The sequence below is a fragment of the Mauremys reevesii genome, linkage group 23 (assembly GCF_016161935.1).
Source record: "Mauremys reevesii isolate NIE-2019 linkage group 23, ASM1616193v1, whole genome shotgun sequence".
NCBI classification, from domain to species: domain Eukaryota; kingdom Metazoa; phylum Chordata; order Testudines; family Geoemydidae; genus Mauremys; species Mauremys reevesii.
Window position 1 is genome coordinate 10,436,363 of NC_052645.1, and position 144,179 is coordinate 10,580,541.

Genomic DNA, 144,179 nt, shown 5'->3' on the forward strand with positions numbered 1-144,179 from the left:
CAGCTGTATAATGGTTCCTCCTATTAGAAGCAGTGTGGAATGCTGGTTGTGCTAATCCCAGCGATCTGAACAGAGCTACTCAGTCTGCCTCTCCAATTTTGGAAGTACCTCGGTCTCTAGGTGTGAGAGGATCCCCCACTTACTTCATCTATGAAAAGGCAAAAAAAATAAAGAAAGAAAACAGAGAGGGCAGCTGTTGTCTGAAGCAATGCCTGCCTCTCCGTAGCCAAGTTGTCTCGTGCTGGGTTTTTGTGATGAGCACACATTTCATGCTGCGGCGGCCTTGCCAATAGATGAAGTGCATCTTTTGTGAACTGACCATTCTCCAGTGGGAAACCTTGGAAAACAGTCCTGGCGCTTTTGGGGATGGAAGATTCACCAGCAGCATTTTACAAAGCAGATAAGCTCCCGACATGCAGGGATGTGTTTCTGTGAGCAGCGCTGACTTTTTTGATGAGTCCCTAGGAAAGAGAACCCAGAACCAATGCGCCTGCAAGCGAGTGGATGAGGGTTAGAGGAGTTGAGTCTGGGTGAACAGTGTGAAAATAACATAGTAAATCTTGCCCCAGTCTGCTGAACCCAGGCGAGTTAGTGCTGACTGGCATCTGGCTGCATCTGCATCACAGCCTCGGCTTTGCAAAGCTGTCCCAGGGCAGAGGAACCTGTGTGCTGGGAGCTCGGCAATAGCAGAGACTTGGGGGACCAGAGATGGAAGCAGAAGAGGCTTTGCCATTGGGGTGGCGGCCACACACAGAACAAGAAGGGAAATTTACCTTCATCTCCAGACTTGAGGGCATGTTCGAAAGCAGCAGCACTTTGCTAAATAGTCCAGCCACCACCACATAGTCCCAAGGGGCAGCAGGGAAGCTGAATGTGGGGGAAATCGCCAAGGAGTGTGTGCAGAGGCAGCTGCTGCAGGCCCCTCCTCAGTGGTTTGATGGACCGTGGCACCAGCAGTTGTTGTAATTGCATGCCTATCCGCCATAGCGAAGCTTTGGAATAAAGGGCCTGTGGTGGATCAACATGCATAGATGAAAGGAGACGAGCAATGCCACGGATATAATGTATTTGCCATTGACTGGAAGGGCTGGTACAGAGCAAGAACTGCAGGTCCATCCATACTGGAGATGGGGAAGCAGGGTATTCTAGTGATCAGGACACTTTACTAAGAGACAGAAGTGGAGGTTTCTATTCCCAGCTCAACCACTCACCTGCTCTGTGACCCTGGTCATGTCACCACTGCTCTCGGTACCTCTGTTTCCCCTTCCCGCCCTTTGTCTGCCTTGTCTACTCAGATGTGCCCTGTTTGAGCCAGGGACTGCCTCCTGCTATACACACGTACAGTGCCTGACACAATGGGGCCCTGATCGCAGTTAGGTCTTCTAGGCCCCACTGTAATAAAATTGAGGCAGCCCTCTGCTTGCAATATCCTTAGGCTGTTTCTGCCGTCTCCGAGCATCGTAGAAGAATCTGAACTTTGGGGCGACTATCCCAACCAAATATGAACTCTCACCCTTGTGATGTCCCCGCCACCACGGCACAGGGCCATGTCTGAGCAACCCAGTGAACCTAGTGAACCATCCCACACCCTGGCATTTGGGAATAGGGTGTAGTTTGGAGCACCATGGTCAGCCAGGGGATCTCCAAATCCAGCTGAGTGGATGTTCTGCCCACCATATTCCCATCACCTTCATTCTCCTTCCCCATTCACCACTGGCCTTGTCTTGTCACTGGCCATATGTCTACACCGGAGACGGAGGTGGAATTTCCAGCTCGGGTAGACATATCTGAGCTAACTCTGATTGAGGTCGGGTGCTAAAAACAGTGTATCTGGCAGTGGGAGCAGCGGGACCCAAGTATAAGCCCATCTGAAACCCTAGATGTGTATTTGTGCAGCTAACCAGTCCTGCCGCTTGCACCGCTGCAGCTACGCTCCTATTTTCAGCCTGCTAGCTCAACCAGATCTAGTGTGGCTATGTCCCCCTGGTTGATTCATATACACTGGCTGGCACACATATCTATGTTCATCATTAAGTAAACATATTAAGAATTAATACAGCAGTTAAGTATTAATACAGCCCAAATTAGCCCGTACGTTTATTATAATCCTGCTCACTTTTGCTAAGCATCCCACACCTTGCATTAGCTGAGGTCAGCTTTGACTTAAGTAGATAGGAAAACTGTCAGTATCAGAACATACAATTGTTTCCTTATAGCAACAGAAACCCCGAGAAACCTATTTAACCTGGTACAGGCCTAAGAGGTGTCTTTACCCTCCTTAGTACCTGGAACGTATGTACCGGGAACAAAGATAAGAGTGTGTCAGGCCCCGGAATGCAGGGTGGGTTCAGAACAAAGATAAGGAGTACCCCATGGGACAAGAAAAACAAGATCAGAGCTAATCAGTTGACTGTAGTTTCATATGATATATACGGTATCTTGTCCTGGTAAACAAGATGGCTTTAGAGCTGTAACTTTGGGGGGTAGCACCGCTGCATAGGATTCCTCTTCAGAAACCAGATATCGCATAGAATCTTTTTCCTGTGTGTAACGGGGCACACGCTGTGCCCCTCCGGTTCGGCCCTTCTCCCCCTCTTCTCAGAGACTCAGGGACATCTCAGTCCCCACCACCAGTTTCCAGCTATATACAGGCTTTTTAGAACAGTCGACCTACCACAGGCCTGGCCAGCAACAGACTAGGAGGCTCCTACGTCCCTCAGTCTGAATCTGGCCTTCCCCACCTGGTCTCCACCCCTTCCCACTCTCACTTCCTCCCAGCCTTATAGCTCCTGCTAACAAGGCTGGCAGGTGTGGTCAGTTACCAGGCAAGCATCAGGCAACCTACCCAGCCCCAATCAATCCAATCCCCCTGATTGGGGCCGGAGTGGCAGGAATTGATTAAGGCCTCTCTAGCAGCACCCTGACACACTGTGCCATATTAATAAACCTGACTGGCATTGTTATTTCATCTCTTGAGTACATTCCATAACAAACCAAAGTGTGGTCAAGCCATTGACTGCACAATTTATCTACCACCTGAACTGGAAATTCCACCTCCAGTATGGCTATACCGTGTGTGTGCCCTTCTGGGGTTTCTCCATTAACACACTCCGAGTGATGAGAGGAAACAGCCATTCTGGTCATATAAGTAATATGCAGCTGATCATCCAGCTCTGAACTAGGTGGGGGAGAATGCTGGCGAAAATCAAAGACGAGGGAGGAATATCGGAGCCCCTAATAAAGACGAGGAATCATCCTGTAAGCTGAAGGAGAAATCTCTGCAGGTAACGTGTATTTGTCAAGCTGACATTCTTTATTGCTTTTCAAAGTCCAATCTATAGCAGGGACATTGGGGACAGGAAACTTTATGAAGCCAAGTCAGGGGCAAATTGAAAGTTCTCTAACCTGGAGGCTTTTGACACTGTGGATTAGGGCTCTCTCTACACATGGAGAAGTAAAAGGAAAGTGAACAGATATTATATTTTAAATCAACTGCTTGTGTTTGTTTGGTTCATTTTTCTTCAGTAAACATGCTTCCCCTCCCCTGCACTCCAAACAGTATTTGAAAATGAAACGGGGTGGGTGGGGGGGACGGGAACTGGCCTAGAAAACATAATGCAGGATTGCAGTCGAACAGCGAGCATTAATTGGTTTGGCAAGGTGCACACTGTGAGTTTTAGTGACAGAAGCAGTGAGCCTGCGCGGATTTTCCTGTATTACCAAAATTTCAAAGTGATTTTTGCAATTCATGAAGCTGTAACCAGCACTCAACATGAAACGTGGACCATGAGGCTGGAAGGGGAATTTTTTTCTTTCTCTCTTTTAAAAGAAGTCTGAAAGGCTTCCGAGGTTGAGCACCAATATAGAACATAGAGCCTGATTCTGATTCTGCTCACATTGACTCTATACCAGTATCACTCCATTGACTTCAATGGAGTTACTGCAGATTTACACCCATGTCGGTGAGATGCAAAAGCCAGGGCTCTGGCAGGAGGACACATGTGCTACAATAGCATTCTACAAAAGAGATGCCGGCAGGTATGTAGATGGTTGGCTAATACATAACATACCAGTAGATGGTGCTTAAGAATACATAGCATTGTTCACACGTTTTCCAGGACCAATCAAATGCCTTCCCGTGGGCAGCTTTGTACATTGCGCTCTTAACAGTCAGCTCCTGATTTTCATAGGGCATTGTGCAGTACTTGGGACCTAATTCAGTGAGGGCAGTTCCTCCTCCTCACCTGTGACTGCAGTGCCTAGGAGAGGTGCAGAGTTCTCAGTCAGAGCATAAAGGGATTATTTCTGGCAGGGCTGGGGCAGGCAAGGCTGGAGGAGGCTCCTTGGTCCTCTCATACATCACCCCTTCGGGAAGATGCAAATACGCCATAGGTTTGTTCTGCGGAGGGTTTCTGCATCCATGTCCCGGGAGCTGTGCAATGCATAGCCTGGGACTGAAAAGTGATGCCAAGGATTTGGGCCTTGAGGCTGAAATTTGGCTTCTCTCTCCCTCCAGGGGTTAATTTAGGAAAGGCCACCCCTCCTGTCCCTGGCATGGGCAGGCAGTGCTTCCACAGAGCATCCCCCCTTGTCCTAGGCCGATGCTTTGTCAGCTCTCCCTCCTGTTTCAATCACTTTAATCCCTGTGTCGATCTCTCCTGTCCCCATTGCTGAGGTGTCTGGGCCTGTCAGATCTCAGCTGAGAAGCTGATTTTACCAAATTCCAACAGAAAATGTTTGCTTTGGTTTATCTCCCAGCTGTCTTCATGCACCCGCCTCGTGCTGCCTCTTACGCCTGCAGCTCCCTGCCAGCTAGCACTGGCCAAAGAATTTGCAATGTCACTTTTTCCTGTTGAAAAATGCCATTTGGTTGAAACCAAAATGTTTCACAGAAGCAAGGGCTTTTGACAAAATTTTGTTGGGCAGGTGTCCCAGATCCACAGGATCAGTACTATGCCCCCAGGCTTGGAACAATGTCTAGGAGGAAACTCGTCAGTGTGCCAGACCCCCCAGGGGGGTCTCATTCTTCCTTCAGGATAGGCCACAAGGCCTCAGTGCCTCCTCAGACTGACCCTCCGGGGCTCCAACGCTCCTCCCTCACACTGTGATCTCTGTTCAGCGAGTCCAACAGAGAGAGACACTCGTATACTCTTCAGAGAGTAATGCCCCTCGCCCAGCCTTCGCAGTGACGCTCACATAGCATTGTCAAACCAGCCGGGTTTATTAGTCAACGGGAGCACAGGAAGTCCTTAGCTTAGTATAGAGAGAGGAAAGTTAAAGCATAGTCCATGTTGGTCAGCCTAGAGCCCAGCCAAGCTGTGGTGGACTCCATTGTTCAAGCTTCATCTGACCTCCTTGGTCAGTTGCCAGGTGAGAGCCCCGACTCCTTCCAGCAGCCAACTCTGATCCCCCTCCCCCCATCATGCCTCCCAGTCCTTTGTTCTTGAACTGGGATCTGTGCTCAACTTCATGAGGAGAGGCTGAGGGAACTGGATTGTTTAGTCTGCAGAAGAGAAGAATGAGGGGAAAGGGGTTCCAAAGAGGATGGATCTGCCCTGGCTGGGATGATTTAGTTGGGTTTGGTCCTGCTTTGAGCAGGGGGTTGGACTAGATGACCTCCTGAGGTCCCTTCCAACCCTGAGATTCTATGATTCTATGATCTCTTGCTGGGTCATCTGGATCTTTTTCTTGTTGGCTTGTCTTTTCATGACAATTATTAAAATGGTCTTGTTTCTGTCCCAGTGTGGAATTCTTGCTTTCTGGCCAGCCTTATTGCCAACCCCTGTCTTCCTGTCACTCAAAGGCCATTTCTACCATCAAGGCCACAAACACGGACGCTCCAACTCATGTCATTCAAGCTAGGAGACAAGAGAACATAGGAGAAGAACGAGCTGTAACAAGGGACCTCCCTCTGGCACTTACAGTATGTTTTGGGCTGTCCATTCAGTGGGTCACCACCACTGCTTGGGACGTCAGCAGGCTTTGAACCAGGGGTCTTGAGATGTGAAGGAAGGATCTGCTACGGTGTGAGATTTAGGACTAAATCCTCTACCTAGATGCAGTAGCAGCATCTTAAACTTCCGGCCCGACGTGCATTTTAGGTGCTCATTTTGGAGCTTGATTTTCAGAAATTGCATTCACTGGCTGAAAAGGAGTTCTCTTTAAGATGTCTCGAGCTGGGCTCCCAAAACTTCAAGCACGCAGACTCACTAGTCACATGTGGAAAACTTGGCCTTAGGGCAGTGTACTTGCAAGGCCTTGCTGTACTTTGAGTCTAATTCGTAGCAACCTGGGCCAGATTCTGTCACCCTTGTTCACACTGTGTAATGTTTCTACTGGCCCAGTAACCCTGTTGACTGCAGTAGGGTTACTCCAGGAGTCAGATGGTATTCAGCTGAGTAAAGGTCAGTGACAGCCCATGTAACAATTCATTGTCCTTCTACAGCACCTTTTCTCCAATGGTATCATTGCATTTTTCACAAATTAATGAAGTCTCAGGACACGCTGGTGCATAGCCATCAAAAAAGCCAGAGGAGGATGAGTGCTTTGACCAAGGTCTCATGGAAATTCAGCGGCAGAGTCGGGAATAGGACCTGTGCACAATTCCCATTTCATTGCTCTAAGAATTAAATCACACTCCACAGTTGCTGGTTTATAAAAAAAAAATACACAGAACTATGGTCAAAAAAAGCAAAGTAAACTTGGCTAAGCTTTTCGGAGCAACTGTATGTGTGCACAGCAAGTGCCCCGATGGGGCTCTGATCCTTCACTGGGGCGAAAATACAAATAATAAAAATAGTAACAATAAAAAACTTTTTAAAGCGAGAGACACGAGAGGAACAGGCTGCATAGAATTCATTCCCTGGTCCAAAGTTGCCTTATGTTGTCTGCAAGCACGACATATCCAGGGGTGTGGAATTTGTGTGTGGGCAACCTTCAGAGAAACACGCTCTGTAAGCCCTTTGCTAAACACAGATCTTCATGTCCTGAAGCATTCACAACGACAGATACTATAGATGGCAGACAGACCTGGCTGAGAAATCGCACATGATAGCATGAAGGCGGCATTTTACCAATGAACACCTCCCCTTTTCCCCTGTAGATCTGGGATTCTTCAGGCAAATGTGAACATCGTTAATCGGCTGGCGTATGTGTACATTTGGCGGAGATTATTATTTTACCGTAATGTGCTATCAGTGCTTTCAAAAGCCCCATTTCCAGCCTCCCTCCTCCGCACCCCCAATTCCCATATCTTTGTGCAGCAGGCAATGCCTAGCTAAAGCCTTATATCCACATTTAATCACACTAAATCAATGCACCATAAGGGGGAGGTTTAAAACCAATCTTTTATGCACCGCTGCTTACATTGAAAAGACCCATTACAACCCAAGTCAATCAATATAGCCTGTAACTCGAAAGTAACTCCTGAATTGAATCAACGATGCTGATGAAGTCGGAAGAGGGCGGGGGTGGAAAGGAATACATTAAAGAAAACAAAGCCTCTCTGGAATGTTTTCTTTCTCTTCTAAGATATACATTATCTCTTCCTGGCTCCTCTTGATTTGTGTGTTAGACTCAAGCTGCAGGTTTTTTTTAAAAAAGGAGAAATATTTCAGTCTGTAGGGGGAATGAGTCTTTTTTTCGGAAATGGCATAGACTAGGCCACTAGGGGGCTCTGGAGATTACACGCCAAGGTACATCAAGAAAGTCCATTTCTTGGGTTTCTCTCCCTTCCCCACCCTGCACCTCGAGAAAAAATGCCAATTTCACCAGTGCACAGAGAAAAGATAAAGTGTGACAATAAAAGCTGCTGGGTTTGCAGCACTTTTTTGTTGTTGTTGTTGTTAAATCAATGAGATATTATTACAAATAAAACATATGTTGGCTGTGTCCCCAATACTAGCTAAATCTTATTTGGTTCCTTGCAGCCAGCACGGTCTGTATATGTATTATTGCAAAGGTGGATGGCGGCACTATTGATCTTTTGACTAAGTGTCCTAATGAAATACAAATCTGCTATCATTTACAGAGCCATCTGTCATGATGAGACATGAAAAAATACTACAAGCAGAACAATAACTGTAATTCAATTTTAGAGGCCAACCTACTCCCATCGGGCACAAGGCGCTTAGCCCCTGGGATTGATTCTGTTTATTGTGTTAAACTTCGTCAAAGGGTAATAAAGAAATCAATCAATGTGGCATTAAAGACATTTCCAACGATGTGCAAGTTACCTGTTGCATAGGACCTCTTTGATCCGGTACCATGATTTAATATCCATCTGCATGGAAGAAGTTTACAGGCATGTGGCAGAGTAATTTGATGGTTGTGTCATTATTGTGTCGTACATAACACTAAACTGCTGTGAAGGAAGTAATGCAAGAGAACTGATCAGGAAACTAGTGACAGCGGGATAATGAAGAGGTTAGGTTCTTAATGCTACGAGTATGTGTGTACTATACATATTCCGCACACATTATTATATAGACACTTATAAGCTATGGACAGTGCCAAACCCCAGAATCCAGGCACAATCTCACCCTAATGCTATGGGTGGAGGTGGGATCCAAAATTCCTGATAAGACCTGCTTTTTGAACTTCTTCCCCATCTTTGCCTTGTCATCTTCTTTTACGGTGCCCCATATACGCCCTTCCCAACAGAAGTTAAGCAGGGAATGGTTTTCCCATCCCAGAAAGTTTTTGGGGGTTTTGAACATGTTTCCCCTTCTGATTTGGGACAAAAAGTTGAAATCACAATAATTTTCACCATCTGAAAAAAAAAATGTTGTGGGTCAACTGAAACGTTTCACTTTCACATTTTCTACATGTTTTGTTTCAACATGAAACATTTCTATTGTTTTATATAATTAGCTTAAATTTCCTGCCAACCTTTTCAGTTTGGACAAACCATCATTTTCCAAAGAAAGTTGAAAAATTCCCAACCAGCTCTGTTCCTGACCCTGTCTCTCCCATTGCCTCCTTTTGCACACTCCAGTCCAGTCTCAAAACCCACTGCATATAAACTAGAAGTGCTGAGCACCCACATACCCCACTGAAGCCAAAAGGTGCTGCAGAGGCCCGCTCCTATGTAAATAAGGCCTGCTATTGCTCAAATTCAATCAAAACAATTAAATTAAAAATCTCTAGCTGCCTAGACTAGATGCGTGCTAATTTCCTGAATGATTTATAAGCTGATTGTCCTCACTATTAATTATCCCAGCTCGTCCCTGTTCCTTAGCTTTGTCATTGTCTTTTCCCTTTGTTCTGGTTTTAACTTGGATTATAAAAACTTCTGGGCCAGGAATCTGCCTCTCTTTGTTCTGTGGAGCTCCAGCCACATCTATGGTGCTAGGTAAACAGTACTCATCTCTGATTTAACCCAAAGGATCATTATGGGGTTGAGGCACTGGGCTGGACTCAGAACATCTGGGCTCAATTTCTCACTCTGTCACAAACTTCCTGTGTGACCCTGGGGAAGCCACTGAGGCGCCAGAGTGCATAAGCATGTGCTTAAGTCCCTTGGAAGTCAATAAGACTAGAGCAGGGGCTTAAGTCATTTTCTCCACAGAGTTGGATTTAGGAACTTGCATAACTTTAAGTGTGTTGCTAAATCGGGGTCTTAGTCTTTCTGGGCCTTAGTTTCCCATGTGCAAAACAAAGATAATAATGTTTCCTTTTACTGTATTGTCTGCTTACATTGTAAGCTCCGTGGGCAGGGAGTGGGACTGTCTCTTTACGTATGTTTGTACAGCACCTAGCACACTGAGGTACAGACCTTGGCTGGGAGGACCACTAAGCACTACGGAGATACAAATACTGTGTGTATATATTTCATTATACTTTTCTGTCAATGGTACTTACTTGGCCCCCATTATTGAGCATCTCAAAATATTTCCCCACTGTCCTGTGAAGTACTATTGTCCCCATCTGTAAGATGGGGAACTGAAGCACGGAGAAACTGAGGGCTTGGCTACACTGGAGAGTTGCAGCGCTGGTGGCGGCTTTACAGCACTGCAACTCACTCACCGTCCACACTTGCAAGGCACATACAGCGCTGTATCTCCCTGGCTACAGCGCTGGTTGTACTCCACCTCGGCCTGGGGAATAACGACTATAGTGCTGCTGATGCAGCGCTGCTTCGCCAGTGTGGCCACCAAAAGTGCTGTTATTGGCCTCCAGAGGTATTTGGAGGTATCCCAGAATGCCTGTTCAGCCACTCTGCTCATCAGTTCGAACTCTACTGCCCTGGCCTCAGGTGACGCGCCCTTTAAATGCCCCAGGAACTTTAAAAATCCCCTTCCTGTTTGCTCAGCCAGGTGTAGAGTGCAATCAGTGAATCTTTCCAGGTGACCATGCCTCCACGTGCCAAATGAGCCCCAGCATGGAGCAATCATGCTCCTTTCCAGGCCAGCCTGTGTTAATGTCAATGAATCGCCCACGGTGATCCACAAGTGCCTGGAGAACCATGGAGAAATACCCCTTCCGATTAACGTACTCAGATGCTAGGTGGGCTGGTGCCAGAATAGGAATATGCATCCCATCTATCGCCCCTCCACAGTTAGGGAAATCCATTTGTGCAAAGCCATCCACAATGTCCTGCACGTTCCCCAGAGTCACGGTTCTTCTTAGCAGGATGTGATTAATGGCCCTGCAAACTTGCATCAACACGATTCCAGCGGTCGACTTTCCCACTCCAAACTGGTTCCTGACCGATCAGTAGCTGTCTGGAGTTGCCAGCTTCCAGATTGCAATAGCCACCCGCTTCTCCACCCAAAGGGCAGCTCTCAATCTCGTGTCCTTGCGCCGCAGGGTGGGGGCGAGCTCAGCACACAGTCCCATGAAAGTGGCTTTTCTCATCCGAAAGTTCTGCAGTCACTGTTCATCATCCCAGACTTCCATGATGATGTGATCCCACCACTCAGTGCTGGTTTCCCGAGCCCAAAAGCGGCGTTCCACGGTGCTGAGCATTTCTGTGAATGCCACAAGCAATTTCGTGTCGTACGTGTCATGCTATCATCATCGGACTCCTCATCACTTTGGATCTTAAGGAATAGCTCAACTGCTAAACGTGATGTGCTGGCAAGACTCATCAGCATATTCCTCAGCAGTTCGGGCTCCATTTCCCACAGAAATCGCGCTGCACAGAAACCGTTGAGAGAGTCAAGAAGGCGCCAAACGTGGACAGAAAAACAGTGATTGCTGGGATGTGAAGCGATGCATCACGGGGCGTTGGGACAGGAAGCAGAATGACCCGCATCCTCCGCCCCCTTCCCACAACCCACGGTGCCAGAATGGGAAGTGGTGCTCTGTGGGATAGCTACCCATAATGCATCACTCCCAACACCGCTGCAAATGCTGCAAATGTGGCCACACTGCAGCGCTGGTAGCTGTCAGTGTGGCCACACTGCAGTGCTTTCCCTACACAGCTGTACGAAGACAGCTTTAACTCCCAGCGCTGCACACCTGCAAGTGTAGCCAAACCCTAAGTAATTTGCCCAAGGTCACACAAGAAGTCTGTGACAGCGCAGGGACTCCACCTTACCCGCTAAACCAGCCTTCTCTCGTCTATATAGTATCAGACCATCCTACTTGATTTTTCTCCCATGACAAACATCTGCACTTTGCATAGAGGTGTCACTCACCACAAAATACACTGACTCCACCAGCTGGGATCTGGTGAAAATCCATCATTGTTTCCAGTGCTGCCTTGTCTGAGATAATTTGTGTCCAAGTTATTTTTTTTAACCTGTTCCTAAAGTCTTTATCTGCCAGGCTTCAGGCTATTGGGATCAATGCACCGCTGTGTACTTGTGACTTTCCCTCCTTCCTGCTGCAGTCAGAGAAGGGCTGTGTGGAACTCAGCTTGTGTTAGTGGATTGATAAGCCCGTGATGCTCTTTTTCTTTTGACAATCATTTTGCCAGTGAAGAAAAAAGTAATTTTGTGGGTGTTGAAGTTCTTCCCCACCACTGGAAAGCGGGTATTGTTATTTATTGGGTCTCTCTTCCAGCTGTTTAACATCCAGTGCTAATAACTCCATTAACTGCAGCAATAGAAGGCTGTTGTCTTTGACTGAGCCATCTACTAAAGATGAACATGATACATAGTTTGCCATGGTGTTAATTGCTACCCTTATTAGAGGAAGCTCATCCCAAGCATCTGAGTGTCAAGGGTTCAAATGGCAGCATGAGGGTCAGCAGGGTTCAAGGTCATCAGCACTGCACCTCTACCCTTTGAGCTAAAGGAATAACTCCATCAGATGGTAGCATAGTAGGTTATTATCCTGGAGTTACCAAGCCACTACAAGAAGACTGCAGTGGCTTCCTTTATGAGGAACACCATGAAGAAAATAACTGAAGGTGTGTCTATGGACCAGTTTTGCTAGTTCATCTAGCTCTCCGTGTGTTGGTAAATATTTCACTGTCTGGAGCATGAGAACTAAACTAATTACTGCAACTTAAACATGAAGGGAGCTGTTTAAAAGGGATGCTGTCAAAGTATTTTCACCTACATCTCAAAAGCTAGTTATTTCCCCCTGTCATTTCTAATAATCCCTTGAAAGCCTGTAAGTGAAGGGTTCTTCCTTCCTTAGCAATTGTTTTTTCTTGTTATGTTTCACAGACAAAGAGCAAAATAAACACTTTCAATCCCATTGTCTTTTATTTTAGATTAAGGGGAACAAACTAAGAATGAACTAATCTAAAACTCCCCATGAGAGACTGAGAAAGCAGAGTGTGCCTCTCTCCCCTGGCAGCACTGCCCTCTTCAGGCAGGTAGATGTCTTCTGCTAAAGCAGTGGCATGCAGAACACAGAATGACAGCTACATACCTCACATTCCTCCCTTCTAGCTCAAGACCAGGGTTTGGCTTTGATAGGAGTTGAAGCTGATTTTGGTGCTGTACTGAAATCCTTAGGATTTATTCATCACAGCCTCAAAGCAGAGACATCGACACTGGAGCGTGTGGCCTCAAAGTAGTCTCAAGGGCTCCACTTTTCTGTATCATAGCTCCCTTCAGCAAACAGTACCCGTATGATATGACTCCAGCTGGGTCTGGGTTAAAGATCATGATGCTCAAGAAGTAAGGAACCCAGCTTGACTCTCAGATCCCAGCGGGGAGGTTGGATCTTACGTCCCTTGGTTTTATTGTTACTATTATTACTGCTGAGGATAATGGTCCTGATGACCCAGAGTCCACTGAGAGCAGTGGGAGATTTCCCTTTTTTCAATTACTCCTCCTGCTTACTCCCTAACTGAATTCCTCCTCCTCTGTGCTGGAAACAGGGGTGCTGCTGCACCCCCTGGCTTGAAGTGGTTTCCATCATGTACAGGGTTTACAGTTTGGTTCAATGTCTCTCAGCACCCCCTTTATACCCATTGTTCTAGCACCCCTGCCTCTGTGACATCATAAGCATCTCCACACCAATAGTCTGTGATGTCACGGAATATTATATAACAGCCAGGGGCGAATGGGCCCTAAGAAATAGGTGAACTCACCCCACAGACAGCAGTTTTTAGGCAAACAGATGGCTCAGGTGGTTGGTAATGTGCTGCCTGTTGCTGTGTCTTCTAGTGATAAGTTCAGTCCTAACCCACATCAATGATGGCCAAATTGGCTCATTCTCTGACAGCAGCCTGAGGGTCTACTTGAAACGAGGTGCTAGATCTCAGTCTGATCTCTGTTGCATGCAGGTCCATGGTGGTGCTAAAGGAGTGATTCTGCAAAGCAGTTGAAGTGTGTAAGCAATTTCTCAGGCTGTCCCTGTGAGGGGCTGGATGCCCCGGCCCTGAGTCCAGACAAGTGCTGACGCACAGAAGTCCATGAGGATTCTTCCCTGTTTAAAAGTAAGCATAACCCCCAGGAATTGGATGGCCCATCGGAAACTGAGTGGCCCTCTCACTGTTACAGGTGGGTCAGGGTTCAGGCATGTGGATAGTGTGTGCAAGTAATTTCTCCAGCTGGGCCTGTTCTGTGAATAAACAAGGGATATCAGCCCCCAGGACTCCCAACCCAGCACCTTTCACCAGCAATAAATTCACTTCAATTCAAAATAAGTGTGCGTTAGCTTTTAAAGATTAAGGGTGAACTGACCGTCCGTTCCTCATTCAAGGTTAACAAGTCTCTCTCGATTCCCTGCCAGGTAGTTTGAACATTTCTCTTTCTAGTCCAAAGTTTTATTTTCTGATCTAAATGCAAAGGTCTCAGATTTCCTTTTAAACATTCATAACTTCCATGGTTCTGCTGCCAATACGCAGCCGCCTTCCTTCTCTGAGCCAGCCACAAAGACAATTTCTTCCGCCAGCCAGAGCACCCTCCCCCCTCCAGCCCCCTCTTTTTGCCATACGATCAAAGTGAGGATTGAGAACCTAATTTAAACTTGGGTCCAATATTGAAACCAGATTTTGGGGGGAGGTTGTAAAACAGGGATTTGCTTTTGGGGCAATTATTCCATCTGCCCAAGTTAATACATCCAGGAAAGTGAAATCTCAACAGAATTTGTTTGCAGAGCTAGGAAGAAGAAAAAGAAGTGGGTGGGGGATAAGAAGAAAGAGCTCAGATTAATGCCCTTTAAAATGTGTCTGTTTACTCCCATCGTCTCAGAGCTAACTTTAAATAGGATAAAATGATCCTTTAATCCCCTTTATCTTCTTAAGAGCTGCTGTAAAAGATCTACTTGACATTTGAGAACGAAAAAAAATAAAAAGACCCGTAATGTTCATCAGAAACGCTGGGTGGAGCCATTTGAATTTAGCGAAATGCTAGGTGCCACCTGCTCAGCTGGACACAAGTTGTCATCACTCCATCGGCTTTGGTGGAATGGTACCCACTGACCCCAGTTGCTGATCTGGCCCCAGCCCAGAGTCCTGGTGATTAGACAGAAGAAATGGGTGGAAGTGAAAGCACATTCTTATGTGATCGGCTCCCGCCGTGGAGGGGAAGGTCTGGAAATCAAACTGACACAACCCACATCTGGTGATGCGAGGGTGAGAGAATTTACCACTCACATCATTTGTTTGCATGCTTCAGGAGGTCCCTGATTGGCACAGAGGTGTCTCTGCTATTTTCTGTTTTGCCATTAAAACCTACCGTCTCTCCCCGGCTTGTTACCGTCAGCCTTGCTTCTCAAACAGATCAGTTTAGTCTTGAATAAATATGCATTCCTGTTACTTAATGGTCCTTTCTCAATTTTCAACCCAGGATGAGTAATGAATCATGAATAACTTATGAGGACCTACAGGATATAGCTCCTTATGTCAAGCAATGTATTGTACGATGTATTGCCTGGCTATTTTTGCCTGTCTACTGTAATTGTAATGCCCCAAGGAAAGGAAGAGGCTTTCAGTTGTTCTTCACTCATTTGCAGTGAGTAATGAAAGCATGGCAGTGCTAAAAGCCAAGGATCGTTTGGTCCACAACATTGAACTTCTAGTGATGAACTGTCCTACTCAACCACACTAGGACTAATGTTTGCAATGATATATCTGGGCTTCCGTGGAGTAATAACTCACAGCCATATGAGAATAATGGCACTATTGTTTCAAGGAAAATATACGTACCCGAACACAGGACAAGAAGACGTATTGCTTGGCCAAGTGCACATGAGTCCTGCATGGCAGTTCATTAGAGGACATCCCTTATTGGCTTTGCTGTGTGATTATAATTAGGATGGATAAACCAATTCAGATAATACAGCAATTCTCTTCACAATAAGAGAGGAGGTAGCACAACCTAGTGGATAGGACACTTAGCTGGGTATTAGCAGACCTGGGGTCTTTTTCCCAACTCTGCCATTCACTTGCTGCATGACCCTGGGAAGGACACTTCACCTCCGTTTACCTTCTCATGCTTTGCAAACGCTGAATGTTTAGAGTGTAGATTGTCTCTCTCTATGTGTGTACTGCATCTAACAAATTGAGGCTATGATCTCACTTGGGACCCCTAGGTACTATTGTTCTATAAATAATAGGATCTGACTCCAAATCACAACTAACTCAGCTAATCCTAAATATATTTTGAGGTTAGGGAAAGAAATAGTTTGTCCATAGCCTTTGCACTGCCTGTTTCTGTCCAGGACTAGAAGCAGAAGCAGTTCTCCCAGTATTATCCCAGCGAAACCCAGAAATTTCACAAGATGATCTGACCTTGTTAGACTTCCGTATTGAAGAAGTCTCTGGATGAATTCAAAGGAGCCTTGAGCACCTAGCACCAATGCCACCTGGTGCTGTGAGCCTGCCAAATCTCATAATTTAAGTTGGGGCAGGGTAGAGATAGAAGATCTCCTAGGAGCACTGAGAAGTGGTTTTTGGTGATTTTCTAGACAGCCATCATCAATCTAAATCAGCACTGAGTCACAGAGATGGAAATGGCCTATTAGCTCATGTCTCATTCATCTCCCGGCTAACGTGGGATTGTTCTCTACAGCATATAGTCTTTGGACTTTTGTGCAGGCTAGTTAAACGATGCCAGTGATGAGACTTCCAACACTGCCTTTAGGGACCCTCTGTGCCAGATCTCACAGTCCAGAACATCTATCTATCTATCCATCCCCATACTATCTATCTATCATCTATCTATCCATCCTGCCTGTCCTTGTAGCACAGCAAACTCCTTATATTTAGTCTACATTTTCCATTTCTTAATTTCATCTCCTATAATTATACCCCCTTCTCTCACTGCCTGTACTACTGCAGCTACACTGCTGTTTTTAGCACACTATCTCAGTGAGATACAGTACGTCTAGTATGTCTGCTCTAGCTTGGAATCACACCCCCAGCTCCAAGAGAAGAGATAGTCTAAATAATTCCTCTCCCTCCTTGGGGTGAAGTGCTGGCCCCATTGAAGTCAATACGAGTTTTGCCCTTGACTTCACTGAGGCGAGGATTTAAGCCTCAGCGTTTATACAGCCTTCCGATGGTTGTCATGTCCCTGCGCCATCACCACTTAGGGATAGCTCGCCTATTCTGTTCCTTGAATCTTTCCTCATAAATCCATCTGTCCAGGCTCTTGATCCTTTTTGCTGCTCTTCTCTGAACTCTCTTCAATTTGTCACTATCTTTGCCAATAATGAGGAGCCTGGAGAATTGAACCAACATTCCAGTCTGCCCCAGAGATGGACAGAGCAGTATTAATTGCTTCCCTGCTTCATGGTGTACGATGCCACTGCATATGCAGCGCAACTATGAATTGACATTCTGAGCTGCCATCCCACAATGGAAACTCTCCCCAGAATGTCTGTGCTCCTACACAAGAAATACATCAATAAAAAGATAGCAAGAACCCTCGAGGGTGAGAGGAGGCATTTCTGTATAGGGATGTTAACCCTGATATTCTGGCTAAATGCCAATGAAGGTAATTACGCTCTGTCTGCCCAATAAATATCACCTGTACTTTCACAGGGATATGCTATTCTGACTGTGAGAACCAACATATAGCACAAATGTGCACACTTGGAGCAGCTGTTGTCTTGCACCACTGAGCTGGTTGCATTTCTCTAGTTATCCCTGTGTACATGTGCATATTTTTTTCATAGAATGTATTTTTAAGGAGGGGAAAGATAATTTCTCTTATTTTACTGATAGTGCAGTAAGCCACAGAGAGATGAAGTAACTGAGCCCAGCTCATCACAGTCACGTGCTTATGGTGGAATCTGAAGCCACACATCCAGCTCTACAGACCCACTGTGACAGTTGCACCAGGGTGTAGTTTTAAAGGCTGATATTTTCAAAAGGAACTTAAGGGAGTTAGTCACCCAAATTCTATAGGGATTAGGCACCTAACTCCTTTAGGTTCTTCTGAAAATCCCAACCTAAATTTCTGGAGCTGGCTATGACTTCTGCCCCTTTCACCTGGACCAGCCTGTGACTTTTCCCTCAGATAAGCCCATCATAAAACAACAGCCCAGCTAATCACAGCATGATTGCAAGTTTCCTTCCGGCGGGGTTATATTCCAGACAGAGAAAGAACCACTCATCTAAACTGGGCAGACCTCTGCCCTTGAGAGTCGATGCTCACAAGGACTGTATAATTCAACTCTAAGTACCTTCAGGAGCTTTCTAATCCTCTAATAGGTTGCAGATGTGGAAAGCACTTTCCCGATCAGCATTGTGAAGATGCTGCACAAACAAAAAAAAAATAGGTCACAGCTGAAAACCTTGAGAATACAAAAAAAAGTCTCCAGCCATCTCTGTTAAAGAAAAAAAATATTGTTAAGATGATATTCTTACCCTTATAGGACCACTGCAAAGATCCCCATGTACTAGCCCACTAATCAGTAACAACGTGCTAGCTGGTAGAGTTACAGTACTTCATCAGCTTCAGTGGCCTGTGATGCACTATTTAAAGTTCTGGGTTCAAATCCTATTGATCACTCATGTTGGAGCAATCAGATATCTGTAGTCGTTGTGTCAACTGAATACCAAATATCCTCCTCAGATGTTTTTGCAATTAAGTGCTGAATTTGGTTTGCCACAACTGATGATGTGAGACTGTTATTCACAAGAACTCAGGCAGCCTCTGGGTAGTCAGGAAAATGACCAGAAATCCCAAAAGTTATACCAATTTTAGCACAAATGAATATTCATCTGAACATTCATACCAGAAAGGGAGTTATTTGCTACTCTTCTGCTTGAAATGTTTCAGCTATCCAATCAAGGACCAGAAGCAATACCACGTGACTTAGATTCTTTGTGACATGAGATTGGTTACCTATGTAAGAAGTTCATGAACCCTTAGTCTAAAAAAAAATACCTTTCCAAAATATTCCATGAATACTTACAGATAACCCACACTTTTGAAGATAGTCAGGATGGAATTGCAAAAGATTAGCTAGCTGCAGAAGGAATCTTGCAATGCATTGTTTGGCCGTCTCTGCTCACAGGTATTGCATGCTTAGCAGACCAGCACTGTCAAATGGTGAGGTTTCATGGGTGCTGTGAAAATGCTGTTGTTTGGGACATGACTAAGAGCTGGTTGGAGTTGTCCTGTCACTTAGTGGTTGGTAGGTAGGCATGTTGGGAAGCCAGTTTACAAATGAGTGAACATCTCGGTTTTGGTGGTTTCGCTCTAAATATTTACCTGAAGCTTATTCATCCCCATCTCCCTCTTGGTGGATCATTATATATAAACGCAGGGTCTCCAGCCTGGGCACTTTCCACGGTAGCACTACCGGGGGAGGAAAGTGCATTTCTTGAGTCCCAAATAATTCAGGACTTTTTATGACAAAAGCAACCGTTCAAACTCCAGCTGGACACTCTCTGGCAGCCAGCATAGGCCTTGAGGATTTGGGGCCCTGGTGCGAGGTGCTCACTATGTGATGGAAAGGGAAGCGGAATGCTGGGTTAACCCAGAGCTAGTACTTTGTTGTCATCTCAAGTTACTTTGTGGTTTGGGAAGACCGAGGGCCAATACGCCCTCCAAAACATGCAGACCCGGTCCCAGATGGATCAACACGGTCCCTGGCCTCTTCTGGGGGCAGTCTTTTTCCACTCGCCTCCCTGTCACTGCAAAACTGTTACCATGACAACTGTATTTTTGGTAACTCCACATTATTCATGCCAGGGGCCATAAAGTGATGCACACTGTATCTGTAACAAGCAGCAGAGAGACATTTGAAAGCGCCCCGCTGAGCCAGGATTGATACATTCTGCCTCTCCAAAGTCAACAAGGATTCCGATGACCCAGGTGCCATCTTGAATGCATTTAAATGCAAAATCCTATTAGGACATAATGATGCTGAATGGAATAAATGCATTTAGCTCTGGCTTATTTTCCCTTGGGATATGTCAAAAAGTCTCACCAAGCATCGGTTGATATTCATGAAGAGTTTGTACTGGCACTTAGATACATATATATGAGGTCCCAGGCAGCTGTGGGGAGCTGTATTAACATTTATATCCTGCCTGAAAAATAATAATCATAATTATAATAAAAACATCTTTATTCTCATACTGGAAAGGGAAGAAGCAGAGAGTCCATTTCAAAACCATTTGCCGGTGGCTTTTGTCCTCACACTGTGAGATGACTGACCATAAGTTGTTTGTTTAGCAGATGTGCTCCATTGGCTTCTGAGGTGTGCTGGGGTGAGGTTCTCACCTTTTAAATGGATCATTATGGTCTCTTTGCAGAATGAGGCAATCTCGTTATTATGATGTCAGTTACACGGGTGGCTCTGAAAGCTCGGAATTGGCATTGTTAGAGCTTGTAGCCTACCTGCTGCTTGTCAATGCTCAGATTGATGATATATTTGGACTGGCCAATAGTTCCCATCAGTTTGGGATTTCTTTCATTCTAATGATACCATTGTATCTGCCAATACTTGGGATGGGGTAGGTTCATTGGTAGTGCCGCCTGCCCTATGTTGGTTTATTCATCTCTCACACTGAGGACAGTCCCAAAACGCTGAGCACTTCCTGAGATATTAGAAACTCTCTCAAATTCCATTGGGTGGCATGGGCCAGAGCGCGACCCCTTTCCTCTCGTTGGCGAGCAATGGTTCCTAGGAGTCAATGGGTCTGTTTGTGGAGTCCACTGCTACTCAAACGATCACAGGCTGGCCCAATGAGATAGGAACACACCCAACAACGTGTAGGACCGGGCCTTTTATCCAAAATCATAATTTAAAGCCCCATCTGGTCCAACAGTTCCCAGCAACCTGAACCATTACTGGTACTTCAGGCTTTAAGGACTGGTAGCCTAGGGCTGATGCCTCTTCCCTGCCATAATGATTGTTAGGAGTGCTAGTAATAATGTAGGATTCAGACCTATATTTTCACCTGAGATAGAATATTAGGTCTTGTTTGCCCATTTGATTGTTGATACACTTCTAGTCTTACTAACATGTGTGAGCAAAGGACAAAGACACTGTGCCTAGCCAGATGGGCTTGTTAGAATAATGGGAACAGATAAGTGCAGTTAAAGTGCTACTGCGCATAGTGGGAGTATAATATACGAGTGCACACTTGAAGACGGCCTCAACTCCTATCTCAAGGCAAGGTTAAGCAAGCAGTTGGGAGGGGCGGAGGGGAAGGTATTAACACTAAAAGGACAAATAAATATCTGACCCTGACCGTAGCACAACCTCACTCCTTACCCCTCCCATGGGATACAAGAGAGGTGGGACGAAGACCCCAGACTCATGACCACCCCCAAAATGGAACCTGACCATAAGTTGTAAGGGGGGGGGGACCAAGGGCGGCCACTACAGGTGTATTTATGCCTGTTCAGGAGTGGGGAGAACAGGACACTAGGAAACAAGGCTCTGTGGCGTCACAGTTAAGCACAAGCTTAAAACTAACCCCAATAAACATGTCATTGCCTGCACCTCTGACTTGTGGTCTTCTGCTTGCGTGACAAGAACCAGGGGAAGCGGGGAGGGAAAAGCCCCCTAACAATGATGCTGGGCCCCAGGACATGAGACTATGGTTTGGGGCAGTGCCCAGCGGATAAACAGGAGAGGGTGGACAGGTCTTAGCTAAGCCAGTGCAATATCTTGAGGAGACTGGGACTAAGTGACTGAGTCTATGCTCCCCTACAAAAGGAGGATTGTTCCCTGCCAAATGTGTTTCTAATGCTTTGTACAGACCACGCTCTAACCACTGGCAACCCCAATGTCGCATAGAAGACTGTTCCCCATCCATTTAGTAAGGCATTTGCCCAGCTCGTTGGCCTAAACGTTCTTTTTTTTATATTATTATTCCATCAATCTCCTCCCAGGTCACGTGGATTCACAGAAAAAAATGTTTCCAAAGAAGATGGTGATCAGCCTCTTCTACTTGCCGGGAGTTTGGGCCATGGCCATTGTCTTCAGCATGTTTCCTGGTGCAAGTCCTGCTCTCTGAAGGAGGCGGAAATATTCCCACTATTAGTTAGCTCTATTTCTGCCCCAGAGCACTGGGCAGCTGTGTGAGAGTAATTCTTTGGCCAGACGACTCCCCCTAGCACCTATTCCAAGGGGGCAGTGCCTTCATGGAATGAGCATGCCAGTGTAGGACCATTTAGGGTTACCTGCCCTTCTCCCCAACATGTGACACTGACCAGTTTATGCTGACACAGCGCTCCCCCTACAGCCCCTTCCACTGACACAGCGCTCCCCCTACAGCTCTCTACACTGACACAGCATTCCCCCTACAGCTCTCTACACTGACACAGCGTTCCCCCTACAGCCCCCTACTGACACAGAGCTCCCCCTACAACCCCTTCCACCGACACAGAGCTCCCCCTACAGCCCCCTACACTGACAGTGTTCCCCCTACAGCCCCCTACACTGACACAGCGTTCCCCCTACAGCCCCCTACACTGACACAACATTCTCCCTACAGCCCCCTACACTGACAGCGTTCCCCCTACAGCCCCCTACTGACACAGTGTTCTCCCTACAGCCCCTTCCACTGACACCGCGTTCCCCCTAAAGCCCCCTACTGACACAGCGTTCCCCCTACAGCCCCTTCCACTTACACAGCGTTACCCCTACAGTCCTCTACACTGACACAGCGTTACCCCTACAGCCCCTTCCACTGACACAGCGCTCCCCCTACAGCCCCCTACACTGACACAGTGCTCCCCTACAGCCCTCTCCACTGACAGCGTTCCCCTACAGCCCCCTACACTGACACAGCGTTCTCCCTACAGCCCCCTCCACTGACACAGTGTTCCCCCTCCAGCCCCTTCCACTGACACCGTGTTCCCCCTACAGCCCCCTACTGACACAGTGTTCCCCCTCCAGCCCCCTCCACTGACAGCGTTCCCCCTACTGACACAGCATTCCCCCTGCAGTTTGGGAAGGGTAAGAAAACTACATTGAAGTGCAAGGCAGCTGTCACTGCAAGGCATGGAAGCAATGGGTGATGCATCATCCCTCTTGGTCTCTTCAGCCGGCCCACAGAGAGGCAGAGCGGCAGCTGTGGGGAAAAGGACCTCGGGTGTCTTAGCTAGTGGGAGGTGTCAGTCGCAGCAGTGACTGGAATTTAATTATTGCCGGGAGCTCTGCTGTACACACAGACTCCACTCATCCCCGGCCTCAGGAAGCTCAGAGTCATCCCAGCCGGGATGTCAAGCCACCAGGTCCCCATCCATTCCCACCTTGTCCCCACTTCACATTTGTATGTGTCACTTGCCTTGACCACTCCTCACCCCTGCTTGCAAATGGTTCTTGGTGCCGTAACGGTGACGCCTGAAACGAAGCCAAGGCAGACGCAACCCCACAGCGAGCTGGATTTTGCCTCTTGGTGGGAGAGCTGTGAAGGAGCAGGGAGGGGGGATATGCTGTCTGGCAGCCCTATGACTGAGCCAGGTTGCTAGGAGATGAGGAGCTGGTACCGGTCCCTTGCACCCCATGCCTACACTAAGAGACAATAGGAAGCTTCCTGTGACCCCTCTCCCTGCTAGCATAGCTCTGCAGCTTCGGCTATATCTCGGCCTGTTGTTATTAACACAGGACACACTCCACGATACTCTAGCCTCATGAATAGCAGGAACATTCAGCTACACAATAACATGCACTCCTAGCAGTGCTGGCAGCACAAGGGGCACGGGTTCACCTAGAAGAAGCTTTTCAAACTAGGGGGTAGGGAAGAAAATGAATTTCCTGTTGGCAGAAGGTGCCTGAGTGACAGCCCCTGGGAACATCAGCTCTGTAATAGTTGCAAAGCATGGGCTGCTTCTCCCACACACATTCCTCTGTCAGTGTGAATCAGAGAATCATGGAAATGTACAGCTGGAAGGGAGCTTGAGAGGTATCTTAAAAACCTCCAGTGATAGAGAGGCCACTACTCACAAGGTAACATGGTCCAGCACTTAACTATCCTAAGAGCTAGTAAGTTTTTCCTAATCTCTAACCCAAATCTTCCCTCGCTGGAGACTAAACTGACTACTTCTTGTTCAACCCGTGGCGGACATGGAGGACAATTGATCACCGTTCTTTTCATAACAAGCTTTTCCATATTTGAAAGGGATGAGGGGGGTGAGGAAATATCTTTTATTGGACCAACTTCTGTTGGTGAAAAAGAGACAAGCTTTTGAGCTCCACTGGGCTCTTCTTCAGATCTCGGAAAGGAATTCCAAGGGTATGTCTACACTGCAATGGAAGTCCATGCTAATTCCCCATGCTTCTACACTGCAATTGTGCTAACCCAGGGCTTGGACCCGAGGTCCCAGGACGCTGCAGGGCTGTAGCATCAAAACCCAATTCAACCCATGTCTGAACCCTATTGTTTTGCAATGTAGCCACAGCCCAGCTTGACTCGGGTCCTGGGTGTCATTGAGAAGTATCCCACAATTCCATGGGATGACTTCCTTAGTCCTCTTTATCCTAACAATCCACTCTATTGAAAACAGAAGCCCCACACCCTCCCTTGACAAAAGGCTCCCCACTCTCAGCAGGCACCGTCTCTGGCAGAAGCTCCTAGCCCCACCCCTCCATTGCAGAGCAGAAGTCCCGAGCTCCCACCCCTAGTCTGGTGGGCGGAGAATGGGGGTGGGAGACTAGCCACACTTTAACTGTAAAAGAGCCACAGGCGGCTCACAGGCCACGGCTTGGCCACTCCTGACATATTCTAAGAGGCCATTCAAGGTAAAGTAGTCCATTCACACCTCTCCAGTCATAGGCCAAAAAAAGGGGGAGAGGTTAATGGGTTACAGATTGTTGTAATCAGCTCATTCTGCCCAAGAATTAATTCTGGCCTCTCTCAGTTCTGCTCCTTCATAATGTCCTTCCCCGACCCAGCTCCCCATCAATTCTCCACCCACAAAGTTCTGCATCCCCAGCCTCATCTCTGCTCCTCCTGCAGCTCTAGGCTTCTGCACCCCCCTCTCCCTAGGGTGAAAAATCAAGATGGGGGGGGGGTAATAGGAGCTTATATAAGAAAAAGACCCAAAAATCAGGACTGTCCCCGTAAAATCGGGACATCTGGTCACTCTACCTCTCCCAGGCCTGGTTATGCTGGAATGGAGAGGGAAGGAGCAGACGATCTGTCCAGTCGCTGATCGGAGGGGAGGAAGGGACTGCCTTGAGCTGCTGGGCTCATGCTCCCTCATTTGCTGATGGTGCAACCCCCTTTGGGGTTGCAACCCACAGTTTGAAAACCATTGCTGTAGCGGCTCTGAAGCATCTGGCCACTGTGGGAAGACAGGCTACTGTGCTAGATGGACCATTGTCCTGACCCAGTATGACTGTTCTTATGTTCTGTACATCTGCTCTAACCTTTTATAGTCTGAAGGCCCATGAGATCATGTGATGGGGTGTGTACCCCACACAGGCAATGAAAAGGGTTAACGTAGGCCCGAGAGGCCAATCATGCTGCACCTGGAGGGTGGGCCAAGCTTACTAAAGATGAAACCCAGCTGGGGAAGAAGCTGGGTGGTGGCTGTAAAGGAGGGAATCATCGATTTGAAGGAGGTTATGGGGAGCTGCTCTGGGACTGGAGAGACCAGAAGGGTTAAGGAGGAAGCCCAGGGGGATCAATGGTCCTGGGATCTTCTCCTGAGTAGAAGAGTCTGACAGGAGCGACATGGCGCAGCCACTGGGGGTGGAGCAGGCTCTGATGGTGAGGGCATGATCTGGATTCCAGGGGAGAGAGCCCTGGGAGACGTCCAGTGGAAGAACAGAGCAAGGGGAACTCGGGAGGGATGAAAGGTCAAGCACGAGGAGGGTAGAAGTTGAGTTACATTTATACTATTGGTTTGAGATTTACTGGGGGGGATCTCAGAGGGGAGCCCTGCGAGTCCCAGCCCTGAGAGAAGTATGAATTTAGACTGTGGGAGAGGCTACAGTAGAAGGCAACCAGCAGTAGGAAGACATCCTGGGAGGCCACAGCCAGGAGTCTGATGGAGTAGACCATGGCTGCTGGTTACAGGCTCCCTGGACTGGAACCCAGCAAAATGGGCAGGCCTGAGTTCCCCTACCAACCACTGGGGAAAGTGGCGTGGGTCCTCGGAGAACAGGATAAGGGATCAGGGTCAAAGACCTTTTGTAAGGACATTGGACTGTCAGACTCCATTACCCCAGAAAGGGTGGACTAAATATGACCTGGCCAGCAGGCTGAACCACGCGATGAGGTGGACCACCACGGGACCAGAGTGACTAGTAACAGTCGGTTCTAGGGGAGGAAAGTTTGCGATGCAACACCCAGGCATGAGGAGCTGCTCTAGCGGTGAATTGACTTTTCTACACATCAACTCTGCAAACTCTTAACACATTTAAATGTAGGCACATAAAATTATTGGGACTGCTTGTATGATCAGATACAGTCATGCCTGAAGGGTCTAAATCAAGGCCCAGATTCGTTAAAGCATTTAAGCACATACTCAAAGTTAGGCACCTGCAAAAGTGTTTGTGGGATTGGAGTCTAAGCGGGAACCCAGTGATTCATTAATATTTGTGAAACCATTTCTCATTTATCTGGGTTTTTTTTAAGCTATTGTAACCATTTTTTAAAAGTATGGTAATATCTAGAAAAAAATTAGCCTTAAAAATAGCATCTTGGTGCTAATTCCTGCTCCTTCCTCATCCATGTGTCTCCGGAGCTACCACTACTTAGTTTACGGATATAAATAGATCTTTCCTTTGTTTTTGTTCTAAGCTAGAATAGTTTTGCAGTACTGACAGTCATAAAAAGATCAGTCATCTAGTCTGCTTCATTCATCATGAACAAAACAGCCAATTAAGTTCTGATTCCAGATTCTTTAACATGGGGATGGCATCTTTAAGCATAGAGACTTCAGCTGGGGTGTCAGATCCTAGGTTTGGGATTTTGGTGTTCCTGGGTGACATTCAGGAGAAACCTTTAGTCCTATAAATCAGGCAGAGTTGAGGTATTATTTATTGACAAAGTAACTATGGGATGCTGTGCGGAAACTTTAAAAGTTTAGTTTTCAAGCCATAACCCCAATTCTGTACTTTCTGGACCAAATGCTCTGCTGCACCAAGTTTACACTCAGCACAGCTGGGAAAAGTAGTGGGTAAAGGAGGCTAAGCCACATTCCACTACCCTGATTATGGGATAGAAAAAGTCCCCTGTATGATTTAGAGCAGCCTGTAGGCTGCTCTAAATCACAAAAGCTGCACTGGTCCCACAAGGACTGTTGCACCAGTACAGAATCTGGGACTCCACCCTTCCTTCACCCCCAAACTCCAGCATGCCCTCTACGTGGAGGGGTGGGGAGCAGGTCACACAGGGTCAGCTACACTAGTTCTATACCACTCAAATGTTCCTTTCTATATGGGGAATCCTCAGCTGGTCTGCCGGTTTTGCACTGCCTCAGTCAGGGTCAAGAATTTGACCCCAGGTGTATAAAGCGGTGTTGTCCACCTACCCGCTGGTGAGATTAATTTGTTACTATTGATAGGCTGCATTGACAAATGATATAACTCTTCAGCCTTATCACACTGTCAGGATGAGGGGGTGAATTTCTTCTCATGCCACAAGTAGTGTCCACGTGTAGCTTTGCATTGGAATGGAGCAATCAGTAAGTACCTTTGGATTTGCATCATCCTTTGACTGAGGATGCCCCAAGGACAGCCCAATGGGAGTGTGGTCTCCTGGTTATATCCCAGGATCTACCTCAGACTTGCAGTGTCACCTGGATCAAGGGACTCTGAGCCAAATTTTCAAAGATGGCCTCTAACGAAGTGTGCCTCAGTTCAGACACTTGGCATGAACTCCTGGCCCCGTTGAAGTCAATGGGGGGTTGGCCACTGGCTTCAATGGGGCTAGGATGTCACCCTTTGAATACTTTTGAAACTGCCACCTCATGAAAACCCTACCTTAGCTGGCACCAAATTCAGAGGTGATGCATCAGGTGAAGTGTTAGGATCCTTTCATTAACTTTGAGAGTAGGGGAGGTGTCTGACTCCCTTAGGCCCATTTATACCCACAATGCCAATGTGTGAAGTTGACATAACTTATCCAGCAGGAGAAGGCGCCGCTCCTCAGGTAATAGAGCTTGTATTTCCTGCCACCCCGCCTCACAACAGAGTGCAGTGAGGATTAATATGTGCACAGCGCTTTGAGATTCCTGGTGGAAGGTTCCCAAGACACAGGCATGTATCAAGTTATGAGAAAATTCAGGGATGCAGATAGATCCTCCTATACTGGTTAAACTGGCTTTTACGCCACTTTGCACTGGGACGAAGGGGCCAAGATACCCCCAAGGCAGCTCAGAATCTGGCCCACAGTGTTTTATGTAGATATCTGACTGTGCTTACAGAACTGCAGGTCACACACCAACACTTGGCCAGAGACGGCACCCAGGTCTTCTGAATCTGATTCCATTTCTCATTTCACTAGAGCACAAGTTTCCCACATCCATGTGCTACGTGAGGGAAGCCCAGCAAACTTTTTCAGACCTCGAAACAAGTTGTTTTGTGTCAGATTTTGGCTGAAAATCCCAGAGAGTTATTTTAACTGAACCCATTCTCCCATCTCACCAGTGTGCACTGTTGTGGAAAACACGACGATGGGAAGAGAACCTGTATAAAGCAGATGTTGCGCCATCTCAGACACTTAATCACCTACTCTTGACTGGCTGATCTTAATTACCAGAGATTATTATTTCGCTTCAGTCGCCGCACATGTTTGAAAAGTTGGGATGTTGTGCCACGGAGACAGCCTTAATGCATCCCTTTGTTTTAAAAAACTGCCAGGATGTCTCAATTATTCATGGTACAAGCTTCTTCCATCAAAGATATTTAAGTGATGCCTAAGCACTTAACTTAAACAGGGGCTGTGATGGTGCGCCGTTTGATGAGAGAATATAGAGGAAACCACACTGGCTCCTGGTTTGTGTGAGCGAAAGTTACAAGTCTGAGGGAAACATTTACGGTAACCTTTCTAAGAAGGATGTGGTTTAGAAAGAATCCGCTACTGGCATTGCTTTATGGATAGACCCTGAAATTGGTGAGTGATAGGAGAAGATGGTAAGAGTCCTGAATTCCCCAAGGTTTTCCCCCAATTGTCCCATGCCAACCTATTTCACCTGGGAAGCACTTTGACTCTACAGAGTTGGCTGCTGTGCAAAACCAATAGATAGATAAATAGCAACACCCAGAGTGAGATACCACTTTAAACGAAACATGGAATCAGCATACAGATCAGGGCTGGAGGGGCGGAAGATATACCAAAAAAAATACCATACAAAAACCCCCACCCTATGAAATCAAGACACTAGACTGCACATACTTCTCCCCTGTGGAGAGGACGAGAGAACAAACACTACGTGCCAGATGCTAGTCGCACTGCTTAATGCAAACTACTGGAAGCTGCTCAGATACTTCAGTGCTGAGGATGGTGGAAGAACCTGAACAGAATAAAATACATGCCTCTCGCTAAGAGAAAAATACTTGTGAAATCTCCAGGGGAATATTCATGGTTGCCACCCTACTGGTTACCGATGGTTGACTGGTTTTGAAGAGTCTGCTGGGCTACTGGTCCATATGCAAAAACCAAGAGAGACTAGAAGAAAGCCAGGTGGCCAGTAGATGAAAATTCTAATGGAGTCTGCTGGAATTTCCCCTGAAGACTGTAGATTTAGTCCAGACCTTCTAGCCTAGCTACAATGTGTTATGGTTTTCTAGGTATCAGCAGTTCCGTTTTGAGCATCAGGGAGCATTTTATATTTCAGGGGAGTGACTGACTACAATTACCCTGCTGTGTCAGTCAAGTCAAAGTCCCCCCAGGCCACTGGCTCACCAGGCTGCCACGGTTGCGGCACGTTGCTTTCATAGCCAACGGCACACAAGGGAGTGATGTGGTCAGCCTCACATCCGGCCCCCTTTGACCGTCCTAACCCAATGGGGCAGGTACTCGTTTTGCAGCTAGGTGAACTGGAGGCGGCTTTTCAGTGTGAGATCAAACACGATTCAAACCCACTCTTCAGCTTTGCAGCCAAGCACCTTAGTGTGTCAGGGAGCAGAAACCGCACAAACCCAACCCCTCAGCTTTGGATGCCCACAGCCATTAGGGTTCTGGTCCCCGGTTTGAATTTTCATCACTAGGACCAGCCCTAGTGGCAATGCTCACAAACTGTGTTTAGTAAACTTGCCTCGTTGTGCAGCTTGGCCTAGGATTTTCAGAGGACACGGAGGGAGTCAGGCTTATAGGGCCAGATTTTCAGAGGTATTTTGGCATCTCAATATGCAGATAGGCCCCAGTGGGATTTTCAAAAGCACCTAAGCAGGTTAGGTGCCTAATTCCCAATGGGGAGTCGAGGCACTTTTGAATTCTAGGGGCCTATCTGCATCTTTAGATCCCATTGAATTGGGAGGTCAGGTTTTCAAAGGTAACTGGGTCCTAACTCCCTTAGACCCCCAATATAATAGGAGTTGGGTTCCTAATTCCCTTAGACTCCAGTGACAATCCAAGCCTTAGCTGACTGTCCAATGCTGCAGACAGGAGGGTTACTTCCTAGCCCGTTTAATGCAACCAGCTTCTTCCCTGAAGCATGAGGTTTCATTACCCTTTCTTATATACACGTTTTTAGTAGTCATTATCCAGCCCTTTTGGAAAATCCAGCTGCAGTTATTGTTTTCCATGATTTTTATTAGTCCTCCTTGTATTGATAATAATGGCTACACATTGAGGCATTTTAGGAGAACCCATTAAGGCCAATCAAGTGAATAATTCACATTTTTTAAAAAAATTGTCTGAATGCAAATTTATACAATAGTCTATGAAAAAGGGATCTTTAGGGGACTATCAAGTAAATAACACTCATTTTCCAAGAAGGCTGCGACACTATCAGAAGAATAATACAGGTAGGTTTAAAAAAAATCTATTATTATTCATGCACACATCCGATTTTAACAGCTCTGAAGCGGGGCACTGCAAAGCTCTCCAACGTTTCTGTGGCTGGAGCTGATGACTAGAAGCCAGAATTCCCGGATTCTACACCTGATTGCTATTAACTTTGCTAGGTGGCTGTCGGCAGTTCACTTAACCTCTGTGTCATGCTTCCCCTATCTATCAAAAGGGGATAACGATATTCACCTCCAGTGCCTTTTGTGAGGGTCATTTAATTAATGTTGGTGAAGTGCTTTGTAATCCTCTGATGGAAGCTGTACAGAAGGGTGAAATATTATATACTGTACAGTTAGCTGTATTGTGGACACCCATAATCACTCACTGGAAGGATTTTTCTATCCTTTCCTTTTGCTACAATATCTTTACGCAGTGAAAGTAAAGGATGGAAAATCCAGACAAACTCATGGCTTAGCTGGCACCAATATTTCACATTGGTTTTCCCGGCTTTCTTTTTAAGCTTGAATTTTCAGACTGTACCTTTTGAGTATCTTAGATTTGGTGGGATTTCGCTGGACCTTGGTTTTGTTCGGCAGCTACCATATAAAAAATCTGTTTGGAAAGCAGAGACTGTTCCGCTGCTGGCTTCTAAAAGGAGTCCATGCACCTCCCAGCTAGCATCTTGCAACTCTGTGCATGTGGCTTGCTTGGAAGGAAGAGGAGCAGAAGATACAACAGGGACCTTGCCTCAGTAGTGCTCAGATACTGTGGTGTAGGAAGCAGCTGGAAACCAGAAGATAGGTATCCAGTGGTTGTGCAGCAATACAGGGGAAAACCTATGAAGTGAGAAACTTTTCACATTATTGCCAACCCCAACCATTCAAAATTCATGAGTCAGGCCCCAAAATCAGGAGATTTTTTAAAATAATACATATTGGGTTCATTTTATGGGCCTTCTGGTTTGAGCCTTTAGAAGTCACATTTTCAAGCTCCTCTCTGCAATCATAGATTTCATAGATTCTAGGGCTGAAAGGGACCTCGAGAGGACATCGAGTCCAGTCCCCTGCCTTCATGGCAGGACATAATACTGTCTAGACCATCCATGATAGACATTTATCTAACCTACTCTTAAATATCTCCAGAGATGGAGATTCCACAACCTCCCTAGGCAATTTATTCCAGTATTTAACCACCCTGACAGTTAGGAACCTTTTCCTAATGTCCAACCTAAACCTCCCTTGCTGCAGTTTAAGCCCATTGCTTCTTGTTCTATCCTTAGAGGCTAAGGTGAACAAGTTTTCTCCCTCCTCCTTATGACACCCTTTTAGATACCTGAAAACTGCTATCATGTCCCCTCTCAGTCTTCTCTTTTCCAAGCTAAACAAACCCAATTCTTCCAGCCTTCCTTCGTAGGTCATGTTCTCTAGACCTTTAATCATTCTTGTTGCTCTTCTCTGGACCCTCTCCAATTTCTCCACATCTTTCTTGAAATGCGGTGCCCAGTACTGGACACAATATTCCAGTTGAGGCCTAACCAGCACAGAGTAGAGAGGAAGAATGACTTCTCGTGTCTTGCTCACAACACACCTGTTAATGCATCCCAGAATCACGTTTGCTTTTTTTGCAACAACATCACACTGTTGACTCATATTTAGCTTGTGGTCCACTATAACCTCTAGATCCCTTTCTGCCGTACTCCTTCCTAGACAGTCTCTTCCCATTGTGTATGGGTGAAACTGATTGTTCCTGCCTAAGTGGAGCACTTTGCATTTGTCTTTATTAAACTTCATCCTGTTTACCTCAGACCATTTCTCCAATTTGTCCAGATCATTTTGAATTATGATCCTATCCTCCAATGCAGTTGCAATCCCTCCCAGTTTGGTATCATCTGCAAACTTAATAAGCGTACTTTCTATGCCAATATCTAAGTCATTGATGAAGATATTGAACAGAGCTGGTCCCAAAACAGACCCCTGCAGAACCCCACTTGTTATACCTTTCCAGCAGGATTGGGAACCATTAATAACTACTCTCTGAGTACAGTTATCCAGCCAGTTATGCACCCACCTTATAGTAGCCCCATCTAAGTTGTATTTGTCTAGTTTATTGATAAGAATATCATGTGAGACCGTATCAAATGCCTTCCTAAAGTCTAGGTATACCACATCCACCACTTCTCCCTTATCCACAAGATTCGTTATCCTATCAAAGAAAGCTAGCAGATTGGTTTGACATGATTTGTTCTTTACAAATCCATGCTGGCTATTCCTTATCACCTTACCACCTTCCAAGTGTTTGCAGATGATTTCCTTCATTACCTGCTCCATTATCTTCCCTGGCACAGAAGTTAAACTAACTGGTCTGTAGTTTCCTGGGTTTTTTTTATTTTCCTTTTTAGAGATGGGCTCTATATTTGCCCTTTTCCAGTCTTCTGGAATCTCTCTCGTCTCCCATGATTTTCGATAGATAATATCTAGAGACTCAGATACCTCCTCTATTTAGCTCCTTGAGTATCCTAGGATGCATTTCATCAGGCCCTGGTGACTTGCAGGCATCTAACTTTTCTAAGTGATTTTTAACTTGTTCTTTTTTTTTATTTTGTCTTCCCATTAGCATTCACTCTGTTAGGCATTCCTTCAGACTTCTCGGTGAAGACCGAAACAAAGAAGTCATTGAGCATCTCTGCCATTTCCAAGTTTCCTGTTACTGTTTCTCCCTCCTCACTGAGCAGTGGGCCTCCCCTGTCCTTGGTCTTCCTCTTGCTTCTAATGTATTGATAAAAAAAGTCTTCTTGTTTCCCTTGATTCCTAGCTAGTTTAAGCTCATTTTGTGCCTTTGCCTTTCTAATCTTGCCCCTGCATTCCTGTGTTGTTTGCCTATATTCATCCTTTGTAATTTGTCCTAGTTTCCATTTTTTATATGACTCCTTTTTATTGTTTAGCTCATGAAAGATCTCGTGATTAAGCCAAGCTGGTCTTTTGCCACATTTTCTATCTTTCCTACCCAGCGGAATAGCTTGCTTTTGGGCCCTTAATAGGGTCCCTTTGAAATACTGCCAACTCTCAGGAGGGCTAGAAGGTTACCTGATGTAGCCCTGAGGATTAATCTGCTGGTATATAGAAAATGTCTTTTTGATAAATTTAAGTATGTAATAGGCTTATAGATTTGCAATAGCTGAAATGCAAGATACCTACAGGTCAGACATCCTGTATGATGCTAAGGCAACCTTTGAGACCCTTACTCAGAAAAGTAATAATAAGACAAAATAACTATGCAGATGTCTGGAGACCTTTAACTGAACCAATAACAGTAAAGGGTGGAAAAAGGGATTTTTACCCACAAATCTAACAAGTACACCACAAATGCGTACATAACTGTCATTTATACGCACACACAGGTTAGCCTGTGAGGCAGGTGTACCCTAACATTTCCGTGGGGGAAAGATGAAATTTGGGCATAGGAGGAAGGATTTCCGAATAATGCTCTATAAAAGGTGAAACAAATCACCATTAGATAGGCGACACACCCATCTATCTGTTCCTGTCTACTCTCCATCGCCTCCACCCCATCTACGTATCGATGCCACCCATCTATGAAGGCTATTAACTATTAATAGGCCGTAGTATTATTTCTTTTCAAAACTGTAAGTAAAAAGGAATCTAATTTCCCTTCTGCTTCATCCCCTAAAGTATATGTAGGGTTAAAACCAAAAGGCATACAATAGCTTCCTCTATCAGAGGTGTGGAAAACACCCAAAGTGCTGCTGCACTACACAGAGTGAGCTTATAACCATGTATTATCATAAATATCTCTCTTAAAGAACTGTGATATTTTGTAACTTTGTAATCTTGAACTGTTTTAACATTTACTTATTGTTTCATTGATTTTAATAAAAAGGTCTTTTTGACTATATCTGTCTCAGTGTAAGCGCCTGTCATATACCCCGAAGTTCCTTTTATAAACTCTGTGAAGCCTGATTCAGGACGAACTTTATCTTCTGATCAAATATATTGGTGAGCCAAACCCATACTATTAATATCCAATAATTATTATTAACATTACTAATTAATTAAAAATTAATTAATCAAATAGAATTAAATTAAGTGGATACATTACACCAACCCTACTAACCCACCCCAAATCAGGCTACACTGAGGCCAGGGAATGGGAACCAGCTTGCAGATGTGAGGCATCCTGCCATCCGTGCATGGAGCTCAGAGTGCCGTGTGAGCAGGTGGCTGGGAGCTCACCTGTCTCTCCATATGCAGAGGCAGGAGGGGAAGCCCAAAGGAGCCAGTTAAGAGTCTTCTGACCCGCCCCCCCCCCCCCCCCACACACACACACATATCTCTTGCCTGGAACTGAGCTGGGAGAAGTTGGAGAACGAATCTTTTCCCATGCTGGGTAGGAAAGGGATTGGCCAGCAGGAGACAGATGCTGAGCGCTTCATTAGCTATAAACATTGCACAGAAATTGGCACCGAATCAAGACTTCATATATTTTTTTAAATGCGTTTTTTCTTCAGATGACCAGCTGGTTAGATGTGCACGCTGATTGCTCTACCAAATAGCATATGCACCTTTGATATGAAGCCGACAGTGTTCACAAGTGCTTTGCCTTCCTAACTGGGCTATTGCACGATGTCCAAACTTGTATCGAATACTGAACAACCCTCAATCTCTCAGAAAATGCTGTGTGCACCTGTCCTAAAAACACCCAAAGACAGTAGAACCTCAGAGTTACAAACCCCAGACTTACGAACCGATCAGTCAACCACACGCCTCCTTTGGATCCATAAGTATGCAATCAGGCAGCAGCAGAGACCAAAAAAAGCAAATGCAGTATAGTACCTTGTTAAACTAAAACAACTAAAAGAAAAAAATAAAGGGAAAGTTTAAAAAAAGATTGGACAATGTAAGGAAACTGTTTCTGAGCTTGTTTCGTTTAAGATGGTTGAAAGCAGACTTTTTCTTCTGCCCAGTAAAGTTTCAAAACCACATTAAGTCAATGTTCAGTTCTAAACATTTGAAAGAACCACCATAACGTTTTGTTCAGAGTTAACGGACATTTCAGAGTTACGAACAACCTCCATTGCTGAGGTGTTTGTAACTCTGAGGTGCCGTAAGCCATTTTGCAAAGAAGAATGGGAAAATAGTCGGTGCAGTTACATTACTGCCAAAACCAGAAGGAAGGGAGTTTGTTATTAACGACATTATAGCTAGGCCCTTACCAAATTCACAGTCCATTTTGGTCAATTTCATAGACATAGGATTTTTTTTTTATGTAAATTTCATGATTTCTGCTATTTAAATCTGAAATTTCACAATGTGGTAATTGTAGGGGTCCTGACCCAAAAAGGAGTTGGGGGGAGTGTTACAAGATTGTAGGGGGGTTGCAGTACTGCTCCCCTTACTTCTGTGCTGCTGCCTATAGAGCTGGGCCCTCAGTCAGCAGCCGCTGCTCTCTAGCTGCCCAGCTCTGAAGACAGCAGCAGCAGCGCAGGAGTAAGAGGAGCACGTTATGGAATTGCCATCCTGACTTCTGCGCTGCTGCTGGCAGGGCGCTGCCTTCAGAGCTGGGTGCCTGGCCAACAGTTGCTGCTCTCTGGCCATCCATCTCTGAAGGCAGCACAGAAGTCAGGGTGGCAATACCACAACCCTCCCCAAACAAACAAACAAACAAAAAAACCTTGTAACCCCCTGCAACTCCCTTTTGGGTCAGGGCCCCCAGTTTGAGAAACGCTGGTCTCCCCTGTGAAATCTGTATAGTATACAGTAAAAGCACACAAAACACCAGATTTCACGGTCTGTGACATGTTTTTCATGGACATGAATTTGGTAGGGCCCGAATTATAGTAGCACCTTAAGGTCTTCATCAAGACCAGGACTCCAGTGCACTTGGCAATGTGCAGCTACACAGTCCCTGCCCCAAACCTCACAATCTAAGTAGTCAAAATAGACAAACAGTGGAAGGGGAAACAGAGGCACAGACATGTGAGAGGAATCACCCAAGCTCATAAAGCTAATGAGCTGCAGAGCCAGGAACAGAATCCAGATCTCCTGGTCCAGTGTCCTATCCACTAGGCCGCACTGCCTCCTGAATAGCCTTGAAGTTCAATCAGACTCTGAATTCTGTGCTTCAGGCCCTCCTAGACTATTCACCAATCAGCTCTCCCTAGACCTGATCATTCATCGCGTCCCTGGGAATGTTGCCTGAGGAGAGACTGCAGGATACAGCTACTACAAACTTACATCAGTAGAACGACGTCACTGAGGGGTGTGAAAAATCCACACACACCCCCTGAGCGACACAGTAACCTCCGGGACAGCGTCTCCCATCGACATAGCCACTGCCTGCCACAGAAGTGGAAGAAGAAGCAGCTTTCCCGTGGGCGTAGTAGTGTCTTCACTGAAGCACTACAGTGGTGCATCTGCGTCGCTGTGTGTGTAGACATGCCCCGAGTACCAATTCGGTTTCTACTGAAGCAAGATGCATTCACCATTTCTTCCTGCTCTTATCTACTTCTTCTCACCAGCGTGTCCCTCCCCTCTCTCTCTTTTATTATTAAAGAATCATCTGAGCGATCGTTACTCTGCTCATCCCGGGCTGTCTCTTGTCCTGCTCTCTCCCTCATTACTCATTAACGAGCTTGGTGCGGCTGGTCCACGGATGGGACTTATCACCCGGATCCTTTTCCCCCTCACTTTTTAAGATGCACAGACTTGTGTGATAGACTCCAGCTCACCAAGGTTTGCGTAAACAGACACTATATTTCCTTGTCATTTATTAGCCTTTAAATGATCTTCCTATATCTGGCTGCCCTCCGTGTCACCGCGTGGTGGCCTTCCATCGCTCACTCTGAGCTGCTGGTACACTTTGCTCTTTGCCTTTAATTAGCTAAGTCAAATGTCAGTGTTGTTTATAATCTGCTGGAGGTTTAAGAGTGGAAAGACCCTGGCAGCAGGAAGCCGCGGTGTCTTGTGGGTAGAGCTGAAGGACAGGGAGCTAGAAGCAAACGGAGAGGTATTCAGAGAGAAACTAGCTGGTTTGGGGCTCGGACAAGGCTGGTTATAATTGGTATTGCAGCAGTGCCTAGCCAGCCCACCCAATATCTGGGAACCAAGAGACAGAACCTGCCCCAGAGAACTTAGAATCTAGAGGACAATGGATGGGAAGGGAATCAGTTTGCCCAAGCTCTCATGCAATAGGTCAGTGACAGAGCCCGGAAGAGAAGCAACAATTCCTGAAGCACAGGTCAGTGCCCTGTCCACTAGATGATGCTGCCCCCCTTGAGAACTTCTTGGGGTAGATCTTTAGCGGAGACTCTTGCCCTCTGTCTTAGCACTCAAGCCTGCAAACACTTACCCATGTGCATAACTTTAAGCATGTGCTTAGTTCCATTGGGGGAAACCCTGGCCCCAGTTAAGTCAATGTGAAAACACTCAGTGATGTCAGTGGGGCTGGGATTTCACCCATCGATGTCAGTGGCACTGCTGATGTGTTTAAAAGCTAAGCATGTACGTGTTTGCCCTGAAGTCTGATCGGGATCTGGATGAACTTTCCTGGGTAAGCAAGGACAGTTACAATCAGGGCAGGGTGAGCAAGTAGTAATCAATGCAGCCTCATGCTCAGTTCTGAGTTTTACAAAATTTAACCCCTGATCCTGCAAGCTGGGTCCTGCACAGAGCCCCTTCAAGCTCCAGGGATTCCAGGGGTGGCACTCCTCTGACTCAGATTGCATGATCAGGGCCTTAACCAGATAAAATAAAATTAAAAAAAATCAAAATTACACTGTAGAAAAGAAGTAAATCCAGTTGATTTTATGACAAACAGCAGGATTGAATCTGTGAATTTAGCAGTCGAGACCAAAAATGTTTCAAGAAGTGTTAATGATAATCTAAATAATTAATGTAAATAACCACTAATTGGGAAAATTCTTCCTCTTCCCGGCATTAACTATATGACATTGGCATCACTGAATTCCAATCAAACTCCCATGAATAGCAGTATGATATTTGAGTCAAAGTTAGCTTTCAGGTTAACAACCTATCTGATTTCTTTACAGTAGTTATTTAAATACTAATTTGATCTAAAAATCATCTGCCGTCTTCTTATTGTGCAGACAAATTCTATAGTATCTGAGCAGCTGATCTTTCAGTATTAGAAAGGCAGATACATGCATGAATGGCATGGATATGTTCAAGCATACGCACACACAGAAAATATACAAGTATCAAACCATCCGCCCCAACGTCAACGTGCCTTTGTTGAATAAATTCAGTTCTTTTAACAGATCGACGGCCGCGGCTCCCCCGTCGACTCCACTTCTGCCTCTCGCCCTGGTGGAGTTCCGGAGTCGATGGGGAGCGCATTCGGGGATCAATTTATCATGTCTAGATGAGACACGATAAATCAATCCCCAATAGATCGATCGCTAGCCGCTGATCTGGCGTGTAGTGTGGACATACCCTGAGTTAGACTTTGATAATGTTAGAACATAAATGCCTTTCCCTATCAAAACACGATGGTGGAAAAACACCCCTGTGCAGATGGTCAGCACATGAACTATGCATAGCTTGTAATCTCCCTCTTAGCCCTTTTTGAACAATGGGATACAAGTGACAAATGGGCATTCTACTGCTCGCTGTCTGCACATGGGCAAATTTCATCCTAAATGCATAGATTATAGTCACATTTTTTACATTGGTCAAGCATAATTTCAGTGTTGGTGTAGCCATGTCGGTCCCAGGATGTTAGAGAGATGCACTAAGGGAGGTAGTGTCTTTTATTGGACCAGCTTCTGCTGGCGATAGAGAAGCTTTCGAGCTGCACAGAGCTCTTCTTCAAGACTGGAAATGGCAACCAGAGTGTCACAGTTAAAGAAGAGGTTGGACAGATTGTTACGCATAGGGGGTAACGTGTTGCGGAAAACAAACAAACATTTAAAATGAAGTGGGCCATTAACACTTCTGCAGACAGAGGACAAAGGAGAGTTAGTAGGTTACAAATTGTTGTGATGATCCATACAACCACTCTCTGTTGAGACCATGATTTTTATGTCTGGCAGAGTGAATTTACATTCCCGAGGATGTCGTGCAGGTTTCCTTCGAGGATGAGGACTGAGAGGTCAGATATGGAGTGATCACTTTGTGAAAAGCATTCATCCACAGCTGAGACGGTGTTTTTGTCTTTTATCATTTGAGAGTGAAATTATTGTCCCGTGTCATCTACAGAGTTGTTGCAGCATTGGATGAGGTTCATCACATGTTGTGATAGGCATGTGTAGGTCCCCTGGGCCTGGAAAGGTGTGTTGTGGGGAGTATTAATCACTGTAGCAGTGTAGATATGTCTGCAGGTTTTGCATCTGTTGTTTTGGCAGGGTCTGGTGCCCATAATTTCAGCAATTTAAGGTATTCCATTAGTGGTTCAAACTAATATCAGTCTCATGTAACATTTAAGAAATAATATGCTTCAAATTGCTTTATATAAATGCATTTGTCTTTACAAGTCTTATATGTATTAATCAATGGAATGCTGCTATTTTTACAACACAGAGTTAATGCTGAGTGCATCCCGTCCCATTTCACCATCTGCCTGGATAGAAGCAGAGCTTCATTTCACTATCTGAGTAACGGTCAGCAAAGCTATATTGTGATTTCACAAAAAGCACTACAGGATGTTGGGGTTTGGTACAGTCAGCATTACAAATGAATAAACATCTGCACAGGAATACAGTTACCACATAATGTCCTGACATTGTGCTATATATTAGGAGGTGGACTTCTGTCTCACGTGAACTTGGGTTATTTAAAACTAGGCTGGACAAAACATTGGAAGGAGAAAATCCTTCTCTGGCAGAGGACAGCTGGTCTAACAGGTTTTCGGTCTCTAATCTTTGCCATCCTGCCATACCATTTGTCGTAGCAGGCAGCGAGTATCACAATGTGCGTACGTTAGTGCACCTCCAAACTGAGTTACAGCAATGAGTTATTTATGTAAGCCAAATGCATCAGAACAAGGAAACTCACTAGACTGTAAAAATACATGGTGTTGAGTCAGTGAATGCAATAGCAGAAATGAGGCAGGCATATTCTGCTAGACACTTATGGATGTCCCATAGTAAAGCCATTGTTTTCTTGTTCTCCAGTTGTCCCATTTTTAGGCCCTGCTTAGTCAGCCAAACACTTCAGCACATGCTCAACTTTAAGCATGATCTTAGGGGGAGATTTTCAAAGGCATGAATGGAAGTTACGCAGCACCTAACTCCCATCGACTGTCAATGGCTTGTGAAAATCTCCCTTGTAAGTCTGCATGGGACTTAACCCTATGCTTGACATTAAATACATAGTCAGGTGCATTGCTGAACCAGGCACTAGTTTCTATTGAAGTTTCCCTGAGCGTCACTTACCAATCAAATCAACTTTCCAGTCTTCTCTGTCCTGCCATGGGTGATTCCAGGAGGCTGGAAGATTTATGACTCAAAGCAAGTTACCATGACGTCAGCCTTTTGTGCGCTAAATCTTTGACTATCTAAATGCTGGTGGGTTTTTTTTTTTCAAAACATTGTGTTTATTAAGATAACTAACATAAGCCAGCAGGATGAAATGTTTAAAACGTATCTCCTCCCCCCAGCCTCCAGTCTTATCAATACTGCCTGATAAATAGGATTACCTTTATCATCAACTTTTCATGCACCGCAATGAACTCGGCGAAGATTAACACACGATGAAAACACTTTATTACCCTCATCCTCAGACTTCTGAACATTCACACTCAAGGACAATTTTCCACACTTTATCTGGACTGAGGCTGCATTGATTTAACTTGCATTAACCTTTTAAGACCTATCAGATTAGACTGGATACATTTCACTTGATAAGAATTTAACTCAAGTTCGCTCTTTGTGGATCTCCCAAGCAGCCAAGTTCTGTAGTGTCATATTAATCATGATCAGCCACTCTGCTTTGGAACTTCCACGGGGAGAGTGGTTTTTAATCACAATTTTAGTTCCAAAATGACTGGCCAATCTTCTTTATGGCTGCTTTGCTCATGTTTTAATCAATTGCACTCAGGGAACATTTAGCTTTTTTAACAAAAAGGCTTTGCACAACATTGTTTCTAGGGCAGGTAGGGGGATTGAAGTACATAAGTCACCACAGACCTTTCACCCATCATGGTCCAGTATGGCCTCATTTTCTCTTGTCTCCCATTTTTTGGGATCCATCATATCTTGGCTTGGGAGCACAGAAAAGAGTATCCTGTAATACCGGAGATGCCCTGGGTGGGGTTGTGATCGCCTTAGGCGCCTTAGGTTGGGAAGTAGATCTGTGTCTTAGCACCAGAGGAAAAGGAACAACACCGGGAACAGCTGGTGGAGTCACTATGATAGGTCCCGAGAAGGGCCTTATTAGGAGAGGAAAAGTGTAGGAAGGATGTACCTTGAGGTCATCGCAGAAATATGTTGCCAAGTAACTAAAGGCTACTTAATTTTTTTATTTTTTTTTTGGTGTGTGTGCATTTTGGTGAACCTGAAAACAAGGGACTAGTGGTACCAGCCATACTGAGGAATAGTGCAGACAATGAGAGTGCAAGATCCCTCTCTCTCTCTCTCACACACACACACACACACACACACACACACACACACACACACACACACACCTATACTAGCCCAACCTCAGTCTTTTCATGAAATATGTTGCCATGACCTATGGACTTGCACTTGAGCAAGAACTGTACAGTAATGAAAATAGCCGCAAACTAAAGACTTCCTAAATAAATAGGCTTCCACCGAGCTTGAGTCCCAGCTTTATCTCCCTTGTGTACCAGGGGCTGCATGCTGCTTGGCTCTCTATGCAGCATATAGAGACATCTAGCGGCTGAATAAGATACTGCAAGGAAAAAAATTATTACACCAATCCAAGCAAAAAGCAACAAAGAGTCCTGTGGCATCTTATAGACTAACAGACGTATCAGAGCATAAGCTTTTGTGGGTGAATACCCACTTCGTCAGACACATGTGGTGGAAATTTCCAGGGGCAGGTATAAATATGCAGGCAAGAATGAGTCTAGAGATAACGAGGTTAGTTCAATCAAGGAGGATGAGGCCTCTTCTAGCGGTTGAGGTGTGAACACCAAAGGAGGAGTAACTGCTTTGGTAGCTGGCTAGTCATTCACAGTCTTTGTTTAATCCTGAGCTGATGGTGTCAAATTTGCAAATGAACTGAAGTTCAGCAGTTTCTCTTTGGAGTCTGGTCCTGAAGTTTTTTGCTGCAGGATGACTATCTTTAAATCTGCTATTGTGTGTCCAGGGAAGTTGAAGTGTTCTCCTACAGGTTTTTGTATATTGCCATTCCTAATGTCTGATTTGTGTCCATTTATCCTTTTACGTAGGGATTGTCCAGTTTGGCCGATGTACATAGCAGAGGGGCATTGCTGGCACATGATGGCGTATATTACATTGGTGGATGTGCAGGTGAATGAACCGGTGATGGTGTGGCTGATCTGGTTAGGTCCTGTAATGGTGTTGCTGGTGTAAATACGTGGGCAGAGTTGACATCGAGGTTTGTTGCATGGATTGGTTCCTGAGTTAGAGTTACTATGGTGCGGTGTGTGGTTGCTGGTGAGAATATGCTTCAGGTTGGTGGGTTGAACTAATCCGAGCATGACCTTAGATTTTGGTAGCAAGAATTTGACCTGAATTGATGCACTTAAAATGTGGTTTAGTTACCCCCAAGCAACCTCACTGGTCCCTCCCATTTCCTGCTCCCTGACTTAATAAACCCTTTTGGGAGATATCAGGATGCAGCCATAACATCAAACTTCAGGGAGGGCCTTTGTGTGACATCTCATGACATGTATATTACAAGGCTTCCTGGAAGGGAGCTCACATCACCTATAAGGGGAATTGCTTTTCATGCCCCTAGGAACTAATTATGTAATCTCGGCTGGAAATAGAGATTTGTCCTTTTCAGTATTTTGAGATTTGATTGATTGCCTGTTCGGTTCCTTTCTCACAGATTAGTGACGCCATAAACAGAGAGAAAATAGGAGAGGCAGCCCCATAAAAGCAACCAGATATTGAAGAGCTCAAAGTAGCACAGCACAGGAACATAACTATAAATCACAGATTACAGGTGGCATTAAAAACGTGGCGGCCTTCCCTTCATGGATAGTGTAATGAGAACAGTAAATGGGAGCTAGTTTAATCCCAGCTCAAGACAAGAAATAATGGGAGGAATGGGACATGCCTAAATCTTTACCGAAAACTTATTTATCTTTTCTCCTTGAGTACCCTTAACACATTTTCTTAGGCCTCTCCCTTTTCATTTAATGCTGGCATCATGGTAGGTTCCACTTCTTTTTTGCTTCCGACTCTTTATAGTTATGGCCACTTTGCATCACTCATGTGATGCAACGGGGCTGTAATCTGGTCGCTAATGCCCAGCGGAGAATTCTCCTGTGGAAGGGGAGTGAAAGTGTAACCCACTGTATGTGCGGCTCAGCACAGAGGACATGAGTGGTTACAGGGAGAGGCTAGGAAGGCTTGGCTGTGTAGCTCAAGCTGGTGCACTCATCTGTTTAGCTCTAAAGGTTTCTGGTTCACGATCCCAGCTGCCAAGTATACTGGGTCTGTGGGGCCCACTCAGCATGTTGGGTGAGGGAAGGCTCCTCTCACCCATCCTCCACAAACATAGGGTCTATTAAAGACTAACAGAGGCAGCTTCCACATGATTCTGGTCGCTGAGGCCCCCAGAACTTTTAATAAGCAGGTCACTGCTGGAGGGAATGTCGCACTGTGGGATTGTTGCTGAAGGGTTTCTTAGCAGAAACGACAATAGCGGTGAAGCTAGGGCAACGTGGACTTTGGCATGGGCTCGCCGTTCGACTCAGTACCCAGGGGCCTGGGGAGGCTTGTACTGCCTGCACCGAAGCCTGTGCGGCCACACTTTCACTGCCTGGGTATGCTGATGTGCAGCAATCAGACACCGCCAGTTGCAGTGTAGCCATATTGTAAGTACAATATTATTATGAGCCAGATCATCAGCTGGGCTAAATCAAAGTCCATTGACTTCACTAGGGCAGGGCCGGTCAACACCAGCTGCCAGCCAGCTATGCACTGCACAACGCACTGCACAACCAGTGTTATATCCTTGGGGGCAGCCGGTTTAGGAAGAAATCACTTGAGGCCAGAGAGCAGACAGCTAACAAAACTACCATTTTATTTACAGACACAGAGCTCACTCAACCAGTCGAAGCTGGCCGGGCTATCCCCTAATAATCTAACTCAGTTGCCATAGGAACAAAAACCATGACAACCAAATACACAACAACCAGGAAGAGAACAAGGAAGCCAGACCCAGCTGCAACTGCGGCAGAAGTTAGCAAGACACTAATAAGCCAAACTGGAATTTCTCATGTCACCAACTGGCTAGCAATCTATCCTTGCAATTGCCATAGGATATTTAGGTCCCAATTCAAAACCCACCAAAATAGATGGACTCTGAATCGGGCCTGTATGAAGAAGAGGCCTGATTCAGTTTTCTGTCTCATCCAAAACATGACACTGACACCAACCTGTTACCCCTGAACACTGCATGATGGCCCTGATCCAGCAAAGTACTTAAGCACAAGCCTAACTCTGAGCATGTGAGTAACTCACCAAAGTGAATGGGACCACTTAAGGTTAGACACGATCTTAATAAATCAGAGCCTGAAGCACTGTCTGTATTGATGAAACTCCAGCTGGTGACGCAACAGAACCACCTATTACAATATTTACATGCCTCCCTGGGATGGGGTGTCTACTCACATTGACCTGGAAAGGGTTAATGCAGAGTGCGAAGGGGGCACCACAGCCGAGGGGAATCAGGTGGCCCTGCCATCTCCTGACAGCTGAGGAGGAATGAGCTGGGCTGGGGCTATAAAGACAGGGCGTTGGAAGCGGGGCTGGAAAAGTTTGCAATTGCTCACTGGGAGAAGGCAGGGGTGTTTGGGCCGGCAAAGCCAGGGAAGGGGGCCGGGGCTCAGGGCATGGCAGTAAGATTTAGAAGGGAACAGACCTTAACTGCTGGCTAGAGGGTCCCTGAGCTGGAACCCAGCATACAGGGCAGGCTGGGTTCCCCTGCCCACCACAGAGGGAGTAGCAGTACAAGGCAGTGAATGGGAAGACTGCCTAGGATTGTTGAAGGAGACTCTGATACCCTGGAAAAGGAAAATGCGGGTAGTGACCTGGCCAGAGGGCTGAGTCATGAAAAAGCAGCAGCAGCTTGTGGAGCTAGAGAGGGGCCGCAGAGCCAGTGAACAAGGCGGAGAGATGGCATGCAACTGTGGGAAGGGGCGTTGGCCTCACAAGCTATTCCCCGGAGTAACCAGGAGGAGGCGCAATCATAGCGATGAACAGAGCCCCCCATTACACTCCCACGGAAGTAGAGAGCCAGGCAGCCTAATGCAACCACAGCACAAAGTCACCACCACTCATCACAGGGCCATTGGGCTAGTGACCACCACGAAGAAGCAGGCACTGGCATGAAGTGGCACAGACCTTGCACGTCTAGAATATCTCAGAGCAGCTGAATTTCTATGTAGTTTTACCCCATCCTTCATGTCATTTTACACTGAGGAGCTCATTGCACAAAACGAGCGGTCAAAGTACTCATCATCACAGTGCATGGTGAAGTAGAAAACAGGCCTATATAGATAGATAGAGACAGCTTTGGACATCATGGGGAACTGAGATCATCACCGGGTGTGATACATTTGCAAGGTAGCTTATAAGGCAACACAGTTCCGAGTTATTTCTTGGAGCTGATGGGAGCACATTGTAAGTCTATTCCACAATACCCATCATGTTAATTAGCGCTGGTGGCAGTATATCGAATGGCCTCATCAGAATTGCTTGTGAAGCCCATTGTCCTTCTGGGGTAGTTATCTAGAAACTTAAACAGCGACGATAGCATCTATTCTCCAAGCACCTGGCCACACGTGAGTAAATCTAGCAGCACTAAATGCCTGAGGTTCTGTAAGCTGCCGGCGGAGAGATTCTGCTGGGAACAGTCAAATTGGAACCGTGATCCCTGGGATAGTGTCACTTAGGGCCTGAGCCAAAGCCCACTGGAGTCAATGGAATAAATCCCACTGCCTTTAGTGGGCTTTTGGATCGGGTTTCTCTAGCACAACCCTTAGCACAGCGTTATCTCCATGGGCTTCCTGTTATATCGCCCGCTGACTAGTGGAGGTGAACTATAGCAATGTTCAGCACACGCAAGGCATTTTTCATCCCTGGCTCCCAACAAGCTTTCCAAATGAAGGGGAGTGGTGTCCTTATCCCAGTTTGAGACTGTGGCCGCGATCTGTTGCCTGCCCTTCTTGTCATTGTCCACATCAGGGCATGGTGGGTGTCCCAGGCTGGAGTACATGTAAACTCCCACCATTCTGCTTTGCACTGGCTTCAGTGCGAAAACAAAGCGCTGGGCAACAGAAAATCAAGCCCCAGGATTCTGCCCAAGATCCTACAGTCCAGTCCTGTGCTCTGTCCACTCTCTTCTGTATGGAAACAGTAACATTTACCAGTTAATAGAAAGGCCTGAAACCTGTAGCCCCTGTGAGTGTCTGGGTAGGTGTACACTTAAAACGCTGCACTGGCTGTAGCACTTAGGCGAAGACGTTCCTACGCCAACAGGAGATTTTGTCCCATCAGCGTAGTTAATCCACCTCCCTGAGAGGCAATGCTATGTTGACCAGAGAAGCTCTCCTGCTGATATACCACCATCCACACAGGGGGTTAGGTTGGTGTAACTACATTGCTCAGGGGGGTGTATTTTTCACACCAAGGGACGTAGTTATACCAATTTAGGTCTGTAGTGTAGACCTGGCCTCTGGAATGAGCAAGAGGCAATGGTTTATTTCAACACAACCGCAAGGATATAGGCTGGGAAGGGATGCAGCACATCATCCTGCCTCTAAAGCACAGACTCATCGAAATGTAGGGCTGGAAGGGATCTCTAAAAGTCATCTAGTCCGGCCCTGTTTTTGGAGACAGGACTCAGGATAGTTTGCTGGATTCATAAAGGTTGTAACTGGAGATAATTTACTGCCCTTGAATCCCTCTCGCTTGCAAGTTGCAGCTTGATGGTTCTAACCAAGAGCCTCTTTGGTTCATGCCCTTGTCAAGTTTATCCAAACACTGCAGAAACCTGTCTGCCATCCTGGGGTTATCCCATATGACTACATTCAGGGCTCACCCAGGTGCCCTTCCTTCTGACCCGGGTGAATAGCAGAACACCCCTAACCCCAGCAACTCTCCCAGCCTGGCTTTAACTCAGTGAATTCTGTGCAACTAAATCATCCTTCCAGGCATGCCTGCCAGCTTACACATACTGCATGTTTGTTATAACGTGTCACTCCCGCGGGTCATGGAGTGCTCTACTCACCACTAGGATGGCGCCTCCTCTTGGTCACTCTGGGGAATAGTTCACAAGGTCAACACCCCTTCCTGCAGTTGCACATGGTCTCTCCATCTCTCTCTTTGTGTCTGCAGCCCCGCTCCTGCTCCCCGGGCAACCCTCCGGCCAGGTCACTGGGCGCGTTTTCCCCTTCTGGGGGTATCAAAGTCTTTAGGGCAAACTGTCCTAGGGAGTCTGCCCTCCACTGCCTCATCAGTACCACACCCACAGTGCCTAACAGGGGACCTGGGCCTGCCCTGTACATGAGTTTCCAGCTCAGAGACCATCTGCACAGCAGCCAAGTTCTGCACTGACCCATACCTTGCTGTGCTTATCTTCTGGCTCTCCCCATCCTCAGGATTGGCCAGCCCAAACTCCCTCCTCCCAGGGAGTCACTGTAGGCTATTTGCTTCTGCAGCTCCAAGCATATTTCCATTCTCCCAGGGAGTGAGTGCAACCCCCTTCTGCTTCCAGTGTCCTGTCTTCATAATCCCAGCCCCGTGGTTCCTCCTCAGCTGGGCTCCCTCACTCAGTCAGGGGATTGCTGGGCCACCTGGTTCCCCTCAGCTGTGGTGTGTTGGGCTCATTAGCCACCTTGGCACTCTGCAGTAACCCTTTCCAGGCAAAGGAGAGATAAACACTCCAGCACACCCTCCCTCTTCCCCCAGCCTGACGGCTTCATTTTCAGAAGGCAAATGGACTTTTCCCCTGCGTCTTTGTGAATGTTTCCCAGTGCTTCGGCGAGATCCTCCACACACAATGAACCAGTTCGAGATGTCAGGAACTTCCTAGCTTGAAACTGATTCTCCCATTGATCTCCCCTTTTGGAAGTCTCCAGGGAACTCGCAAAACTAGACCTGGCTGGATGAGGTACCAAGTGACTACGCACCTGTTGTTAGAGCAGGGCTGTGGGTCGAGAGTGGGCATCCAGGCTGTTTCTGTATTTATCTGCTCCCACTACAGCTTCTGCATGTGTCAGGATACCCATCAATTGGGCTGGCCAAAGCAAGCTTCTGCTACAGACAATACTATGGGGAGCCAATCAAGCAGTGGAAAAAACAGTTAAGTTTGATTGTTCCTCATCCATCATCAGCTAATAAGTGTCTAGTTGCTGATTTCAGCATTGCTTCATGTCATGCGGCCTAGAGCACAGTTTCTCAACCTTTTTGATACCAGCGACTGGCTTGCTGCTGCCCTCAACTGTGTCAGGGAGATCTCAGGGACCGGGGCCAGTCCCGGGACCAGATGTTGAGAAACACTGGCCTAGAGGACAGTGCGCTGAACTGAGATGCAGGCAAGCAGAGGTCTGTTTCTGGCTCTCCTGCTGAGTGACAGAGCAAATCTCTGCCTCACTTTCCCCACCTATAAAATTATAGAATCTCAGGGTTGGAAGGGACCTCGGGAGGTATCTAGTCCACCCCCCTGCTCAAAGCAGGACCAATTTGCAGACAATTTTTTGCCCCAGACCCCTAAATGGCCCCCTCAAGGATTGAGCTCATAATGCTGGGTTTAGCAGGCCAATGTTCAAACCACTGAGCTATCCCTCCCCTAAAAATATGAAGAAGTTTTTGGAAAACAAAACCAAACCTCTCCTATCTCATAGCACTGGAAGGGACCCTGAAAGGTCATTGAGTCCAGCCCCCTGCCTTCACTAGCAGGACCAAATACTGACTAAATGTGGCCCAGAATGTGTTGAATCAGATTATAATATCTACCATTTTAAATTCCTCGCCAGTCCTTCCAAAAAGAAAGCTTGACTTGTTTTCGAACCAATACATTGAGCTAATATTGGCGTTTCTGCTTCCAGCTGGATGGATGAGTTCCTTGGCCAGCCAAACACATTCTGCCATCAAGAAGAGCAAGGCTGGCATGTCTTCTATAATAAGTGAGGCCAGCTGGAACGGGTGTCAGGCCAAAGCTTCGCACTCAGTTAAAAATGTACCTCTTAGTGCCAAGGAGCATTGGTGCCAAATGTTGGGGGGGGTGGGAAACACACTCACAAACTGGAGTGAAAGTTGTCAATTTCTTAGTGCCTCCTGGGTGAGTGATCTTACATATAACAAATAACTAACACGCCTGCTAAAGTTTGGTGGGGGGGGGGGCACTGCACCATAGGTTGGTCCTAATATCATAAAGAAGGGTCATTGCTTTGCACCCTCCCCTTGGTGCCAGGATCTGCTATTCCTGGCAAAGAATGACGTTCAGCTGCTTGGAATGTATCAGAGCAGGGCAAATGATACTGAAGATTGCCCAGGCTGCAGGCTGCCTGCCAACGTGGGAGCTGCAGCTGTTTGATGCCTGAGCCCTGCAGACATCACCTGGTTAGCTAATCACTTCTGAGGCTGGGAGGAAGATGAACCTCACTGGAAAAAAATGGTAGAATTAAGAATAAAATAAAACTGGCCTAAAAAAACAACTCAGGTGTGCACATTTAGAAGATCCGCATAGATCCTCCTACTGGCAGCCTTCCGATGCTTTTAACATAGCGTAGCTGACAGTTGGCTGGATGGTCTTTGTACAGTCAAACCCCACCTGCCCTGTAGGAAGGGAATGTTGCATAACAGGAACTCATTGGAAGTCACCCTGTAGACTCAGCACAGAATCACAGGTGTTTATAATCAAAGTGGATGTTAAGAAGACAAGGGATGATGGATGGGATGCAGGGACTGTCAGATGAAAGAGCAGCGATGGTCAGCACATGCCTTGTTGGGTCCATGATTATTTTGGAATCTTCTTTTTTTGTTAATACTTGCTTGCAGGGCAGATGACCACGACTAGCAGGCTTCAGGGAAGGAGTGTGTTACAAGAAAGAAATTAGAGGAGAGGAAAAGGATGATCTTGTGGTTAGGGCACTGAACTACAGCTCAGTCTCTCTGCGCTTCAGTTCCCCCATCTGCAAAATAGGGTGTAATCATCCCTTTGGCTGTTTGGGTTATAAGATCTTCAGAACAGGGACTGTCTCTTACTGTGTGACTGGATGGTGCCTCGCACAATGGGATCCCTGTGCTACTGGGATAGAAATAGTAAGAACAGAGGCTGTGTGGTTGTGGGGGTGTTGCATGGAAGAAGGGGCTCAGAGGGGAGCAGAAGCAAGACACTGAGCAAAGAAGAGGTGCAGTGCACATGTACCAAAAGGGCATTGTTGGCTCCTTATATTGTTAAAGGGTTAAAAGAAAACTTTGCTAATGCAGAGTCAAGTTTGCTTGGTGATAGCTTGTGTTCTTCCAGAGCATCGAGTTCAGCATAACTCAAACATCTAAAAACCAGGAAATACAATGAAGGTAAATGCTCACACAACCTTAACTCTGCCCTCTTTGACCGATGCCCCAATGCTCTCATAACACATGTGCTCTCCCTCTGCCTGACCCACCATTCCCCACAACACATACCCTTTGCCAATGTTTCCAGCTCCCCCTCCCCACCACCCTCCTGTCCCCTTAAGCCATTAGTTGGCACTGTAGACACCGTTAACACGCAAGAAGTCGCACCTTGCATGTAGGCATATCACAGGCAGCAGCTTACTGGAACGACACCTGCTACCTTGGTTATGTAGCTGGAGCTGCACACTGAACCAGCCCCCCACATTTCCACTACTCACCCCCCACTGGACTTCCTGCCCCTGCTTCAGCAACCAGGCTTCCCCTACCAGCCATGCACCAGGCCCATCCCCTTCGCCCCTCCTCCAAACTGGGCCCTCCCCAAACACTCTGCCATCCCACCCCGTCACACACTCACACGCCCTCAGTGATATGTATCTTAACTCTCCATTTTCTGGATTTCAAATGGTTAAATTTGTGTCACTTTCATTCCCCCCACCCCACATCCCAGCTCGCATGGAGGGGGCAGGAGAAGGGTTCAGACATCCCAAGAGGAACATGGTCCCCCCGGAACACACAGTGGGCAGAGAGAGGGGCCCAGACCTCTGTCGTGAGGTAGGGATCCCCCAGATCCCAGCACACACATGGAGGTGGAGAATTCAGAGCTGACAGGCCCCTCCACCCTTATATACCCACCTTCCTCTGCTACCCTTCCCATTCCCCAACCCCTCCCACCCTCTCCCTTCCTACTCCCCCTAATTCCTGTCCCCTTCTCCTTCCCTCCCCTACCCCACATTCCCATTGATCCTCCTCTCCATAATACCCCCATCCCTTGCTGCAGATCCAAATCCCTCTTCCCCATTTACCGTGTCCTCTTGCGCTTCTAATCACTCCTCCCTTCATTTGCAGGTGTCATTTGGTTGCTTTTCGAAAATAGTTCCACCACTTTCTGAATATTTTGGTCTCCTCAGATTTCCCCAAAAGAGCCACCCCTCCTTGTAGAAACAGATGGGAGAAACACTGAGCTGGATTTGCACCTGTAGTGGTGCCTGGATCTGAGACCATTAACAGACCCATGGGACTGCAGAAGTCCTATAACAGAGAGGTCATTTTCCAGATAGTTTAGCCTTTCTCTCTGCACATGCCCAGTGCACTCCATTGAGCGCGTGTATAGGCGTGTGAACCGTGGAATGGTGCACCCCTAACTGAAGAAGCCAACTCATTTTCAAATAACATTTAATTTGATTTCCCCAAAAGGGCTGGTGGCTGCCATGCATTCAGTTGGGTTAACGCTCGAGCATTTGAGAGCCTTGTGCAATGGTTTGAGCCCTGGTCTAATCTCTCTCTGTAAGCAAAAAAAATGTTGCCAGGATGTGCCAACTTTATGAAAAGATGTTTTTCTCCTAGGGCCTGTATTTCAGGAACCTCTTGAATAAATGCCTGTACATTTGGGTCTTTGACTGTACCCCTTACCCCCATGAGGCAGTCCAGATTTCAAGGCATTGTGATTAACCATACAGGTTTTAGAGCACTTAGAAGAGCCGAGCTTTAAACAAAAATCTAGTCTTATAGCTGTTGCTCTGCTATAAAAAGATTGCCACACATGGGTGGAAGACTTCCTTGGATTCATAACGTTTAGAGCTTTAGAAAGAAAGGGGAAGGCGTATGCATGGGTGGTCGCTCCTCTCTCTGGGTGCTCTTCTTGGCCATTGACTAACCAGACAAAGAGGGGAATCAATTGGCTCCTTGCTTCCCACAATCACTAATTGAAACCCTTGTCTGGGTTTTCTGAAGTGATGGTATTTTCTTGTTGAAACTAAAGCACAGCCATGATCAGTCTTTGGAAATAAGATCGGGGGGTAGCCGTGTTAGTCTGTATCCACAAAAACAACAAGGAGTCTGGTAGCACCTTAAAGACTAACAGATTTATTTGGGCATAAGCTTTTGTGGGTAAAAAACCTCACTTCTTCAGATGCACAGAGTGAAAGTTACAGCTGCAGGCATTATATACTGACACATGAAGAGAAGGGAGTTACCTCACAAGTGGAGATCCGGAGCTGACAGGGCCAATTCGATCAGGGTGGATGTAATCCATTCCCAATAATAGATGAGGAGGTGTCAATTCCAGGAGAGGCAAAGCTGCTTTTGTAATGAGCCAGCCACTCCCAGTGTCCCTATTCAAGCCCAAATTAATGGTGTTAAATTTGCAAATGGAAATAAATACATTTGGAAATAAATTCACCACAGGTACACTTTGTGTGAGTTAAATGAGCGTACATGGTTGTAGGGATGAATATCTCTGAGTTGATTACTGCAGGCCAGTCTGCACTGCAGCCATGTCCTTCTCCAGCCTTACCCAAGATTTCAGGGAAAGCCCTGTGGGTATTGAGTCTCTCGCTCCCTTTCAGATAGATATATATATAATTTACTACAGCTAGTTGGATAATTTTTGATGGAACCATATTCCATGGGAAAATACAGTTCTGTCAAAATCAAAATACTCCACAAAATCAGGTCTGCTTCACTGGAATTTCATTTTGGAAGCAAACCAGGAGAGAAATAAATCTACCAATGTCAAAACATCCTCTTTGACATTTTCAGAATGAAATGTTTTTCTTTTGCATTTTGAAACAATTTGTTCCCAATTTTATAGCCATTACCACATCAGATATAATTTAAAAAGCAAAAAAAATGGAAACAAAACATTTACATTTTGTCAAATAAAGCCTTGCAATTGACTCAAAATGATTTTTTTCCCCTGGAAGAATTTGCCTATGTGGAGAATTTCAAAATGTTCAAATTTCATTCCCATTCAGAATGAAGCCAAATTTCAAAATCTCCAAATCCTTCAGGAACCAGAACTTTCCCTGCGCAACTCTAATATTTACTCTCTGTTATCTCAACTTATGTAAAAAATGGACATAACTAATCTGCTGAAAATCACCCCAGGAAATTCAGCCTCGTTTGCCTGTCAGTAATGTATTTTTCTCAGTACACTTTTCTACTCTATTTCATTTTTGACAGGTCTTTTTTTTTCCCCTCTCTGTTCTTTGTCAATGTATCTGACTTGCATTGGGAATGTATAATTGGGATGCATTTGCTAGAAATGCTATTTCAATAAATGCTCCTCTGGAAGCTATTTCAAGAAGACACACAGAGGAGAAAGAAAGAAGAAAGATATAGATATGTATGTATGTCTCTCACCTGTCCTTTAATTTGCTGTGTACACTTAGCTACACATTATGCAGCTCTGACAAACTTTAACCGTTAGGCATTACAGTTTGGAGAATTAAATATGGTTCCTATGGAGAGAAGAAAAGGGAAATTGGATGGTTAGGAATAAGACACACATTGTCTGTGTCTTATTGCTTTAACTATGTAGTTATTTATAAGTCTATACCTCTATTGTTAATCAGACTATTCAAGGGAATTCAGCCAGCTAAGTTCCAGGCAACATAACACAAGTGATGATTTTGTGATGTGGACTAAGAAATTCAGCAGCAATTCGGGAAAACACTTAAGCATGTGATTAAATTTAAGCACATGCTTAAGTTCCTTTGTAGTCAATGGGACTACGCATATGCTTAAAGTTATTCACATGCTTACAGATTCAATTCAACAAAGCATTAAGCTTATGCTTGCATTCAATTGACTTTCACTGGATATTTTCACATACTTAAAGTTAAGCGCATGCTTTAGAGCTTTGTGGGTTAGGGCTTTAATAAAGCACATTATAATAATAATTATTAATTATTTGTGCCATGGTAACAGATAGGAACCCCAGTCAAAGTCCAGGGCACCATTTTGTTAGTCATTATATTGCCACAGAAAGAGCTCCAAAGAGCTTACGAGTTAAGTATAATATGTCACATAGTGCAACATTAGTAGTGTCCAAACATTCCCATCTGGCTGGGAATTTTGTGATCAAATATTTTTTTCATTGGAAAATGCTGATTCATTGAAACCAAAACAGTTTGCAGGAAAAGATTTCTTTCAGCATATCTCACAATTTGAAAAAGAAAAAAAATATCAAAATGATCAGTCTCCCATTTTCACATTTTCAGTTTGAAACAACTTTTCAGTTCAATATTTTAGTTCATTTATATCTTTAAAAAGGTAAATATAAATAAAGGAATAAATTTAAAAAGGTAAATATTGAAATGAAACATTTCACTTGGTCAGATCTGAATTTTTTTGGCAGATAATGAGATCACAACATTTTTTAAAATTTTGTCTTTTTATCACAGTTTGGGCCTGGGAAAATTTGTGAAATCTGAAATGCTCCTGAGATGGGAAAGCCATTTGTCTCCCAGCTTTGCTCCCATTTAATTTCCAGGTGTGCACGCTCCCTAGAAATAACACACCTAAACAAACCCCAATCTCCAATAGATACCTCCTTTTTATATATTTTTTAAATCGTTAATACAATTCTGTCTTGGCCTTTGCTTTAGGATTTAGAACCTTCCTACTGTCTTTGGGGAGGCAGAAATACATCCAGGAATCACAGACCTATTACAGCTAGAGGGGGTCAGAATTTTTCTTCCCTCCCCCCCACCTGAGGGAAAAATTCAGTGAAATCCATTAAAAAAATGTTGCTGAAGATTAAATCTGTCTGGGGAGCCCAAGCTATTGATAAGAACGAGACCAAGAGGCACTTGAACTACAAGTCCCATGATGCATCATGGTGGCATTTCAAAATGAAACTATTTCAGTTTCATGCAATGTATTTCAGTTTGGGGCTGAAAACCAAAAATGGTTTGTTTTTTCAAGTGTTCAGGTTTCTGATGGTAAATTGTAATTTTCAAAAGAAAACAGACAATTTCATGAAAAATCTTTTCAATTAAAAACAGTTTGCCATCAAAAATACAAAGGTTCCATGGAAAATTTTTCATTGGCCGCTAATCCATCATCTTTTGCGTGGACCAAAGAGCCATACTTTCGTTAAGCAAAACAGTTAATGCAAGTATAATGGAATAAATCTGTGATGCTTAAGAAAGGTATTTCAACTCCATAAGTAACAATCAGTTCAAATTGCCTCTCCCGTCTCAGTCCCAGTCTCATGCCCAGTCATGGCATGTCCTTCCCTTTCAGCCATTGCGGATCCCTGAGTGAAATAGTTGCATGATTGCAGTGCACACTAGAGCTGGTTGAAATTTTTCAGCCAAGTAATTTCCTGCTCTGAAAACTGGAGCTTCATCAAAACCAAAAATTTTCATGGGAAAATACAATTTTCAATGACATTTTTCAACAGAAATTTTTTTTTCACATTGAAACTTTCACTTGGTTCAAGTTCTGAAAACATTTTTGAATTTTTGGATCTTTGCTTTTTCGCCCCCGAATGCAATAAAAGGAATGATGTCTCCAGCCCTTCTTATTTTTCCCTACTCTGTAACTTTTCACAGCTTGTTCAACTTAGAGCCAAGTTACAGCGTTTCATTTTTCTTGTTGCTACTCTGTCTCTTTGCCCAAGTCACTTTCCCAAATTGGAGAATTTTGGGAGTTGGGGGAGCACAACAACTGTTCTGTTTCTTTCGGCATGCAGATAGGAGGAGAAATGGAGGTAGAGGGATTGAAATTGTGAGTTTTTCAGTCTTTGAAAACCAACAGATTCAAATAAAAAAGAAATTTTGCTTTATTTCATTTTGAAATTTTCCCAAGAAAAATTTCACACATAGAAAAAAGGAAGTTTGACTCCCTCTAGTGGTCACACAAGCAGGCACATGGCCAATTATCCCCATTGTGCTGAGGACTGCCCATAACACATAGTAAGATACAGTTCCTGCCCCGGAGAGCTGACTGGCTTTTCATTCTGGGTCGGTACAACACTAGCACAATGGTCTAAAACTGAGGTCCCTGGGCACTGGGTAAAACAAATGATAAATCAAATACTGCTACTACTACTACTACTATCTAAATAGAGGCAGAGAGAGAAGTTGTGAATTGCCTAAAGTCAAAAAGCAGGTCAGTGCTAGATCTCGTACTCCAATTCAGCTCACCTGATTCCCATTCCAGTGCCCCATCCCCTGCTTCCAGCAGCAAGGTCACCACAACTAGGACTCCTCCAAGGGTCTCCAGTTGGGCACTCAAAAGGGTGTCCCCTGAAATGAGAAGCCCCTTTGGAAATAGGGGCCTTTGCATGTGCAGAGGAGAATCACCCACACAGAAGAGGTAAACGAAAGGTAAAAGCTCATCAAAAAGAAGAGTGCGGAAAGAAAAGCTCCGAAGTCCAAGAGCTGAGCTGCATGGGATAACTGGGAGGAAGTGTCTTTGCTCAAAGAGGGAGCAGGGACAGGGGAAAGAGCAGTTAATTAAAAATGGATATAATCTTGCAAATGAATATTAATTGATATGTAACGTGCTAGCAAGCTCTATGCAAATGTACAGGGAGGAGGGGAAAAAACCCTCCAAATGATCCTTGCAAGGTTATTGTATTAATAAGATTTCACATTTATTGCCTCTGTTATTTTGAGTTAATTACATGGGTGCCTAAATGTATCTCTTTTAAATCTCAATTAATGCCTTTTACAATCAATTCATATTTAATTAACATAACTGGCAGATTAAACGTAAAGGGAATGCTTATTTGACAAAGTGTTCACTGTTCTTCCTCTTCTATGCAGTATTTAAGCGGTATAATTGACAATCGTAGGATAAAATCTGACTGTTTTATAGTTTGCCAACCCTTCCTGTTATGAACATTGGGATTCAAGAAGGTTCTCTAAGCCTAAAATACTTACTGCTGGACTATAGGGTCAGATACATTCAATGGGAGTTAGGTACCTAAATCCTTTTAAAAATCTGGGCCTAAGACCCCAGTTTAGTCATCCATCCCATGCTCTAAGTTGCCACATGCTTATGTGCTGTGCTGAATAAGGATGGACTTAACCACATGCTTAAGTGCTTTGCAAAATCTGGACCTAAACTGCAGATAGACCCTTGCATAGGACACCTAGGAGCAAGAAGCCCATTGGAGATAAGGGACTTTTGTACAAAGTGTCTCATTCTTTCTCCCACCCTCACAGGCAGGCAGTTCTGCTCCAGAATTGTCACTAGTCAGATAGGAGATGTGGTTAGCATGGCCTGGTTCAGCACACCCCCACTGTAAGTCCTGCCAGTAGCACTTCCGTGGAACTTCTGAGGGAATTTCCAGCTGTCTCCTCCTGATACAATCCCTGAGGTAGAATTTGGTTCAGCATCTGGATGTTTGCTTCCTTCTCTGGACTGACAGGGCTAGCTCTTCAACTGGTGTAAATCAGAGTAGCTCCTTTTTAGTGGTGCCATATCCATTTTCACCAGCTGAGGATCTGGCCCTGTGATGTTACAAAATCTACAAAATTAGTCTAAAACATTCAAGACAACAGAGGGTTACTTGAGGGCCTGAAGTCAGAACTGCTGTGAAAGGTGATACAAGTGAATCCACTTTCTGCTCACTTACACTCAATTCAACTTCCTTAGAATGACCTACACACACTTGCAGATGTGTAAGGGAGGCCACATTGGTGTAACTTATTCATAGAGGAGCAGCAAGAAGGCGTAAGCTGACATAGGAAAGGGGAATGAGTCCAGGATCTCCTCACAGAGTCATGAGTGGATCAGTGATGCCCAGGGCCAAATTTACACCTTATGCGCCCCTAGGCACAGCATCTTCACCACCCGCCACCCAGAAACACTTCTACAGACCCCCCCACTACAACTGCCCTGCACACACCCCCACCCCCCACCCACAGATGCCCCCACTGCCCAGAGCCCCCTGCACAGCCCGACCACCATAACTGCCCAGCACCCCCCACAGACTCCCTCACGGCGCAGCACCCCAACACACATGCACCTCCTCCACTGCCCATTAGCCCTCACAACCCCACCACTGCCCAGCACCCCCACAGACCCCCACTGCCCAGCGCCCCAACACACATGCACCTCCTCCACTGCCCATTAGCCCTCACAACCCCCCACCACTGCCCAGCAGCCCCCACAAAGCCCCCCAGAGACCCACTCTCCCGTGCCCTGCCCCCCGTCCGCACTGTCTGCTGGGCTGAGCCGGCAGCACAGCCGGGGCCAGTCAGGAATCACTCTGGCCCCTCAGGAGCAGCGCGATCAGCCAGGCTGGAGCTGGAGCAGGGCCTGCCCAGGCTGGGCTCCCTCAGGATCCACTTGCCCAGCAGGGCCCCTGCATTGGACTGTTGAGCTCTTCCCCTGGCACCGGGGGCTGCTTCGCCTTCTCTGCTGGCAGACGCACTCCAGCGGGGCTGCATGGGGCTGTCACCCCCTCAGCTGCCCCCCACACACACCATGCCCGGGAGCAACAAAACTTTGAATTTTTAGGCACCCATAGGCACGTGCCTACTGTGCCTCATTGGAAATACAGCCCTGTAGCGAGGCGGTGGGATATCCCACAGCCCCGCGGAGGGACGAGCCTCTGCCGAGCCCTTCTACAGGTCCTGACGATGACACTCAACTGGGTGAAATGTTGTTCTGACTTCCAAGGTGTTCTGGCTCATTTCTAAATCTGCGTGAGGAAATGGCTGTGAAATGCCCTGACTACTTGTGATGTGTCCTGCTTTGGTAGCTGGGCCACACAGAGAAAAAAGCCTCCCACTGTTCTGAGTTAATGAATTAGTCCTTTAGTTCAAGTGGTATAAAGGCCTGTGTTTCTGAAACAGAAGCCTGTGGGTTCAATCTGGAGTAATGACTCCCAGATGGGATCCTTACAAAGAGGGACATCTTGCATGGACTTGAACTGCTCTGGGCCTTAGATGCTTGGGATGAGCTTCTCCTGAGGAGGGGTGGGAGGGACGTGTAATACCCTGGCCAGCTGTATAGCATCTCTTTCTATGAGCTGGCGTACAGAGAGGGTTAGAGCCTAGTACAGCCGCCAGCTAGTTGAGTTACTCCTTTAGCTTAAGTGCTGGGGTGCTGACGGTCAGTTTGCGCTGGTGACCCATGATGAGCGTTGTTACTGGGCTCGATAGTAGCTAATCTCACGGAATATGCACATAAGGAAGGTCCTCTTTATTCCTTCCTAACACTCGGAAGGAGGGGTCTCCCCGCCCCCTTTGTGTTTACCAATCCCCAGTTATCTCGTGTAATTAATACAAGAATAATCCGTGTTTTAAAATTCCTTGCCAGGATTAGCCAGTGGCTGGAGTGCTTAGCTTGTGTATACACAGGATCTCTCCAAGGACTTGTCTTCTAATATTTATTCTAGTGACTGTAACATTCCGATAAGAGAAGCATGTGACACTGGAAATACAGAATAAATTTACATCTACTAAACTGCAAAAAGCTACATTCATATGGCATTAATGTTCCGAGCAAAAGTAACCCACAAAAGCATGGAAATCCGTAATAAAGGCTGTCAGGCATCTCTAGCTTTAACTCAGTCAAATATGCCTGTGTTTTAATGGAGTCTCAGGAAGTGGTGGATAATCCTACGTTTTCAACTTTATGCTTGCCACAATTTCACAACACTCAACCTGATCAAGATCGCATTCAGGTCAGTGGGAATTTTGATCTCACTGGAGTCAAGACCAGACCTAGAGTTCTGCAAATAATTCACAAGTAATTCATTGATTCATTTTGCCCCCTTTTCTGTTTACAAATTGTCAGCAGAGTGCAATTTATGTATGCATTGATTAGAACTATCAGTTCATTTCTTCTGTGAAGAATTCTTGACCTACAGACCACATGGACTGCAAACAGAAGAACTGAATGTATGAAGTCCATGAGTGTGTTGTTCATTTCAGAACTCATCCAATCAGGGAATAGAAACAAAACCATATGACTTGTGTGTCTAACCAACAGAGTGTGACTTGTAAATTGCGATCTTTCCAATGGAATATACAACTGAAGATTCATTTTTGGCAAAGATTTGACCATTTGAATTAAAAGCTTGCTTCGGGGAGCATTAGCACTCGTAAAGCAAGAGTGCTTGAATCTTTGTAGAAAGAAACATGAAAGAGTCGAAAAAAGAAAATTGCTTTAGACTTCAAATGAATATTCACGGAAATTGTTTCCACTATTTTTTTAGCTCTAATTAGACATAGCATGTAATGATTTTTTTTCTCTCTTTATCTCAATTACATTCCGGTTTATTTTTATTATTATTTGTATTACAAATTTTCAGGTGTTTTTCACTGAATTTCTCTTCTGTCTGCATCCAGTATGGGCTAAAACCAAGAAGTGCAAAGATTAGATTGGTTCTGTCCAGCATCTTTAGTCATACTGTACTATGGGATGAAAAACTGTGAAAGAAGAGAATCCATTATTGTTAATCCCAAGTGATCAAAAACCATGAGTCAGACTCCAAAAGATGATGAGACTGTATGCAGTCACGTACATCGATGGCATCGTTATCTATAGCAAGTCCTGGAATGAACATTTAAAATATGTCCCAGGAGCCTTGCAGGCCCTCAGAAGTGTGAGACTTGCAACTAACCCTGCCAAGTGTCATGTAGCAAATCAAGAAGTGATGTTCCTGTGGTATACAGTGGGAAAGGGAGACCTGCACCCATTGGTGGGAAAGGTCCATGCTCTGGTGGAATGCCCTGAACCCACTATGAAGAGGCAGGCATAATGCTTCCTGAGATTGGGAGGCTATTATAGGTAGATTGTTCTGAATTTTGCCCTGATTGCAGCCCCCATGATGGACCTGGTGAAAGACGCAGCCTCCAAAGTCTGGTGGTCTTGAGATTGTGCCATGGCCTCCAAGAAATTGAGAGATCAGCTGATTCAGGAGCCAGTCTTGCTTCACCCTGATTGTTGGAAACCTGTCGTCCTGCAGATGGATGCCTCTGATATCCGCCTAAGGGCTGTGCTGTCACGAGAGGTGGAGGGAGAACAGCACCCAACACCCTTTACCTCAGCCAGAATTTGTTCCCCTAAGAAGGAGTCCATGGCAGTAAAACAGGCCATTGAAGCCCTCCACTATTCCTTATAGGGACAGCCATTCATCTTGTGATGAATCGTGCACCCCTTTAGTGGCCGAATGTCATGAAAAACCATAACCCGCAGATTATGCGCTGGTACCTCTCACTGCAGCCGTACAAGTTTGCAGTATTGCACTGAGCGGGACATGACCACAAGAACACAGACTTCTTTTTATGGGAAGGAGGAGACCTGTGTATGCAAACTAAGCCCAAGGCGCCCAGCCTGAGGAGGCGGGAGTGTGATGGGGTTTACAACCCCCACGCTTGTAATATTCATGAGTTCTTATCTGAGAGACTTAGAGAAAACTGAGGGAGTTGATTCTTGATTAGGAATAAGACCTAGACCATCATTTAGACTAGGCGGAGCCAACTCCCAAGCACAGCTCTCTTAAAGAGAGAAACTCACATCTCCCCTTCCCAAATAAACAAGAACAAATACAATGCACAACAGTAGAGATACAAATAAAAAAAGCCCTATTCACTCACTAACAATTGTCTATTTGCCTTTGAGGTGCCCTGCACAGTCACATGGATCTGTATGTCATCCCTTCCGTCTCTGCGCTGTGGCGCTCAATACCATCCATGCTTATTGGTGAAGTCCATTCTGTGGATTCCTAAATGACTCCTCCTGGTTCCATCCCTGAAGACTTGGTCTCTGCCTCCTGTGCTGTCTCATTTCTTGTCTCCATATCCTCCCTGCATTCTAGGATTTGTTGAAGGTGTCTCCTCTTTTGTCTATTTGTCAGTCCTTCAGGAGTGACACCCTCGTAGGACCTAGGGGTTTTGTGACTAAGTCCTTCTGTCATATCAATGTACATGATGGTGCTGCTGCAAAATCTCAAGTTCTTGTGACTCCCTCTCATAACAAACTTTTTCTTTATCTTTGTCACTTTTCTTATACAGAATCAAGTCACTTTTATATTTTACATCAATTTATACAAAAAAAACCCAAATCTTGTTTTTTAGTTTTCTGTTGAACAAAACCTCTGCTGGTGACAACCCATGCTTTGAGAGTGCAGCCCTATAATTCAGCAACGGTAAGTAAGGGTCCAAGTTTGATGCCTCTGTTTTTTTAATCAGCCTTTTAATTATTTTCACACCATTTTCCATTAAACCATTAGACTGTGGCTATCTAGGACTAGATGTAACATGTTTAAACCCATATTTGTTAGCAAGTTGTCTGAACTCATATCCATCAAATTGTGGTCCCTTATCTGACATTATCAGCCTGGTATACTTTGTCTGGCAAAAATGAACTTTATGCGCATAATTACATGCTTTGCAGTCGTGTCTTCTAGCAATGCTGTTTCTGGAAAGTGTGATAAATAATCCAAAACCATCACGCAGTTTTTTCCATCTTATGTGAACAAATCAATGCCCACTTTCTGCCTCAGAGCTAAAGTCTCTTGAGTAATCATCATGGACTCCTTTACTCGACTAGGTCTGTATTTCTGGCATGTTTCACAAGCTCTAATGGTTTCGTCTAGGTCTGCATTCATTTAAGGCAAATATAAAACATTTCTAGTCCTTTTACATTTTTCTGTTACCAAGTGTCCTTCATGTGTCCTATTTAGCATATCTTTCTGTAATGGTTTTGGAAGAATAAGTTTTGTGCCGTTGAACAGAATCCCATCCCATACAGAAAGTTCTTCTTTAACCTGATCATAAGGACTGGGTATATAGTGCCCAGGCCACCATGTGCATATAGCTTGGATGACTCTTTGCAATGTCTCATCCTCCGCTGTGGCTTCAGCAGTAACAGTCCACATTTTGTCTAAGACTGGACATGTTTTTCTTACGAGGTTCGGCATGCGCAATATCCAGATCTTTACAGTTCTTTCAAAGGCTCTGGAAGAAAGTGTGTCTGCCACCACTAGGTCTTTTCCAGGCCTGCATACCATTAGTAAATCATCTATCTGTAACTGAACCAATAATCTCTGTAGTGTCTAGGGGAGTGTCTGCTAACCCCATTTTTTTGCAGTAGCCACTAGTAACTTGTGGTCTGTTTCTGCTATTACCGGTCTCCCAAAACATGAAATTTCTTACATCCATGAACCAGGCCTTCTTTTCTATTTGAGAATATTGCAACTCTGTTTTGGTTCATGCCACGGGTCTCCTGCATGTGTGCTGCTCCAATGACTTCCTTGGAGGCATCTGGAAAGTATTGTCATAATATCTGAGGATGGGAGCCTCCTTTATTAACTTTTTCAGGTTTTCAAACTCTTAATTATGATTGGGATTCCCACCTCCATTTGGCATTTTTACACAGAAGTGCTCTCAGGTTGCTGGTTTTATCAGCCAAGTTGGGTACAAACTTGCCTACAGAATTTACCCGCCCTCAAAATTTTTGTACCCCATCATTGCCTGTTGGGGCCGGCCTGTTGGTAGTCACCTGCACCCCGCTGAAGTCTACCTGTACCTCTTGTTCTGTCAACGTTTCTCCAGATACATTATTTCTCTGACCCCAAATTTACATTTCTGTGGGCCCTTTCTAGCAAACTTTGGGGCCTCCTGTCATCTTCCTCTAGTATACGACCCCATATTACAACATCATCCATATATACTTTGGTACGTTCAATACCATTAAAGAGCTGTCATTCATTTCTTTGGAACACTTCAGGTACAGAACTTAACACAAAAGTTAGTCTGCAACAGTAGCATCTCCCAAAGGGTATGTTGAAAGTACAAATGTGTACTACTTTTTTCTACGGGAACCTGTCAAAATCCAGCTGATGCATCTAGTGTGGAGAAATATTTAGCATCTGCTGTTTCTCCAAAGATTTCTTGCCTTGTAAGTATAGGAAAATGTTCCCTTTTTACATACTTATTAAGTTGCCTGAGATCTAGACATAGACAAAGGGCTCCTTTCCACATTGTCTTTTAGTTTTACCTCCAACTCGCATATGTCAACAGTTGGAATCAGCTTCCCAGTGTAAGCTCTGAGCTTTACATATGAACGGCCGTACTGGGTCAGACCAGTGGTCCATCTAGCCCAGTATCCTGTCTACTAACAGTGGCCAATGCCAGAGCGAGTGAACCTAACAGGCAATGATCACGTGATCTCTCTCCTACCATCCATCTCCACCCTCTGACAAACAGAGGCTAGGGACACCATTCCTTACCCAGCCTGGCTAATAGCCATTTATGGACTTAACCCCCATGAATTTATCCAGTTCTCTTTTAAACCCTGTTATAGTCCCAGCCTTCACAACCTCCTCAGGCAAGGAGTTCCACAAGTTGACTGTGCACTGTGTGAAGAAGAACTTCCTTTTATTTGTTTTAAACCTGCTGCTCATTAATTTCATTTGGTGGCCCCTAGTTCTTGCATTATGGGAATAAGTAAATAACTTTTCCTTATACATTTTCTCCACATCACTCATGATGCTTTAATTGTTTTGTTTGGTTTTCTTTTAATGAGACTTTGGGTTGTTGTTTTTTTCTTTAAACCCTGTATAATAGATTCTGGCACCCCATTTGCATGAGTACCGGTGTCCAACTTAAAAGTGATAAAGATTCCATGTGTTGCAAAAATAATAGTCCAGTCACTTGGTGCTGCCGTTTCAGTCCCTATGAAGAATTCTTCACTGGTGCTTGTGCTTTGCCCTTCTTGGTTCATTGTGTGCACACTTTGGTGCTCTTTGAGCACATTTGATTCCTGTTTGCAAACCCTTGCACTGTGGTTATGCTTTTTGCAGTTGTTGCAGCCTTTCCCAAAAGCAGGATGGTTCTGTAGCCCACGTCTGCCACTACACTGGGTACTGCTCTTTGTGCTGTCTTCTGAAAGCCCGTTCTGATTGTTCTTCATTGTCAGAGTTCTCTTTTACTCTCTCAAATCTGTTTTGCCTCTCCACTTTTCTGTAGCTTAGGGGAGTTGTAATCCCATCTACTGCCTCAGTGTATTGTTTTCCCTCCGGCAGCTTTCATGGGTATGTCTACACTGCAGTAAAACACTGGTGCCTGGTCTGGGTCAGCTGACTCACAGGGCTCAGGCTGTGAGCTATAAAACTGCAGTGTAGACATTCAGGATGCAGCTGGCCGGTGGGCTCTGAGACCCTATGCTGGGGGAAGGCCCCAGAGCCTGAACTTCAGCCCGAGTCCAAACGTCTACACCACAATTTTGTAGCCCCACTAGCCTGAGTCAGCTGACCTGGGCCAGCCGTGACTGCACGGCAAATCTTTTATTGCAGTGTAGACATCCTCCAGCTGGCCTGAGTAACCTCAGTTGCCAGGCAAATTCTGATTGCCTTTTCTAAATTCAAGTCCAGATCTTCCAGCAGTCTCTTTCTGAGCTTTATGTCTCTGATCCTCATAACAATCTGTTCTAATTAGGGAATCTGTGAGCTCTCCATAATTACACAATTGGCTCAGCAGTCTGAGATCAGTCACAAATTCTTCAGAAGTTTCTCCCTCTTTTTGAGCTCTCAGATGAAAGTTGTATCTCTCAAAAGTCTCATTCTTTCTGGGAGTGCAGTACGCCTCACATTTTTGCAGCACTGTCTCATAACTAACCTGCTCTTCCTGGATTAACTGTAGGCTATTTGTGATGGGGCGTTTGCCCCACACTGGTGGAGAAAGGGTTAAAAGCAGCCCTGAGGAGGCTATGCAGCAGCCAGCCAATCAGGGAGGGGCTCCAAGGAGCAGCCAATCAGGGCAAAGCAGGCCCATATATAAAGAATGCTGCCAGGCAGAGGAGTCAGTTCCCTCTTGCGAATCCAGTCAGAAGGGACTGGGTCCCTGAAGGGCTGAGGGAGCTGCCAGCACCCTGGACTGGATAGTGCTGGGCCGAGCTCCAGCCTGAGAAAGATTGAAGCCCTGATACAGGGTCAGAGAAGGTGCTAGGTCTATGGGGAAGTGGCCCAGGGAAATGGATGGTGGGGGTTGAAGGAGATGCAGCGCGTGGCTGCTGCCTAGAGGGTCCCTGGATTGGGACCTGGAGTAGAGGGTGGGCCTGGGTCTCCCTCACCCCCATGTGCCACTGAGGGGAGTGGCCAGTGAATGGCTGCAGTTTGCGACTGAGGCAAGTGGCTAGAACCTTGGGCTGCAGTTGGCCACAGAGGACTGCTGCTCCCCCAGAAACGGGGGGTGAATGGAATGGGGTATGGCTGGAGGGCTGTGTCCTGAAGAGCCTTGGGGTGATGCAGGTCCAAAACAGAAATGATGACAGGTGAGACACCAGCAGAGGAGGGCGCCCTGTGAAAAGACTGAGCTAATTCCCAGAATGACCAGCAGGAGGTGCCATGGCGGTGAGGTGGAACCGTTACATTATTATATACATCTAGTGCAGTGGTCCCCAACCTTTTTGGCTGGCGGGCGCCAGCCGAAGGACCACTGTGGCAGTGGAGCACCCGCTGAAATGCCGCCGAATTTCGGCGGAGACGCCTCTCGATGACGTCGCTTGCCGTCAACAAGCGACAAGTCGACAAGCGACGTCATTGAGAGGCGTCCCCGCCGAAATTCGGGAGCGACGCCTCTCGATGACGTCACTTGTCAATGGCAAGTGGCGTCAGCGAGAGGCATTGCTGCCGAAATTGTTCACTTCTATAACAAACCCCTAACCTATGTCTGAGTTATTGAAGTCTTCAAATTGTGGTTTGAAGCCGAGGGAGATGTTCCTTTATCAGAAGTAAGGCACAGACCATCTGCAAAGTCTGCCCGCTCGCTGCTAGAGTTGTCTCTCCTCCTCCTTGTCCTCAGGCAGACTAGGTGGACCCGACACCCACATGTGGCTGTCTTCAAAGGATCACCTTCACCTCACAACACCATAGTTAAAGAAGGGATGGAACAGTATTTTTGCCAAGAAGGCCCTGCCCCTCCTGCTCCAAAGAGAGGACTTGCTTCAAAGGGAGCTCTGGCAGTTAAGCAGGGGCAAGAGTGAAGGAGAAACTGGCTGCCAGCAAACAGAGCAAAGTACAAGGGAAGGGCCAGGATTGTGACTAGGACTCAGACACGAAGCCGGGGTCTGGCTTCCCTGGTTCTCCCGCCTTCTCCCTGACCTGGGAGAACAGCTGGACTCTGAGAGTGAGCTGGGAAGACTCCCACCCACCCACACAGCTAAGGCTTTGAATTGCTGATACTTGTGGAAGCAGAAGGCTGGGGCTATTTACCTCCCCCCCGCTCGCCCAATGGAAAGGAAAACAAGGAAAGTAGGAAGTGCCCCCCGAGAGGCTGATCTAGAGTAGCAGCCAGAAGGGACAAACTGTGACTTGGTCATTGAGTCCCTTTGGACGAGCCACCCCGAGACTTGGAGAGATTCTTTGGCCACATCCTGACCACTAGACCTGCTGGCCCCTGAGCACAGCCTGCTATAGGGTTATTTTTATTGGCTTTCTGGGTTTTGAGCCTATGGGAGGGTCAAATTATCAAGCTTTTCTCCACCACAAAAAACAAACAAAAAAACTAGAGGCCTGCCTTTTGCTTTTTTTTTTTAAATAAAGATTCTCACATAATCACATGACTCCAAGAGCTGGGTCTTTAAGAAAAAACATCAACTATTAAAATACTAATGTTAAAATTGCAATAGTTGACCCCCACCGAGAATCAGTCTTTTTAAAAATACCTGATTCCTGAGCAAAAGAGACATGAAGAGACATTCTGGTAGCACTGAAGTCCCTGGAAACACCCCCATTGACGTCAGTGGGGCCAAGATTTCACCCCATCAAATGTATCTCCTCCACCCCTTTCAAATTTTACATTAACACAGACACAACAGAAAGTGGGTGGGAAAGTTCCTCTTAAGGAAGTCATGGAAACATCACAGACAAGAAAATAGTATCAGATATCTTTGTTATCTCAAGAAAATTAAAGTTTGGGTTGAAGAGACTATAATTGAGGGATTAATTTTTTCTTTGTCTAGTGAATTTAGCTGAAGAAGAGCTAACATTTTAATACCCTTTTGAGGGAAGTCATCTATATTAGAGAGAGAAAGAACAAAAGAAAACTGCTTGGAGCAGAAATAGGAGTAAAGGGAGGAATTCTGCCATTAAGAACTGGGTTTAAAACTCAGGCTTCTAAATGATCTCACCATCCTTAGCGGCTTCTGGTGCAGCAATGTTCTGAAAGTTTGTGGAGAGACTGGGAAGTTACAGTAATCCTATCGGAGGCCTGGAAGCAATGAACTACCCAGCAGGGTCTAATGAAAGTGCTTTCAATTACTGCCCAATGCTATGTTTTTTCTCTGAGACATTAAGGTTTTCCTCAAGGAGATTTTTAAGGTGGAGATTTCTGCAGTAGTTGAGGAGAAGCTGTCTCTTCGGCAGGGGAGTGGGAGGGAGGGGAAGAAGAGCAACGCAGAAGCACCAACACTAGGGCTGGTCCAAAATTTGCTGTCAAAACTGTTTTTCTGTGGGAAATTTGGTTTACCACTGAGTGATTTTTTTTTCCAAAAGATGTTTGCTTTCTGCAAAGAATTTCAATTTGAAGTCGAAAAATTGTTGTCTAAAACCCAAAATACTTTGAGTTTTGGCAAAAAAATTACGGAAGTTTAATTTTTCCACTGGAAAAAATCAACATTTTTGGTGGAAAAATTACACAAAAATTATTTTTTTCCTTTACCTCAAAATTTTCCACATGGATTTTTTTTTCTAACAAGTGTTTAAAACCAGTTTCCCCTGGTTCATAGAAGAAGCTAAGAGTTCAATGGGCAAGTTTAGCAGAAGAGTTTTAATGGTAACCTCTACAAAATAGAGATCACCTCAGATCAAAACACTCTCAGACTTCAAGTAAGTTTGTTTTGGGATCAGAGCTTAGAAGTACGGGACCATCTCAAGTCAAAATACAATACGGTCGACTCCTCCTACTCAGATCCTTTTCCATCACTGGCATATCTCAGCACCATACACAACCTCTGCTAGTGGAGTATTATTCCCATTTTACAGAACTGAGATCTGGTGATTTGCCAAAGGTCACAAAGGAGAACTGTGACTCAAACCCACATTCCTTGAGCCCAACCCAATTTCTGACCCACAAAACTCCCCTCTGATAGAATTATAGTGTTAACTTGGTTATTGGAAGAGGCAGAGGGCAGAATTCAGCCACCATATGGCAAAAGGTGAAACAGACACAAATCACCGAGGCCTCAATAGCGAGACAAGTTGGGTGAGGTAATTTATTTTCTTGGACCAACTTCTGTTGTGGGGAGAGAGACAAGTTTTCTAGTTTACACAGTCCTGAAGCAGAGCTCTGGGCAACTCAAAAGCTGGCCTCTCTCCCCAACAGAAGCTGGTCCAATAAAAGATATTACTGCCCCCACCTTGTCTCTCTAATATCCCGGGACCAACATGGCTCAAGAACGCTGCCTACAAGAGCTCAATAGACTGGTTGCTTGGTAACCTTCTGTTAAAGCTTCTTTCCCAACCCATTCTAGTCGGACTGGCACAGGAAATACCAGACACTGGATCACGTATGCAGTGACTGCCGACCCATAGGCTGAGTGAACTACAGTCAATGTCGGCCTGTTTCGGGTGGAGCTAAGAACAGGGTTTGCTTCTATAATAATAATTAATACCTACCTCTTATTAAGCCCTTTTCATCCATAGCTCTCAGAGCACTTTACAAAGAAGGTCACTGTCATTCTCCTCTTTTTTCTTTAAACAGATGGGGAAACCAGTATGAAGGGATGAAGTGATGTGCTACCCATGGTCCCCAGGAGCAGAGCTGGGAATAGAATACAGGTCTGCTGAAGCCAAGTTCAGTGCTCTAGTCACTAGGCCTCGCTGCCTCCCATATGGCTGCTGCTATAGGAAATCAAGTAAGCAACTTATTGTAAAAGCCCATTGTTGATCTGCCCTTGGCTTACAAAACCACTGAAGCAATGTGCAGGGAATGGGAGTCTATGGTAGGGAACAACGCTCCCTCTCATCTGGTATCCCCTCTTCAGCAATGGAAATCAGAGTGGGCCCGTTTCGCATCAGTACAAAACTGCAGCTCCCTTTTTCTATCCCCTCTTCTTTGTGTTTCCCACTTTTCCTTCACCCCCTTTGGAGCCTTCTCCTGACATCCAGCCAAACGCAGAGGCATCTAAAACAAAGAGGAAAAAATCCTCTTTCTTCCATTTTCCAGAGGGGACTTGCGGGAGGCGGAACAAGCCTGCGAGATAAACATACCACCCGGCAATAGCTAAAGCCACTTTCAGAGACCCTGGCTGTATACTCTGTGCTGTGATATTTTTTTACTCCAGCTTTGTGACGCTTGTGGGACTCGTGAAAGGAGAAATTCATACTGCAGCATCCCTGCTCTTTATGCCTATGGACTGACAAATCTGAGCGACATAATGGAAACACAGACCGTTGTGGCCACTCTTGAAATAAAAGCTCTCAAAGGCAACTCAGGAGGGTTTTTATAAGCAGCTTTTTAGTTTTCCCTTCCTCCCTACCACTAACTCTGTTCCTGACAGCGAGAACCCACAAACTATTGGCAAGGTGGCATATAATTAACTAGCAGAGTTTATGTGGCTGGAACAAAAGAGCTAATTATGTAGCAATCGGTTATTGGAAGAGAAACACCGTTTCCCGCCCTTAATGGCCATGCAAACAGCGGCACTGTGGAGTGACAATGCAACAGGAACAAAAATAGAGAGAAGCGCAGTATATAAAATGTTACGGGTGCACGGAAACCCATGCATCATGAAGGAGAGCGTTATGATAAACAGAACACGCTGAATCCCGCTGTTTAATTTGGGGAAATGGCTCCTTCCTAAAAGCTCTGGATTGAAGTGTTTCATTTTGGTCTCAGACTGCTGCCTCTCTTCTCTCTACGCTGAGTGAAGCCATGATGTTCATTAATTACCCAGGGTGTGTTTGTCAAAGTCACTGAAGCAAGTCAACAGCAACACTGGATGGGGTAAAAAAACCACCTTAAATCACGGGATTTTCAAAGGATTCAAATCCTTTCTTATAAGAACAGCCATACTGGATTAGACCAATGGTCCATCTAGCACAGTATCTTGTCTTCCAACAGTGGTCAGTGCCAGATGCTTGAGAGGGAGTCAACAGAACAGGGCAATTTATCAAGTGATCCATCCCCTGTTGTCCAGTCCCAACTTCTGGCAGTCAGAAGTCTAGGGACATTCACAGCATGGGGTTGCATCCTGACCACTTTGACTAATAACCATTGATGTATGTATCCTTCATGAATTTATCTAATTCTTTTTTTAACCCAGTTATACTTTTGGCCTTCACAACATCCTCTGGCAGTGAGTTCCACAGGTTGACTGTTCATAGTGTAAAATATTTCCTTGTGTTTGTTTTAAACCTGCTGCCTGTTAATTTCATTGGGTGACCCCTGGTTCCTGTGTTATGTGAAGGGGTAAATAACAACTCTCCTGTCCCTCTGGCAGAGAAAGGAGATTTAAACCTGGGTCTCACACATCCCAAGTAAGAGGTCTAACCACTGGGTAAAAGTAATATGATGGTTCCTTTTCCTTCCCCTCCCTGCATTTTGAATGGAACCTGATCTGGTAAGTGGCCTCTGAACATGCCTATTAGATCCGGCCCTGCATGTGACTTAGATGGCCAAACACCTATATCCTCTGGTTTGTGAATCGCTCTGGGGCTTAGACAGGAGATAGGCATCCAGATGCCCAGAGGGAGGCAGTGGTGCACATGCCTGGAGGCAGAAGCATAGGTGCTGAGGGAGCTTTTACTTTGAAAATGTTGGTGCTGACCGAGGTTAGGCACCTACAGGGTTGGCAGAAGTTTTGTGGATTGCAATGGAGCCTAAATTGGGACTTAGGCACCTAAGTACCTTGGTGGAATTAGGCCTTCCCATCAGGCACCAGGGTGTTATTACTCTTCATGATGAGCCCTGGAAGATCCAGTTAGGTTTATCCCCGACAATTGCAAACCTAGGGCCATCAATGGACAGTCTGAAATAAGCAGCCGTATGTGACATGAGATGAGGAGAGCATCAGGAGTAGAACTGGTCAGGAATTATTTTGTTGGGGTTTCTCAGGTCCACAATGGAATTTCTGGTCAACGAGAGAGAGAGAGACCCAAGTTCAAATTCTAAGCTGCCTGATCTCCAAGTGAGATTGAACCCAGCAGAGCAGGACTAGTTTTCATTCTGATGCAGAACGAAAACAAATGTCAAAACTTCAATATTTTTCACAAAGCAGAATTCTTGTTTCCCGGCCATCCCACAGAAGGAGCATTTACTGAGTGGGCTTTTGATTGGATGACAATTTGGGGCAGGGATCCTGAGTGAATAACTCAGACTTGTTAGGTAGGTGTCACAGGGGTACTGGTTGTTTAAGGAGCCTTTGCACTGGGGCTGAAATTGGGACTAGGCTGTGCTGAGCCTGTAGTCTCCCTTAAAGCACACCCTGTTACTACACAGTGAATCAGAGGTGAAGATTAGCTGGAACCAGGTAATATGTTGTTATTTACAAACATCCCGTGCTGGAGAGATGTTGTGCCAGGTCATTTACATGATCTGAGACTAGGCATTTGTGGGTACCTGTAACCAGGGTACGGTTGGGCACCCCCGTGGTTAAAGGCTGATGCCAAGGGAAATGAAGGCTGAGGCTGAGGATCCATGGGTTGAAGCTGGCACACACAGAGAGCTGCCGGCACTGTACCAGGGAGTAGATCAGTTGGCATTGGCATCCAGAGGCAGACAGTGGCACTGCACGAAGGTCTATGCAGGTTGCAGCTGAGCAGATGCTGGAACAGCACTGAAGATTATGTATTGTGACTGTGCACATCCAGTGCACGTGCTGGCATCGGGCAGTATTCAGGATGTAGCTGGGCACCCCTAGTTAAACGCTTACATCAAAGCAGGCTGTAGCTGGCACTCTGCCTTGGTGAGATGCTGGCACGAGGTAACCTGTAGTCTGTAGCGGGGTGTCTGCGCTTTATGATTTTTTACCCCATCCAGTGACACTATTGACTTGGTCCAATGACTTTCTGTTTTCCAGAGTGGAACCTGATGGAACTGTCTCCCCCATTCCAGGTGAGTGCTCCAACACTGGGCTGAAAGCCATAAGGTGGGCACCTCCATCACCACCTCGGACTGTTTTGTCTGGGGCAAGGCAGACACCTAACTCTTTCCTTCAAGAAGCAGCTTAGGCATCTACACTGCCGGACTTCCCATTTGTGAGACACTAGCAGAGACAGGCTTGTTTCAGAGTGGCAGCCGGGTTAGTCCGTATCAGCAAAACCAACGAGGAGTCCTTGTGGCAGCTTAGAGACTAACACATTTATTTGAGCATAAGCTTTCATGGGCTAAAACCTACTTCATCAGATGCATGGAGTGGAAAATGCAGTAGGAAGCTATATATACACACAGTAAGTGAAAAGATGGGAGTTGCCTTACCGAGTGGGGGGTCAGTTCTAACGTAACAATTCTATTAAGGTGGGCTGTTATCAACAGGAGGCAGAATCACTTTTGTAGTGGTAATCAGGGAGGCCCATTTCAAACAGTGGACAAGAAGGTGTGAGTAACAGTAGTGAGAAATTAGCATGGGGAAATTGGTTTTTAGTTTTTGCAGTGACGCATCCACTCCCAGTCTTTATTCAGGCCTAATACGATGGTGTCCAGTTTGCAAATTAATTCCAGATCTGCAGTTTCTCGTTGGGGTCGCCCTGCAGCCTGAACCTAGGCACCTATCTCCGTGAGAGGGATGGGGATTAACACACCCACCTCTCAACAGCATCTCCTATTGGCTAGCTTAGGCAGCTCACTGCCTAGCAGCTGGCTTTTGTGGATCACATTCGCAGGTGTCTTCTCTCTCCCCATTCAGTGAGGAAAGCCTGAGTACCTCACCCAGACTTTGTGGATAGCACTGTTGTTCCTATGATTTTCTACATGCCTAAAAGTTAGGTGGCATGATGCTCAGCACTGCAACAGCTGTGTCCCGTTGTGGATCCCATCCCACCGAAAGTGTCAATGATTAGAACAAACTGGCCCTTGTCATGCCATAAATCTTGAGATTTATTGGCTATTACTTACACTCCAGCTTTCTGGAAATTGAGGGTGCTGGTACAGATCACTGGTTATTTGCTGCACAGCTCCGAAATCAATGAATGAGGAGTAGGTGAGGGGATTGGATAGCCTGGGGGATGGGTAATGGCCGTGAATGGTAGCTTTCCATCTGTAATTCATGAGTTCACACTCATTTTAGCAATGAGATGGGCACCCTGGGAATATTTCCAGGAAGCTGGGAGAATGCTCCTGGCTTCCCAAGTCATGATTTAGATTCCTCTTGGAATCAAAGCAAGTGTTGGATTCTGAAGCCTTGTAAGTACTGGTGTATGTCTGCTCACTCAATGTTTTCATAGACTGATAGATTCCCAAGGCCAGAAGGGACCATTATGATCATCTAGTCTGACCTCCTGCAGAACACAGGCCAAAGAACCTCACCCAATAATTTCTACACCAGCCTGTAACTACTCTTTGAGCTACAACAGCTCTTTTAGCAATACATCCAGTCTTGACTTAAAGACTTCCAAGTCATGGAAAATCCACCACTTACCCAGGTAACCTGTTCCAGTGTCATAGCATGCCTCATTTCTACTGTTTCTTTCCTGATGCTCTGTGCAGATAGTTGGAATCTCAGCAGATGTGTGGAGTACATACCAGAAACACCCATCCCCTGTGTAGAAGTTGCTAAAGACAAGCAAAGTGTTATTCAGCAAATGAATTGCACATTTTTTAAAAAAAAGTATATCCTGGTAACATACATTTACTGCCCACTGCCTGGTAGAGGCCATGTGTGCTACAGAGAACGTAGTGAGGGATGGAACCTGAACAGTGGTTCAGAAGGTTAAAATGATGTGGAGTTAATAAACCAGGTGTTCAGCTGTACTCAGTGGAGCTAGTGATACACACCAGGTGAGGCTCTGTCCCAGTGTCCTTGGCAGGCCTGGCAATTTCTGTGATCACCTTTCCTCGGATAAGAATGTGGAGCCACATTCTGCTCCATAGAACCATCTTTCAGACGATCCCTTGGGTTCTGTACCTTTCATTTCTCACTTAGGCAAGTTACATATGTAACATCACTACCTCTTATTTAAATCTATCACTCAGCTTGTTCAGTGATATGACCAAACCAGTGCAAACTGGAATCATCAGCCTTGTGGTTGAAGATTGAATAGAAGACCATTTTTCTACATCAATTAATCGAGATATTTGCCTGATCCAGTGGTGAATTGGCCTCATAGCATGCCTCGTTTCTACCGTTTCTTTCCTGCTGCTCTGTGCAGACAGTTGGAATAGTGGCTGCCTATAATTTCAATGCCTCACAAGCTAGCTTGTGAAAGCATGACCTTAATTGGAGCTGGAGTCAATTCATGCAGACTTCTTCTTATGCAGGCTGGTGCGAGAATGGCTTGTTGACCATAGATAGCTTCTGTAAAAGGAACACTTTCTCTGTGGGCATTTTGGGGCTATCACCACCCTGATGGTGTTAAAACCACAGCGGTGTGAAGGCGTCAGCTATCTCTGTGCCTTCAGCGGCCTAATCTGAACTGTCTCAGGGCTGGTCTACGCCAGGATTTTATATCAGTACAGCAACCTTTCGGCGGGAATCCACCTCCTGAGAGATGCAGCTATCCCAGCCTAGTCCCTGATGTAGACAGCGCTAGGTTGATGGAAGAATTCATCCGTTGATCTAGCTACTGCCTCTCGAGGGAGAACCCTTCCCATCAGCACAGGTAGTGTCTACACTGAAGCGCTGCAGTGGCACAGCTGTGCTATTATAGCATTTGAAGTGTAGAAAATCCCTCAGTAACTTCCTGTGCCCTGTTGTCTGCTCCACTTTCACCCAGAAGCCTTGTGCCCCTGTGTGTTCTGGCCTTTCCCAACATCCTTCTGCACCTGGGTACAAATTTTCAAAAGAACATCTAGTTAGTTAGCTAAATGAAGGCCAGATTTTGAAATATGCAGAGCACCCAGCAGTTCCCACTGGGACACTGATGGTGCCAAGTGCTAATGTTCTGATTTCATGTCTCCGTTACCCAGGATCACTTACTGAAAGGGGTCAGACCAGAGCAGAACTGGGCCAAGGAATTGTGTGCGCATTTGTGCTGATCCCACCGTTGCCTTGGTGAATGAAGTAGCAGCAGGGATTTAGAAGTGAGCCTCAGCGTGCTGTCAAATCAAGCCTCTCTCTAAATCTGAATTTGATTGACTGATTGATGAGCTGTCGCCACCAGCCTGGGCACGCATTGCCAGCCCCAGCCTGTCTGGTAACAGTCAGGCTCTAATCAGTGTGGAAGGAAATATTTATACAGATTCTGCAGAGCCGAATCACCACGTTTCACGCAACTGCAGTGTGGAATAAGCAGTGGAGTAATTGGCAGCACAGTATGTATTATTGCTCACTCACAGCCACCTCCAGGAGGCCTGACAACCTGTTTCCAATGCGAGATGTTTTGCATAGCGTGAATATCCCCCTTAGCTCCTTGGAACTTCATGCAGGAACTGACAGGCCAAAGACCTAATTCTCTGCTGGTGTAACACCACTTTTAACTCCATCAGGCCAGATCCTCAGCTGGTGTAAATCAGTGTCATTCCATTTAAGTTGATGGAGCTACTCTGATTGATGCCAATGTAGATGAGGGGAAGTGGAACCCCTGGCGTGTTAAAACTCAAGGCCGTTTGGTTTGTTTTTCAACACAAATGCAAAGCTGTTACTGCAATGTATAGCCCGGTAACACCTGGAGGGCCCAACCAAGATCAGGACTGTTAGAGACGTGTCTGCCCCAAACAGCTTCCTGTCAAAACAGAAAAGACAGACAAAGGGAAACAGAAGCACAGCCTCACACAGCAAATCCATAGCAGAGCTGAAAGAAGAGTCCAGGTTTCCTGAGTGTGCCCTATTCTCTGCACCCGTGGTGTTTTGTGGCTGTTGCTCTGCACGGAAAAGTTTTAAGGCTTCTAGAATGTATCTGGTTATTTTCCAGTGGACAGAAAGGACTTCAGTGTGGTGCCAGAGCGGCAATTTGAATACCTGCCATATTGATATGAACCATCCTAGGCACTGTAGACTGGGTGCTTTTTCAGCAGCTGAATTTTAGGAAAAGCTAATTAGCCATGAACTGCTAAACAACTGTGCACACTTATCAACTTAAAACCATACACCACCGGATTAACAATTAAACCCCATTGATTTTATACTTCCCAATGCAATGGCGCGAGAAAAATCTCCTTCTCCTCATGTATTTCAGCCTTCTTTCCAAGCCAGCCTTTAAACCTCAAATCTAAGCAACTCAGAAATCACATTCCCTTACAAAAACAACCCAGCGCTGTTCTGGCTGGGGCTGGGCATGGCGCATTAGTGTTCACAGCACTTCCTGTGTTGATATGCAAAGAAGCTGGTGGTGTTGGAAGTAAACATATGCTTCATTTAGGGAAATAACCAAGTGCTTTTACATTTAATTCCTGACCAAGTTTATGTAAAATTAATTGCATCACATGTTCCGTGCATCTTTTAATTGCAAAACCAATTAACTTTAAAATGTTCTGCTTTGTAGTTCCCCTAATGGATGGCATAGTTTTAGTTAGCTTTACAAAATCCGTCTTTTGTTAAAACTGGGCAGGCAGCCACGCTCGGTTATCTTCTGGAAGTGAGATCCCTTCAGCCAAGCTAGTTTCAAGCAGTCTCTGCACTGGAGTTATTTTAGAGGAGAGTTTTCAGCTGAGCATCCTTAAAGAGGCGATACAGACCTTAAAGGGGAAACACTGGGTTCAAGGCTCGATTCTCAAGTTTAGCATTCTGGCACTTGGAGAAGTTCTAGAGTAGGTGGGTCAAGGTAGGTTTAAGCTACCTTCATGCTCCCCATATTCTGAGGCTGTTCAGGGCTCTAACTGGCCCCCACAAAAAGCTCCACTAATGTATGTTGTTAAATTAATTAATGATAATATCATGTATTTATTTTATTATGATAGAGCAGGGGTCGGCAACCTCTGGCATGCGGCTTGCCAGGGTAAGCACCCTGGTGGGCCAGGACGGTTTGTTTACCTGCCGCGTCCGCAGGTTCGGCCAATCGCGGCTCCCACTGGCTGTGGTTCGCTGCTCTAGGCCAATGGGGGCTGTGGGAAACGGCAGCCAGCACATGCCTCATCCCGCGCCGCTTCCTGCAGCCCCCATTGGCCTAGAGCGGCGAACCGTGGCCAGTGGGAGCCGCGATCAGCCGAACCTGCGAACACGGCAGGTAAACAAACCAGCCCGGCCACATGCCAGAGGTTGCCTACCCCTGCTCTATCATAATAAAATAAATACATAATATTATTAATTGGACTGTTAAACAATAGAATACCATTTAGATAAATATTTGTGGATATTATCTATATTTTCAAATATATTGATTTCAGTTATAACACAGAATACAAAGTGTACAGTGCTCACTTTATATTTATTTTTTCATTATAAATATTTGCACCGTAAAAATAAAAGAACTAGTATTTTTCAATTCATGTCATACAAGTACTGTAGTGCAATCTCTATCATGAAAGTTGAATTTACAAATGTAGAGTTATGTATAAACAAATAACTGCACTCAAAAACAAAACAATGTAAAACTTTAGAGCCTACAAGTCTAGTCAGTCCTATTTCGTGTTCAGTCAATTGCTCAGACAAACAAGTTTGCTCACAATTTGCAGGAGATAATGCTGCCCGCTTCTTGTTTACAATGTCACCTGAAAGTGAGAACAGGTGTTCGCATGGTACTGTTGTAGCCAGTGTTGCAAGATATTTATATGCCAGATGCACTAAAGATTCATATGTCCCTTCATGCTTCAACCACCATTCCAGAGGACATGCTTCCATGATGACGATGGGCTCTGCTTAATAACGATCCAAAGCAGTGTAAACTGACACATATTCATTTTCATCATCTGAGTCAGATGCCACAAGCAGAAGGTTGATTTACTTTTTCAGTTGTTCAGGTTCTGTAGTTTCCACATCAGAGTGTTGCTCTTTTAAGACTTCTGAAAACATGCGCCACACCTCGTCCCTCTCAGATTTTGGAAGGCACTTCAGATTCTTAAATCTTGGGTCGAGTGCTATAGCTATCTTTAGAAATCTCACACTGGTACCTTTGTTGCATTTTGTCAAATCTGCAGTGAAAGTTTTCTTAAAATGAACAACATGCCGGGTCATCATCCAAGACTGCTATAACATGAAATATATGACAGAATGGGGTAAAATACAAAAGCAGGAGACACACAATTCTCCCCCAAGGAGATCAGTCACAAATTTAACTAATGCATTATGTTTTTAATGAGCATCATATCATCATGGAAGCATGTCCTCTGGAGTGGTGACCAAAGCATGAAGGGGCATACAAATATTTAGCATATCTGGCACGTAAATACCTTGCAATACCGGCTACAAAAGTGCCATGCGAATGTCTGTTCTCACCTTCAGGTGACATTGTAAATAAGAAGCGGGCAGCATTATCTCCTGTAAATGTAAACAAACTTGTTTCTCTTAGCAATTGGCTGCACAAGAAGTAGGACTGAGTGGACTTGTAGGCGCTAAAGGTTTACATTGTTTTGGTATTGAGTGCCATTATGTAACAAAAGAAAAAACTACATTTGTAAGTTGCACTTTCAGGATAAAGAGATTGCACTACGGTACTTGTATGAGGTGAGCTGAAAAATACTATTTCTTTTATAATTTTTCAGTGCATTATTTGTAATAAAAATAATATAAAGTGAGCACTGTACACTTTGTATTCTGTGTTGTAATTGATATCAATATATTTTAAACGTGGAAAACATCAAAAATATTTATATAAATTTCAACTGGTATTCTATTGTTTAACAGTGCGATTAAAACTATGGTTAATCATTAATTTTTTTAATCACGACTAATTTTTGGGGTTAATCATGTGAGTTAACTGTGATTAATTGACAGCCCTAATAAGATATTGCTGGGAAAAGTGATATTAGTGTGTTTGTTAATATCAATCACATTTCACAGGACACTTAGTAGCTATCTTGAAGGCTGTGAAAAGTGATACTTGCATGTTTGTTAATAGCACTTTTCTCAGCAAGTCCCAGGACAAATTAAGCAGGGGGGGGTGGGTGGAGGCGGAGGCAGAGGGGGGCACGGTGGGATGGATGTGGGCTGGGGGAGGTATTGGGGACCTGGGGCGATTGGGAGGGGGGCATGAATGCAGGTCCAAGGGTGGAGCCAGGGGCAGGAGCTGCACTGCTGGGGAGGTGGTCAGCGCCTGTGCCCGGGGCAGGAGCTGCATAGATGGAGCAGGGAGATGGAGCCCAGGGCCAGTGCCTGCCGCTATGTGGTCAGAACCCAGAGCTGGGTGCTGGAGCCCAGGGCCACATGGCCAGATGTGTGGGTCAGTGCCCACTGCTACGGGGCCAAAGCCAGCACCTGCTGCCGTGCTCACCTGGGGCTGGGGATCAGCATCCGCTGCTGCAAGCATGGGGCTGAGAATTGGTGCCTGGCGCCAGCAGCCAGGGCTGGGAGTTGGCGCACACACCTGGGGGTTGGTGCCCGGAGCCAGCAGCTGCCGCCAGGGTCAGGGGCTGCGTGGCCAGAGATGGGGATTGGCGCCTGCCACTGTGTGGCCAGGGGTTGAAGCCTGAACTGAAGCCCCATGACCGAAGGCCAGGGCCACGTGGCCAGCTGGGGGTCAGTGGTCAAAACCCTGCAGCCGGAGCTGGGTGTTGGCACCTGAAGTCCCATGGCTGGAGCCCTGGTCCATGCAGCCAGGCTCCCTATGTCCCACCACTGGAGCTCGTCTCCCAGCCACCCCACGGCTAAAGCCCGAGCCCCTTTGCACCCTCCCCCCGTAGAGAATTCCCTGTGCTCCTGCAGCATTGTGCCCCACCTGTCTCCAGGGGCCGTGCAGGGCTGTGCATCCAGGAGGAACAGGGGCAATGCTTTGCCTCCCCCGTCCCCATCACTTCTCAGGAAGGTGTCATTGCCACAGGGAAACCCCCTGGTGGCCGCATGTGGCCACAGTGGCTGCATTTGAGAAACATTGGGCCAGAGTGTGTCTGCTACAGCCATTTTCTGCTTCTCAGGGGTGATGGGGAAGCAGAGCATAAGTTAGAGCAACCCCAAGGCTGCCTTAACTTACTGCAGGGGACAGGCGGCACTCTGCATGACTCCAGATTACAGGGAGCAGAAAGATGGTTTAAAGCCACCTTTCCCCTGCTCCTCTAGGCCTGAGCTTGGCACATTACTGGTGTTACCAAGAATGAGTCTCCTCCTTTTGGATGGGGAAGTGCTAGAAGACAATGCTGCGAGTGCTTTCCTCCCTGGATGGGCCAAGAGTCAAAGCATTGTGCTTTTGAGGGTACATTGCATTTTGCTGCTCTCTTGTTGTGACAGAACACTGGAGGTTTGGCTCAGGGGACCATATATCCCAAGCACTTCTTAAACCCAGCTGTGTCAGAATCATAGAATAGCAAAGTTGGAAGGGACTTCAGGAGGTATCTAGTCCAACCCCCTGCTCAAAGCAGGACCAATTCCCAACTAAATCCCCAAATGGCCCCCTCAAGGATTGAGCTTACAACCCTGGGTTTAAGCAGGCCAATGCTCAAACCACTGAGCTATCCCTCCCCACAGTCTGGCCCTATCCTCGTTTAAGAGCTGATTGCAAAGCACCTCCTGAAATCATTAGGTGTGAGGCCTACTGCCAAGATGCAGTGCTCTACTGATTGTGATTGGAGTGCTGTGTCTGCAGCAGAGCAGCGGGCGACTCAGCCAGCCTAGGGTGGGACGGGGAGCCTGCGAGATGGAAGTTAATGGGCATTATAGCAATGTGTTTCTGCAGCTCAATTCTCCCTCCTCTGCATCTTGTTGAGTGGGTCCCAGCCTGACAGATAGTGCTCTGTGCACGAGAGACCATCATTTGAGTCTGCCCGGCCTCTGGGACTGGTGAGGGTACAACCCATGATGGACTCTACTAAGCCCTCAGGTTCTGAGCAAGGGGCACGATTACAAGGCGAACCAATAACAGGTGTTTTATTCAATCACAGGGAAGTCTTAGCAGGAGAAAATGGTTCTGTCATCTCAATGGTACGTCCAGCCAGATTTCGGCTACTGTATGCCCCTCCCCACCTCTCCACTAGCAGAGGAGGAATGGCACGGACAAGACACAGGGCTTAATTTGTAATGAAAGAGATGCCGGGGCTCAAGCAAATTTTTTACTTTCCTAACAGACATGGCAAGCCCAGAGATGCAGGGCGTATGAACTGCCGCACTTTAGAGGTGCTGGGGCTCAGCACTGATGAAATACCATTTACCCCATGTCACTTAGGCCTGTCTACACAGCCCATGGCAGTGACATTCCAGCAAAGGCTCCCAGGGCTCGCGCTACCCCACTAAAAATAGCTGTGTAGACATTGCGGCTCGCTCTGGAGCTCTGGCTCTGAAGCCTAGAAAGAGGGTGGGCTTCAGAGCCTGAGCTCCGGGCCAAGCTGCAAATTCCAAGTATTAGCTACATGGCTATTTTGAGTGCAGTTAGCATGAGCCGGAGTCTGTCAACCCGGGCTCGGAGGCTCGCGGCTGCGTAGACATCCCCTGAGACCCACCAGCTCAGAATGGGGAGGGGTTTGCTGTTGGTTCTGCAGCCCAAAAGTAGGGCTGATGGATGCCCTGGTCACTCACAGGCCTCACCTTCACTAGCACTAGCACTAGCACTAGCACTAGCACTGATCGAAACATTTTGGGGGCAAAACAAAGGCAGGTTCAGTGACCCTGGAACATTTCACAAATGTGTGTCAATTTTGTCAAATTGCTTGAATTAAAAAAAAAAAAAATCCCCTAAATCTGAAATATTTTGTTTCAACATTTTCAAAATGAAGCTTTTGAATGCTTTGCTTCGGAATGACTTTGCATATTGAAATTTATTAAAAAAAAAAAACTTGGTAAAAAAATTCAAAAAACTCAAAATCCAAAGGAGCTGTTCCATTTTGGGTCCAATGAAACATTTTGTTGGACCAAAAATGTGGGTTTTTTTGTCACTTTTTGATTCACTGAACATTTTGAAGAAAAAAATGGTTTTGGTTGAAACCAAAATGATCTTGGTTTTTTTGTTGGGGGAAGGGGTTAATTGCCAGGGGGGAAAAAAGGGTGGGGAGTGAGAGGGAGAGAGAGAAACTAGAAAACTGTTGTCAGAACATTTTTGATTATTCATCTCCCAGCCCAGCATCCCATCTATTGATCATTCAGCCTCATGTTTGTGCTTTTTTAAAAAAATGTACCGTGAATCCTTTTTACCTGTGGACACTGCTGAGCTGGATAAAGTGCTTAACGTGACAGGTGCAGGGAGACAGCACCTGCTACCAGCATCCAGTTCATGGGTCCTTAGATTGGATTGAATAGGCAGTCCAATCCCCCTACCAGTGCATGCAAGCAAACCCCATCTAGCTGCCTTCCTCTCCCTGCAAACTTCAGTTCATTCATTCTTCAGCAGGTGCCAGCAAATACCAATTACAATCCCAATTCTTAGGCTGCTGTGGGAACCGCTTGTAACAAAAGTTGGCAAATGCAGGAGACAAGGGCCAGAAGCCAATCCTGCAGTTCATTTAATAAAGGAATGAGAAGGAATGGGCAGTGTCAGGAAGTGAGACAGAGATGGATGGCTTGTTTAGCTGGGATCCCCAAATAGCAAACATAGGATGCTAATAAAAACAGGCTCGTATGTCTTGTTGAGGCCCTTTTAAGTTCAGTCTGTCTGCGCCATATGAGCTGGGCAGGGTTATATTCTGAGTCCTGCCTGGACAGAGATGGAACATTCAGAGATAGGGCTGGAGGAACAGGTTTGGAAAATCAAAAATGGCAAATCTGCACATCTGAAAATAGTAAAAGGAAATCCCTCTTCACCCAATGCAAAGTTAATCCATGGAACTCACTGCCACATGGAACTGTTGAGTCCAAGTGTTTAGGGGTGAGAGGGAGCATGTTTCAGTGGACAGGGCACTGAACTAAACTGCAGGAAACCTGAGATCTAACCTATGTACAGCACCTACCACAATGGGGTCCTGACCTTAATTGGGGCTTCTTGGTGCCACTGTAATATAAACAAAAATAAGCATTCAAAATAAGATTCGATGTTTGTACAGATTATGAGCACATCCATACTGGCAGAGCTATGAATAAAACTTGTAAGGGAAATAAATTCAGGGCATAAGCCAAACACAAACTAATGGAAAGTAGGAAGTAACGTGACTTCCGTCTGGGCAGCCTATTCTATAATTCTCCCTTATAGGGTTTCCATCACCTTCTGAAGCAGCTGGTACTTGCCACTGTCTGAGACAGACTCCAGGCCTAACTGGAGCATGTGTCTGATTCTTCTGGCAGTTCCTACGAAGCCAGTCTGCATCTTCACCAGTCCCTCAAAAATTCCCAGTAACTTTTATTTCCCCAGTGCTGTTCTATAGGGAAGTGGGCCCACTGGAGGGGACTGGCACCATCTCAAAAGCAATCTCTTTCACCTACTGGTCATATTATGACTGAGTTTTTTAGCACCTAGATGGGAATCAGTGTCCAGAACCAAATCAGAGCCCAGTCATTGCAGGCTCTGGGCATATACATGGTGAGAGACCGTCCTGCTCAGAGTAGATCACAGCTATATAGGCAAGACAGACAAAGGGTGGGAGTAAAGCTGGTCAGAAAATGTTTTTTGTTTCAATGGAATGTTTTGACTTTTTGGCAAAAAAATCAAAAACTGAAATATTTGGAGTGAAAACCAAAAACTTTTCAGTTTTGGAGCATTCTGTTTTTTGAAAAAAAACACAATTTAAATTAGAGGCAGAAAGTTGACGCTTTGTGAGAAAATTCTTTTAGTCAGAATTACTTTGATAAAGAAGTTTCGACCAGCCATTGGTGAGAGAAAGGAAGTATCCTTCCTTTTACAGAGGAATGGTGGTTAAGGTACGTCGCACCAGGAGGGGGCGCTCTCACTATAGCAACCAAGAAGGCAGGGCAACTATTAGGGAGCAAGAGGTATCATCTGCTTTTAGCTCTTTCCCTCCTGGTTCACCATCCCCGCCCTTACTCTAACCCCTGCAGATGGAGAACTGAGGAACAAAGACATTAAGTGACTTGGCCAAGGTCACACCAGGAATCTGTGACAGAACCAGAACCCAGATCCAGAGCTAAGACCATTCATGTGGAATCATTCAAACCCTCGCCCTCTGCAGATGAAGCTAATGAGATATTTGTTCTGGGCTTTTCTATCAAGGAGACAGTGATTCCTAGTAGACAGAGCACTAGCCTGGACTTTAGGAGACCTGGGTTCTAGCCCCAGTGCTGCCACTAGCCTCCTTGGCTAGTTTCCATCTGTAAAATGGGAATAATAATACTGACCTTCTTTGTAAAGTACTTTGAGTTCTACTGAAATGAAAAGGGCTCAGTGCTGTTATTGCACCATAAAGTCTGGCTCCATTTTGCTTCCCTATCTAATTTCCCCATTATTTATCATGTGCCCATCGCCCTGGTGTCTGGGCACCTGGTATCCCCACTTTACAGAGGCTGTGAGCAGGAGCGTACCCATGGCTGACAGGGTTTTTGTGGCTGCATGCTCAGGAGGAGGGGGAGCAGCGAAGGAGCTGAAAAAGAGAAGCATTAGAAGGGACTTGATAGAGACGTTTAAGATTGCAGAGAGTGGGATGAAAACTGATAGTTTTCTGCTTTTTCCCTTGTCCAGTAATGCAAGAACAAGGGGTCACCACATGAAATTAACAACCAGTAAATTTCGAACCAATAAAAGGCCGTTCATCTTCCAACCATGTGCAGCCAGGCTGGGTGATTCATTGCCACAGCAGGTCAGAGAGTCAAACGCTGCAGCTGGATTTATAAAATGTCAGGCTAACGTTACGACTAACCACCACATTTGTAGCAAGGGAGGTTCAGATTGGGGTGATCAAATCTGATGCCTCCAAGGATTAACGGATTGCAGCAGCGGGGCAGGAATAGGTTTCTCCATCCTACTCACAGACAGATGTACACAACTGGGCAATGTGATATTATGGGGAAGTTTGCCATTATCTCTAGGTAGCTCTGACACCAGACTAGATGGCCCAGCAACCTGATGTGATATTAGCAAATCTTGTTTTTCTGATTGAAATCAATATAAATTCCTAGTTATCTATGAAGATATTCAGGGCCTACGGACTACAGCTGGTTGAAAAATTTGCATCAACACTTTTTTTTTTTTAAAGAAGCTTTTTGAAGAAATGGACATTTTCACAAGAGAATGTCTGTTTTTGTGAAATTTTTTATTATTATTTTTAAATAAAAACAAAGAAAACCTCAAAGTTCTGGGGTTTCAATTCAGCCAAAAAAAAGTTGGTTTTCGTTCTTTTAAAAAGCATTTATGAATTCCCCACCTCCCACCCCCAAAAAAACCCACAAAACCCATTTCCCTTAAATGTTTCATGGAAAATACATTTTTCACCAACCCTGCCAAGGGGAATTAGTAACAGATTCTAACCATGAGCAAACCTTTAGTCCCATTACAATTTCTCTTTCTCATAAGACTCAGACTCTTGTCAATTTCTGAACTTTGCTTTTGAAGACTTGCTAGTTGCCAGGTCTGCAGCTCTGATACATCGGGCCTGTGACCTCTGTAGACTCCAGTCCCCAAAATGCCCAATGACCCTCTTGTGACGGGTTCTCCCCAGGATGCTACCTGGAACTGGGGTACCACTGAGCCCTCTGACCCACCAGCCTGGGCTCCCTCTCACACTGTCCTGCTGTGACAAGCTGCAAAGCCCTCCAGGCTGCACTTTCACCAGCATTCACACAGGTAGGGACACACCCAGCTGCAGTGACATGCAGGCCATCTGACCAGCCCCTGCATAGGAAGGCCACACTAGGGCAACTACCACTCCTCTGGCACGCAGCCCCTCTGGAGTATAAACCCAACTTTATACCGTCTTGTGCTACACAATGGAACTGTACAGCGTCCGCTCATAAAATTCACCCCCTCCCTCGACGTGGAGCAGAACATGCAACAGCCTTTTGCCCTTGAGTTATGATTCCCACACAGTGGTTTAGATAAAGCAAAAATAAGTTTATTAACTACAAAAGATAGATTTTAAGTTATTATAAGTAATAACAAACCGATCAAAGCAGATTAGCTACTAAATAATTAAAAAATGCAAACTAAGCTTAATATACTAAATAAGTTGGCTCTGACTAGCAGATTCTCACCCTAAGGGATGGTACAAGCAGGCTGCACTCGCTCTCCCTTTAGCCCTTTGACCGTCACTTCCCCCAGTTCAGTCTTTGTTCCTCAGGTGTTTCCAGGTGTGGTGTTGCAGGGAGAGTGAGGTCCCATCATGATGCCATTTCCCCCTTTTATATCTTCTTCCCACTTGCTGGAAAGCTCCTTTCCTGTGACCTCTGGTCGACCAGTCTCCACTGTGTCGTGCTGTCTCTGAGAGGTTTCTACTGTGCACAGTTCCTGGGGTGATTCCTGTGTGCCTTTCCTCAGTGCGCCAGTAACCTTGTTTGGCTTTTTGACTGTTGTACCTCAAAGGCTGCTTGTGGGTGTTTTCAACCTCACAACGTGTTTCAGCAAAACCTCCATAGCCAAACTTCATAACTTCACATACGCCAATAGCACATACAATCCAATGAGATACTAATGTCTAGCAGATCCAGACTTTTAGAATGATGCCTCGCGAGGCGCACTTTGTGCAAACATATTCGAGTTACATGACAGTGGTGAATAAGGGGGTCCCAGGGTGTCACACCTCCTGCTCTTAGTTTGCTGCTGACTAATGTGAAGGCAGTGCGCCCAATGCTCTCTTTAGGTGTTGGCCTTACAACTTCCAAGTGTTATCAAACACCTTAGTGTCACCCATCAGTGTTCTTTTGGCTTCCACCTCTCTTTATTTCTTGGTTCAGGTGCTTCCTCTTTCTTCCTCCTGTGTTCAAAGGTACAACGAGATGCTCCCTGGCCCAGGGCAAAGCAAAGAGAAGTGTCAGGGAGACACAATCACACCTCCAGTTGTCGCATAGACATACCCTAGATTTTTTTAACGCAAGTTAATTGGTTGCCAATTCATCTGAAGTAGCTAACAGCTTTGCATATGCTAGTGTGGCCATGCTTGTCCCAGGATTCAAACGCTGGTTGATTGCCCTACCCTGGAACAAATGTTTGAGGACTGTGCAGACTAGCATGCACAAATGTGCTAGTGTGAGTTGAAAACAACCTCTAGCTCTAACCAGGGCTGTGCAAATAATGGCTTTTTTCAGTTCACTGACAATTTCAGAGTGTTGGGGGGGAAAACATTGTTTCGTGTTGAACTGAAAATGTTCCGAATTTTTGATGAATTGAAAAGCAAATACAAACTTGTTTCAGGTTGAACTAAATGGTTTTGTTTGACCAGAACCATGATGTCTCGTTTTCATTTTGAGCATTTTTATGGTTTTGAATTTTTCAAAATAGAATGAAAGGAAATTTTGAATTGAAACGTTGTTTGGAACTGAAATAAAAACATTTCATTTCAAAAATGTCAAGTGACAGTGAGGTTTTTTGGACTTTTTTTTCCTAAACAAACAAATTGGTGAAACTGATCCAAATTTGCAGACCATTTCGGTGTCACTTAATCTGCATTTTTCACCAAAAAAAAAAAGTTTTGTTGATAAATTTCACCCAGATCAAGTCATGTTGTAAAATTCTATTGTAGACAGGGCAGAGCAGGCTTTTAACATGTACTAAGATGGTCACGTTGAAGCCTAGTGGAGAGGTAATATGCTCTCAAAACAAAGCTTTAAATCTGAATCAAGACAAAGCCAAGAAGAACTGTGGGGTAGTGTAGTGGGGTGGACCCCCGCTCCTGCCCTGAAGGGTTAAAAGCAGCCCTGGGAGGGGGCTGTGGCTGGAGAAAGCAGCTTTTAGGCTGGGCTGATTGGGGGAAGTGGCTGCAGCTGGGGCCATTCCCCAAACAGACTCAGCTGACCCTATAAAGGCAGAGAAGCCAGGGGCAGAGAAAAACAGTCTCCGTTTGTAGAGAGAGAAGGGCCTGGCTGCAGGGAGCTAGAGACAGGGTACCTGAGTGGAGCAGGGCTGGGGAAAGGCAGAGGAACTGGGGAGCTCCAGCCTGGAAAGCCCCAGGCTGTGGCCTAGCACAAGGCCAAAAGGTACTGGGGGTTGCAGAGGCCAGCCCAGGGGTAGGCAGCAGGTCCAAACCCTCCTTGCCAGTGATGAGTAGGCTGATACTGCAGTCTGCCCCAAGGCGTGGGGCTAGACAGTGACTGGCAGTAGCCATACACTGAGTCAAGGTGGGGATAGTGGGTGGGGGTTCCCTGGGGAGGGGAGATCCTGAGAGAAAGGGGTTACTGCCAGGGGGCAGCACCCCAGACAACAGGGCACCGGGTCCAGGGAGGGACACAGGGGCCAGAGGACCAGTGGAACATCGGCCTGCAGAGGGCGCTCCGGAGCTGGAACTGAGCTAATTCCCAGAAGTCACCAGCAGGAGGCGCCACAGGGGTGAGTCCGCTCCTCTACAGGTAGGGAACTGCATTTTTTTTCTAATAGGCTTAAATTTATAGAATTTAGAGACCTAGAATTTGGCCCTATTAAAGAGATGTGGAGGAAGGGTGAGAGAGAGATGGGAAAATAGGGCAGCTGTGAGATTCTGGTTGGGATCCTGACCAGCCTCCTCCAAATTTTAGGGGTATTTTGATCTCCGGTTTTGGATCAGGTCCATCTCTAGTGAATTGAAATCCAAAGACCCAGTCCCACAAACACTTATGCACACTGTAACATTACTCACTTGAGCTGTCCCATTGACATACTGTTCTTAACTCACGTCAGGTCTCTGCAAACCATGAAATACAAACCCAAGAGATAGTGAAAATCTATATCTACAGCTGTATCTCCTGGGTTTGTATTTCATGGTTTGCAGAGACCTGATGTGAGTTAAGAACTTTAACCAGAGAATCAAGGAACCTTTTTCACAGCAGAATGCACTGGGAGCTATGTCCTGAACCTTGATTTAATACCTTGGCGCCAGTTTGGTTTCAAAGTGGCAGTGGGCTACTGCTGAACATTATATTCTCATCCAGCTAATTTTGGATTCCTGCAGCCCATGGAACTCAGATAGAACTCACATGGTTTATTCATTATACAGATCTATATAATTCTACACCTGGGGACAGTCTCCTTAGAATACACTATAACTTTCTCCAGACACAGAGAGAAAACTGCAGGCTTGCTATTATCTCTGTTTCACCTTCCGAGAACCAGCTCCTAGTGGCAACAGCTTCAGAATAGAGGAGAGATACTGTGGGTACATGTCTACATTGGAGCTGGAGTGGTGATCAAGCTTGGGCACTAAATTAGCAATGTACCTGCAGCTGCACAGATGGTGGAACAGGCTAGTTGCCCTGAATACGAACGAAGGGTTTCAGACAGGATAGTACTTGGGACGGCTAGATTGTCCTGATGCCTATTCAGCCAGCTTGGGCTGAGCTGGAAATTACACCCCTGACCCCAGCACAGCCGTTACCCTCTGATGCTCTGTAGCTTGGCCTGATGAAAAACTCCACCCGAAATCAGACACAGCAGGGAACTGCACTGGGGTCTCCCACATCCCAGGCCAGTCCTCTCGCTCAGAACCCTGCCCCGCAAGGTTTTCACCCCAACCAATCCATCTCTGGGAAACATTTCAGCTTCACTGGAACAGCATAGGGTACAGAAACTTCATCTGGGAAGAAAAAAATGCTCTGACCAACCTGAGTTGTCAGTTTAATCCCCACTACAAAAAGAACGCACACAACCATGGCTTAGCGTACACAAGCATCTACATATTTTGGAGGTTTATCCTCAAGCTAGCTGAGCTCTTCTCTTGGGTTTGCAAAACTGTGCTGAAAATCTCCGGAGAACAGGTGTTATCATGGGGATTTCAAGCTCGTTCCTTTCCAGAACAGCTTTTCTCATGGTATTTTGGCACTTTCAGTTACAGACAGACACTAGACAGGCACTAGAAGTGAAAAAAGATGCTCCTGGCTGCAATTCTGTGTGCAAGACACAAGCACAAGATCTATGCAGGCAAGGTAATTCCAGTAGAAATAGAGAAGTATTGATACTCTCCTGCAAAGGACTGGTCAGACCTCATCTGGAATGCCGCAAACAATTCTGAGCACCCGTGTTCAAGAAAGATGAATACCAACTGGACAAGCGCAGAGAAGAGCTACTAGGGTGATTGGGATAGAGAGCTGACCTGGCTAGAGAAGACTAAAATAGCTTGGCGTGTTTACCCTAGCAAAATAAAGGCTAAGAGGTGATCTGATTGCTCCCCATAATACAGCAGAGGAGCACATGTTTGGGAGTGAGAAGAGCTATTTAAGCTGAAGGACAGTTGTGGCACAAGAACAAACGGATGTAAATTGGCCATGAATAACATTAGGCTGGAAATTAGATGCGGGTTTCTAGCCATCAGAGGAGTGGGATTCTGGAACAGCCCCCCAGTAGGAGTGTCAGGAGCGATCAACCGAACAAGTTGTAAGATGGAGTTTGATAGGTTTATGAGCAGGATGAGACAGCCTAGGATAGAAGGGGACTGGACTCAATGACTCAAGAGGCCTCTTCAGGTCCTATGTCCTTATGCACCACCTAAGTCTCTCAAGTGGATAGTGAGCAAAGACCCCAAGATTTTCCCTTTGCATATCTGAGTCGAGACACCATTTTCCATCCTCTAAATTCATTTCTTGGAGGACAGTCACCCCTGCCTGACAGAATTATCCACCCAGGTTAATTATAGCTGCCAAGAGAAAGAGCAAAACAATAAGATTATAACGAATTATGAATGTTGGATGAATCGTGCAATTCACTCCTTCATTAATAAAAACGGGGGGGGGGAGATGCAATTAAGTTTAATAACTTTGGTACATGAAAAGTGAAGTTATGAGGGACTATTTATCACAGAGGTCCTGACAGTAAATGCAAAATGAAATAATATCCATGCTCCATAAGCAACGTGAACTTTATCTGTTTGTTTGTCATTAAATCACCCATCCTAGGCCTTGTTCATTGCTCACCTGTGATTTTGATGGACGATGACCCATAAACTGCCATTCAAGATGCTGTGAAATTATATCAGCCCTTACGACTGCAGTGTTTCTTGTTCACCTGCGCTGGATGAAACTCACCCCTCAGTCCTCACCCTGTGTTTACTCTAGACTTATTCAGACAAACGTAGCAGCACAATCAATGGGTGTTTTGCATGATTATGGGCTGAGGGCCCAGTCCTGTAAACTCTTACTACGGATGGCTCCTGGTAGTATGATCTGGGGCCTGATTCTCTGGGATGCTGGCACAGCTTTACACCATTCTCCTAGTGCATAGCTACCCTAAAGCCAGTCTACTGAGCTGCTGGATGATTCCCTATTGCATAGAGGGATCCCCAGATGCCATAGAGCCCTCATGGTGGTTCTTGTGCCACCATCTTTGCCCAGCTGATTTTACCAGGGTGTATTCTTGCAAGAGATCTAATTTATTCAGTGACCATATGGCTGTGAATAACGAGAGTTACACAGCACTTCACCCAGGCTCGCTGTCTGGAAAGCTCAGCCCTTAAAGGCCCAGTCCCCAATATCATAGGTGTGGCCAGGGTAAAGAGTGTGTGACCAGGGCAGCCTTGCATCCCAGTGATCGGTCGCTGCTTTGGTGCAACTGGTTCCAATCCCCACCCATCCCCCTGGCAGAGATCCCATTTTGGTCCCCGCTCATCACCCCCTCCCTTAGGGACCCGAGTTTCCCTTGACCAGGGAGCCCCCCTTCTCCTTTACCCACGCAGCGCATGAGCCCGTGCCTTGCGGAGTGCAATTCCAGACTCCCCTGTGCTCCACTTAGGATTGCCAGCTTTCTACTTGCACAAAACCGAACGCCCCTGCTCCACCCCTCCCCTGAGGCCCCGCCCCTTCTCTGAGGCCCCGCCCCTGCTCACTCCATCACCCCCTCCTTCTGTCGCTCGCTCTCCCCACCCTCACTCACTTGCTCATTGTCACTGCGCTGGCTCAGGGGGTGAGGGTTTGGGAGGGAGTGAGGGCTGGCGGTGCAGGCTCTGGGGTGGGGCCAGAAATGAGGAGTTCAGGGTGCAGGAGAGGGCTCCGGGCTGAGGCAGTGGGTTGCGGGCCAGGAGGGCTCCAGCTGAGGGTGTGGGTTCTGGGGTGGGGCTGGAGATGAGGGGTTTGGGGTGCAAGAGGGGGGTCCAGGCTGGGACCAAGGGGTTTGGAGGGTAGGGGGATCAGGTCTGGGGCAGGGGGTTGAGGCATGGGGGTGGGGGTCAGGGGTGCAGGCTCCAGATGGCACTTAACTCAAGCAGGTCCCAGAAGAGCAGCATGTCCCCACTCCATCCCTCTGGCTCCTACACAGAGGCACGGCCAGACTGCTCTGCGCGCTGCCCCGTCCCAGCCAATGGGACTGCAGATCCGGTGCTTGGGGCGGTGGCAGCATGCAGCACCCCCTAGCTGCCCCTATGCATAGGAGCTGGAGGGGGCACATGCCATCACTTCAGGGAGCCTGCCTTAGCCCCGCTGCACCGCTGACCGGACTTTTAATGGCCTGATCAGCAGTGCTGACTAGAGCCGCCAGGGTCCCTTTTCGACCGGGCGTTCTGGTAGAAAACCGGACACCTGGCAAGCCTAGCTCCGCTGCGCAGGAACGACACTCGCCGTGCAGCCAGTCACAACACCAGCTGGCCCGGCTGCCCCTCCGTCGGGATGGAGGAGTGGCCGGGTCAACTGTCAGTGACGTTGTGACTCCGCAGCTGGAGGGATGCTCTGGACCACCGGCTCTGTGGCATATCGAACTTTGAGCAAGTGCAAAAACCTTGGTGGTGGGGGGAAGCCATCTGCCCTCCTGTTACCCCCTTCCCCCGCCCTCCCTGCCGTTGGTGCCACTGCTTTGTTTGGTAGTATTTGCAGAACTAGGCCCTAAATACAGACTCCAGGATTTGGCCTTATTTTTCCTCCAGGGATCTGTGGGTTCATTGTCCTCCCTGTAGACCAGGAGTTCTCAAGCTGTGGGGGAGTAAACAGGGGTCAGGAGGTCATAAATACCACCATCTCTTTTCCTATCCTAAATGGGAGGAGGGGTCCTGGAAAGATCCCAGCTAGATAAGAGAGGGAACCCCACGGGGGCCTGGTATGGAAAAAGAGAACTGCTGATGCAGAGGGCCGAGCCGGTATCATGTTAGGAAAATGTAGATGTGCCTCACAAAATGAGCAACCCTAGCAATAAAGAGCAAGGGGAAAGGAGAGACCAACAACAAATGCAGATCGTATTGGCAGGTTTGCCTCTAAATAGATTTATTTTTAACCTTCGTGGCCCTTTGATGGAGTTGGGACACCAGACTTCTGAGCTCCCCAGTCCAGCCAGACGTTCCCAGCTCTCCTTAATGCAGAAGAGGCAGTTAAAAAACATACAGAGCCACGATGTGCAATGAGAGATCCTCCCACGGCTTCGTTATTGATCCAATCGAAGCGGCTGCCAACTACCCCTTTGCAGAGACGCCTCAAGCTGCATTGATTTGTATTGCAATTAATGTTCAAAGCATTTATCTGTGTGAATGGAGTCTAAGTACCGTAAGGCACATTTGCAGACCGGTTAAAGCAGCATACACGTGTTTGGAGTGCAATACTCCCCTGCATTCAAACTCTGCTCAGTGCAGGGTGGGGTGGAAGTGGATTCTGGTTCCCTGATTTTTGAGCTGGCCTGGCCCCAGCATCAATAGACCTGTCTATGCCTCAGTTCCCCACCTGCAGCATGAGGATAATGGTAGTTGTTTATATCACAGGGGTGCTGGGAGGCTAAATTCATTAACAGATGGCGGCCAGAAGCCACGGTGATAGAAGCTTGGTTTTGTTTTGTTTTTTTAATTTAAAATGGTTTTGATATAAAATATAAACCCACAATAAAGAGAAACATAGATAAATACAGGCACAAGATGTAAATAGCATATAAGCAACACAATTCAATGTTCATTATTTGCAAAATCTGGAAAACCAAAACCAAATTAAAAAAACCTGAACACACAGACGTCATTCAGGGCATCAATTATTGAAGTGACTGCACAGATAATAAGTGAGAACTTAATCTGTGAGTACTGGGGACTGCTATATACGAAAGTGCAAAAGAATGCTGTAGTTTCGCGTGTTACCAGATCTCCTATGTTTTCCAAGTGTTTCTATTAGACAGAATCATAAGTAAAGCTGATTTTTTTTTCCATTTAATTTTTTTTATTATTAAAAAATTATTTTTGACTAAAACAGAAGTTTTCATTTTGGTCATTTTTCTTTTTCCTGAAAACAAAACTGATTTTTTTTGGTTAAAAGTTGTGTGTGTGTGAGGGGGGGTGGGGATCTGTTTTTATTTTTTGAAAACAATCTTTTCACCAAGAAGCTGGTTCTGAGTTGGTTTTGGTTTTGTGGATAAAAAAAATAAAATAAAATTGTGGGAAATTTTAAAAATAACAGTTATTTTTGAAAATTTCCTACAAAAAAGAAAAGGCACTGATCAACCAGCTGTACTTATAATCACTGCATAGGCAGGTCTGAAGTGGTGGTGGTGTTGTGTTTGCCCCAGGATATTAGAGAGACAAGGAACAAAGAATTCATTCAAATAAAGAGATTTTCTGAGGCCTTTTCAGTGAAAAACCCAAAATGTCAGTTTTTGAAAAACCAAGAAAAGGTTTTTTTGGCAAACACACTGGAAAGTTAAAAAAAAAAAAAAAGCATTTTCCTTTAGAAACAAAGTCATTTTTGTTGTTGAATAAAAAAGCATTTTGGATGGAAAAATTGGGACCAGTTCTATGCATAAAGTTTGGAGGTGAATTCTTACAACATCTGTCATTGAGGATTGCTCTTTATACCCTGGAAAAGCAGAGAAGTGGGTTGATAGAATACAAAATTCAAAGGTCAGACTGCAAACGTCTTTCTTCCTTTTTTTTTCTTTTGCAAAGGCGAGCCAAATGTGATTCTGGTGCACATGCTGCATTCGTTTCTAAACACAGCAATGTAAGGGTACGTCCAGGGCCAGCACAACCCATTAGGCAACCTAGGTGTGCTAACATTTCGGTCATCAGCGGTATTTCGGGGGCAGGACCTTTTGCCACCTAGGGTGCCAAAAAAGCTGGCGGCGCTCCTGGGTACATCTACACTACCCACTGGATTGGTGGGTAGTGATCGATCTATTGGGGATCAATTTATCGCATATAGTGTAGACGCGATAAATCGATCACTCTCCCGTCAACTGCTGAACTCCAGCTGGACGAGAGGCGGAAGCAAAGTCGATGGGGGAGCCACGGCAATTGACCCTGCACCATGAGGACGTGAGGTAAGTCGAAATAAGATACATCGACTTCAGCTACACTATTCTCGTAGCTGAAGTTGCATATCTTAGGTCGATCCCCGCCCCGGCCCCCCCTGCAGTGTAGACCAAGCCTGTTTGAAACCATGTGCTCCTTGCAGATTTTGCACTCCTCGGTATGTAGTGCAATCTGGAGGCTTCTTTCATGAAAGCGGTGACTTTCTACAGGAACTCACTGTTGCCCAGGGGCAGTCAGAAGTAAGAAATCCCCTGCCTGACCTAAGAAATATTACAGAATCATTATTCCACTAGGAGGGTGGTGAAGCACTGGAATGGGTTCCCTAGGGCAGTGGTGGAATCTCCTTCCTTAGAGGTCTTTAAGGTCAGGGTTGACGAAGCCCTGGCTGGGATGATTTAGTTGGGGATTGGGCCTGCTTTGAGCAGAGGGTTGGACTAGATATCTCCTGAGGTCTCTTCCAACTCTAATCGTCTATGATTCTACAGGCTGCAAGAGTGAAGCTCCAAATGTATCGATGAATGTTAAGACAGAGCATTACGTTTACAACAACATAGGGCTGAGCTGTACACCCATGTGAAGGGAAAGAAACCCGAGTGTTCGGTACTAAATTCCGTAGGGTGCAGCAGTTTCCAGTGACTTCACAGACACAGACCATGAGAGTGAAATTCTGATCCCAACTTAGCCAATGGCAAAAATCCCAATGACGCAGCCCCTTTTCACCAGCCGTGCCAGGTCATTGGCTCACCAGGAAATGTCCCCCAATTCAAGCCTGGCACAGAGGTAACACTGCCAGTGCTCCACCAGCTCCAGAGCTGGGCACAGAAGCCTGTCACAGGATAGCTGGTCCCTGTGGATAGACTAAGCCCAGCTCACTGGGGCCAGACCAGGTGAGCCCAATCCAGGTAACTGAAGAGGGCTAAGCTATACCTGGGCCTATACAGGCAGCTGGGAAGGAAGCACTGGAACAGGATTAGCCCTGGGGAGGACAAGCCACACAGGAGCGAAGGTGAAGCTTGCAGCTGTGGTTGGTCCTTAGAGCAAAGGGCTCAGGGAAGCAGCCCGGTAGCTGCTGCTCTAGGAGGGGAGCAGCAGTGCCAGACACCTCCCGGGTGGTCCTGGAGCTCAGGGCTGAGTTAAGTCTATTTTCTGTGTGTTTGCTAACTTCTGCTTAAAGAAATAAACCTCCTTGAAAAGACAGAGCCTGGCACCACGTGCTGTGGAGAAGCCATGGCTGGGTGACAGGGTCATTCTGCAGTGGAGACCGGCTGTGGGTTTGCTGGAGCACAGAGGGTGGTTTGGGGATGGGAGGGAGTGGGGCTTGGACAGACCCATAGCCCGGTCATTTAATGCCCCTACATATCACGATAGCAGGTTTGTAGCAGAGGTACAATTTAGGAGAGCTCCAGGAGCTACTGTAACTAGTACCAGGGGGTCTCACCAGCTTCCAGCAGCCTCCAAATTAGGCATGTGCACACGTCCCTTCATCCCTGTGCTGCAGAGGGAATCTGCCCTGGAGTAAAGTTTGTCTTGAACTCAGCTTCTTGCATTTGCTACTTCATCTGTTTGTTTTTCTCTCTCTCCCTCTCTTCATGCACTCAGTGTTTAATGACTGCTCTAAGCATTCAGGCATCATGAAGCTTCAAAAGTTCTTACATCCAGTGCATCTAAAACACCAATAAAAAAAAATTACAGCCTGGAGGCAAACCCATTTTATTTTGTCATAAATGGACAGCGTGACACACAGAATAAAAGCACTTGATGAGTGGAGCAGTCAGAAAGGGGGGCGAGAAAAGCTGCAGGAGGATCTTATTTGCAGAACTCAAGGATTGAACACGCTGCAGAAACTTCTTTAATTTTATTCTGATGAACAAAAAACACACGGAGGTAAGCAATACACATTCACGCCCTGTCTCCCAGGTCTTTGCCTATGTTATTTTTCTTATAATCTTTCAATTGTGTAGGAAATGGCTCTTGAAATGTATATCCTGGGAGGGATGGCTTCCTAACTAATTGTTACACAATGGGTGAGCAAAGTTACTAGTTTTTCACCCTTTCCACATTCCCCACACAATGTGTAATAGGTTTCATGCAGTTCATTATTTGGCCACTAGATGGCTGTGTGCTGTAAAGTGTTTGGCCCCCAGTAAACAAAGGAGAGAAAGCTGGAACTCAAGCTGGGTGGAAGCTGGTTTGTTTATATCCATTCTGCTTGTTAGATACTCCTGTTTAAGGAGCTCTTTGATTCTATGGGCGGTGACATGCTGGGGCCAGCCAGAACTCTCATTCTGGCACTGCTGGTTAATAGTGCTAATCCTCTTACAAGCAGTGGGAAGGGGGCACTTTCTCTTCTCATCCATGGAATGGCAAGAGATCTGCTCCATAGCCCCAATCCCAGCCCGCCCCAGGATTGCAGTAGCCTCTGTGCCCCTTGCAGCCTTACACAATATGGAGCAATGGCGCAGTCCCATATCTCCCTATCCCCAAATCTCTGCTGCACATTGCTACCCCTGCTCCTCTCTTGCAGCCACTCCACCCTGAGGCAGACCCGAGCTTCCTTGGTTGCAATGAGCCTTAAACTAAAAGTGCCAAGTATCTGCCTGTTGACCATGATTATTTTCATGACTCTTGCATGTGGCTAATGGGCTCTTTTTCCTTGCAGTGATTACCTCATAGAACAAACCACTTTTCAGGGCATGCTTAACTGCCTCCTGTGACAGACCCAGGCCAGTGGGGTCCAGGAGTCTGGTAGAGGGCAAATATACTGGTCACTGGATGAGTAGTTTTTGTTCCCTGAGTGACCAGAGCAGGGGCTGCACTAGAGTAATCAGGAACCTGCTAGAACCAATTAAGACAGACAGGCTGATTAGATCACCTGCAGCCAATCAAGGCAGGCTAATCAGGGCACCTGGGTTTAAAAAGGAGCTCACTCCAGTCAGGCAGCGGGGAGCCAGAGGAGAGGAAGTGCGTGTGAGGAGCTGGGAGCAAGAGGTACCAGGAGCTGAGAGTGAGAGGCTGTGCTGCTGGAGGGCTGAGGAGTACAAGTGTTATCAGACACCAGGAGGAAGGTCCTGTGGTGAGGATAAAGAAGGTTCTGTGGGGAGGCCATGGGGAAGTGGCCCAGGGAGGTGTAGCTGTCATGCAGTTGTACCAGGAGGCACTCTAGACAGCTGTGATACACAGGGCCCTGGGCTGGAACCCGGAGTAGAGGGCGGGCCTGGGTTCCCCCCAAACCTCCCAGCTCCTGATCAGACACAGGAGGAGTTGACCCAGACTGTGGGGAAGATCACTGAGGTGAGCAAATCTGCCAATAAGCGCAGGACCCACCAAGGTAGAGGAGGAAGTTTGTCACATCCCTCCATTCCTCCCTACCCCACAGCTCCAGCCACCCTTGTCACAATTCACTTCCAAACAAGGACTACCACAGTGGGAGTAAATCCTCTTACCTCACCTTCCCCCCTCTTCTCATCTCACAGACAGAATCTCCCACTGAAACAGGTCTTGGTGGTGAAGGTGCCCTTGTCTGACTCCAGCTCCCCCGGCCGATGGATTTCTCTTTTGCTTGTGGTGCCTCTGTGGCAATTTCTTTCATGCTTCTCTGCAATATACATTGTTAGGACACATTTATATCCCAATAGCTGTGCTGGGTTTTGGATGCTATTGTAAACGGGCGAATGGTCCCGCTATTGTGGGGAACTTTCCTGGTTCATACATGACCTCGGTGAAACGGGCTTGCGAAAGGATCTGAGTCCTCGCTCCCACTCCCCTTACCCTGAGGCCTCCCTGTCCTTGAGAGCTCCCCTTCCACTCTCCTGTGTGGCAGAGTCCTTGTAACCCCAACAAGGCTGGGCCCAGGATTCCTGGGGGTGGGTGGGGGGGGGTTGACACCCAACCTTGTCATGGTCATTTAGGACAGAGGCTAGGGTGTCCCCACTCCGGGGTGCTTTCTCTGCACTAGACGCTTCCCTGATCCACTGATCACTGCATACAGTTCAAAGCAAATACCATTTATTAAACAGCAATCACTTAAAAAAATAAGGAAAAAATGGGAAAGATTTAAGGAACACACATAACCTATGGTCTGTGGCATGGGGACCTCACAACCAAGGTCTCTGGAATGTAAGGGACATTCACAGTCTGTTTCTCACAAATCTCAGGCCCTGCCCAGGTCTTGGCCATGCTGCAGGGATGCTGCAGGTCGGACACTTGCTCTGGTGGTGGTCACACGCCTTCAGGTTCTAGGTGGCAGGGCCCTTCTTCCCAGTGCCAGCCCCCCTATCGGGGTTACGAGCCCCATCCAAGTCTGGCCTGAAAGGCCTCTTGGCTGGGGGCATCTCCCTGCACTGGGCCCGCTGCCCAGAGTCCTCCTCGCTCTCCATAGCTGTTCACCACACCAGACTGCTCCAGCTCCACTCTGCCTCAGCACCAGCAATGCTGCTGCTCTGTCTCCAGCCCCCTGGGCTGCTTTTCTGGCCCCTCTGGCTCTGGTTGCTGCAGTTCTGCTCCCAGCACTGACCTGCTCCCTGGGCTGCTTCTCTGGTTCTCGCTGGCTGGCACAGCCCTGCTCCCCAGCTCAGCTTGAGCCCCTGCTCTCTTCTTAGCTCTCAGCCCTATTCTGTCTGACCCAGGCAAATCCAGCTCATCCGGAGGATGGGACCTTCTCGGCCTCTTGACTGCCACATTAGCCTGCCCACTCTGTCAACCAGGCTGACCTGGAGCAATGTTCCTGGGGACTGTCAGTCTCAGGGTCCTGATTTCTCATTGACCCTTCCCCTTCCGTTTGGTGCTGGGAGCTAGCAACCAAAACCTCTACTGAGTTTTAGTAAGGGGCCAACACTCCTCTTTCATTTTTGACACTTCTCTGCTGTGAGAGAGGAATCGAGCTAGCGAGGAGTAGACTCTCCAGCTGGGTTCTCTCGCACTCAATGACTGCAAAGGGCTGCCGGCTAATGGCCACGTGAGTGTCAATGTGAGACGCCAAGGAGGAAAGCTCACCAGAGCCCTGGGAATGACAGGAGGGAGTTTGGCCTGGCCGTGAAGCCTTCCTTAGCACAGGGTCTCACGGCACTGTAGTGCTAGATGTGCTTCCTACATGACATGCAAGACCATATTCATCATTGTCAGTTGAGTTACAGGGGCTGTCGGACAACCGGCGACTTTCCCCATAGGTCCTGTCTGCGGCACTGCTAACTCTGGAGCAGGCCTGCCCTTAGGCCTTTCAGCAGCGTGTGGAGTACATCCAGTACATGCCTACCTAGCCCGGGTATAAACAGCCATGGAGCGGGTGAGGCACTGCTTAGGCGACTAGAGTGAGGCCACCTTGACCTCGGTGGGGTGTGTGTACCCTACTCACACAAGAGGCAGCTTCCCTTGTCTACACTGCTCCGTTTAGCTCCAGTGATTCCCCGCTCCTGAGCCTTTCCCTGCTGCAGCGAAAGATTCTAGCACCAGGGAAAGCGCCATATTCAGAGCAGCAAGCTCTGACTTGGGCCCATTCCAAGCTTAGCATCCATAGAAGAGCAGAGCCATTCATTTCCTAGACTTGTCTCTCAGTGCATTGTCAGAGGGGCCACGATTTCAGGCGTCTTTCTCTGCAGACTTCTTGGTGATTGTTTTTTTCCCTGTTGTCCACAGTTGATTGATGCTGCTTGATTACCCCCTCCCCCCCATTTAACTATATGGATTGGAAGACTTCACAATCTTTCTTCTCTGTCTTGCTGTTTAAAGGATACCTTCTCCAGTAGCAAATCCTGAGAAATCCAGAAAGCAGGCACCACACTGGAAGCCAGCCAGGACTTCAGGGCTAGCTTTCCTCTTAACACACATTTTTCGGATCTGTTCTGTAGGGTTTTCGTTATCCTTTTCTCTTTCTGTGTTTACACAAATGTATTCATCTTAGAAACATAAACCAAGGGAATCTGACAAATGTAACACTACAAAACAGAGTAGCTAATACAGAGAAAAGATTACTATATTTTTAATCAACCGTGATATTTACACCAGGTTCTTGTGGGGTCAGCACTGTTTACTTTAATCAGACGGGAAGTTACTTATATTTTATTGTTCCTAATGAAAATCTGCTCTGCAAATTTTATTGAATATCCACTGGGGGTATAATTCCATCCCCAGATGAGAGGCTTAGGTTTTGAAAAGTTTTGTTGAAACTTAAAACAAGTGACAGACAATGCAAATGACAGCACCACACCTGTGTCAAATAAGGGGAAGATTGTGGCTTTGAAATAAGGTGAGTCCATCCTACCCAGGATGAAATTCATCCATTTGCTGAGGGCCAGCAAGAAATGCGTGCACCACTTAAGCCCAGACAACTTAAAAAGGGTTTAACTAGTGTCTAGGTCTTTTGCTGGTTCTCTGCACAGAGATGAATTTATCCCCCATGAATTTCCTGGATCCTAGCTGCTGCCTTTACTAACTGACATAACATTCTGCTTTTATTTCTTCTCATTACTCCTATTTTTCTAGCTCTGGGAGAAGGAGATGGATTCTCATCTGCCTAGATATCATCGACAGAAGTGGCATGTTGATCTGGGCACATCTTTCTGAAACATCAAGTTGAAATTTTTCAGCTTGGAAATGCTGTGTTATGCTTCTAAGAAAGACATGGGATTTTTTAAAGGGGATAAGGCACTACACCACATTTATTGAGAGTACAATTCAAGCATTAAAATCAGTATATGCTTCCATTCACCCCCCCCCCTCAAAATGGTTCTGCAGCTGGACTTTATAGTTACCAATCCTTAGTGTTGCTCGGCCAGTTCCAGTGACCAGCTGAAACTGCACACGAGGGTGGGGAGCTGGGCCTCTGTCGAACGCGTTCGAAGCTCCAATGTTGATGCAGAATGAACCCAAAGTCCCATATCAAAGCACCAGTCTTTTATAGTAATAAATTCCCATAGAAGTCTCTGGACCTTGCTGTGTTACACCAGAGCTGTTCAAGGTTGCTACAATCAGCATTATTTGGGTTGTTTCTGGGAGATATCCACAGCTGTTTCTTCTCTCATCCCTCTGGCTCTACTCAGCTTGTCCTGGGGGTGTCTGCCTTTGCTTTAGGGTTGTCAGTCTGCCATCGGGGTGAAAGGTGGCACCTCTCGACTCCTCCACTCCCTTCTTGACCATCCGGCCTGGTTGTCCTTTCTCAGTTAATTCCCAGACATTTTTCACTTACATCAAACAGTAAATAAGGCAGTTACAGCCATAAAACTTCGATCCTTCTGAAAACTATCATTAACACAATCAGTAAGGAATAAACTCAGAACAATTTCTTACTCATTCAAATCCAGCAAAATGGAGTACAATTTTACCTGAGACAATTTCTTCCCATTAGGGTTTTGCTTTCAGCTGAAACAAACTGTTGACATTTTGGAGGTGTAGGGGGGGGGGACAAAACCCAAACCCGTACTTTTTCAGCAATATCATTCACTGAAATGGATCTGAATTCCCAGACAGGTGTGGTCAACTCAAATCTGCGTTTTGCACCGAAAAAAACTATTTGCACAAAAAATGTTGCCCAGCATGAAGCACAAGGACCAGGACTGTGTCTGATCGCCGCACAGGAGTTAGCAGGGGAGATGAGAAGGGTGTGGCAGAAGGATCCTCACACCCCTTTCTACACTGTGCATGCGGATGAGAAAAGGCAAAGTCCAGCTCTGATTGCACTGCACCAAGGGATGCACCAGTAGCATGCAACACGGGGCTATGGTTTCTTTTTATTATGTTCCCCCCCACCTTTTTCAAATTAAAATTGTGCTGACAAGCTCTAACCTTAAGCAAAACACAAGCACTTAAGTGCCTCATCAGGGAGAGGGATGCTATCCCAGAGGATGCCGAATGACTAGGATTTCATTAAAGAGAGGGGAGAAAAATCATATTAAAGCGAATAACTCTGACCCTACAATAATGTTTTCTCTCTTGAAAATTCCTTTCCTAAACACCCTGATGCTAGCGCTCATTTGTCTCTGAATGATACTGCAGAAACTTCCCCTGACGCTCCTTCGGGGATACAGTCTTAGCTCTTATCAGTGATACATCGGCTATTTTTTAATCCCATGGTTGAACTGTCTCTTTCTTTCTGTGGCGCCCTTGGCTTGTTCCACTCTAACACAGGGCGGTGTTTACCACCCTAAACTTGACTGCGATCAATTGACAGCAGAGAGACTGCATGATGGGTTTTACAACAAAAGAACAGGCCAGGATGGGCTGTAGGGAAAGAGCATTGGATGGGGGGGTCGAGACGCAGACAAGAGGAGACGAAGGAAGGGTTAGAATCTGGGGCTGCTTTTGAGCACTGCACTGAGTGGCAAAGGATTAGCCTTGCAGGGAAAATCTAGACCTGGCTTTGGATGAGAGAAGCAGTTTGGGCTCATGGCCTGGTGTCTACACTGCTCCCACCAGCCTGGGCCTTCCAGAGAGGTTGCGGGGAAGTCTTTCCTTCACTCCCCTGCTTCTGGAGGAAGACCAAACAGCTCCTGCATGGCTGGGAAGGAGTAGATTGCCTGCGGAGGGTGAAGGTCTGTTGGGATCAGCCCTGCGTCAACACAGGGAAGGCTGTAGCTCTGAAGAGGGCCAAAGATGTGTTCTGCTTTGTTTTCACAGGCAAAGGAAGATGTTGGATTTGGCTACAGCCAGGACCAGATTATCCAGATTACTCAACCAGCCAGTGGGAAACTGGGGTACAGCTACACAACTTGATGTTGGACCAAGTGAGGCTTGTGGAAGAAAACAGAGTCTTCACTCTCAGGTTGGTTGCAACAAGTCAGAGACAGTTTATTTTCCTGATACTTGCAAGGGGAGAGTACACTCGGACAGCAGTTCCCCCCATCCCAGGCAGGTCTCTGTTAGATAAACCATCAGGGCAATCATTTATACCTTTCGTTACAGACAATAACGATCAACAGCTGCATTTTGTTTATGCATCTTCCGTCCTGATATCTTACTTTTCTCAGCAATTTTCTGCTCCAATCTGCGTTCCATTCTTATCTAACACAAGGTCAAAATAACCCCTTCCAGGTTTGTTTGTTCCATTTGCTTTCCACTTGCCCAGGCCCTGCCTTCCTGTCTCGCGTTATAGAGTTAGTGTCAGCCTGACTTTGTTAGCCTGACTCTTGCTCTATTCCTAGAGACTAAGATCTCTGCGTTCAAATTCCCTTTATCCTTTTTTCTGCTTCCACAGGCTGCATGACCCCTATAAGTCCTCTCTCCTTTTCTTGAATCTCTCTACATTCTTGGTCCCAACTGCATACTGTGGCAATGAGTTCCAAAGGCTAATTTTATGCTGAGTGTCTATATATTTAAAAAGTGTATTTTCTTTTATTGGTCTTCAACTTGCTACCTTTCAATATCATTAAATTTCCCCTTGTCCTTGTATTATTAGCAGCAGGTGGCTTAGAAAGAGGGGTGTCAGGCATGCACTAGCCACAAAATCCTTCTGCCTGCAGTACTGTTGTTCTACCTTCTTGCTTACCAGTCATCAATGCATGCCTGTCACCTGGTGTATATTGACATTATTAGTGATCTGCTTGTAGATTTCTATTTCTGTTGCCTCTCAGAACCAACTCAACTAGCCTCATATCTAGTTCCTCCACTTCGGGCAGAGGTGTGTGCGATTAGGCCGCTGAATGAAGGAGCACTCTCCACTCAGCTGTCCAGGAGCAGTGCCAACCTGGTGGGAGATTTGCATATTGAGAAAGGTGCTTATTGAATTTGGGATCAGTAAAGACGTCTGCTGACTGTTATTGTCACATGTCAGGGAAAGATAAGACTCCACAGGGTTTTATAACAGTTAGCATACAGGTGGATGGGAGAAGGAAAGGCTTTCTGTACACCAAGAGCGTCCATGTGTTACAGTCAGAGCAACTGCTATTTTGAACAAGAGTAAGAAGGCCATCGTGAGAGAGCACACAGTGTATGTCTCTCTGTCTAAACACAGAATTGCACTGTCTCTGCCTCAGGAAGAACGACTCCTTTCCATTTAAAGGGGCAGTACATAGAAAACAAATCACAACACATGCAAGCTGCAGATAAAAAAGAAAAAGAAAATAACCTTGACTAAAATGTCTTGTAAATTTTTTTTCCAGTTTTCTGTGGGATGAATTCTTCCTCCCTGCTACATCGTAACTGCTTGGGTCCTTATAGCAATTGGCCAGCCCAGGAACTGTGTTGTGTTTATGTATGTGAATCTTAGTTAAAGTAAGCAGGGGAACAGGCCCACTATTGTGGAAATCTTTCCTGGCTCACACACTCCCCCGGTTAAATGGGCTAGCGAAAGGATCTGAGTCCTCGCTCCCATTTCCTTTATCCAGAGCCCTGCCTGACCTCGAGCGCTCCCCTTCCACTCTCCTGTGTGGCAGAGTCCTTGTAACCCCGACAAGGCTGGGCCCAGGATTCCAGGGGGGCTCGACCCCTAACTTTGTTGTGGTCACTCAGGGCACCCACTCTGGGGTGCTCTCTGCACTGGACACATCCCAGACCCACTGATCACTACATACAGTTCAAAGCAAATACAATTTATTAAACAGCAACTGATTTTAAAAAATAAGGAAAAAAATAGGAAAGGCTAAAGGAAAACCCATCACCCTGCTCTGTGGCGTGGGGACGTCACCACCAGTGTCTCTGGAATGTCAGGGCAGTTCACAGTCTGTTCCTCACACGTAGGGTTACCAGGGGAGTGAGGAGGTGAGTGGCCGGTGGGGGACCGAGGTGGGATGCAGCAAGCCAGCGGCGGGCCAGGGGGTGAGGAGGGGGGTGGTGGCGGGGCTGAGCGGGGAGGGGCAGGACTTGGGGCACAGTGGGGGTGGAGCATGGGAGGACCCGACATCCCCCGTGGAGTGTCCTCTTTTTTGAATGTTCAGACATGGGAACCCTACTCACACGTCCCAGGCCCTGGCCGTGCTGCAGGGACGCTGCGGGTCGGACACTTGCTCTGGGGGTGGCCACACGCTCTCAGGCTCTAGGTGGCAGGACCCTTCTTCCCAGCGTCGCCCCCGCCCCTTCGGGGTTACAATCCCCCCCAGTCTGGCCTGCAGGGCCTCTTGGCTGGAGGCGTCTCCCTGTGCTGGACCCTCTGCCCATGGTCCCCCCTCGCTCTCCTCAGCTGCTCACTGCACCTGGCTTCAGACTGCTCCAGTCCCAGCTCCACCCTGACCCTCAGCTCGGCTGCTGCTCTGGCTCCAGCCCCTTGGGCTGCTTTTTCTGGCTCCTCTGGCTCTGGTTGCTGCAGTTCTCCTCCTCTCCTGCTTCTGTGGCTCTGCTCCCAGCACTGACCTGCTCCCTGGGCTGCTTCTCTGGCCAGCCTGGCCCTGCTCCCCAGCTCAGCTCAGGCCCCTGCTGTCTCCTTAGCTTGGTCCTACTCTGTTCCAGGCAATTCCAGCTCACAGGAGGCCGGAACCCACCCTGGCCTCCTGACTCCCTCATTACCCTGCCTGCCCTGTCAATCAGGCTGACCTGGAGCATTGCCCCCTCTCCCCATTGTTCCTGGGGACTGTCATTCTCAGGGTCCTGATTTCCCATTGACCCTCCCCCTTCCTTTTGGTACTAGGAGCTAGCAACCAAAACACTCCACTGAGTTTCAGTCCCCTTACATTTAGTTTGCACCTTTGCAAGAGGTAGCATAGACCAGTGGTTAAGGCAGAAGTGTGACCATTGTGAGGTCTGGGTTCCAGCCCCAGTTTTCCAGAGGCATAGAATGTACTAGACATTGGTATTTTTCTACAGCTTTATTTTCCTTTCACATTACTCTCAAGTTTTCTATTAAACTCTATCCCTGCTACAACCTAGAGGCAGGTTGAAAGGAAGAATAAATTATATAAAGGATTTCGATTTCTATTAAATTCCACAGGTCATTAATTTAAGAGTGGTAAAATGCCCACTGAGTCTCTTTGGGATTTGTGCTTCTAATTCATGTGGGTGCTTTTCAAAACACCACCCTTTAATATCTGTTAACATCTCGGTGACTTTCCATAAAGGTTCCCATTGATAGGTGACATTCATCCCTGTGTAATGCCTGTTTCTCCCATATGCCACATACTTTGCTAAAGAACTTGGAAATCAGTGGATCTATGATCTAAATATTTATTTAGTTGTTTATACACACACACACACACACACACACTTATATCTATCTACCTACCTATCGAGACAGATATAAAATAGACTGATTTGCCCATCCCTGTAAAAAAAAGCACTATTCTTAATTTGCTTTTCCTTTTACACACACGCTTCCCCTGCAGTTTATGTGGCAATGAAATGCCTCAAACACTATCTTTTTCTCTGAGCCTCTGCCCGATGTCATTTCTGCTGCTGTCCTGATTTCGTATTTGAAGACTCTACTGTGAGAGGTAAAAGCTCTTTGGAGAGAGGAAAGAGGCATTCGGAAGGATGGAGCAACCCTTGCTGTGATTGGCAGGGTGTGTTTCAGTGTTTTGTAATGCCGAATATAATCGTTTATTTGATTCCATCATCCACTCTCTGATAACAGAAAATCACAGAAACCACTTAGACTTAACTGCAGAAGAATGGCTAGACGGCATTCCAATCACTGCGAAAGTCTGGGACTGGATGGCTTCTTAACAGAATTCTACAAAGACTGTTAAAATGTGTGCTTTGGTTTGTTCTGTTAAATATGTTTGTTTATTATCTTAAATGATGCATAACATGTAGCTTTATAAAACATAGATGCATCTAATATTCATACTCGCAGAAAGTGAATCAAAGGCACTATAAAGAATTCCATGACTGTATCAACGTTATAATAAGCAAACAAATACAGCTACCGATGAAATGAGACATTAAAGATCAAAGGCTGAAATTCATGTATTTGTAAAGGGCCAGAATAAGGTTTAAATGCGCCACTTACCCAGGTTTCTGGCCCTTTGCACAAGAGTCAGTTTCACCCTACAGTTGTACAGTATCTGTACAAACATCACATTTTTACAAATATTTCTTTGTCGTTCATTAACCTCTAGTGGCCCCAGTCAGAAGAGGGATGAGGGGGTAACTGTGATAGGCAGGGCGGAGCAAACAACTGATGTTTTCGTTTGGTTGCCAAACAAAAAAACAACAATAATTCCAGGTCAAACTGGAAGGACAAATTTTCTTGCCAGGATAAAAACCAGAAAAAAATAAAAAATATTGTTCGATCCTAAACTAAACATTTAGTTTTCGGGGTATTTTTTTTTATGCTTTCTAGGGTGGCCTCTTTTTTTAGTTAAATCTAGTTAAATAGCCAGGGGCGGCTCTAGGAATTGCGCTGCCCCAAGCAGGGCAGCACGCCGCGGGGGGCGCTCTGGCGGTCGCCGGTCCCGCACCTCCGGTAGACCTCCTGCAGGCACGGGACAGGACAAAGCTGAAATGGGAGCAAAGTGCTGGTGCCAGTAACTCCTCCCTCATAATGTTTAGCACAGAGGTTAGGGTGCTCAGTTGAGATGTGGAAGACCCCTGGTTCAAGCTCCCCTTCTACCTGAAGAGAAGAATTCAGGATCTGCTACCTCTTAGGTGAGCGTTCTAGCCACTGGACTATGGGATAGTCTGATATGGGTCTCCCTTAGCCTGTTTCTTAAATTATTTATCCAAAGTGCAACCACTGAGGCAAGATTGAGGGCGCCCCATCTCACACTAGAGCTCTGGGATTAGGGGGCTCTCTGAGAGGTGGCAGATCCCTTCTTCTCGTTGGAGGGGCACTTGAACCAGAGACCGCCCACATCCTGTGTCATTACCTTAATCACTGGGCTAAAAATTATGAGGGAGATTGACCTCCTCCTCCCACACACACACCAGGCCATTTTGTGTGGCGGTAGGTGGCCTCGGAGCATGCCTGCTGGATTGGGCCCCACAGGTGAATGAGGCGGAGGAAGCTCTATCTTCCCCTGCTTTGTGGATGGTGTTGGGGTGTAGGCATTTGGAGGCCTAGAGGGAGGCAGCAGGGTGCATGCCCAGTTTCAGAAACAGAGGCACCTAAGGAATGGTAAAAGTAATTCCCCATCGGAACAATTTACCAAGGTTGTGGTGGATTCTCTGTCACTGGTGATTTTTAAATCCAAATGGGATGTGTGTCTAAGATCTGCTGTAGAAATTATTTGGGGGCGGGTCTCTGGCCTGTGCTATACAGGGGATCAGACTAGGTGATCACATCAGTCTCCTCTGGCCTTCGAATCTATGAACTTTTATTGCAGAATCTTTGGTGCCGAATGAGTTTAGGCCCCAGCTGAATGGGAGCTTTGTGAATACCAGTGGCACCTAAAGCTGGGAGTTAAGTGCCTAAAGTGGCAATCAGAAGCTTAAGCCCTTTTGTGAATCGAGCCCAGAGTGACTTGCCAAAGGCCACACAGCTGGGCACTGGTAGAGCGAGGAGCAGAACCAAGTCTTCCTGCCTTCCAGGCCTGGCAAGGCTGATTCCCCACTCTGGCACTCTGAGCGCAGAAGTGAGGCCCGCAAGGATTCTAAAAAATTAATACTGGCCACTCCAGGCTTGTATTAAACTCCCAAGGTTACAGCTTTTCTCTGACCTTGGATTGGTAGATGCTGCCACCACCCAAGTGCAGAACCCCTTTGAGAGCCCAGGAAGGCACACTTGGGAGTTCCTTCCGGTGGGGTACTCTCAAGCCCCTTCACGCTCTCACCCCCACCCGGGGAAGAGCTGAGAAAGAAAAAAAAGGAAATCTGCTGTTGCCACCAGCTAATTAAACAAAATGTGCACAAACCTCTTAAGACACTAAAATCCAATTCTGTTCTTAAAAAAGGTACATTTTATTAATAAAAAAAGAAAGAAAATACATCTGGGAACTCAGGTTATTGCTAGATTTAAAAAAAAAACAACAACTAAAAAGATTAAGCATCAAGAATAACTTTCTTGAGGTCCAGCTTAAAGGTTACAAGCAAAACAAAAGGACCTGGGGTTAGCACAGAGGAATCCACAAGCCATAACGAAATAAAAGGAATAAACCTAATCACGTCTTCCTAGATGTTTCCTAATCTACTTACATAGCTGGGGTTTTAAATTAGTAGTTTCTAGGTATGATACTGGTGATTTTTTCATACCTGGCCCAATCTTCTTACAGCATCGCTCTGCCCTGTCCACCTCTCCCCGGAGAAAAACAAAAACAGACAGACAAAAGGGGAGTCTTGTTTCAATTTTAAAAAGTTCTAGCCTTCCCATTGGCTCTTTTGGCCAGGTGCCCACTCACTTCCTTTTACATATGAATCACAGTGAGACTTTTTAACCCTTTCCAGGTAGGGCAATTAGAGAACAGCTACTAAGAGGGATTTTATAGCTACTAGCTGCTGGGTGTCCATAAAAGGGAGCTACCCCCCTTCCCCTTCATTTATCACAAGGCCACTGCCTGATTCACTGTCAACCACACTGGCTCTCATGGGCCTGGTCTACACCTAAAATTTAGGGCAACCTAGTTACATTGCTCAGGGGTGTGAAAAATGCACAGCCCTGAGAGATGTAGTTAAGCCAACCTAAGCCCCAGTGTAGACACTGCTGGGTATTTGGGGGAATTATTCTGTCAATCTATTTACCTGCTCTTGGAGAGGTGGATTAGTTACAGTGAGAGAAAAACCCCTTCCGTCGCTGTAGCAAGTGTCTACACTGCAGCATCCTCGCTGGGCTGCCGTAGTATCTGCAGTGTGGACATTGCCTTGGGCTCATATGTTTTTAAATCTCTCTGGATGATTCACATAATATTCTAATGGAATACATATCTCCAATTCATTCTGACAAAAACTTGTGAGTGCACATCTCATAGACACATACAAATCCACAGTGGCGCCCTGTTTACCGTTTCCAAGTCTGCGAATTAAACCCGATCCAGAACTCATCCAGGTCCATGGGAGCCTTTGCACTGACTGCAAGGGGTATTGGCTCAAACGCAGAGTGGGAAAATATCACCATTATATCACTCGCAAACGTGAATGTTCAGATTTTTGCAAAAGGAGCGTAGTGGCTAATGGATGGAAAGGGACTGATCTCTATCCAACACCATCCTTTAGAACAAGTCATTCTCTAACACCATCAGACGGTGACGAAATGTAATAAAATTCTGTATTGCTAGGGCTTGCAATTAGTTATTTATACAGTTCCATTAGTGTGCATAGTGCTTGACATATAAAGATTCATCCTCTTGCAATCGGAGGCCTGGTCTAAACACAGTGTTTGTACCGACGTGACCATTTTAATTAGGGGTGTGATTATTTTTTTTGACCAAAAGAAATAAATCTGTACAACCGCTCTGATGGACACAGTTATAAAGGAGCTATATCGAGGTATAGCTTATTCTCCAAATTGTACAGGAATAAGCTATACTGATATAAGTACCTTTTATGTCACAGAATCATAGAAGATTAGGATTGGAAGAGCCCTCAGGAGGTCATCTAGTCCAACCCCCTGCTCAAAGCAGGACCAACACCAACTGTTACAGATAATTGTATCCACACAAGGGTGATTGTACTGATCTAACTACATCCATTTCAAACCCATGGATAAAGCCCTACAAAAACTATGGGCAGACAAGACCTAACATCAGATTCTACCACCCTGACTCATGCTGAGTAGCACATAATGATACAAGAATTCCCATTGAGATCTGTGGATGAAATTCATTCCTGAGCAGAGAGTCAGCGCAAGGGCAGTGTAGCAGGTAAGTGGGACTTAAATGGGGGTGACTTTCACCCAATAAGAGTAAGGTTGGGGGTTTGATGTTCCCAGTGCGCCACTGAAGGGCATTGTGGGACATTCAGCCCTTAAAGGCAAAGTCCCTAACACCAAAGGGAGAAATGGACCCCTAAATAATGCTGTGAAGTTAGTTCTTTGGCTAACAAAATAATGAACAAGTCTGAATTTTCACCCTCCCTCCCCACCCCCCAAAAAAACCCTCCACAAACTGAACCCAAACATTACCGTGGCTTGGGAATGTGTAATTAAACTCCCTGCAACCTCCTGGTTCTGTCCAGCGCGACAGCGATGCCGATGTACTTAGACAAAGGCTGTTCTCATCACATCATCACAACTCCCTGGACTCTTGATGTCCTGGTAAATATGTAGAAGACAAACACAATTAGTATTTATTCTTGATTCTCTAACAACAGAGGCTTACATATCAAGGGTTCTAGTTTACTTAGCATGGCTTTGATAACCATATACAAGGAATGGCCGTATTTACCATTTCAATACTCTTCTGATAGGTCCTTAAGGGTTGCTTCCAGATCACCCAGCCTGCTGGTTGCTTCACATTCATTGGCTCAGCGTCCCAACTTCATATTTAGGAAGAACCATTAAACAAGAAGAAATAAACGACCAGCCCTTGCCGAAAGCGGCCTATTTGCTGGGTCGTGAGAGGCCCTCTTGGTTTACCAATGGATCCGGAGGCCACAAAGGTTGAGAGCCACTACGTATTGGCATTCACGTTTACCATGGGAGACCCGGGTTTAAATCCCTACTCAAAATCAGACAGATCGAAGATTTTAAAACAGTCTCCTACCTCCCAGATGAGTGCTCTAACCACTGGCTCTGGGGTTCTGGGACCCCAGCCTTTCCCATACAAAAGCTGGTTAGGCAGCTCTAAGCACACCTACCAGATCTGGTCCTGCAGACTAGATAAGTAGAGGACCCTATGCCTCATTTAAGGATTCTGCCAGGGTTTAGGTGTGAGCAAGGGCTCCGAGCAGCTCAGCAGCATCAGGTCTTACAGGCACATCCACTGGTGGGAACTTAGATATCTCCAGGATTCAGCAGTGGCTGAGTCAGGGGGTTGAGAACCTCAGTGTAGGATGACCACATTTCTCTCAACTGAAAACGGGATGCTGGATAAGAGATGGTCAGTGCTCAGGGGAGTTTACTTACAGCACGCAGAAAAGATACGGCAGTTTCAGATATTTTATAGTGTCATATATTTTACTCACAATTCAGTAGTTACTGACCTTGTCTCACTGCTGCTCTTCAGGGTGTGAAACTGAGCAGTGTTGGCGTGAGCCACCTGGTGCCACCACTCGCCCCCAGAAGGTTCCTCTGCACAGCCCTGGGGACGCTGTGCCCCACAGTTTGAAAACCTCTGTCTTATGAAGTCATCACTTAATTGATCCAAATCCTTTTGTTTACTGTATCCTGGATGGTCTGAATAGTAAAAGCAGTTTGATCACAAGGAGAGAGGTCTATTCTGAATGCTCTGTTCTGAATAGCCTCCCAGTCATTAGCTGGCAAGAGCAAACAGGACAAATGCCCAGTTTTGCCAAAAAAGTTGTGACGTCTGGGACAGGGCTGTAAAAGGGGACTGTCCCAGCTAAAACTGGACAGGAGCTACCTCAGTGGCTCCTGAATGTCGTACTTAGAGGCCTAAAGTGGCAGTTAAGTGTCTAAGTCCATTTGTGGATCTAGCCGGAAGTAACTTGGTCGAAGCACAAGTCTGTGGCAGAGCAGGGAAATGAACCCAGCCATCCAGGGTAGCCCTTTAACCACCGACTGTCCTTGTAGGTTCCGAAATTCTTTCTGGTTGAACCCAAAGTAGAAGCTGCCTTAGAGAAAACAAACCTCCAGCCTTTTGCAAAGTCACTCATCCCGAAATGCAACCCGGATGGCTCCAAATATTGGGCCTAGCTTCGATTAAGGAAGGCAGTAGCTTAGATAGAATTTAACCAGGAAGCTATGTCACAGGAAGCTCTAGTATTTAAATATACAGAGGCCAGGGGGCTCAATCAATGCAAAGTCACTTCAATGTACTACGGTTGCAGGGTTGAAACTTGCAGGAGCAGCTGGCCTGGGGGAGGGGAGGCCAACATAAATATTGAGCCTGGCATGTGGTGTCATATCTGTGAATCACTCTGGATTTGCACGTCAGAACAATCTAATGTGAGGAGAACAATCTTCAGGGAACATTGGATTCTGAATGGAATGGTGTAGATGGACGTCTAAGGCAATGCAGCCTAATGTACAACACACTGCTACACATGTGCTCTAGCCGCATACAATGTCTACCTGTTGAACCCTTGCGGACTGACTTGATGGGCTCATTATCAGTCTTGAACCATGCGGACCCCATATAGCTTTACTAGGGCATATAGAATCCAGGGCTTCTTACCTACCATCCCTCCCTGCTATCCTTTAGATAAGATAAAAAGTCAGAAGGACATAGATTCTGATGCTACTTGCCATTGGACCTTGAGAAAGTCACTTCATCTCTCTGGGCTTCTGTTTCCTTATCTGCGGACATGGTAACTCATATGAACAAACCTGGAAAAATGTGGATGATCTCCTTTGCAATGTGCTCTGAGATCTCTAGATAATAAGGTTTATAGCAGCACTGTCAGAATCTACCCCCTTGGGTGTGTTTCAGACCTGCAAAGCTCGCATTTGTACACATATGTGGCAGGGGCTACCAGGCTTTGTTGGTCAATGCCTTGACCCCCACGCTTAAGGAACATTCTCGGTTTGGGCTGCCAAGCCAGAATTTGTCCTCCAGAGATGTAGAAGGGCCGGGAGATGACACAGACCAATGGGGGGCCAGCAGGTGAGTTAAGAAGGTTTGCCGGCTTCTTCTGCGGGGAGTGCTAGGAGAGACTGGGACAGCAGAGAAGCTCTTCAGAACTAGACCAGGTCAGGGCAACTGCTGCAATCAAGCTCTCGCCTTTTACGTTTATTTGTTTAAAGGCCCGGATGGCCAGATTCTGAGTCAGTTATTATTTAATGGTTTAAAGACTGAACGCTCAGCTTATGACATGGGCTGGCCTGCCCTGGAGCGGCTGCGACGCCATGTCAACGGAAGCAGGGGGCCACGCAAAGCCATGCAAAGGGGTGCAGTGGAACGGTTTACCACATAACAAGGAGCAATTGCACATGCAAACGCTAATTGGGGTGCATACATTTCACATACCTTGACAGTGTTGCCCTCGTTAAATCAATATGGTTGCCTCAGTACCTGCAGCATTCCCTGTCTATACTGGAAGAAATAGCTAGGGAATGCGGCAAGTACTAGGTAATGTTATTTAATTAAGGCACTTGGCAATTGTGGGTTTTTTTAAGGCTAATCCCCATATGTGGGAAATTGAGACTTGTGCCTAGGGCCTCTTTTCACAGCAAAGGTCTCTCTGCGGGATAAGGGGCAGTTATCAGTAAGGATCCTCTGGAATTCACACTTTTGGATATGTGTGAGGCGGTGTCTCCCACCCTATTTCCTCTCACTTTTCTCTCCGGATAGAGTTGGAGATAAGGAGGGATTATCTCTACCTGCTGGCTGTCTAGATATGGGGCAGAGTATCGGATGCAGCTATAATCTCAGATAGATTTATTTTTCCCCCTTCACTCTTGTTAGCCAGCAGATTTCCTCTTGGTGTCCGTGGATTATGCTGCTGACATGACCGTCTGTGGTCAAAACTCAGAAGCAAGTTGAGAAGGTTCGTAGGAAAGGACCCTTCTCCTGAGAGGGAACTTTCATGAAGTTTGCAAGTTCTCTGGTTTTTGGAGCGATTAAAGAGATGGACATAGGATGCAGCCTGGTGGGAAGTGTCTTTTTCCATCCCCGGTTTGTTACTGCTCCTAACCATAGAACTTGGCATGTTGGCTCAAACTGCAGAGCTGTATCCACTCTGGCAGTGCATAGTTCAATCTTGGCTGAGATGCTGGTTGTCCTGCTAAATTATAGATTCTGGTGATTATAAACTGGGCCAGCAACTGCATATGTGTTAACACAGCAAAGCTGGCTAATTACAAGTGCTATGGTGTACACGAGCAAAACTTGGGCCAGATTGTCATTTACACTAAGGGCTATTTACACCATTGTGGGTGATGAAAAGGGGCCTTAACGTGTGCATGAGCTGACACTCGCTTTAAGGCCCTTTACATAGCCAGAATGGTGTAGAGGGGCCTTGGTGTAAGTGATAATCTGGACCCTTGTCTGTGCAACGTCATGCACATCAGCAGGGCTGCATACATGAAATGGCCATTGATGTCAGTGGGTGGCTGAACTGGGTTCTGGGGCTGGAAAGCAGACATCTCAGGCTAGAACTGGTCAAAACTTGGAATGTCTGTTCTGTGGGAAATGGAGTCATTTCGAAAAAGCCTTCATCCCAAATCAGAACAAAACCTAGATTAGGAGGTGAATGCAAAGAATAGAGCCAACCCAAGATATATCTTTAAAGAAAATAAAAGGACCAATACTGAGTCTAAAGGGAGCAGAGCAACTGAATCTGCTGGTCTAAATAGCAGGAACATGACAGATTCAAGGGAGCTCTCACTGAGCAATCAAGCAAGAACAAGGTCCTCTTCTTTTCTTTAAAGCCATATCTTGGGTTGGCTTTATTCTTTGCATTCACCACCTAATCTAGGTTTTGTTCTTGCTTTGATAGCTCAAGGAGATCTCCCTTGAATCTGTCATGTTCCTGCTGCTTAGACAGGCAGACTCAGCTGCTCTGCTCCCTCTAGACTCAGTATTGGACTTGTCTTGCAGTAAAAGTGCCTGAGTTTAAATGTTCATTTACATGCAAACTTACAAGGCACAAAAAAAGCAGCAGCAGCAGCAGCAGCAGCAGCAGCATGGGATAAGTTATCTTATCTAGAGCCATCTAGCTGTTAAAACGTTTCAGGAAAAGTGGGAAATCAGCTGTTCATGCCTCAGGCCAGTAAGACACATGGGGCCCCTCCTTGTGCTGATCCTACTGTGTGAATGGCACCACTCATATTAGTAAGCATGACGGGCGCCATCTTGGCGGATGCACTGGGGACTGAACCAAGGCCCTCCAGAGCTAAAACCATGAGTTATGCTGGCTAATGAAGCAAGGCTGGGAGGGGGGAAATCTGGGGTAAAAAATCTGTTTGTCCATTGGTCCTGCTTTGAGCAGGTGGTTGAACTAGATGATCTCCTGAGGTCTCTTCTAGCCCTGATATTCTATGAAAGCCATGTAGCTGCCTCCCCCAGACATTCCACCCTCAAATGAATTTTTTGTGGAAACGTGCTGTAGCTTGCGAAAGGAAACAACTTCCTATTTAAGGCACATGAGCTGCCTATGCAGAATTAGACTATTGATCCGTCTTTGTAGAGCCCTGATGGGTAAAACACACTCAGAGAGTAGTTCTCATTGGTTCACTGTCAAACTGGGAGGGTGTATCTAGTGGGATTCCTGGGTCTGGTCCTATTCAATGTTTTAATTAGTGACTTGATGACGGAGTGGCGAGCACACTTACAAAACCCAGGTGGTTGCAAGCACTTTGGCGGACAGGAATAGAATTCAGAATGATCGTGACAAATTGGAAAATTGGTCTGAAATCAACCATGTGAAATTCAGTCCAAAGTACTACACTGAGGAAGGAAAGATGCACAATACAATAACTGAGGAATAGCTGGCTAGGCAATGGTACTAAAAGGATCTTGGGATTATAGCAGATCACAAATTGAATATGAGTCCAAAATGTGAGACAGTTTCAAAAAAGGCCAGTGTCATTCTGGGGTGTATTAACAGGAGTATTGTATGTAAGATATGAGAGGTAATTGTCCTGCTTTACTCGGCACTGGCGTGGCTTCAGATGGAGTACTGTATTCACTTTTAGGTGCCACCCTCTAAGAAAAATGTGGACAGGTTGTAGAGAGTCCAGATTTGTGATCAACACAAATGATAAAAAGTTTAGAAAACCTGACCGATGAGGAAAGATTAAAAAATTGGGCATGTTTAGTCTTGAGAAAAGAAGTCTGAGGAGGGACTTGATAACTGTCTTAAAATATGTTAAGAGTTGTTATAAAGAGGAGGGTGATCAGTTGTTCATCGAGGGTAAGACAATAAGTAATAGGCTTAATCTGCAGCCAGGGAGATTTAGATTAGATATTAGGAAAAGCTTTCTAACTGTAAAGATAGTTACACACTGGAACAGGTTACCAAGGGAGGTTTTGGAATCCCCATCACTGGAGATTTTTAAGAACAGGTTACACAGACACCTGTCAGGGATGGTCTAGGTATACTGAATTCTGCCTTAGATGTCTTTCAGGATCCTGTCTGTGACAGTGATGCATACAAGCTGCTAGAGAAGAAGCCAGATGCTTTGTATAATGCACCTGGCTAATTATGCAATCATTTTGCTTGGATACGTGGAGAATTCTAAAGCTTATTCCCCAAAGCATTAAATGTATTGACTTGTATCCGTTTCTAAGGTTACATGGCTAAAATGGATCATGCTGGTTATAAAATTATACATCTCTTTTTAAAATCGAGCCATGACCATTGTCTCAATTCATAGATTCCAAGGCCAGAAGGGACCACTGGGATCATCTAGTCTGACCTGTACAACACAGGCCAGAGACCTGCCCCAAAATAATTCCTAGAGCAGAGCTTTTAGAAAAATACCCCATCTTGATTTTAAAATTATCCATGGTGGAGAATCGACTCCGACCTTTAGTAAATTGTTCCAATGGTTAATTACCCTCACTGTCAAAAATGTCCACTTATTTCCAGTCTGAATTTGTCTAGCGCCAGTATGGATCATGTGCTACCTTTCTCTGCTATATTGACGAGCCCGTTATGACCACCTGTGCTGGGATGCGCAGATGCCAGGGTGATGAGCAGAGCAGAGCAGAACTAAGTAGCCGTAGGCAGAGATTGACAGGTCAGCTACGTGCTGTTGAGGGAAGAAGTATTTTCCAGTATTCGTTTTGAATGTAAGGCAAAGCACTGCCAGCCAACATTTCTCAAAGGGAGTTAGTGTCAGCACTAGGATTCAGATTTGAGAATACTAGGTACCTGCCTCTCGGGTTGGTTCACTAATTGCACTCTTTAGCTATCGATCTCAATGCCCTCTACAAAGGAAGAAGAGTTCGACCTGCGTTGAAATTCCACCTGACTTTCAGAACATGAAAACTTTTAACGTGGGGAAACCGGTGTGCAGGTGGTAACCAAACAAAATTGACACAACGGCAAGGAGATCCAAGACAACCAGGGGCCTCCCTCCTGCTGCAGTCCTCATCCGCCTTCACAGCCACAGAGTACTAGAAGGTCCTTTATATGCACCCAGTCCACCATTGGGGTCTTTTGAAGTTTGGACCATGGTTAGTCATGAGCCTCCCCTCAGACCTGCTCTCCAAGGGGGACCCTACCAGGAGTATAAATGCTCTGGACAATATAGCTCTGAGGGTCTTTAGCCCATGCAAACCTCTCCTCCACGAAGATTGCAGTCCATCAGAGAGGAGTGGTATTATAGAACTCTTGATGCAGTCCTCATAGCCACACCTAAGGCAGACAAACTCATCCTCCTGGGAGATTTCGGTACCAGAGTTGGATGGGATTCTCAACTCTGGAGAGGCACAATAGGCAAAGAAGAGGTGGGAAATGTAAACCCCAATGGTATTCTCCTCCTCAGCAAATGTGTGGAACATGACCTGCTCATCACAAAAAACATCTTTAGGCAGAGTAACAAATTTAAGACCACCTGGAAACATCCTCGGTCCAAACACTGGTACCTCCTTGACTATGTTATAGTCAGAGCCCGAGACTATACTGACCTCAGTATAACACAAGTGATGAGAGGTACCGATCACTGTTGGACAGACCATTGATTAGTAAGATCAGTTATGTACCTGCAGCTCACTCCACCACAGTGCAAACACCCAAAGACTAAGTGAAAGCAGTACAACGTCAAAGCACTTCAAGACCAAGCCAGCTGTGAGACGTTCCAGCAACATCTGTCTGAGAAACTCTCTAATCTTCCTGAAAACATCATTGACATTCAAGAGCACTGGGATCAACTTAAAAACACTATTCACAGGGCATGTGCTGAAACCATAGAATAGTCCACTCATCGGCACCAACACTGGTTTGATGAAAACAACGAGGAAATCTTAGCATTAATTCAGCAAAAAGAAATGAATTCTATAACTGGCAAAATGATTCCTCTAACAAATGAAAACCTGAGGCCTATTGCCTGCTTAAAGCCAAAGCCCAAAGGAGGCTACGTGACATCAAAAACAAGTGGGGGCAAGAGAAGGCCTCTGAGATCCAGGGTTTGTAGACCAGGATGACATGAGAAGCTTCTTTCAAGCAACAAAAGCTAGATATAGGCCAAGCTCCAAAGGCCCAACCCCATTTACGTTCCCAGGATGGCTCTGGAAAGAGCACTTTGAGAGCCTACTAAACCACGAATCCATAGACTCTGAAGACACCATCGAGTTTATTCCACAACGCTCAGCAACAGAACACCTTGCTGATCCCCCATCTTCTGAGGAAGTCTGGCATTCCATCACTCAGACAGAAAACCAGAAGGCACCAAACCCAGACGGCATCTCAGCTGAGGTTTTTAAAGCTGGTGGAACAATGCTCCAGCACACATTTTGCCAACTCCTCAACAAAATCTGGACCTGTAAAGAAATTCCACCTGACTTTAAGAACACCAACATTGTTACAATATTCAAGAAAGGGGACAAATCTTTGTGCGGGAACTACAGAGGCATTGATCTCTTCTCCATCGCAGGGAAGATTCTTGCCCAGATCCTACTAAACTGCTTCCTCCCCCTTGCCAAGGAACTCCTCCCTGAATCACAGTGTGTCTTCAGGCCATCCTGAGGCACAACCAACATGATGTTTGTGGCATGACAGATACAGGAGAAGTGCAGAGAGCAATACCAGGCATTCATCGGCCTAACCAAGGCCTTTCACTCTATCAATCGTGATGCCCTCTGGAAGGTGCTGGGTAGGTTTGGCTGTGCACAGAAATTCATTTCCATCATCAGACTACTCTATAATGGGATGACTGTCACCATTTTGAGCAACGGCTCAGAGTCTGAACCATTCACCATTTGCACCGGTGTCAAACAGGCTGTGTCATTGCTCCAACACTCTTCTCCATTTACCTTGCCATGATCCTGATTCTCATTCGTTACCACCTCCCTGATGGAATTGGGATTGAGTATGGATGGCCAACTCCTCAATCTTTGATGTCTCCAAACAAAATCTAAGATCATGAGAATTGTCATCACTGACCTCAGTACGCAGATGATTGTGTCATTCTTGCAGAGGCCGACCTGCAAAGCACCCTAAATCTTTTTGCAGATGCCTATCACAGCTTGGGTCTCTCTCTCTCTCCCTCTCTCTCTCTCAACATCGGGAAAACCAGCCTTCACCTACACAAACTACTCTTCATACTGCACAAATCACCATCAGTGGAGAACCCCTGGAAACAATGGACCATTTTCCGTACCTTAGCAGCCACCTCTCTGAAGCAGCATTGGCACAGAAATTGAATACAGGCTCCGCTGTGCCAGCACATTTTTTGGAAGACGACTCAAATGAGTCTTCAATGGTAGGTATCTACAAATAGGTATCAAGACCTTGGTTTACAAGGCAGTTGTCATCCCCACCCTTCTCAATGGGGGTGAGATGTGGGTAACCTACAGCCGACATCTCAAGAGACTGGAGCGGTTCCAGCAGCGCTTCCTCAGGATGATCTGCTGGGAAGACTGACGCACTAACATCAGCGTTCTCTCTGCAGCCAACATCAGCACTATAGAAGCACCGGTCATGAAATACCAACTCCGCTGGGCTGGCCACTGTGGCCTGACACTTGCCTCCCAAAGCAAGTACTCTTCTCTCAGTTAAGTCAGGGAAGAAGGGCTCACGGAAGGCAGCGGAAGCATTTCAAAGACGTACTGAAAGTACATCTTAAAAAGAGAGGCATCAACCCAACAAACTGGGAGGACTCGGCATGGAACAGAACACGGCGGCGTCACACCATACACCAAGCCACAGCTCACTTTGAGGAGAACGGACGTGCTCATGAGACAGAGACGCGACAAAGGAGGAAAGAAAGGACACAACAGTCCAGCTAACAATTGTGTCTCCTCCAAGATTACACGTGTCACTTCTGTGGGAAAATCTACAGGGCACGAATTGGGCTCCTCAGCCACTTAAAAACTCACCCTTGGCATAAATCATCCTCGCATCGAGGGATAGCTGAAGAAGACAAAGGAAGGTAGCGATTTAAGGGTGGGGAAACAGAGGCACAGAAAAGTGACTTTCCTGTGGAGCCTCACTTGGCTGCTCATGAGCCTAGGGACTGCCGGGACCTGGCGGCCTCTCCCTGAGAGCCATGGTAAGCGCTGCCAGGACCCCCCACCACCAACCCCCTGCCCCAGCCTGGAGACCTCTCCTGCACCCCAAACCCCTCATCCCCAGCCCCATCCCAGAGCCCATCCACAGCCGGACCCCACACCCCCTCCTGCACCTCAAACCTCTCTGCCCCTTGGCTGAGTCACTTGAAAAGATGCAAATTCTCCAGAATCCAGCTGTACTCTGTGTGTCTGTCTTTCTCTGTCTGTCTGTGTGTGATAAGCATGTTATGCTTCCCAGATCTCATGAATCTCACTGGACATCAAAGTACTCCGAAAAATATCGAAGACCACCACTATGTCCTCTCCTCATTCCCCTCACTGCTATTGTACTCCAAATATTTACTTTCTAGGACTTTGGTTCAACCCAGACCAGACTTCCAGTCGTGGAGCCAAACATCTCCAGATTCACCAACCTAAACCGATTATTCTCATTTTTATTACGTTAGCAGCTGAACTCCGATCAGAACCCACCTGGGCTAGGCACTGTCCATACACATTCTGAGAGAGTCTGCCCCAAAGGGCTTACAATTTAGCTAGGAAAGACAGAGGCTTAGCCTCCTTTTCCAGGTGGTAAACTGAGGCACAGGGCAATTCAGCAATTTACCTAGGGTCACACTTAGAGTCTGCAGCAAACCTGGAAATTGAACCCAGGTCTCTAGTCCAATGTCTTAACTATAAGCCCACCCTTCTGTATCAGGCCAATGCTCAAACCACTGAGCTCTCCCTCCCCGTTTGAGCAGGGGGTTGGACTAGATACCTCCTGAGGTCCCTTCCAACCCCGATATTCTATGATTCTGTAACTCTGAAGATGGCCAAGACACTTGGGCCTTGTACCCTAAGTGCTTAAAATACATTATTTTGCTGCTTGGGCTGTTTGCTTTCTAATCCAGTAATGCTTCCTCGGAACTTTTCATCCATAACATTTAATTCAGCTGATGATGAATTTTTGAGGATTGGCAGGGGAAGAGGAGGGCAGTAAGGGGAGAAATTCAAGGCTTCGATCTGAGAGTCCTTTTGACTCATAGAGCGGCCTTGTCAACACAAATAGGTGAAGGATAATACTGGCTAGTTTATCTCTTGTGGGTAAATTCCCAGGAAGTCAAGCAAGGATTGTCTGACTTTAAGCAAGTTTAGGCATCTGTTTGGGGAAGGGATAGAGAGGTGGATGGGAGGGTGCATGACAGTTTGTTTTAGGATCCAGCACATACCACATCCCCTTTCTCTCTGGGTCAAATTCCCCAGTGCAGAGGGGAAGAGATCTGGAATATAGAGAGTGGAATTAAAGGAGAGCAATGGTGGAACAGAGCTAAAGGAAGGAATGTGTTGGATCCCTGTTGAGGAGTCCTTCTGCATGCAGCACTCCCAGAGCAAGCAACAGCCGCACAGAAAACACAGTTGGCAGCAGAATCTGGCTCTGTGGAGGAGAATTTAAAAGAGGCTACTTCCAGGGAAGTGACCAGCAAAGTCATCCTCTGTGCAGCCATGAGGATGTCTACACAGCAATAAAACACCCGCGGCTGATCAGTATCCGCTGACTTGGGCTGTTTGCGGTGTAGGTATCTGGGCTCGGGCTGGAGCCTGGGCTCTGGGAGCCCCCCCCATGGGGTCCCCAAACCCAGACATCGACACTGGGAATATAAAGCCCCATAGCGACAGCCCCAGTTAGCTGACCTGGTCCAGCTGCAGATGTTCTATTGCAGGACAGACATATCCCATGTGAGGTGGGAGCTGTCAGCCCGTTACTATAGCATCCTAACATTCTGCTACGAATGAATTGGTAAACTCCTGTCATTTGCCGAGCCAAATACTTCCTGGTTTTGGATAGAGGAAAACACAGGCTCAGTGCTAGAAGCTGGTGACATCTGTCAGCAAACCCTCCAGCCTCTGGGTGGTCCCTTTTCTCGTTACCCTTCTTTCTGCCACACGGTGAGGTTTGTGCGCAACTTGCTGTGAAACAGCGTGAGCTGTGTCTACTCTTCCTGCTGTGGACGGGCTGCACAGCCTCCGGGCTGCATGGGTCACAGGGAGAACAGAACGGTGCTGTGTTGATCCAGGTAAGTGAGCGCTATGAACTCCTCTCTGTGGGTCCAGACAAGCAACTGCCCACTGGGATGGGGCCGGGTTTATCTGACCCTCATGCAAACATTGAAACTCTTGGAATCCAGCCATCGCTACATTACAGAAGACCGGGCCAAGCATCCTGAAATGGCTTGGCAGATGGAGTTTCTGCAGGGGGGATTTCATATTGGTAATGGGGCTGGAACCCATAATCTCCTGCTCCAAAAGAACCATCCCCTATCACTTGAGCTGACGGAGAATAACTCTTTTGAGTAGAGGTCTGACACACATTAATGAGAAGTTCTCATCCTAAGCCCCAGAGGACAGCGGGGTATGGATATGCTAGCCAGGCCATGAAATGGTTTTTTTCAAAGCCCCAAGGTGATATTCTGGCTCCCTGACAAGGATGGCGCAAAGCGGCTCTGTGGTCTCTGACAATAACTAGCAATGCTTAATGACTTCTTGTAATTACAGCGTTCGCTGGTTTACGCCGCCTCATCTCCAACTGAGGACAGGAGCTGTTTCATATTTAAACAGTATTACAGCCGAAGCACTCCCAGGGGGAGTGTATTGGTCTTGAAGGCTGCGGTTTAATTCTCTGCACCGCTAATTAGATCAGGAAAACAACTGGGGAGATGCAAGCAGAGGGTTTGTAGAGGCGTGTTAACAAGCAAGACTTTTGTTGTTGTTTTTGCTAAACAACAGTGCCGGGAGCCTGCTGTACTTCAGAAGCAGCAAAGAATCCTGTGGCACCTTATAGACTAACAGACGTTTTGCAGCATGAGCTTTCATGGGTGAATACCCACTTCTTCTTGCATCCGAAGAAGTGGGTATTCACCCACGAAAGCTCATGCTGCAAAACGTCTGTTAGTCTATAAGGTGCCACAGGATTCTTTGCTGCTTCTACAGAACCAGACTAACACGGCTACCCCTCTGATACTGTACTTCAGAAGCCCGTTCGGCAGGGGCTTGTGTGTCCCCCCAAATTTCTTTGGTATCATGACTGGACAGAAAGAAGGCAGGTTAGGGAAGGAAACTGGGAACACACCCACTGGAAATCCCATTAGTAACAGCAGAAATTCCAGAAATTCTGTTTTTTGCCAGCCAGAGCGTGCTGGGAGGGAAGGCCAGCGTTTCAGTTCAATTGGCTCTTTCTGCACATTGAGCTTGGGTCTGTGGGACCTGGGCTTGTGCCCTAGGTGGGTACGTCTACACAGCCCTCAGCAGCGAGCCTTCAAGCCTGGGTTCAGACTGGCTTGTGTGGACCTTGCTACCATCCCCAAAATAGCTGTGTAGACTCAGGCTGGAAGTCAGGCTCGGAAGCCCACGCCACTTTATAGATTCTGAGCCCAAGCCACAACACTTCCACAGCTATTTTCAGCATGGCAGTGTGAACCCAAGACCGCTGGCCTGGACTCGGAGACTCACAGCTCTGGGCAACCACTCCCTGTGCCAACGTACACGGTGTTTCCGAGCCTGTGCTTGAGTGTCCACACTGCGTTGTAAACCTGGCTTATAGTTGCTGAACCAGGTCTCGCAGCCGTGCTAACATGTCTGTACTGCACTAGGCAGACTCATAGACTCTAAGGTCAGAAGGGACCACTATGATCATCTAGTCCGACTTCCTGCACAATGCAGGCCACAAAATCTCACCCACCCACTCCTGGAACAAACCTCTAACCTATGTCTGAGTTATTGAAGTCCTCAAATCATGGTTTGAAGACCTCAAGCTTCAGAGAATCCTGCAGAGGAAGGCGAAAAACCTCGAGGGCCTCTGCCAATCTGCCCTGGAGGAAAATTCCTTCCCGACCCCAAATATGGCGATCAGCTAAACCCTGAGCATGTGGGCAAGACTCACCAGCCAGCACCCAGGAAAGAATTCTCTGTAGTAACTCAGATCCCATCCCATCTAACATCCCATCACAGACCACTGGGCATACTTACCTGCTGATAATCAAAGATCAATTGCCAAATTAATTGCCAAAATTAGGCTATCCCATCATACCATCCCCTCCATAAACTTATCAAGCTTAGTCTTGAAGCCAGATATGTCTTTTGCCCCCACTACTCCCCTTGGAAGGCTGTTCCAGAACTTCATTCCTCTAATGGTTAGAAACCTTCATCTAATTTCAAGTCTAAACGTCCTAGTGTCCAGTTTATATCCATTTGTTCTTGTGTCCACATTGGTACTAAGCTTAAATAATTCCTCTCCCTCCCTAATATTTATCCCTCTGATATATTTATAAAGAGCAATCATATCCCCCCTCAACCTTCTTTTGGTTAGCTAGGCTAAACAAGTCAAGCTCTTTGAGTCTCCTTTCATAAGACAGGTTTTCCATTCCTCGGATCATCCTAGTATCCCTTCTCTGTACCTGTTCCAGTTTGAATTCATCCTTCTTAAACATGGGAGACCAGAACTGCACACAATATTCCAGATGAGGTCTCACCAGTGCCTTGTATAACGGTACTAACACCTCCTTATCTTTGCTGGAAATACCTCGTCTCTTGCATCCTAAAACTGCATTAGCTTTTTTAATGGCCATATCACATTGGCGGCTCAGAGTCATCCTGTGATCAACCAATACTCCAAGGTCCTTCTCCTCCTCTGTTACTTCCAGCTGATGTGTCCCCAATTTATAACTAAAATTCTTGTTATTAATCCCTAAATGCATGACCTTGCACTTTTCACTATTAAATTTCATCCTATTACTATTACTCCAGTTTACAAGGTCATCCAGATCTTCCTGTAGGATATCCCGGTCCATCTCTGTGTTAGCAATACCTCCCAGCTTTGTGTCATCCGCAAACTTTATTAGCACATTCCCACTTTTTGTGCCAAGGTCAGTAATAAAAAGATTAAATAAGATTGGTCCCAAAACTGATCCCTGAGGAACTCCACTAGTAACCTCCTTCCAGCCTGACAGTTCACCTTTCAGTACGACCCGTTGTAGTCTCCCCTTTAACCAGTTCCTTATCCACCTTTCAAATTTCATATTGATCCCCATCTTTTCCAATTTAACTAATAATTCCTCCTGCCTCAGGTTTGTGGCTGCGCCTGTGTCCATGGTGCAAAACACAGGGCTTGGATCCCAGTCATAGCAGGACTTGGGCTCTGACCCACCCCCGTAGCAGGGGCCTAGTACCTGGGTCCTGACTGCTTGAAGACTGATTTGTGTGTGTACGAAAGGGGGGTTGAACTGAGTCAGAGCCTAGGCTTAGGGGATGTCTACACTGCATTTTAATATCTGCAGCAGGGATCCCAGAGCCCAGATCTACAAACTCAGGCTTCTGGGGTTTGCAGTCTGGTGCTAAAAATAGCTGTGTAGACATCCAGGCTCAGGCTGGATTCTGAAGCCCACTCCTCTCCCTGGGTTTTAAAATGCACTCTAAACATACCCCAAAAGGGGTAGGTTGTGGAGGGTGAGAGGGGCCATGAAACAGCCGGAGAGAGGCAAGGGTAGAGTTCCATGCCCACCTACAGGGGCTGACCATCTCAAGCCTGGGAGCTCAATGAGAATAAGCCCCTGAATGCCTGGCGACTTACATGAAGCTCACCCAAATGCATTCAAATCTCTTCGGACCGGAAATGTCATGAGCATAAATTTTCCTGATGAGATTTTGCAGTGACTTCTAGAGCTCGGTAAATAGCTGATTTTTCGGGTTGGTGTCCGCTCCGAAAAAGAAAACATTAAAAAATGTGGTTCCGTTCCAGCCAAATCTGATTATTATTATCATCATTATTTATTTTATCTTATATTTTGAAGTTGCCGTGAATAAAAAAAGCCTGCGTGGAATTTGTTCTACAGCACAGATTTGAACCAGGGTTTTTCCCGCCCTAGGAGATTGCCCTCGCTAATGGCTAAAGCATAACGCAGGCAAGCTGATGGGTGTCAGCAGCAGCACTTTACCACCTCCTTGGCTGTTGTGTCGCTGGCCAAACCTATTCATGTTAAATTTGCCTATAGTGTCAGGTCGACTGAAACCTCATTTTGAGTCAAATGAACGATATGTCCAAAAAAAATCATGTCTCTCTAGTGAATTCAGGATTTAGCTAGGTTGGAATGAGAGGAGCAGGTGCTTTGTCTCCTCCCATATTTTGTGTGTCCATTAAAAAAAAAGTTTTCTGAAGTCTTCAAATGCTCAGGGAGCTTGCATTTGGGCTCATTTTGCAGCCTGTTTTATTAAATCCAATTTGCTCATCGACAGTTGTCATCTGAGACTTCCAATGGAAGGGCAAAACGTCCTGAGGGATTTTGACAAGGAGCTTTGTCCTCTTTGGGTGACCACTGCTTGCTCATTTCATATATGCCGCCACTCAGAGCTGGGATTGGAGATAGGCCTGCACCAAATCCTTGGATCCAAAATATCCCAGACTTTGGGTTCAGAGACTGAAAAGCTAAACTCAGTTGGGATCTTGCAAATAGTTGCAAATAGCCCCAATCTTTATAATGGGCCAAAACCCTCCATCCAAAAACTCTTTGGCATATTTGAAATCTAGATCTGAACTAGTATTTCTAACACTTCTCTTGTGGTAGTGTAATGCCGACATACCCCAGTCGGTGGTACCTGGGACCTCCGGAGCTAAATGCATGAGTGAAAAGCCATATGGCCTTTAGCTAATGCTGCAGAGGAGACTCATTAATTGTTCTCTCTATGTGGTCTTGGTGCTACTAGATGAGACAGAACACCACACCCAGAAGGTGTGTGGGTTACAGTAGCATCTAGCGACTAACCACTTTGCATTAGGAGCTATAAAAATATAGAGAAAATGAATCCTGGCCCTAAAGATCTGAGCATCCAAAAGACAAGACAACAGGTGCGTGCAACCAAAGAGCAGGCCAGAGAGGGGAGATGACATAACCAAAATAATAGGATGTGTGTATTTCTTAGCCAATCAGAAGCAGCACAACTGCCACCTGCCTGGCCATAATTTCTATATCCAGTGTGTGATTTGGCCCCATCTTTTACCCTCACCACCCGGAAGATGAATAGCATTTTTATTATTACAATTATATTATGTGTATTATGGTAGCACGTATGAGTCATGGACCAGAGACCCATTGTGGTAGATGCCAATTCCCCTAGGTCATCCAGTCCCCAGACAGGCCCATCGCTATGTCTCCATTAGGATTTCACACTGGGAGAAGTGTCTTGATATAAAACCACCCCTTTTTTTGTAGTGAAGCCATAGCCTGTGTCTGTCTGAGCAGGGCTTTGGGGAATGTTGAGCCATGCAGGCAGTGTTGTTTTGTAACTCGTTCTTACAGTTTTTTTATTTGGGGGAAGAAAATGGGAAAATCTGTTTCTCGCAACCCTTGGAAACTAGCTCAGTCCAATTGCTTAATCTGCCGGCTGCATTTTGTGCGCTCGCATCAACCGAGCATATGCTTCTCTGCCTCTTTATTCTGTAATGTTACCTAAGAGGAGTCATAGTGCTGCTGTTCTCTGAGGCTTGACTGTATCTTGTACTTCTCTGCCTCATTGGGTGTTTGTGTGGGGATAATTACAAACAGTGCCCCGCTGTCTGGACCCTGGAATTCCTCCTTGGGGCACATTTGGTGTCTAGAATCCTGTGTCTCATTTCAGCCCCTTATAGAGAGACCGCAAGAGGGGATAGACGTGAAATTCTCATCTGCCTCTTGCTTTGGACTCAAGACTTTGCCCAAGTTCAGGGGGATTCAGGTCCAAATGGAGGCTGATATTCAGGCTCATCTTAAATTAAAAACAAAATAGAGAGCAACACAACATGTGTAAATAAACTGTAGCGAAAAACTATTTCTGATTCCCCAATATCACTTCCCCTCCCCCATTTTATTCTCTATAAGTTCTTATCCTGCCTGGTCAGCCTGGTATCTGAGCCCCTTCCAATTATGCATTAAGTGACCTGGCTAACATCGGTCCCATGTGGTTCTTTCTCTGTCATCCTCTCCAGGAGGAGTGAATTGCGTGTGCAGTGGAATGGACTGGTTTTGTAGGGTTTGGGCGGGGGGGGGTTGGGGTTTTTTTGTACATATGTCCATAGCAATCTGCCCTTCTAGCAGGGAAGGTGGGTCAAAGGTGCACGTCTTTCACTTGGAGCAAAAAGCAGAGAGGTTTCTGAATGTCCTTAGTTCCTTTGGAATTTGATCCATTGTCTCACACTGTTCTTTCTCCTGCTCAGCCATGCTTTACCCCAATGGTAGACGGTTCAACAGAACCTGTCAGGTGGTAACCTTAGCCCAGGCCATTGAGTATCTTGAATTTGAAGACTTCACTTACTCCTCTCCTCTTCCATTGAGGAACTGAGGGCACTAAATTCCAGTGGAAGCACCCCTGCTTTCTTTAATCTGGTGTGGAATTTATCCGCCTGCAGAGCCTTTGCAAGATTCCAATAGACTCATCTCCTACTAAAAGCCTGAGGTTACTGCCCAGAAGACCTCAGCTTCCTGGCAAGGCCAGTGGGGAGAGTCCCTATGTGGGAAGCACCGTGTCACTGAAAATACTAAACCAATCACATGGTGCTGCAGCCCTGACTCGAGACTTGTCTACACACAAACTCGTGAGTGTTACGGCACCCTCACTGTGCTTGCTCTGCAGAATGTATGTGTCTGCTACATCCCTAGACCAGGCAGATTTAGCTCAAACTGCAATAGCTTGTGCTTTTAGTTCTGGGGTTCCCCAGTTCAAACCCTAGTGTGTCAGTAAAGATGGTGGCCATCACACTTTTTTATGGACACTCTATAACTAGGTTTGGCAGAATTGAATTGTTTTTCTAATTTCTACAATGAATATCGATTTTTGTTTTTTTAAGAATTTTAACTTTATTTTTACAAAAAGAACGAGAAGTACTTGTGACACCTTAGAGACTAAGAAATTTATTTGGGCATGAGCTTTCGTGGGCTAAAACCCACTTCATTGGATGCATGGAGTGGAAAATACAGTAGGAAGATACATATATGCAGAGAACATGAAAAGACCAACTCTAACGAGACAAATCAATTAAGGCGAGCTATCATCAGCAGGAGGAAAAAAAAACTTTTGTAGTGATAATCAGGATGGCCCATTTCAAACAATTGACAAGAAACAGTTGCTGGAAATTAGTGGAGGGGGAGAAGGTTGAGATTAGGGTTAGGACAGCACTGATAGTGAAGCTGCAGGGGGCTCATGGCATGCCAACGGGCCCAAAACACCAGGACACAAGGTACAGTCTTGGCAGGGCAAAGAGCCCTGGCCAGGATTGCAAGGAGGAGGCCGAGCCCCCTCTGCTGAGCTGAACAGTTCCTGCCTGGGGATGTGTCCCACGCTCCTGGCTGGTGAGTGACTGAGCAGGTCCGTGAGAGTAGAGCTGCAGAGGGGTCCCTGAGCTGCTGCAGGGTAAGTGACACCCACTCCCTGAAGCTGCGAGAGGGGATGCTGTGCTCCTGCCAATTGTTACTGTTTGTGGCTTTCAGCGTGTCAGCTGAAATCAGCATTTGCCGACATCTCTTGAATCCTGCCATGCCTGTCCATAACATTTTCTACCCCGAACTCAGAATGTCCACACACAGGTTTGCACCAGTGCCACATTTTGGTGGAGACAAGGCCTTAGGCAGAACTTCCATTTTGGGATTTGCCTTCACCCAAACATAGACTGTCTTAATTAAACCAGTGCAAATGGCTGTGTGGACATTCTTATTTCAGTTTAAGAGCAACTTCTTTCTTTTGTTGTTTAAGCCTGTTCTTAATCAATTTAAGCTAGACCCAAATGCACCTGGTTTAAACCAAAACACGTAGCCTTTTAACTAAACCAACTTCTTGTTAGTATTGTTATTATTATTATTTATTATTTGTATTATCATAGCACCCAGGAGCCCCAGTCATGGGTCAGGACCCCATGGTGCTAGGTGCTGTACATTATATATTAGATGTATTACGGTAGCACCTAGGCGCCACAGCCATGGAGCGGGATCCCATGGTGCTAGGAGCTGCACAGACACAGAACAAAAACACAGTCCCTGCCCCAAAGAGCCTTCAGCTTAAGCATGAGAGAACAGATGGATGCAGAGACACAAGGGAGTACAAAGAAACACAAATAACCCTGTCAGTTAAACTGGTACAACTATGTGTGGAGAAACTTAGACTTCAGAGGCAGCTTTGCTTGAGGCAGTTCTGCAGTTTGTACTTGGTAGACGTGCTTAAGGCCGTTGAGATCCAGGGACAGTGCAATAGAAATTACTTACCTTGTTAATGTGATGCAATGTAAAATGTTCCTGTTTTCAAGCTGGGCGAATGACGAATTAATGTTTGGGAGACTCCAGCATCCATTCTGCCCACGCCTCAGCTGGGCGCTGTCTGCTGGTGGCTCTGGAAAGCCAAGCTGAATCGAAAAGGTGAATGTCAACTATAATTTTTGACTGCTATGCAGCACATTTGTAACCATATTCTTTCAGGACACACAGCGAGCAAGATGGATGCCTCTGTTTTTTCAGCTGGTAATTTTTCTAGGTTATTTCCTCCTTCTCCTGCTTTTTTAAAAACACAAATTTGGAAGGTTTAACTTTTCTCCTGCATGATGAAAATGGACTCCAGACTGAGATAAAAAGGGGACAATTTGGTGCAAATGCATGTCAGAAAATGAAGGAGATATTTTAAAAAAAAAAAGCAATCCTCCCAAACCTCGTCTGCGAAAGTCCCCGACAGAGCTTTGTAATGGCTTTGGGAATGCAGTTAATGATGAGGGACTAATCTGCAGCACTTCAAATGTGGCTGTCCTCCGCATTAGGCATAAAATTATGGAGCAGGAAAGAGTTTTCTTCCTCTGACCTTTTCCCTTAAATAGCAGCTTTTCCCCAGCAGGGCTCCCTTTCCTGGAGAGTCTTGTCTACAGGTGTCCCCATTAGCAAAGGAGGGTGTTGGAGATCTTGTGGCCAGTTTGTTTTGCCTTCTGAGGGGAAGACTCTCTCTCCTTCTCTGTGACCAAGTTGACTGAAATGTTTTTGGCATTTAGAATCAGCCACTCTTTGCTCATAGTTACCACTAAAAATCCATCTAAATTTGGGGTGGGCCAAGCAGTTCTGAGGGGAAGGCTGGACTAGGGGTCCGAGCACTAACTTGGGTTCAAGTCCCTGCCCTTCCACAGACTCCCTGTGAGACGTTGGACAAGTCTCTTAGGCCCAGATCCTCAAAGTATCCACTGAAATCAATGGGAGTTGGGTGCCTAGGATCTAGGCTTCTCTGTGCCTCAGTTCCCCCCCGTACTATAGAGATAATAGCACTGCCCTGCCCAGGGGCGTGGCAAGGATAAATACATGTAGGGTTGTGAGGTAGTCAGATACTGTGGTAATGGAGAGGCTGGCTATAAAGGTACCATAATTAGAGCTGAATCTGAATCTTCACCAAGATGTCTAACTGCATCCCAGCTGGTTTTACTTTGGCGGTTGAGAAAGGTACAGCGATGGTTATTTTCTAGAGCTGGACAAATAACTCATTGCAAATAGAGAGAGAAAGAGGGGGGGGGGAGAGAGAGAGAGAGAGAGATACCATGTGAACGTCATCGTTTTCTTGCAATAGTTTCAGATAAACTAGTTGACAAATATTTCTGCTCGTAGCTCACTTGTGAGCAGTTTGTGATAAGCGTTTGATATTCCATTTTTCTTTTCTTGTCTTTGCATGTGCATCACGCCTACAACCAGGGCTGTAGTATGTACACTCACAGTTAGACCATGGGATAAGGCCGTGTTTCCTCTTTGATCAGAGGAGAAAGAGGAAATCTCATGACAGAGTCTTTTCCTGCAAGCGTTCCAGGAGAGTTTTGTCTCTCGGGAGCTGTAATACTTTGGCCTAATCTCGGTGAGGAGTTTAGTGTGTGGATGGTGGTGATGGCCGGTGTTAGACAGAAGGTCAGATTAAATGATCTGGGGGTCCTTTCTGGCCTTAAACTCTATGGCGCAAGTATCTCCCGGGATTCCAGCGTTTTGGTGGAGTGATCAGACTTTTGGATCCTTATGAAAGCTACAATCTTTCCATGCACACCTGCCAAAAATAATTGATTCATCTGAGCATCACTGAACTGCAAGGGATCTTGGCCATCTACACGCAAATACAACTTGCAAAAAAAAATCTTTTCTTTTACAAAAAAAGCTGCATTGACTATAGAGCGCATGAAACGGAGGGACTAAGGCCCTGCTGAATCAACCTTAAATCAATGATAGTCTTTCCACTGAATTTGATGATCTTTGAATCAGGCCCTAGTAGCACTATCTATGTGAGGTATTTATATGGTCCTCACCACCATCATTTCTGAGTGCCGCCCAGTCTTTAATGTAATTAGCCTCACAAGGCCCCATGAGGCAAGGCAGTGCTTACTCCTCTCTGTAAAATGGGGACCTAAAAGGCCCTAGGGGTGGGATCCATGAAGATACATTGGCACCTAAACCCCAGACATAGGCGCCTAAATCCCAGTTTTGGCTCCACTGCGATCCCTGAAACTCCCACCGAGCTCTGCAGGCACCTAAACTCACTCAGGCCTACGTTTTGCAAGGTAAAAGTTGCTTCAGCACCTGTTTCTGCCTTTGCATCTGCACACTGCTACCTCTCTCTAGGCAGCCGGATACCTGTCTCCCATCTAGGGCCCAGAGCAATTCACGAACCATAGGAAAGTAGGAGGTTAAGCCACCTAGGTTGCATGCAGGGCCTGATAACTAGGGGACTGGGAATCATCATCCATCTTATAATGTCTAGCCAGGAATCAGAGCACTTTCTTTGCCAGAGGGGGGCCAGGATTTGAACAGGGCTCTATCACCTATCGGGGATGGATGAGGCACTAACCACTGAGCTACCCAATACTCTAACAGGAGGGTCCCTCAATCTCTCTGGCTGAATCTGTGGGAGAAAATTATACACCAAATATATTGAGAGAATCTGCTTCAACACAGAAATAAAACTCTCTCCAACTGCACACCACTAATTGTCACCTGTCAACCCACACTGGAACCCATATGGGGTATCATCAAACAATTACAACCCATACTTGATGGACCACACACTGAAAGAAATCTTTCCTGAACCCCTTCTCCTGGCTTTCAAACAACCGCCCAACCTCACCAAGCTCATCATCAGAAGCAAGCTCCCCCCAGACCAGGGCACACCAGCTCAAAGCAGCACCAGACACTGCCACAACTACAGATGCAAAACCTGCAGATGTATCTCCACTGCCACAATGATCAACACCCCCCACAACACACCTTTCAAGTTCCATGGGTCCTACACATGCCTATTACAACATGTGGGGTACCTCATCCAGTGCACTAAATGCCTCAGTAACAACTACGTGGGTGAAAAGAGACAATCACTATGCTGTTGAATGAACTCACGCAGACAAATGATAAAAGACAAAACCACCCTAAGACCTGTGGGCGATCACTCTATATCTGACCTCTGAGTCTTCATCCTCAAAGGAAACTTGCACAACATCTTCAGAAGACAAGCCCGGGAGCTTAAATTCATAACTTTGCTAGATACTAAAACTCATGGACTAAATAGACACTGGATTTATGGCTGATTACAACAATCTGTAACCCACTTAAGCCCCCAGCCCAGCTGTTTTTTTTCCCCCATTCCCCCTATGACTGCAGGGGTGTTAATGGGCCACTTCGAATGGAATGGTCCCTTGAAATAGATTTTAACTACTTATGCTAAACAATCTGTTCTACCTTGTATTTAGTTATGACATTTCCCAGATCTGAAGAAGAGCTCTATGTAACCTCGAAAGCTTACCTCGCTCACCAACAGAAGTTGGTCCAGTAGACGATATTGCCTCACCCACCTTGCCTAATTAATTTCATATACACATGGGTAGCTAGAGTGGACCAGTGCTTCTCAGCCAGTGTCTTGTGACCCCCAGGGGTGTCATGAAAGGCAACTGGGGGGTTGCGAAGTGTTGGAATTTCTATGACAATCTGAAGCAAAGAAAATCTTACTCCTTCACTCCCTGCACAACCTGACCCTTCAAGGTCACGTATCCTCTGTTCACTTCTTGAAACACACACACAAATAAATAATATAGACTTAACATTGTTATTGCTGGTACATCTTTAAAAGAAAATCTTAACTTTATAGTTGATGTAAGTCATTTTTTTTTATTTCAAATGAGAGGTTGCCAACCTGAAAAGTTGGAAAAACACTGACCTCGTCAGACTCACTTATCTAAATTCAAAGGATTTGGGTGTTGCATCCTCTTCTTTCAAGAACAAAAGACTTTCACCTCAGCCTGTTAAAAAAAGAAATGGAATCACAATTTACTGCCACGTAGAGCTCGGTGGAAGAGGACCAGCCACATTTCAACCTATTGGTCTTATTCCTGATCTCCATGCTCCATGGTCTTGTTCCACACAGCAGTCAAATAAGATTGTCTAGTGAGCTGATTTTTTTCTGACTTCTCAGAGCTCTCCTTGATAGTCTTTGATCCTCTACACTTGTTTGGTCCCTTGGAGAAAGAATGAGAGATTCTGAGATGAAACATATTACTTTGCTTCATGTCTTCTGCACTCTCTTTAGAAGTGCTAGCCTGGAGTTTTGAACCTTATTATTAACTGTAAAACCCAGTGATTAAACGCAGCTAGGTTTATTATTATTTAATCAGTACATTTGCTCCTCGATCTCACTGCTGCAAGACATTTTGGGAATCAATTGCAAACTCATCTTCACAGTTACAATTTTTTTCTTTTATGTCCCTTTTCCATCCTGTTCAGTTTTGAATGTATTTCCTCTGCCACAAAAGGAATCATAGAATCATAGAACTTAAGATCAGAAGGGACCATTATGATCATCTAGTCTGACCTCCCGCAAGATGCAGGCCACAAAAGCTGACCCACCCACTCCTGAAATAATTCTCTCCCTTGACTCAGATGTTGAAGTCCCCAAATCCTGATTTAAAGACTTCAAGTAGCAGATAATCATCCAGCAAGCGACCCCTGCCCCATGCTGCGGAGGAAGGCGAAAAACCTCCAGGGCCACTGCCAATCTACCCTGGAGGAAAATTCCTTCCCGACCCCAAATATGGCGATCAGCTGAACCCTGAGCATGTGGGCAAGACTCTCGAGCCAGACACTCAGGAAAAAGACTTTCAATATCCCAACATTGACCCTCGGTACTAATTACCAGTGGTGGCACGTTATTGACCTATTGACTAAATCACGTTTGAAGGAGTTTGAAGGTGAAAAAAAAACGAAGGAATTATCACAATTTGACTGGTGTGTTTTCAACACCTCTTTGGCAATGGAGTTTTGTGTTCATTATCAAGCCTTAATTGGGACTAACGTGGTGCTTAGGCCTTGGGATGGCCCTCTGCAAAGGCATGAATTCACCTAGGAGTCCTCAGTGTCTGGGAAGGGGGAAACGAAATGCCCTAAAGCTTCCACCTTTTGGTCAAGTATGAATCCAGCTCAGGTTGGTAGCAATGGAACATGATCTTTTCATGACCTCATGTGAAACTTGTTGACAGCCTCCAGTCTAGTCCCACCCCTTGGTGACTGGTGTTTACATTGCAATAACTAACATAATTAGTATTACGACCCCAATTCTCAAAGACATTTAGCTGGTGAACTCCTACTGATTTCAATGGGTGCCTAAATACCTTTAAGAATACAGGCTTGAGTGCTCCCCAGTCACCCTTTGCTGCCTCTCTTGGTGGGAGGGATGTGTTTCACCCTTGATCTCCCAGGTCAAGTCTTTTACCAGCACTAAAATGACTTTAGAAAACAGTGGCCACATTACTCTTCATGAAACAGGAGTGTGTGTGCTTTTTTGATTTATGAACAATCATTCAGGACTTCTTTAAGGGTTTGTTTTTTTCCTGCTTCTTTTTAACCATAAAAGCATCAGGAATATGCCATCTAGTCTCCTGGTTTTACTGGAAGCTCTCTGGGGTATTTTTGGTGACAATTTACACCTGAAGCAAAGGACAAGGGTGAGAATTTGCACCTTTCCTGGGGGCGTGGGGGTGTTTTGTTTTTTGTTAATACCTAAGTTTATAGAAGAATTTGTGCTGAAAAACCTTCCAAGACCTCTCTGTTGTATGCAACATATAGAAGCAAAAACCAACCTCAACTTTGGCAGTGCAAAGCAACCTTGAAGTGGTCATAAATTACATTCACGCTCATTTTAAAGCCTCTTTACAGTACGAGAGCAATGCAAAGTCATCTTACTGGTAAATGATAATTGGGCTCAATGTCTTTTCTTATTTTTTTTCCCATTTTCAAGTCAACTTTAACTTGTGATGCACCATTTATAACATGACTCAGAATCTCATGATTACAGCCAGAACAGCAGATCTTTACTTAAACGTTTCTCACTGGAGAATATGCCATGTGAAATGTGACCGTGGGCATTTCTGAAATTATATCAAAAGGAATCTGATAGAGGCACTCTAAAATGCTACAGTGAAGTTAAAATCAAGGACTGTGCTCCCAAGTGAATCCAGAGAAGTGAAATCCATGCTAAATTTACACCAAAGCTGGCCCCATATTTATATATAAAGTCCCCATATGAGTTGCTGATATCCAGAAGCTGATTAACTGAACCAAGAGAAAGTTAAGGGATGATTTGATCACAGTCTATAATGACCTACCTGGGGACCAGATATTTGATAATGGAGATCTCTTCAATCTGGCAGCTAAAGGTATGTCATACAAGGTGCCAGGTAAAGGTGACTCAAACCTTAGTGGTTAGAACTAGGGAGAGGCAGAGGGGAGAGGACAGAAACCTAGAGTCACATTCTGTATCTTGTGTAGTCATTTACCAGTGCAAGAGGGGTGTAAGATGCCACCCACTCAAAATGGTGACGTTTGCACGGGTATTTATAGGCCAAATCCTCAGCTGGTGTTGATCAGCATTGTTCTATTGAGGTTACTGGAGCTGCATCAATTTACACTGGCTAAGGATTCAGCCTCGATCACACGAGATGCAGGCCAACAGCAAAGAGAAGCCTTGAATAACCCCCCACAGCCCCTCCTACTTTTCCTCTGATATAAATAAAAGTCACACAGAAGGTCAGGGAGGCTTTTCAGGGAATTAATGAACAGAATGAAGAAGGTAATTATAAAAAAAGGCAAATAAAATCAATAATAAAACCACGGGTTCTAGGTCCTTCCTCAGCCCCCTTCCCCTAATCTCCTTGAATTACCTTTTGCTTAATTTTTAATTTGCTCCAGTGCATCAGATTGCAGCGCGGTCATCTGTCAACGGGTGGCATTTTCACTTAGGTGCCTGTCCCTGATCACAGCCGCACAGCGTTGCGACATCCACGAGGGTTATCGGCATGACAGAGGGAATTATTAGATCGGTATATCACCCAATGATCAGTGACTGGCTTTAATTTTCTAAGCAAATCTTTGTAAATCTCAGATGGGACGGGGGGGGAACAGAAGGAGGGTGGAGGAGAAGAGAAGGAGAGCGCGAAGAAAGACAATTCAAAAAAATAAATAAAAAGCCAGCCTTGTGCGATAATGAAAGAGCTACTGCTGATCTGCGAGCTTTCCCTTTCTTCTGGGTAATTACAAAGAAATAACTGTATTAATCTTTGTTTGTTGTTGTTTGCCTCTCCCCTCTAAGAAACGGATGGCTCGAATGCGCTTCTGTTCCCCGGGCCAGAGGAGTGTTTTAATTTAAATGCAGCTTTACAAGGCTTGCTGCCATAGCAAGTGTATCAAATGAATAAACCAAACAAGCAATCGTGCAGCATTTCGTCAGCTCCGTCTTTTTTCATGCCAGAGAGTAGCTGCGTTTGTTGTGGCCGGACCTTGTTTGTTACACTGGACGTGTTCTGAAAAGCAAATCTCCCAATGACGTCTCAGGGAGGGGGCTGGGTATTATTACTTTTCTCCACAGCTCTTTCAGATGGGAGGGAGAGGTTTGCCCCAATGTTGGGGGTTCAGGGAACTTTGTGGCATAGAGGGCAAGCATAACACATGTTATATTGTTGTAGCACTTAAGAGCCCCGGCCATTGTGCTAGGCCAGTGGTTCCCAAACTGGGGTTCGTGAACCCCTGGGCGTTCATGAAATGTTACAGGGGGTTCTCAGGAAAAAATGCCCTAATGGAGGACAGAGCTGTCCCTAGGGACCCCGGGCAGCATGGGGCCAGCAGCCCGGAGGCCCTGGACTTCCAAGAGCTAAGCAAATCAAAGCAAGCAGATCTATCAGACTGAGGAGATCTAAACTTCAAGACTCCTTATAAGAAATGGAAAGGGAGATGGATATTTTTTGCTGTTTGTAAAATTAAATAGGCAGCTAGTATTTTTTTTTAATGATTATGAAGAACAAGTTTGAAAAGTGTGAATTGGGAGTGCTTTGTTCCAGGTGGGCCTTGAGTGAGCCTGACTGTTATAAAAAGACAGTCAGCAGCGAACCAGCTGAGCGGCAAACAGCGGAGGCTAACAGAGGGAGTTTGCCTGGGGAGAGCCCACTGAGGCTTTCATCTTGCGGGCTTCTGTGAGTTGCTGCAACAGCTGAAGAAGCTCTTAGAAGGAAGAAATTATGGAAGGTGAGCGTTCAGCTGTTGTAACCTGCACAGGTTGTGCCATGTTTGTCTTTCTTCCACAGGACAGAAGCGACTCTGTCTGTACAAAGTGAAAGCTGGTCTCCATATTGGAGGAGATGGATAAAGGAGTTTGAGGCGCAAGTGGTGTTCTCGTGCATCTTCTCTGTGCAGGGAAAAGGCCTGGGTAGAGACCGTCGAATTGTGGAAGTCAGCGAATGGCTATGCAGGTGGTGTTGGAGAGAAGGGTTTGGATTCTTCGACCATGGGATGGTGTTCCAAGAAGGAGGAGTGCTAGGCAGAGACTGGCTCCACCTAACTAAGAGAGGGAAGAGCATCTTCACAAGTAGGCTGGCTAACCTAGTGAGGAGGGCTTTGGTCTCTTTCCCCTGGTGAACCTAGTTTAAAGCCCTGAGGTACAATGGGATACTGGGAGGGAGCATGAGCAGGAGAGTGCAAGAGGGGAGAACTCCTGTCTCAGACTGAATCAGCGAGTTATCTTACGTGCCTATACACAAATGCAAGAAGCCTGGGAAACAAGCAGGGAGAACTGGAAGTCCTGGCACAGTCAAGGAACTATGATGTGATTGGAATAACAGAGACTTGGTGGGATAACTCACATGACTCGAGTACTGTCATGGATGGATATAAACTGTTCAGGAAGGACAGGCAGGGTAGAAAAGGTGGGGGAGTTGCATTGTATTGTAAGAGAGGAGTATGGCTGCTCAGAGCTTCAGTATGAAACTGCAGAAAAACCTGAGAGTTTCGGGATTAAGTTTAGAAGTGTGAGCAACAAGGGTGATGTCGTGGTGGGAGTCTGCTATAGACCACCAGACCAGGGGGATGAGGTGGACGAGGCTTTCTTCCAGCAAC

At 46.1% G+C, this 144,179-nt stretch overlaps 1 long non-coding RNA gene across 4 annotated transcripts; it reads left to right on the top strand.

The window, feature by feature from the left end:
* The first annotated feature begins 37,939 nt into the window (after window positions 1-37,939).
* LOC120389341 lies at window positions 37,940-87,207 on the top strand. Of its 4 annotated transcripts, none has more exons than XR_005590879.1 (4): window positions 37,940-37,981; window positions 71,006-71,159; window positions 74,325-74,359; window positions 86,403-87,207. It is a non-coding gene; the product is annotated as an uncharacterized LOC120389341 (long non-coding RNA). The 4 variants fall into 4 exon arrangements; XR_005590880.1 differs by lacking the exon at window positions 37,940-37,981 and adding an exon at window positions 70,775-70,889 and having other exon boundaries at window positions 74,325-74,393; XR_005590877.1 differs by lacking the exon at window positions 37,940-37,981 and adding an exon at window positions 70,775-70,889.
* Window positions 87,208-144,179: the final 56,972 nt, after the last annotated feature.